Source organism: Microtus oregoni, unplaced genomic scaffold (genome assembly GCF_018167655.1).
Source record: "Microtus oregoni isolate MIOR12 unplaced genomic scaffold, Mior012 000005F_ref0000423, whole genome shotgun sequence".
NCBI classification, from domain to species: Eukaryota; Metazoa; Chordata; class Mammalia; order Rodentia; family Cricetidae; genus Microtus; species Microtus oregoni.
In genome coordinates, this window is record NW_024543064.1 from 51,159,794 (window position 1) to 51,303,972 (window position 144,179).

The following is a 144,179-nucleotide window of genomic DNA, read 5'->3' on the forward strand; positions in this document are numbered from 1 at the left end:
TGAGTTGTCCAGGCTACTATAAGTGATCTTTCATTTATACTCTTGTAAATAAATCCAACAAACTCACTAGCTTACTAAGCTACCCTTGGGTGAAATAATTTCTATGGTCTATGGGTAGTGGACTATCTGGGGTAAACACGTATTTTTTTCAAGCCTTTCCAGGAAAAAGTCAAATAATATCTGTATACATGCATCTGTCTACCTGTCGATACATCCATCCATCTAATTTGATGAAGAAAGACCCAAAGTATTTTCTTGTCAAGCTCCTAGATGTTCTGGGTAGGATACTATATTTTTAAAGCTTTAACTACATATTAATTTTAGAAATTAAACATAATATTAATCAAACACAGAGATGAAAATTAAACATAATAATATAATTCTATGGTCTTGTCAGCTTAAAAGCAACTTCTCCCATGTAGCAAAAGAGTAAGTGTAGTTTTTGTCATAAGAGAAGAAAACAGCAAATTTATTGGATTTCTTGCTGCCAAATGACTACTTTAATAAAATATGAAAAACATATTGGGAAGGAGGCTTTGGGAACAAATGGTACTTTAGAGGCAGGTTCTGCATACCGTGCCTCCCCCTTGGTGTGTACACTCCCTTGGTTTCCAGGGAAGCCCTGGCTTCCAAAGCAACAGGAGGAAACTGTAAGGGTGTAGCTGTTTATTTCATTTATTTACTCTTGGTTGTCTTTCCTAATCATAGAGAAACCCCTGTTTGATTAATGAGAGATTTCTGGCTCTGTTTCAGGATCTGGCTGCAGTGCGTTTGCTATTTGATATCTGAGATATGTACAACATGTTCACAGTGAATTCTCTAACTGCAAACAGTAGAGTTCAAATAAAGTCAATTAATTCACAGAGTGAATGGATTGGAGCCCAGAATTGCATGTCTGGTGGAGGCCTTTTTTTATTTACTTGCCAAAAGATATCTGTTTATAAATGCAGTAAATGTAACTAGCTGATACTGATGGCAATTAAAACCTGATGTGATTTCCCCCTCCCCATGTTTTGGAAGTATGAAATAGAGCTATGTTTTACATACATTTAAAATACCCCCATGATTTTACAATGCTCTTCTTGCTGTGGCAGGTGCCTCAGCTTCCGCTCCTTACTTCTCCCTTTCATTTCCTCTCTCCTCTCTCCTCTCCGTTTTCCACTGCCCATTTTTTTTTTTAAATTTTGCTCACATTTCCTTCAGGTTTGCTGAATGTCTATGCTTCCTTTCATCTCATCCATTTTCTCACTTCTTTCTTTCACTTCCCTCCATTCTAACTCGTCTTTAACTCTTCTTGCAGTTGCTGAAGTGTCTCCTTTGCAAATATAAGGTCCTAAAAACTTCTCTGACCACATCAGGCATCTTCTTCTCCTTGAATATCTCTCTTCACAACCCCTTTCATCTTATCTCCTCAGGTTTCTAAATATGTTACTTTATGTTATTTATCTATAAGAGTCATGTTTCAGGTAAAGACACTAAGGTTTAGGGAAATTAAATATTTTTTCCTAAATTAGTACAACGTCTACATAAAGGACTTTGGACTTAAACCAAAGTTCTCTGACTTCTGTGTGTGCTCTCGTGTTACCTTCTAGTTTCTATCTTTCACTAGACTCTGTTTCCAGGTGAAGATGTCCTTTCATGTGCAAAGGACCTCCCTTGACGCTTTAGTAACTGCTTGCATCTTGCTGTCTTGAGACATTCACATTCTGACAGAGTCTTGCCTCTGAATAATGGCATGCATTTGTCTTTCATTTTGTTTGGTGACTAATAAGAGCATTTCTGACTCAGAAGTTGAAGTTTAAGTGCGTATGGTGTTTCAGTCATTAAATAAGTTTTAGTCCTTCTTATATTGTTGTTCATTACTAAGCTAATTAGAAAAAAGTTTATCAAATATTGTCATAAATGTGTATTTTTATTGTTTTTATTGAGCATAAATGTGCATTTTTAATAGTATTTAAGATATTCAGTTTTTCTATTTCCTGCCTATATGAGAAAAATCTGAGAAAAATGCTGTCTGTACCTAAGGTCATGGATCCAAGGCAACGGTGTTAGTTCTCAGGTTTCCATATCATGTAGATTACAGTGCAGGGGCTTCACAAGCAAAAAGCACTGAGACAGTCACTTTAGGAAAGCTAAACTTGTCCAGGAATGGAGCTGAATTAGAACAGTGAAGAATGATGGTCACCTCACACTGGCAGGATTGAAGGATATGGGTGTGAACTCTAGACCTCTGTGAGGTGCAGCATAGGGGGAAATCACAATGTAAAATTAGGGAAAAAACTGAAAGATAAGGCTCTGCCAGACCTAGTCACCCTAAAGCAAACAGGAAAACCCTTCTCTATCCCAAAAGGAAACACCTTGGGATATCATAATACGATCATTTAAAATAAAGGAGCATGAGGGAATCTCAAGGTTCACCAAGGAAAGCAGTCTTATTACACATGTGAGACAGAATGGAACTACAGTCGACTCTCTAGAAATCTTGCTGCTGTTGAGACACTGCACCAAAACCCAGTGTAGTGTTCCTGAGAGGTGGTGGAACCTTCAGGGAGTATCAACACATTACATGAGACTTAAACCTTTATTGGAAAAAACTTTATTGGATGATTCTGCCGAAAGCTAGGCTAGTATAGGTTTCCTTGGCACATTTAAGGCAGTTGGTTAAGCTATGTTTAGCAGGTTAGGTATGCTTAATGAATCCCCAATTTATTGTATATTTAGTTTACAGTGGGTTAATTGAGAAGTAACTCCATCATCAGTTGAGCAGTATTTGAATATTATTAAATAATGTTTTTTACACATATTAGGTACTGCTGAGCTGTGATCAGTCAGAAAAATGGGAAAATAAGTTCTATGATTGTTATTGAGAAAATTCCTGGACTTCCATTCAGGAGGACTATCTCATGAAGAGTACATTTTTTTTTTCAACGATTTGGAAGTAACGATCTCAGAGCTTGTGAGGGTAGAAGCAGCAAGAATTTATTGCCCAGACTGTAGACTAGAAAAGAGCTAAGCACAGACAAGCTCAAAAACTGTTGCGGGGTAGCTTTGAATCTTTGGCAAACTATATTCAATCATACGGAAGCAATTCATAAGGATGAATAGGAACTTACACTGTAGAGAGAGCTGTGTTTGCATAATATTTAGCCAGAGTGAAAGGGCTTGCTGAACACACCTGAAAGTTGGTTGAGACAATATCATTAGAAGATTAAGAGAGTAATAGCAACAGTGGGAAATATATCCTTTTCAATATTTACAAATAAAATTTGAAAACATCAAAGTAATCTTCAATAATTTCAATGTTGACCAAACTTATAAAAGGTAATAACGAGAAAAAGTCATTCAATAATACATAATCCAATTAAAATATTCTAGGCATGTGAAAAAACAGTGAGTTTTGACTTTCAAAAATTTTAATGAAGAGAACAGAACCTGAAGTGTCATGGAAGAGCCAAAGCTCTTCTTATTAAATTACGATTGATTAAACAACTTATTCAATGACTTAAGGCAAAGATTAAGTGCAACAAGGAATGATACTATATATAAAATGTAAAGTTAAATTAATAAAAATGAAAATATCTCTGAAATACAAGCAAAAGAAGATAGACTTCAATGGTCTGTCATAAAAAAATCACAGAGAATGACTTTTTAAATTTTTTTTTTAATTTATTTATTTATTAAAGATTTCTGTCTCTTCCCCACCACCGCCTCCCATTTCCCTCCCCCTCCCCCAATCAAGTCCCCCTCCCTCCTCAGCCCGAAGAGCAATCAGGGTTCCCTGCCCTGTGGAAAGTCCAAGGAACCCCCACCTCCATCCAGGTCTAGTAAGGTGAGCATCCAAACTGCCTAGGCTCCCACAAAGCCAGTACGTGCAGTAGGATCAGAAACCCACTGCCATTGTTCTTGGACAATGAGACTACTGAGAACTCAAGAGAATGACTTTTTTACACACTTGAAATAACTAAAAAACAAAGCAAAACTAACAACTGAGATTAACAACAGCAGCAACAAAAACACAGCAATAAACAATTTTCAAGAAAGGACAGAAACAATGAGGTGAGTTCTCAGTTGTTCTACATTACAATCTTGGGAGAATTTTCAGGCTATTGCATGGATACTGAGAATCCCTTCTGTTGAGGAGATGGGGCTATGGGATCTACACCTTATAGCTCAGTGTATTAGAGAGGAGAGAGCTGACATAAGACTGAATAGCAAAGATGAGTAGGTGATTCCCCTCAAGCAATGAACAGGAATCACTTAGTGCTTGCAGGCAAAGAGCCACTTGAAAGGACAGAGGTACAGTGCCTGGCATCCTCACAGGGTAGAAGAGGACGTCTCCTCTAGTCACACTGCAAATATTTCATGATTCATTGCAATCTTGATCGAGCACCTAAATGATTGATTTCAGTTGTGGAGATAAACAGATCCATTTTGAGCGCTGCTCTGATCCTGTCTAACAAATTGAAAAGCAAACCTTGAAAGGAATGAATTGTTTTTAGGTAATTTCATTCAATCAAATAACTCATAAGCATTTTCTGAAATCTCAAACATCCATCATGAAGAGTATAAATCACAAAGTTTAATGTAAAATTAAAAAAATAAACAGGTATTCAACAAGTATGGAAAATCGTGTGTGCAACAAATGAGCAAAAGTTGATCTGCTGATATTGACTGAGAGAAAATAGAGATGCAAAGCTATCAGCTCGGCATGCTCATTTATAACTATATATTTTATATATGAGGATAGAGACTTAAAAATATTCTAAGCGTCCCTATCAAACTTCAAGAGATAAAAATTACCACTTTCTGCTTTGATCTGATTAGGTCTATTCCACAGAAGGAAACTCATACCTGTACTGTAAAACTGGTCCAGTACCTGAGGCTGGGGAGCGGGAGTAATAGGCTCTTGGGGGAGAATCTACTACTGTTGTTTTGCTAAATACCCATGGCATCAAATTGCTTTCTAAATACTTATCTTTATACCCATAGGTTAGGACTGCTGTTAGTCTTCATTGGAGATGCTCCTTTTTGGAGTGGGCAGTAGACACTCACCAGGCTCTAGTGTGGAGAACAAGTGACTATGAACTGCTCTACCCTATATCATCGACTATCCCAAGGGCTCAGGGAACATGGTGGAAGAAAGGGCACTAGTGATTTCTGCATACAGCCCAGCCATCACAACCATGAACTCTCTGCAGCTGTGGTTACCTGAACAAGACCTGTATAAAACTTACTCTACCACTATTTCATCGTGTATGAAGGAGAGATATATGAGGCCCAGCACTCAGCAAGGATCTATTAGTCAAATAAATTGCATCAAAGTAGGAAGTCGATTTTGGTAAGAAGTTTTCAGGAGGAGAGATGGAGACAGATTAGAGGGTCATGGGGAGTGAAAATACCCCAAACTCAGTGTATGACTGCTTGAAAGTGTCAGCAAAGCTTTAAAACATAATAGAACTGTAGGTCTATTTTTTATGTGTGTGAATGTTTTGCCTACATATATGTATGTGCACTGGTTCCTGTAGAGGACAGAAGAGGGCATCAGAATCTCTGGAACTAGAGTTATGGACAATTGTAAACCACTTGTGAGCACAGGGAACTGATCACAAGTCCTTTGTAGGAACAGCAAATATTCTTAACTATGAAGCCATCACTTCAGGCCTTATAATAGAACTTTAAAATTTACATTTATAGAGAAAGCCTCAGAAGTACAATGATTTTCAGACTGATAAGTTTTTGTGTGTTGTGCACATTTATCTTAGCAAAGTTTTACAACCTGGTGAAGGATGCACTCGGAATAGTTTGTGGAAGACAAAATTTTTAGTTCCAAGTAATTCTATCTTAATAGGAGCTGTAGATTTTTGTCAATGAGCACTTCAACAAAGTCTCAGCTCAGGGTCTGTGGACTATAGAAACCTTCATTGTGAGGACAATAAACATTAAAGATGACTTTGAAGATGTTCCTGTAATTCTGTAGATAGGCTTTTGTCTTCCCAGGGATCTAACTCTTTTTGTACCCTGAATCTCACAATCTACCCAGAAAGAACCTGTTCTTTGCTGCACTTTAGAGCTTCATTGGAAAGAAAACAGAGAACCCAACTGTTGACAAATGACTATGGCATTCTCCTTCAAGTGCAAAACCTTTTTTTTTTAAATTTTTAAATTGAAAATTGATTTTCATCATAAAATAAATTTGATTATGGTTTCTCTTCCCCCAACTTCTCCCAGATCCCCACCTCACACCCAATTCCAAACACGTTTTCTCTGTCTCACTAGAATATAAACAGAAATCTTAAAAAAAATAAAAAGATAAAATTAAAAACAGGCAAAGCAGAATAAGACAAAACAGACAAACAGAAATAAAGGAGCCAAAGAAAAAGTACAAGAAACATGTATAGATGCAGAGACTCACTTATTGGGGCACAAGAAATCCCATAAAAACACAAAATTGAAACCACAATAAATATGCAAAAGTTGTGTAAAGAAAAGAATCCCTGACAGAGTACAAAGAACTCACAAAAATGCACTGAGTTCATTTTCTGTTGATCATCTATTGCTGGACATATGGCTTCCCCTTACGAATGGCTTTGTATACTCAGAGAAACTTCTTTGGAAAAAATTAATTTTTCACTTGTAAGTGGTTATCAGTTGTGTTATGGATAGAAGCTTGTGTCCACTTGCCCTCTCAGTGCACGCTGTCATAGTCTATAAGAGTTCATATGTGCATTGGTCCTACTGTGTTGAGAAGACTTTGTTTCTTGGTGTTCTCCATCCCCTCTGGATCTTACAGTCTTTGAAACTTCACTTCTCCAGGGATTTGATGGAGACTTCTCATTTAAGACTGAGTGGCCCAAGGCGATGTCCCCAGTTAGTTCCTTGGGCAGCTGAGGATAGGGAACCTGAAATGACCCTATCCTATAGCAATACTGATGAATATCTTGCATATCACCATAGAACCTTCATCTGGTGATGGATGGAGATAGAGACAGAGACCCACACTGGAGCACTGGACTGAGCTCCCAAGGTCCCAATGGGGAGCAGAAGAAGGGAGAACATGAGCAAAGAAGTTGGGACCACGAGGGGTGCACCCACCCACTGAGACAGTGGAGCTGATCTATTGGGAGCTCACCAAGGCCAGCTGGACTGTGACTGAAAAAGCATGGGATAAAACCGGACTCTTGAACATGGCGAACAATGAGGGCTGATGAGAAGCCAAGGACAATGGCACAGGGTTTTGATCCTAATTAATGTGCTGGCTTTGTGGGAGCCTAGCCAGTTTGGATGTTCACCTTCCTAGATATGGACCGAGGGGGGAGGACCTAGGACTTACCACAGGGCAGGGAACCCTGACTGCTCTTTGGACTGGAGAGGGAGTGGGAGAGGAGTGGGGGAAGGGGGAGAAGGGTGGGAGGAGGGGGAGAAGGGTGGGAGGAGGGGGAGAAGGGTAGGAGGAGGGGGAGGGAAATGGGAGGCAGGGAGGACGCGGAAACTTGTTTTTTTTCCTTTTCTCAATTAAAAAAAAAATGACTGAGTGGTCAAAGGTCTCTTACTCTGCACATTTTTTATCCCTGGATCTCTGTATTTGTTCTCATCTACTACAGAAGGAAGCTTCTCTGATGATGCCTGAGCATGGCCCAGATCTATGAGTATAACAGAATGTCATTAGAAGTCATTTTATTGCTCCTTTAGTAGAACAGTATTTCTTTTTCTCCTAGTTCCCTGACCTATCTCACCTCAGGTTTTGGGCTATCTGAGCATTGTTAAGGAGGGTTTCCATCTCATGGAACTGGCTTTAAATCCAATCAAATATGATTTGATTAATCATTGTGCTGCTATTATACTAGTTCATTCTGTAGGCATGTCACTATTGTAGACCAAAGGGTTTGTAGTTGGGCTGGTGATGTCTATCTTTGATTTTAAGGTGTGTTTCTTGGATGCAGGCAAAGGATAGATCCTATTTTCAAATCCAATATGTTTTAAAATTATTTTTTCATTATACATACCAACCTCAGTTCTCCCTCCCTCCCTCCCCTTTCCACCCCCATTCAATTTGTTAGTCTATGTTTTTTTTAAATTAGTGAATTGATACCATTGAAGTTGAGAGTTATCAATGAACTGTGTTTATTGATTTCTGTTATTTTGATGCAATGGGGTGGAATTTTCCCCCAGTCTGATATTCTTTTTTTGTGTTTTCTTAGGTTGGTTAGCCTCTTTAAGGTGAAATTGTTTTCCTATAGCCTTTTGAATTTGTATAGATTATAGAGCTGTATTTGTAGAAAGATACTGCTTAAATTCGGTTTTATGGCAGAATGCCTTTCTTCTTTCACCTATTGTGATTGAAAGTTTTCCTGGGTGTAGTAGTCTGGGCTGGCATCTGTGATCTCTTGGCATTGGGAGACATCCATCTAGTCCTTTTTGATTTTTAGAATCTTCATTGAAAAGTCAGGTTTTATTCTAATAATTTGTCTTTATGTGTTATTTTCCCTCACAGCTTTTAATATTTTTCTCTGTTCTGCGTTTAGTGTTTTGATTATTATGTGTCAGGGGAATTGATTTTCTGTTCCTATTTGGTATTCTCTATGCTTTTTGTACCTTGATAAGCACCTATTACTTTAGGTTGAACATAATTTCTTCTATGATTTTGTTGAAAATATTTTCTGTGGTTTTGACTTGGATTTTGTCTTCCTGTTCCTATTAATTGTAGATTTGGTCTTTCCATAGTGTCTTAGAATTTCTGGATGCTTTGTGCCTGAAGAATTTTAGATTTAACAATTTCCTTAATTAAGCTATTCATTTCTTCTTTCTTGTCTTCCATCCTGAGATTCTCTCTTCTATCTTGTATATTTTATCAGTGAGGCTTGCCTCTGTGGTTCCTGTTTGAGTTCCTAAATTTTTATTTTCATATTTAAATCGGGTTGGAATTTCTTGATTGATTACATTTCCACTTTCATATCTGGAATGTTTTTGTTCATTTCATCAAACTCCTTGTATTTTTATTAATGGATTTATTTGGATCTTTTTTAAGGTCCTTGAGCATTTTCATCCGGGCTAATATGCAGTTGTTGCATTGTGCTTCATCTATGTTGTATTTCTCAGAGCTTAGAGTAGTAAGATTGCTGGCATCTAGTGGCAACCGTTTATTTCCTAGCTGTTACTGATTTTGTTTCACCCTATGTCTAGGCATTTGTATTTTAAATGATTGTAATTCTAGGTGTTGATATGTAGCCTTGTCTTTGAGGGGTAGGTTTTGTGTTCATTGGTTTCAGCTCCCTTCAATCTGTCTTAGGACTGTTGTTGCTATGTGTTGCTTAGTATTCAGTGCCTTTGAGTTCCAGCCAAGTGTGACCACTGGAGACCCCAGGTAGAACTTGCTTCAAGACATTGGAGCTAGTGTGAAGGAATTACAATCGGCTAGAAAAGGGCTAAGAGGGTCCACAGGAGGGAGGAAAGATGGGTCTGCCAGAGAAAACTTTGGGGTCCACAGGGAATGGAGGAAGAGAGGAAAGATGGAATCCTGTAGGTATGCTGTACATGGTTGGTGATGAGACTGGGGAACTGGAATTTGTGGGCACGAAGGAGAGTGATGATCACCAACCTGACTTCTTAGTTGCTGAGCAAACATGAAACCTGCATTTCCTTCCAGGTGTTGTCCAAGGTTTCTGAAGGACTATGTCATTAACTTCCTAGCAGGAAGAGATTTTTGGCTGCCTCAATGAAAGAACAATAAGCTAGAGATATTTTATTTGTCCAGATTCTCAGACCTAGGTGAAGATTACCCCAAGCCTGTGCTTTCAATCGCACTTTTTGCTGTCTCATGTCTGAAGACATTCATGGCTAGTTATGTCACCTCAGTATGTGTGTGTGTGTGTGTGTGTGTGTGTGTGTGAGAGAGAGAGAGAGAGAGAGAGAGAGAGAGAGAGAGAGAGAGAGAGAAACTTTTCTTCTACTTTCACTTTTCTTGTTTCTAAGGATTATCTGAAAGGAAATTCCCTTGTATACTGCAAGGATGAGTTGATGATTGTGTTCCATACTACACTAAGATATGCTCTCTGAATTTTGTGTGTGATTGAATTCATACGTGTATAATCCTGACATTGTTACAGTCTTTCCCTGCCAACATTTCTCTACAGATGCACGAGTGTGTGCACACTGCTTTGCAGAGGCTCTAAGATGTGACCCAAATAATCACAGTAGATATTGGTATTATTCGGCTTATAAAACCCTTGTTTGCCTAGCACCTTTGCAAACTGACATGCATCAGGTATTGATTACTAAGGTGCTAACAATAATCATTTCTGATGACACAAAGGAGCACATTCTTCACATCTTCTTAGACCAGAAACTTCTGCTGTTAATCAGTCCTCTTCCAGGACTTTACATCTAGTTTTTATTCCAATGAAGTAACCTTGGAAAAACCCATGTATTTCTAATTTGATCACAAAGGTTATTGTTCTTTAGGGCTTCAGGCATTTGAGTTATTTAAATTGACTTAAGACAGCGTAAGCCAGACTCTCTCTGACATTCCAGAGCCTTCAAGAGGCAATGGCTTCTGGCAGTCAGCCACCCAGACCTCCACTTGGCCTAAATTAAGTCAGCTCTAACACATCAGTTCTTTCAAATTGGGTGCAGGCTGTATAAGTCCAATAAAACCTGTTTTAACATGCAGCCAGAATATCTGTGGTTCCAACATACTTTAAATAAATTGTCTAACATTCATTCTTTTCTGAAGCAACCTTGTTTTCTTTGAGTTCTAGTTTTTTTATATATAGCTTTTATGTTCATCCATCTCTATTTTTGAGAACTTTGAGTTCGATATGTGTTTACATGCATGAATGTATGTGCATGGGGCTGTACCATGTACATGTGCTTAATTAAGTGTATGTAGACGTCAGTGGTTAACATCAGGTGTCTTTCTCAATTGCTCTCCACATTGTTCTTTGAGCTACAGTAGACCAATGAACCTAGAGTTTATTGATTGCTTTCCTGCATAGCCACGAAACTGGAGATATCCATTCATCTCTGCTCTTTGCTCCAGTGCTGTGGATAAAGACATGTGCTACAACAATCAACGTTTTCTGTAGGTGTTGGGTACCAGAACTTAGTCCCTCATGCTTGCACAGAAAGCACTCCACTGACTGAGTTATCTCTCTAGTCATTGTTAATACAATTCTGTAAAAGAAGAGATTGAGTCTCAGCAAGGTTAGATACTATGCAGAGTTACACAGAAAAGGAGTGTATTCTTCTCCCTCCACCCCGGAACAAGACAATCCTTCATCAGCATGAAGGTACAACTGTGAAATGTATTGTGTCTTGTGAAACCTTGGCAGTACCAAGTGGTGCGATTGTGAGTTTGCTAGTTCACTTGTTTTCATTCCTGAAAGAGCCATAAATTTGCAAAAAAGATATCATGCTAGTGTTACCAGATTCAAATTTTGGAAAAAACAACAAAAAAAGGTAATCTCAGATAGGTTTTGGTCCTCAGGCATCTTGACCATCATTTCTAAATTATTCAGAGGTTGACTGTTAGTGCAACAAAGCATAGTTTCTAAAGAGACTTGACCCCTTTGGACAGTAGGCTCTGCTGTGGACACTAAGGGGTTTCTTTTTACTGTGATCTTTGGCTGGAAGGCTCCATTCCCAAGCGCAAATTCTCCTGAAGTCTCATCTAACCCACTTACTCCTCAAGGACCCTCCTTTCGTTAAGGAGCTGTGAGTAAATTGACTCTAAAATTGCTTATCAATGAGATTTGTTTTTGCTTTTCTTATGTTACTATCCTGAAGTTAGATTCATTTGTCTATTCCACCATCCATGCATATATCCATCCTCCCATGCCTTAGCCATTTGCTCTCAAAAGTTCTAGTCAAGGTCAGGGACCTTCCGGATGCAGAGTTCCAACCTTCAAGGTCTTCATAGAGGAGGCATGTAAGTAAACAGAATATGTAAACATGACTATAGATTTCTTAGTTTCACCTCAACACGTTTGAAAAATACATTTCTGTATCATCACTAGTTACTCCTCATAGATATTAGTCTAGGAAATGGTAAATATGGACAGGAAAGAACAGGGGAGAAAGAAATGAAAAGATATCCTTCTTCTACATGAGAGGAAGGACAAGATCTCAAGGATATGACTTTAGGTCAAGCTAGCTTCCTAAGATGATGGTAAAGGTGACCAGGGCAGGTTACTGCCCCAGAAAGGGCATGCTCACTCATCCTTACAGCACCCATGGAGGGGGACAGAGAATGTTTCCAAGAAGTCCTCAAATGAAATCATGTAAATGACAGGATTTCCAAAGTGGGAAATTACCCTAGTGAGGAAGAAATGGGAAGTCACACATATGAAGGGATAAGACAAAAAGATGGAATTCTCTGTCTCTGTGGCCACTCATGGTGTGTCTATAAGAAAGAAAAGTCATGTGGTCATATAGTACTATTAAAGCACAAAGGGTGGGTAGTAGCAAGAATGAATAGTCAGGAGTAGGCAGGGACATAATGGCATCCATTAAGGCATATTATTGCTTTGGGGAATGGGAACCTCACATCTACTGACTATCAGACTGTGATCAGCCAGGGGACAGTTTGAACTCTACCTATCTCTATTTGCCCCTCCTTGCACATCACTGTAGACAACATAGGACTATATTGCATTGGAGTTACAACTTGGCCAACTCCTCTAATCCTTTATGATGGGCAGGCAGTTTGCAGGACAATGAACTCCAAGAGAATAGTGCAGCTTTTGAGGGACACACAGGAGAAAGAGCGAGAGGCACTGGGCTTGTAAGGGGAAGCGTCTATTTGGAAGAAATAAAGGAGGCTCCAAGCCATTATCATGAAGACACAGTACAGCACGCCTTACTGAGTGATATTTGTCCCTGTTTACTTTCCTCCTTGTGGCACTGAGCTGGGCTGCGTTTGCCATTTAGGCATAATTACTATTTTATTCTTACTTTTTTTCCACAGTTAAATGGAGCATTTGAGCGCAGCTGAATTGCTGGGAGACTTAGTGGAAGAAATCTATTAGCGATATGGCTTGAAACAATACACAAAAGGCCGCTGCGTGTGGTCTACTATCCACGCTTTCAACTTCCTTCTGTGGAACAATAAATCTCCGAGTCAGCGAGAAGGCAGAGACTCCCATCCAAAGAGCACCGCATTTTTATCTTTTATTCATTGGCAGGAACATTAGCTGTAGGAGGTATTCAAATCACACTTTTATTTAAACAAACACAGCTGGATCACAGCCTCTTAATATAGCAATTCTCTAATGAAAAATAACAACATAGTATTTATCTCTTTTCTTTTGTGTGACTCTCAATTTGCTAAAATTAGGCAGACTTCAATCCCATACAAAATTGGCATGTTTTCATGACCAGAGCTCATCGCAACTAACTGCAAAATTATAATGGGGGATGTAATTATAGGAGGGCATGTGAAATACACATCCTTTTGCTGCTGTAAGCTATATGGGGTTACACAATTAGGTTTGTAATAACCTCATTTATCTTAAAGGAGTCAGACAGCTGAGTTCATTTATTTAACTTGAGCACTCCAATTATATGCTACGTCAGTTTAACATAAATGCCTTGCCCGAAGAACATGGTGTAATAATAATAGTAATAGCAATAATAATAATAGTGTACGTTGTATAAAAGTGGTAGAGAGTACAAAGCAATTTAGAACTCTGCAAGGTAGGTACCTGGGTCCACAAGTTTATGGACCCATTTGACTAACAAGAAACCTAAGGTTAGAAGAAACGATGGAGCTGCCAGAGCTGTGAACTTAGGAAGTGGTGAGGGATGAACTTCAAACTCAGGTTTTCAGGTTATGTGCAGGGTCCAGACTACTCTCTTTCTATGGTGCAGCACAGCATGTTTGACCTTGTCTCTTAGTCCACTGTGTCACAAAGCAATCTTTTAAGGCAAGCATAGTGGTCCATAATGGATGATAGGGATAACACATATTCATTCTGTGACCTCAAGCAGATTGAATGAACTTATGAGACCTAATTTCTTGTTAGAAAAAGTTGTGGAAAGTAATTTTAAACAGGGTTGTTTTAAGAAATAACACAATGTTTGCAAACTGCTCAAATACAGGTGTTCAGAATGAGTTCATTCATTCTCTTTTCCAGTAAAATAAGCATACGTCTCCTGCTTTTGCATGTGACAAAATTGCTGTGCATTTTTATAATAAGAGTCTTGTCTTCCTTTGAGAATTCTGCCTGCCTTTGTCCTCACTCAGGGAGCTCTTCAGATGTTTGCCATCACTTTTGATGCCATCTCAATTTATTGCAGAATCCATTTGTTCAATTCCCAGAGGTGGGAAGATGGGGTGAAATACTTGTGTTTTATTTGATCTGAAGTTTTAATGCTTTTAGCCTGAGTGGAGTCTGGAAGCCTGTTCTGGGCCTCTGAGGCGGCAACCTTCTTAAACTGTGTAATTGAAGCCCATGTCCGACAGTTAGCGTATCTATAAATGTTATTTAAGTCTGAACTTCCTAAGAGGAAACTCGAAGCACATCTTATTTCAGGGAGAGAAAAGATTGTAGGGAGGGAGTTTCTCCCATGGTCAGCGCGGTCCATGTACAGCTCCACAGACACCAGCTCGGGGAATCTTGTAAGAGTCTTGAGAAGGAGAATGTCCTCTTTAAAGATGAGAAAATGGAGGTTCTGAGACTAGCTAACGTGGTATAAAATTGAAACTTGGGTGAGTTTTACTTAATGATTTGGAGACTTAATGTTCAAGTTTCCCAAGTAAGCAGATAATATAAATGGAGAAGGTACATGAGCTGTGTTTATACATCTCTGGTTTATAAATCATGGGTGATTTATAAGCTTAATCATCGCCATGGATTGATTGATTGATTGATGACTGATTTTCTTATGCTTTTCAGAACAGGGTTTCTTTCTGTAGCCTTGGCTGTTCTGGAACTTTCTCTGTAGATTATGCTGGCTTCAACCTTACAGAGGCACAGACAGTGAGAAGCCATGTAGCCCTGCCAGAGACAGAAACCAGAACTTTAGCCAGTAAGCCACAGCCACGTACTGATACACAGATTAATGGAGATGGGATAAATTAAGACATAAAAGTTAGCCAATAAGAAGCTGGAGCTAATGGGTCAAGCAGTGATTTAAATAATATAGTTTCTGTGTGATTATTTTGAGGCTGAGCAGCTGGGAGCCAACAAGTGGTCTCAATACAACAAATTGGCACCAACATGACCAAGAAAAATCCACTCAAAACCTGAGAGAGTTTGAGAATGAATTATAGGCAAAGAAAAACAAAAACAAAAAAGTTAACCACAGCTTAATGCCATGGCTCCTTTAAGAGAGGTTTACCTGATTCAGTGCTAGCAGAAAAAAGCTGTGCCATTTGAAGCAGGAAATTTAAAAGACAGTTCCACCTATATTGGCAGTTTGTTAGTCACTTTCTTTTGTGTCCTGCAGAATGTCTTTTAGACTCTTTCATAAATCAGGAACCCCAAAGGACAGTCTTACCATTAGGCAACTTTAGCAGTAATTTTTCTGTGAGTCCTGCGTATCCAGTTCATCAAGCAGTTCAGGCAAGAGCAGTTTCTTCCCCAAATGGCTAACCAACTCCATAAGGAGCCTCTTTGATGCCCATCTTCCTCTTGAAGTAATTGGTGCTGCCAAAAGCAGATGTGTCTCATTGTCATAAAAAGTCTTAACTTCTTAAAACAATGAAATGCCATATTTTGAAGGTCTCTGAAAGATTTGAAGAATACCTATCTAACTGTAATTTATCTCTATAGATCTAGAAAATATAGCTAACATGACTACAAGCTTGACTATTATAAATACTTATCTATTAACATATTTTAATTGTGGGATTTTGATAGGGATCACATTGAATCAGTAGATTTCTTTTGGTTTAAATAGCTATTCTTATTAGGTTGATCCTACCTATCTAAGAGCATGAGAGATCTTTTCATTTTCTGATATCATAAAGACTTAAAGTTCTTATCATACAGGTCTTTAGTTACTGTTAAGGGTGATATTTCTCTGATTTCTTTCTCTGCCCTTTTAACATTTGTCTATAGGAGGGCTAATGATTGTTTTGAGTTGATTTACCAATGTATTTTATAGTACTTTGATTTGCGGATTTCTTTTTTCTATTTTTTTTCTATTACTATAAAAATGTCATGACATTATTACCCAGTTGGAATGTTATAATTGGGGCAGACTAAATCTGTGTTTCTAGATCATGGTCTTCTACATTTGGCCCCAGAATAAAACAGCAACTATGTCATATTCTCTTTGAAGTGAGGTAGTAACTTTATGTTGGTGGTATTGTGAATGTCATTATCATAATTTATCCCATTATTAGTCTATGTAATTTCAAAAAGAAAAGAATATATATTTATATTTATATCTATTTTCTCTCTGTTATCGATATATCCATTACTCTATTATCTATCTCTATATTTAGTTATCATCTAGCTAAATATCTATCTATCTATCTATCTATCTATCTATCTATCATCTATCCATTCATCTATTTGCCTGTTTGTCTGTCTATCCACCATCATCATCTATCTGCTCTATCCACACATATCCACATCTCTATATATTTCAGGAAATATAATGCTGAAAATATTTAATACACATTTTGGTATATTGCTATTTCATTGCAATTAGAGTCAGAGGAAAACTGAAGGTGATTATCTTAGGAAGTAAATTACAGGCATAGAAAAAGCACGAATTCTTTGAGGCAATATGTATGTATGAAAATGCAGAAGAAAAGTTTAGTGCTGTGAGACACAAAGAATAATTAAGAACAAAGGCATATGATATCATATATGATGTATACTGAGAAAATTAAAATAAATTCAGGTTCTTCCAACTTATGTATCACTACTCTCCTGTGCTTTAAATCCCTTGCTCTGTAGGAGAAATGTCAATAATATGCACCTTAAGCACTTTCTTTTAATGCTATACTGGTATCAAGCACTTAGCAAATGTTAGTCACCATTAAGCAATGTGCAGTAATAAAACAATTTTTTGTTCCATGGTCATATTTATAATCTGGGATAAAGTATGGGCTTGAGGACTTTAGTTCTAGAAGCATGGAGATCAGTTATTTTCTGATATGAGATTAACCCAGGAGGTGAAGTTGGTCTGAATGAGGCTACAGTTAGTGAAAATATCAAAGTACCCAGAAAGCAGAACTCCCAGGATGTGATTGAATGCAGTCAGTAAGGGGAGGATTGACTCAACGATTAATCCAAGGTTAGTGACTTATGCTGGGCTGAAATCAAGCAGAAGAAAACACAAAGGGGAAATGGAAGCACATGGATCTCAAGAAAGAGAACATTGTTCCCAGAACTAAGCTGACAAGTGTTCATAGGAAGAGGCATGCCATCCACCCTGGCATTTGTTAGTGGTCTCACAGGCAAAACCTCCAGGGCATTCGTCCTCACTCTTATCTCACCTTACAAAGGAAAACACCAAGGCTCCGAGTTAGCAAGTCTATCTCTCAATGGTATGTAGCTTCAAATCTTATTGTTTTTTCCTAAAGCAAAAATTGACGGACAATCAGGGAAGCTTATAAAAGAAAATATGTTATCGTATGACCTTGTACATCTCCGACCTTTGAGATTTATGTATCAAACATTCCCACAACCTATCAGGTTTCTAATACAAGCAAAGCTAAAGCCACTTTATCTTCATAAGCTCTTATGCATTATGTGCAGGTGCGGTCGCCACATCTTGTAGTTACCCTACAGTTAACGACAAGGAAGCCTTCAGCAGCCCAGAGACCTGCATGCTATTCAGCCCAGGCAGGGAACAGCAGGAGTTGAGAGTCTATATAAGAGGTTAACAAGCATGCAAATGTCTACTTAGAGAGAACATTTGAGAAATGTGCCAAAAGCACGGCTGACAGAGACATGGTGTTGCCATTTCAATGGAGTCTTATGGGTTGTGAGAGGTTGAGAAAAGGTTAAACCCCACTCTCATAAAGGCATATAGGTTCACTGTATTGTCTACTTGCTACATATGATTATGTCAGCTAACTAAACATCGTTTAACATTTGTCCATCAGGAAAATAGGATAAACATTGTAAATGACACCACAGTGTTACAGTGAATATCAGGCATTTAGTAATCAAGTCCAAGTTCCACTATTTACTGGACTCACTAAGAGAGAGGAAACTCTCAGCAACACTGGAATCTAAAACAGTGCATGTTAGAATTTTAAAATATTAAATACAATAATTAATACTTACGGAGCAAGTATGGTATAATTTGCATAATTGCTGTGATTACTTGCAAGCACCCTCAAGAGACAATAGACACAATCAGCCTGTCTTGTCTGGCTTAGGCTGCTAGAGAAAAGGAGCAGAGTGCATGACTAGTAACACAGGAACAGTCCTTGCAGCTCTGGGTGCTGAGAAGTCCTTGGTCAAGGGCACTGGTAGATGAGTTGTCAGGCAAGGGCTTATTTTCTGACTCACAGACAGCCATGTTCTTACTCTATCATCAATATGGTAGCAGAAGATGGAGAGTGGAGTGAGAACATTAACTCATTCACAGACTCTTCAAATTCCAATGCGAGTGCTATCATATTTGAAAATTTAAATATGCAAAATTGTAAAGGAAGACAACACACCAACCTCAAATCTATAACATAAGGCAAAGTGAGAAAAAATGGCTTCTCTTTTCTTATAATATGTCTGATCTTACAATATCACTCTGATTTCCCTACTTTTCTTTGGATTCTCGTCCAGTCTAGAATAATTTTATCTAGAATTAGGACTAGAAGACTGTTGGGATTACATGGCTATATCCACTGTATACCAACCTGTTCTACAGAGTGGCTCATGAATCTTTCTTCCTTAACCCCTAGAGTTAATCACCGCAGGGCTTTCTTGAATGTATAGGTTTCCAACATAAAATCTTGAGCTGAGTCTGCACAGTTTCCTCTCTGATGCTCTATTCTGATAAGCAAGGAAACACATTTTATTTTTTTTCCTAACATTAAAGTCTTATACTTCAGATGAAACAGTGAAAAGGACTAGAAATTAAGTGTAGAGATTGTTGGTGGTAAGGAAGCAAAATATTCATATGGAGAATTCACTATAAAATGCCTGCATAAAGCTGAAAAGATATCTTTCTCAATCAGGGGGATCTCCATCCCTTTATAAACAACTAGTGCTGATAAAACCTTAGAGAACAGACATGAAGGTGCAAGTGGAAGGTGGCGTTGATCTGGAAAGGTCAGCAGATGAGACTTGTGAAAAGATAACATTCTAAACTAGCCCTGAGTGTAATTGAGAAACGGTCACATATTATTTAAAGAAGAAACTTCTGAAGAACAGTCCTTTGGCTACTTGTGTCGAATTGTCTCCCTGGGCCCAAGTTTACAGGTGAAGTTCAAATTCACAGTGCAGCTGGGGCTGGTGCACTGACAGAAACCAGACAAGAGGTAATGAAAGCTAGGAAGAGAAGCTTCCCCAGAACATGAAACCCGTGGGCTGTGACAATGAGGATTTCCTCCTTCAGTATGCGAGGAAATAGATTTCTGTTATGTGACTTCATTGTTAGTGTTTTATTATGATTCCCCAAATAGATTATTACAACATGTGGATTGTATTTTTTCTCCCATTCAGTCGGTTTTACCCCATAATGATAATATTAATAAGTCCCTCGATGATACAGATTAGCATGGTTTTTGCCTTTCTTTTATGCATTAAATTTCATTAGACTCTCGTAATGAAAAGCTGGGATGAAAATGAAAACTACTTACTGATATTCAGACAGTTGTCTCTAAGAAGAGGTTCCAGGTTCATTGCTACTTCTAAATTTCATCCCCCCCCTCCTTGATAGTCATTTCTAATTCTACTCAAATTCAAATACTGTTTTAAGGCCTGGGCAACGTCAAGAGCTCCACAGTCCTAAATCACCTGCTCTGCTACATGCTTGTGTGGAATGATGATACAGAGAGAGTAAGAGAGGGAGGGGGAAGACAGTGAGAGAGACAGAAAAACAAAGAAAGAGACAGGGAGAGAGAGTTACAGAAAGAGAGACAGGAGAGCGACAACAAGGGAGATAGGGAGGGAGATAGTTGAGACAGAGAGAAATGGAAATAAGCAGAGACAGAGAAATGCAGAGAGAGTGATAGGGAGGGAGAGAGACAGGGAGAGAGAAAGACATCAAGGGAGAGAAAGATAGAGAGATATAAAAGGACAGAGAAAGAGACACAAAGCAACAGATAAACATCCAGAGAGGTAGAGACAGACAGGGATTTTTGAGAAGAAAAACTAAAGCTTTCCAGAATATTAGGGAGTCTTTGAGATTTACTTTTATGAAGGGGTTGAGTTTATTGATGGTTAGGGATGAAGAGAAACAGTCATCACTGTGATTCTCTGGAGCATATGTGATCTCTCTTCTATTGAAACTATTCTTTCTGAGGAAGCATTTTCCAAGTGATTATTCCTAAACACCAATTAAGAGCCTTATCAGCTATGGTAATGTCTCAGGTGCAATTTGGAACACGCAATTATTACAGCACAAGACAGCGTCAGAACCATCAAGTAATCAGAAGCAGCCTTAGTACTGAAGTAGAAATAACAGCAATTGGCATTTGAAACTGAAACCTGAAAACTCCTGTTCAGGTTGAATTGGAAGTTCAATTTCTGCCATATAAATGAGAATCCTATTTCTGGAGGTGCCTCCACCTCCACCAGCACACAGGTACCAATGGTCTCAGGATCAACCCACATCCCATCTTTTTAGTTCTCATGCTTCTTACCCACTGAATGACTGCAGGCCTCTCAAATGTTACAGAAAATTACAATTCTAGAGAGACTTTCTCTGTAATATTTTTGTCATTTTATTGTATTTAATAGTAATTTACTGCCCAGATTAGTTATTGACCTTACTAGAACAGAGAACAGCTGCTCATGAGACTCCACTCAGAAGTGGTAACATGCTCGCCTTTCCAGGGGATGTTAGTAGGTCTGGATGGCTGAAGAAGACTTTGAAGCAAAGCAGCCTTGCCTTGAACACAGAAAGGCAAACATATCAGGATATTTCCAGTGAATGTGAATAGGCTCCTCATAGCTATGAAACAACATGCTGTTTATAACATTTCATTTGTGAGCTTGTGTTTTCTTTCCTTCCCCTTTCTTTCCTAGCTTTCCTCATTTCCATCTTTCTCTTCTTGTTTTTCTGTTTCCATTTACTTTCTTTTTTATCCTCTTTCTCTTTCTTTCTTTCTTTCTTCCTGTACTGTTTTTCCATGTTCTTTCTCATGGCTTTCTTTCTGCAAACATTTAATGACTGCTGGGCACTGCACCAAGAACTGTGTGCATTCAGAGCCAAAGGATTGTTAGTTTTAAAGAGTATGATGTTTGTGAGATTGACAAGAGTGATGTTAATATAGATAGATAAGGTCATCATGTTGACTCAGGTGTTAACCAAGAAAGAATCTCTAAACCCAAATACACTGCATGGTTGGGATAGACTGAGATTAGGAAAGAGTTTCTGTAGATAGGACCATAAGTTCCCTTTGAATGATAGACTTTAATTTAGATTATTGGCAAATAGGTGAAGAATCTTCAAGAAAAGACCAACAAAAGCAAATAGTTGTATATTTGTTTTCTTTTGGGGAAGTACAAATGGTTTAGCATAGGTGACAGTGAATGTGAGTGAGGTGGAAAAAATGACAGGTTGAAGGTTAGAGGCTAGGGTCATAAAGATAGTGTTAGAACCATGGCTGTGTGTATTATTTTGAAAACCAGGATAATTCTGAGGATAGCAGGATGTTATGAAGGAAAAGTTATTGTATCACATGACAGTTAAAGTTCATTTAGATTTGTTGTTGTTGGTTGTTATTACTCTTTGGGCTCTTTGGAGGTTCCCAACACCCAGCTCTCAAATAAGTCCTATTATTTCTTATGAATGCCCAGCCTTAGCTTGACTTGTTGCTAGCCAGCTTTTCTTAACATAAAATTATCCTGTCTACTGTTTGCCTTTGGACTTTTATCTTTCTCTATTCTGTAGAGATCTTTCTTTTCTTCTTACTCCATGGCTAACTCCATGGGTGACTGGGCCCTGGTGTCCTCTCTCCTTTTCTTGTTTCTCTCTCATCCTCTCAGCTTTCTCCTCCCATTGTTCTCTCTGCCTGCCAATCTAATTTTCACCTATCCTTTCTTCTGCCTGGCTACTGGCCATTCAACTCTTTACTAGACAAATCATGTGTTTTAGACCGGCAAAGAATCACAGCTTCACAGAGTTAAACAAATGCTCTTAAAAGAATATGGCAGATTTTGCATTATTAAACAAACATTCCACAGCATAAGCAAATGTAACGTATCTTTAACTAATATTCTACAATATTTCCCCCTTTTGTCTAAATAAAAATGTGAAAGGTTTTAGCTTTAAAATAGTAAAACTATATACATCAGTTACCAGGTAAGAATTAATTTACAATATTCAGTACATTTATGTCTGGAAAATTTAGAAAAAAATACTTGATTGTCTCTCCTACCTTAGTGACTCCAAAGTTTTACACGTAATTTACTTTCATTCATAACTAAGAAAAACTACAAATTAATTATTTAGTCTTTAACTCAATTAAAGACCCCAGAATTAATTAATACTACTTGAGTAAACAAGAAGTGCATTTCAAGCAACTTCCAAAACTCTAGAAATAACAGAGACATCTGAATGCCTAGAAAGTCATCCAAAGTTCCTCTGCAATGTTGGGGCATTGTTGTTCAGCCTATAGACCTGGAATATCTGGTAGACTTTTCAGTGAAGCAAGAAATTTGAAGGACTCCCACCTTGTACTGGCAAAGTTTATCAGTCACTTTTCTCTGTGTCCTGAAGACTGTTTGGTACCTTTCTGTGAAGCAGCAACCTCGAAGAACTGTCCTACCTTGTTTTGGCAAAGTTTAGCAGTCACTTTCCCATGGGTCCTGTATTTCCAGTCTACACAGCACAGACAAAGCACAAACAGTTATTGGCCCAAATGCTAATCTTGTCACAAGATAAGCAAACTCCAGTGAAGTTTTTTTTTTTGGGTGCCAATCATTCTTTTATGAAGTAAATTGGTACTGCCAAAAACAGATGTGTATCATTGTCATTAAAAACCTTAGGTTAACAAAAGATTTTAAATTCCACATTCCATATGTATTTAAAGTGTTTGAAGACCATTTATCTATGTAAAATACACCTGTTTAACTTTGAAGATATAGCTAATGTGACTACATGTTTGATTATTATAAATTAACTACTAACCTCATTTTTATTTGTATTTTATATTTTTAAATAAGTACAATACCCAAACAAGAGTAGAAATATACCTTGTATTTGTATCAGTATAACAAATTCCATGCCAATGCAAAATATCTGAGATTAGTAGTTGTCTTTTTATTCTATATTTCTCTATTCCCCTAAATGATAATAAACATTCATAACCCACCAAATAACCAAAAACCTCTCACAGTCCAACTCCTGGGAATGTGGATATCATTTTCTCTAGACTGTTTCTTCTTGTCTCTGTGTGAAGGCATCTTTAGAGGTCCCTGAGAAAATTTGAGATAATGAACAAATCCTGGGAAGACCACCTATAATCTTTGTTGATAGATATCACCCGTCAAGTTTCAGGAAGTTTCCCTTTGTCAAATTTGATCCATATTAACCTGGAATGAATCCACAGCCTCTTGTTTCCTATGGAAAAACAAAAGCAAAATTTCTTCCTCAAACATTTTTTACTCCCATTTAATAAATATACATTTTTTGGCTTCTTTTTTAAAGCTTAGATAGCCATAAAGAATGTAGGACATTGCAGTCCTGTTCACATTTCTATGATATAATTTTGTCAGCAGCTGTCATTTGTTCAACATCCAAAAAAATTCAAACTCAACACAATAAAATACAGGATCCAGACTCTTTGTATATTTTCCATATCTATGTGGTTTATTCTTTTTCATTATTTTACATCTCTCTTTAAGGACTTTATTTTTTTAACCATATCTTTTTCCTTCTATGACTGACTACCCATTCTCTTTTTCTTTCTTAAGCCTATGCACACACCATTGTAAAACACACTGGAACCTGTTTAGAGGTAGGTTTTTTTTTTTCTTCCTGTCTGGACCTCTGTTAGTGCATATCTTTTAGTCTTTTTTGACCTTGTGAGCAAACTTTAAACTGCTAAGCTACAGCTGAGTCCTCACCCTGAGTCCACACACCTGGAAAGTGTGTGAGCAGGAACTGCGTTAAACCTTGCCAGCTGTGGGAAGCCTGTACCTGCACTGCCACAAGCAGTTTTTACTTAGCTTTCTCTTTCTGTTTAGTGCTGCCCTCCTGGCTGAGCAAGAGCACCTTTTAAGGAAGCCATATCCATTTTTCTATTTCCTTGTTTCCTTCTTTCTTTCTTTTTTTCTCAGGCCCTACATGGAAATGTGAGTCCTACATTTTTGGTGGTTATTATTCTTTGGACTCTTTCAGGGTTCTGTCATCCAGCTCCCAAATAAATCACACTGACTCTTATTATATTACTTATGAATGCTCAGCCTTAGCTTAGCTTGTGCTAGCCAGCTTTTCTTAAATTATCCGCTTTGCCATTTGCCTCTGGACTTTTATCTTTCTCTATTCTGTGCATCTTTCTTTACTTTTTATTCCATGGCTGGCTGTGTGGCTGGGAGGCTGGGTCCTGGTGTCATCCTCCTTTTCTCCTTCCATTTATTCTCTCTGCCTGCCATACCACTTATGGCCCTTTCTCCTGCCTGGCTATGGTCGTTCACTCTTTATTAGCTCAATCTGGTGCTTTAGACAGGCACAGTAACACAGCTCCACAACATTAAACAAATGTAACACATCTTCAACTAATATTCTACAACAATTAATTTTTGAAAAATGAAGTTACTATATAATCACAACATTTCATTCCATCCTTTTCTTCCAACCCCTGGGGTTTACCCTCTCTTTTCTGCTTTAAAATTAATAGCCTTTTTTTTCATTGTTTTTACACACACACACACACACACACACACTCCTATCCTAAATATATAAATAAAACTTTCTTGTTGTAATGTTGTACTGTACAATGTTTCTTGTATGTATCTGATTTCAGGGCTGAGCTCAAAGAAAATGGCTCTTACAAAGAATCTAAGAGCTGGTTCTGTGAGAAGAAACAAGGTCTAAAGACCCCTTGCTCACCTAACCCAAAGGATAAACAAAAGAGAAGACTCAAAACTGACAGAATCACATTGAACAAGGAATATGAAATGAACAAAAAAACATTATAACAGATGCTAAAGGAATTCAGAATAACATAAGGGAATATTATAAAAGCTGATACTGCTTTCTATTGGAAAATCTCAAAGAAACTGATAATTTTCTAGATCCATCCAAACCACCAAAATTAAAACAAGTAGAAGCCAACAACCTAGATAAACTAATAACAAGCAAGGAGATTAAAACACTAATACCCCCCCCCCATTTTTACTAAGAAATGTCGTGGCCTAGTCAGAGTCACAGCAGAATTATGCCAGATTTTCCAAGAAGAACTATAGTAACTCCTTAATTATCAAAAATAAATAGAAACAGAAAGAGCATCCCAAACTCCTTCTCTAAAGCAATATTACTCCAACATCAAAACCAGATATAGACACAACAACAACAAAAGAAAACTACAGGCTAATATTTTTAATGAACGTAGAATTAAAAATCCTCAATAAAATACTTGGAAACCAAAACCAAACATACATAGAAAACATTGTCAATATGACTAAGTTTGCTTTATCTGGGATATGCTATGTATAATGAACTATTGTGATTTTTGTATTTAAGTCCATTCACGATTGTCTGAATGGAAGTAGCAAAATCCTTTGACAAAAATCCATTATGCCTTCATAATCAAAATTCTGAAGAGTAGGACTATAAGGAACAAATTTCAACACAATATAGCTATAAATGAGAAACCCACAGTCAACATCATCCTAAATGGAAAAAAAAAAAACTTGAAGAAATCCCATTGAAATCAAGAGCAAGATAGGGAAGCCCAGTGCCGCCACTTCTTTTCAATACCGTGGAATGAACTAGCGGATCAGCTCAAGAGAAGGAATCCAAAGGGACGTAAAGAGGAAGAGAAGTGAAACTATCTCTCATCAGATTTTTAAGTCTCTTTTCTGTTTTCAAGACCAACTGAGCATTCCGGGTTTCATTGCATATCTCGGCTTCACCTGACCTAGATTCTCTGCTGCACGGAAAGCATTTCCTGAGTCAGCGTTTTCTAACGCCATGAAAACGGAACATGGATTATTCATGGGGCCTGTGTACTCTTCCAGGTGCAGCTGGGATTGCCCTGGACTGGGCCTATTTGCAATGTAAAGGCATGGCAAGAAAATCCATTTTCTCTTTTTCAGATCTGATTTCATCTCCAGGCTTCTGCCGATGTTATGAATTTAGGTGGATAATGTCAAAGTGAGGAAGAAGAACGTGGCTTCTGACAACTTTACAGAGGGACTTCTTGGATGCTGATTTGTGAATACTCTTGGAAAGAAATGATTTCAAGAGACTGCATACCTTTTTATATGTCTCAAACAGTGAGGGGGGAGTTTTAAGCTAGATAAATCTGGATTTGAGTTCTGTGAACTTGGACATGACAGTCAGTTTCTCTGAAATACCATTTCATTTTCTTGTGAGAGTGACAGCACTGGGAGGTGGGTACATCTTTACTTCTTCCTGTCCATGTTACATTGTGATCTGGCAGTGATTTCCACTGGGAGAGATCATACCTTCTTGCACATTCTCCTTGGCTTCACGCATGTGACTTTAAATTTTTTTTTAATTAACATTTGTTTTTAATTTATCTTATATACCAACCACAGTTTCCTCTTCCTCTTCTCTTCTGCTGCCCCCAACTCCCATCTACTCCCCATCCCTATCCACTCCTCTTCTATTTCCTTTCAGAAAGGCCTCCCATAGGCTTGAACAAAGGCACATCAAGTTGAAATAAAGGTTGGATGAGGTAATCAAGCATTGGCAACAGGTTCCCAAAAGTCAGTTAAACACCACAGACAAATCTTGTTCTCACTGCAAGGAACCTATGACCTTTAGTAGCCAATGGAATGCAGTGTGTGAGATAGTCTGGGGTGGGGACTGCACAAGCTGGATCCTGATCTTAAAGGTCATTACACAACTCTCTCCTTTGCATTTCTGCTACACAGTGGGAATTTCCTGAGGAATTTTTCCACCTCCTCTACCTGAGTCCCAAGGAAGCAACCGTGTGCCCATGTGTCTTAGTTTGCTTTCTCTTGCTGTGATGAAACATTGCAACCAAAATGCTTCATTTGGTTGTCGTGTTCTAATCACAAACCACCATGAAGAGAAGTCAGAGCCGGAACCATCAGGCAGGAACTGAAACAGAGACCATGAAGGAATACTGCTCATTGGCTTGCTTGTTCCCCTTGACTTGCTCAGCCTGCTTTTGTAAACTTAGGGCCATTGACCCAGGGGTGACCCTACAGACAGTGGTCTGGACACTCCCACACCAATCATCAATCAAACAAAAATGCCCCAGAGTCTTGCCTGTAGGTCAGTCTGCAGGAGTCATTTGCTGCATTGAGATTCCTTCTTTGAGTATATACACATGAAGGGTAGAACTAGGTCACATGATAGATCTATTTCTAGTCTTTGGAGGAAATTGTACACTGATTGTAGCTACAACAGTTTGCACTCCCACTAGCAGTTTGTAAGGACAGTCCCACTAGTTCTACCCTTCATGCGTATATACTCAAAGGACTCTATTTTCTGCTATAGGGTTGCATAGTCATCCATGTTCGTAACTGCTATATTCATAACATTTGGGACGTGTAAGTCCATCAACTAATGAATGAACAAGGAAAATGTAGTTCTTATGTAAATGGAATTTTCTTTAGCTGTAAAGATAAATAAAATTTTGAAATTTGCAAAAAAAAGAGATTCCTTCTTCTCTAATGACTCTAGCTTGTGTCAAGTTTATAAAAAACAAAACAAAATAAAACAAAACAAAAAAAAACAAAAAAGAAACAGACAATAAATCAAATAATAATAATAATAATCAAAAAACCTAACCAGCTCACTGGCTCACTAAGTGACCCAAATACTAAAGTGCTGTGGCTCACACAGGCTCCTAGTGGTCCTTTTCTGATGAGAGCCATTCCCTTTTATAGTTTGCTCTTCTTGTTTGTGGTCTGGTCCTGCTGAGCTAGACGTCGATTTTTAAGTGTGATGGGCTTTTGGCTTGTGAAATTAGATGATGAGAGGCAATAATGTACATCTTGTTGGAACTTTCTCAAACACCGTGACGAAAACAGCTGCTCTGGACAGACTCACGCTGGGAGGGCAAGAAGATACCCTCTGGGTAACACTGGGAAGGGGCTGAAGCTGTCAGTCAGTAGCCTCCGAGGAACTGAATCTGACCAACAACCATGTGATACCTTGAAAGCAGATGTGTCCCATGGAGTCTCGTGACGCCACTTTGAAATAATACATGGAAAGCCCTTTAACTCTATGAGGAAAACTGAGAAAATAATGCTATCCTTTCTAACTAATGTATTTAGAGATTTCCTTAGAGGAATAACCAGTCGGTTGTGGTAAGCAGAATAATGGCACCCCAAAGATATTTACCTCCCCCAAATCCAGGAACCTGAGAATCTGTTAAATTGTATTGCAAGAGAAAATTTGTAGATATGACTTGGATATAGACATTTTCTCTGGTAATCCAATAGGGTCTATCTAATCCTAAAAATCTTTAAAAATGCAGAATATTTTCCTGCCAGTCGAGAAGGAATTGTGGAGCTGAGGTGAGGAAGATGCATCTGAACCTTCACAGGTAAGGACAGTGAAGATTGAGAAAATGGCTCTCAACCAATGAATGCATCCTCTACAAGGTGAAAAAGACTCACAGAGATTCTCCCCTAAATCCTTCCAATGGGGCATGCAGCCATGTAGATGTGTTAAATTCAGCCCAGGGGCTCCAGCTGGACTCTGACCCTTACATCTTGAAGAAGGGAAATCTGTACTGTTTGAAATGCCAAATTGCTGGTATTTGGTTACAGAATCAAGAGAAAAATGGATGTAGGTTAATTTACAAGGTTTAGTTAGTGTGGATTTTCTTTAATTTCTTTTATTCCTTCATTTTTGAAACAAAGACAATTCATTTTGCGTAGCAGTCTTTCATTTGTGAAGTTGATCAAATTGATTGGATTGAGAAAATCATTAAACCCATTTAAAAAAAATGCCCAATCAAAGCCAGCTGTCCTGAGATGGCTGTTACTGTTGTATGTTTTGACACCATAGGATAGGGTTGCTGGTCTCCATTCTCAGTGATGCTATGAAACAGAGTGCTCCTAGTCCAGGAAGAGCTTGGGTGCAGCTAGCAGAGACCTTGTTAGAGGCACAGCATCTTGTTTCTGATTTCTAGGAATCACAAGGCTGGAACAAGAAATGTTATTTCAAAACAAACTTCATTTGTTCTCAACTTGTATTTCCTGAAAAACTGACACAGTTTGGGGCATTTTTTTTTCCTATGGCTAAATAAAAGTGTTTGACTATAAGAACTCTACCGAGATATCTCATGGGCCATTGAAGGAAATAGGACCTGTATATTGACTTCTGTGTGATCTCAGTGGAAAGAATGAGTAGCGGAAGAAGATTCTGGGAGGTTGAAGAGATATACTCACAGCTGTATAGAACCCCAGAGATGCTACAAAGAAATTTCATACGTAAATTATGAAATCAACAAAGGAAAACTTAGAGTGGGCAGTTACTAGAGTTGAGAACTGGGATGTTCACAAAGACTTACATTTTCAAACCTGAGGCACTGTGAAGAGGTGGTAGAAACCTGAGGATATGTGCTACTTCATGATTATTGAGAACAGACCCTTTATAGATATTGGGGCATCCACCCCCACCACTTTCTTATTCTCCTCCTCTTCTTCTCCCTTCTTCTTTTTCCTCTTTCTTCTCCTCTTCTTCCCATTCTTTTCCCACGGTGTTCTGCATCATCACCACATATCCAAAGGTATGGATCAAGCAACCATGAACTGAAAACCCTGGAATTATGAATTAAAATCCATCTTTCCACCTTATAAATGGTTGTTGTGTTTGGCTATGATGCGTTCTGCAAGTATTTACATGTTGGTTCCCAGGACTTGGTTCCCAGCTGGTAGTGCTGTAGAGGTAAATTGAGGGCCCAGGGAGGCTCACAACTTAATGGGTTTTAGGAGGTGGGGCCTAGTTAAGGAGCTGGGCTTTTGGGAGCTTGTCATTTAGGGTCTGTATCTTGACCCTGACCCTTTCCCTTTTTTCTGTTTCCCTGCTCCCAAGAAGTGAGCTTCTTCCTCTGTCACACACCCCTGAGGAAATGATATTTTATATCATCTCAGGTACAAGACGTGCTGAAAGCCATTGAAATCCTGAACCAGAATAAATCCTGCCTCTTCTAAGTTGTTTTTCTCAGGCAACAAAAATGTCACTGATTTGAGTTAAATTTTCAAATACCTTATTATAACATAAAGGGTAGAGAAGACACCCTCCCAGACCCAAAGGAGTTATGTTTATTTTACAATCCTATCTAAAATGACCCCAGATATTGATAAAATATAGGTGTTTTATATCAATTTTCAAAAATGACAAATATTATACATGTTTACTTTATAGAGAATGTTATTGGCAATATGTCTACATTCTAGACAGGGTGAGCTGATCAGCGTTGTCCTGAGCAAGCACTAATTCACACAGTTCTTATTTTCTGCTCCTCCACATCTTCAAGAATTCAAAACCTTGATTACAATCACAATGCTATGAATATGAATTAATAACTTAGATTTAACTAAAATTTGAACCTGATAATCAACACCTTCAGGCTTCTTCTACTTCCTTCTGCACCCGTTACTCTCATCTCTACTTGTAAGATCTTAGTGTTTTAGGATCCCATGGGTATGTGAGAAAACTTCATCTCTGTCTTTTTATGCCTGGATATTGTACTTAATACACTGTTCTTCACGTCCATTTTTTAAAAATTAAAATATTCATTTTAAAGTTCACTAGTATTACTTCAGTGATATTTATATCTCAAGATTATTTATAACAGCCCAAACAAAATAAAAAGAAAAAAACATGGAAAAGTAAAAGAATCTAATTGTTTATTATTTTATACGTATAAAATTATTACATATAAAATTATAATATATAAATATATAACAACAAAGTTATAATAAATTTCACTCTCAGAGTTATACTTTTAGAATAGAAACTGAGTAAGTTTTTATTTTTTACATTTATTATATACTCATTTCATGCAAATATGATATTTGAATTGAGAATATAATTTTAGTTCATAAAAGTGGCTAAAATGTCCTCTCAGGATGATGATGGAATTTTTGTTGTTCCCAAAAGACTTCAGAGGCTGCACTCTGTTCACACATTCATCTACTCAGAAAGCAAAACAAAACAAAAAAAAAACCTGCAAAGAATTAAAAATAACCATTTCCTAATACAAGTAAATATAGCTATCATGATGTTATATCCTTACCTACTAATTATTTCTATGATGGGAAGAGAGGATTAAATAGTATTTATTGAGGATCACTGATGTTCTGGACCCTTTACTTGAATTCTCTTTTTGGATGTTCACAAGCAACCTGAAAACTATTCACTTCTTAGTGCAAGGATGGAGAAAATTAATCTTAACCCAGTATCATTACTTAAAAGGAACCTGCTCACGTGGGGATATGTAAGTATCTGTCTGTGTCTTTCTAACCATCCCACGTCATTTGTACAAAAAGTACACAGTCTACTGTTTGTTCTAGTCTGAGCACATTAGCTCTGTTTGGTTGAGACTTCATTTCTTTCAGTTATATTATGCTTTTTTTTTAAACAAAGAAATTAGTTTCTTGACAGTTCCACAGAAGATCAGATCAAAACAGGTTGTAGATGATAACATGCTTCTAGGTGTTGGGATTTTTCTATGGCTTCACTCTCCTGCCCTGTATTTCCTTACCACACAAATGGACTATTAAGGCCAATCTCCTAGAAGAGTTTTGAAGCACTTTCTCCCATAAGACAGTTTCCTATGTGCCCTAATAGGTTTCCTGCAGCTAATGAGCCAAGAATGAGCAGTGGTTCAGAGTGGTCAAGTATAGTATGAGAAGTGGCGGGCTGTGTCCCCTGCCCAGCTAGCTTAACCCCAGAAATAACCACACAGAAATTGTATTAATTAAATTACTGCCTGGCCCATTAGCTCTAGCCTCTTATTGGCTAACTCTCATATCTTAATTAACCAATTTCTATTAAATCTGTGTATCACCACGTGACTGTGGCTTACCGGCAAGATTCTAACCTACGTTCATCTCAGGCTGGAGATTCATGGTATCTGCCACACTGCTTTCTTTCTCAGCATTCTTTTCTGTCTGCTCCACCCACTTAAGGGCTGCCCTATCAAAAAGCCAAGGCAGTCTCTTTATTCAACCAATGAAAGCAACACACAAACAGAAGAACCCCCTACACCAGTCAAGAGCCTGAAATAAGATATTGTTCAACAGAACTGCCAGTCATCAAATCCATCCAGCTAGTTTTAACCTCAGTGAATCCAAGTGGGAAACAACAGAAAAACAGTGTTGGAGTGGAGACAGATGCCATGGCCCTTATTAATGAGGTAATAGAAGACTTGAGTATGAAACTATAAGTATGAAAGAAAGAAGAAAGGAAGTAAGCAGAAAGGAAGTTGCCAGTAGCAAATGGCAGTAGGGTAGTGTCATATCAATGGCATTTAGAGAGACAGTAGCAATCAGTACAGGTAACCAGTGCCTCTGTCCACCTAAGCTATGTCCACCTACCCAGAGACTGGGATCTGCAGCAACTGAAACTTCTTTATGTTGCTATATATTGTTTAACAAAAATAATAACAAAGGACATAATTTTTAATGCAAAGTCTCTGTGCCTCGTTGGGCTTACTGGAAATAGCCTCACACTGAGAACATCTGGCTGCATGGTGCAGAATTTTTCACAGTGCCCAGAAGGCCCACCACATTAAAGGGTGGATAACTGATAATCCACAGTTAGGAGAGTGCCTTTAGATCACCGAATACTAGAATCAGTCTTGCTGAGGGCAAAAAGAGAAAAGGAGAAACACACAGTGTTCCACCTGTTTTTAATCTCTCTCAACCTCAGGCTTTCTTATTTGATGTTTTTCATTAACACGGTGAACAACTGATGCAGGTAACAGTGAAAATGCCGGGGGTCATGTCACACATGTCTTCAAGAGAGGCCTGTGACAGAGTGAAGAGTATAGGATTAGTGATCTGGAAAATGGCAGTAGCTTTGCCATGCCTGCGGCGTTACTCAACTCTTTGGATTTCTATTACTTTCAACAGTACAGTAAATCATGTAATATCCTGTTTTCCCCAGCCAGTTCAAATGGAATATGTTTTAAAATCATAAAGAAATTGAGAGATTTAATATTTACCATAAATGATAACATTTTGTAAGTCTGCATCTGAATTTAAAGGGTTTTAGGGAGAACTTTAAAATATAAGCTAAGCCAGGCAGTGAGGCAGGGCAATAACACAAGCACCAGTAAGCACATGCAAACTCATAATGAATAAGCCAAATTGGCCAAAACAACCTGTCAGCAGACCGAAAGCACAGTCACTAATGATGTGTACTCTTAGCCAATCACAACATGCCAGCAGCGACTGCCAGTTTCAAAAGGACCAACCAAAAATGTTCTTGCAGCAGCTTAATTTCCCTAACCCCATAAAAATTCTGCCCCTTTTACAATAAAGAGTTTTTACATCGGAAATCTTTTGGAATCCACATCTTCTCACCCCTGCTCTTCAGGAAATAGGGATTGTACAACAGGCAGCAGCAACAAGCCCACAACTACAATTGGCACCCAACATGGATGGACCTTTTCCTTTTGCTCACTTTTTGGATTTTCATTACCCTTGTTTGGGCTTTTTCTTTTTTGCTTGGTACCTCGGCTGCTGTACCCATCCCAATTCTCCACTGGCATTTTGAGTTCATGCCCTTGGTCTGTTTTTGGTGAGTTGATCCCTATTTTCATTTTCTAAGCCGTTGGTAAATTGGGGCTTTCTTTCCTATTCCTACATTTTCTTTTCTTTCCCATCTTTTTCTTCCTGGTCAGGAACTCTGCATTGTGACTTGGTTCGTCCTGGTACCTCCACATAAGGGCTGACCACCCAGGAGGTAGAACCAATAAAGGACCCTCCAACAGGTCCTTTTCACCTGGAGACAGTGTGTAAACATATGGTCATGGCCAAACAAACCACGGAAGTCCTTCACTATAAGCAGCACACTTGGTCCATGAACACTACTTTCCCTTTCCCTTCTGTCCTTGTCCTCAATTAGACTCCCTCATGGCCTGAGAGCAAATGATGACTTTTGCCCAGGGCCACTCTCTGGGATTGTCTGAAAGCTCTCCTGCTTTAAGGGAGTCCTGACCACTCTTTGGAGTGTGGACTGTTTGACTTTTTCTCCTCGTCTCTCTTCTTAACTAATCCAGTTATGTGATCATCAGGGTAGTGACCGGTCTCTTAATTTATGAGAAGGCTTTGATCTGTCAGCTGTGGCAGAATCCCCTCTGCCTTCTGGGATTGGAACATTCTCCTCAGATGGCGGATACTTCCACTAGCTTGACCGTTTCCTCTATACCCTGTCATGGGCAACCTTGTGCAAAAGGTGTCCTCCTTCTCATTGGAGGCCCCTCTGAAGTATCCTGAATTCTCAACAGGGGATGCAACTCAGCATCCAGATAAGCCTACCTGCTCCTTGTCTCCCAAGGTACCTTACCCCACTGAGTTTGTCTATAATTGTGAAAATATTTAGCCCTCTGCCCCTATGGAGACTGAAACTAGGCCTACAACAAAGTCACCTGTCCTAAATCTCCTCGTCAGCATGACCTGCAATTGCCTCCTGCCAACAGCTACCTTCCTACCAATAGTTTTACCTTTCCTATTAATGTGGGCCCTGATGTCACCACTCAACCTTGGGTCCCTACTCTCTTGGGTACAATACCCCCAGGATGGCATATTTTAGTAATAGACATTAAAGACTGTTTTTGCTCAATATTGTTGGTGCCACAAGATAAAGAGTAGTTCGCCTTTACAGTTTGGGAGCTTATACAATGTTACCAGTAGTAAGTCTTACTGCAAGACATAAAGAACAGTCTTGTCATTTGTCAACTATATGTGCAACAAGCCCTAAAAAATAGTCCTTATGGCACATTGGTGATCTGCTATGTGGATGATATCTTATTGACCCAACCACACTGAAAAAGGGTTCAAAAATTCAACCACAAGTATTAGATGTTTTAAAGACTATCCATCTTCACATAGACTCAGAAGAAATACAATGGATGCCCCCCTTTTTTTCCCTCGGGGTACCAGATTTGTCAGACAATATGTCTACTCAGTGCCTCCATTGAAGTGTGCCCAAGGTATTCTTTTGCTAAACTGCAAGAATTATGTGGCAGTGTTAATTGAATCAAGTAATTTCTTCCTATTTCTATGAAGAAATGGAATTTTTTTTCCTTAGTGGAAGCCTATTCCACACATCCCACCCTCCTGATGTTGTAACCTTGACAGAGGAAACTACTGGAGTGTTGACAAAGGTTAGCTAGCTTGTTAATTCTACCTCTCTTCAATGGTATGCTACAAATGCTCCATTAATGGTACTTGTTCTATGGATAGAAAACAAAGTCCTGGGTGCACTCTGGCAATCTGGTCCCCTGATGCGGATACATTAGTCTATCTCAAAATTAGTGATCCTGACCTCCAAATTTGATATAGCCTTCATTACTGCCCACAAGGCATGAATGACTGTGAGGAAAATACTGGGATGGGAGCTAGACAAAATGATACTTCCCTTCTTCATTTAAGATACTCAGTCCATATGGACAAACTGTCTCAATTTTCAACAAAGATGACAGGTTTCCCTAGCATGCCAGATAATCATTTCTCTCAGGACAGATGACTTTCTCCCCTCACCCTTTAAGAATTAAAGATAAAAATTATGCCACACCATCAAAAAATGCCATCCCCCAGGCCACTATAGCCTTTACCGATGCCAATAAAACTAATTTTGGGTTAATAATAATGGGAGTTAATCATAAGGAAAGGGCCTATACCCAACCAAATCCTGGATCAGTACAACTAGGGGAGTTATTGGCAGTCCTTATGGTACTGGAAATGACCCAATCAGAACCCATAAATATTTTCTCAAATAGCTATGCCAAAAATCATACAAACATACTATCTTTTGCAAAATTAAAGTCTCAAAAGGATTCCATCTCCAAAACCATGCAAACTATTCAAGACTTATTATAGTCTAGAGGATACTCCTGGAACATTGCATATAATATTACATATGGGTCTGCCAGGAATGCTAGCAACAGGCAACCACAGTATAGACCACCTAATTATGACTATGACCATCTTCTTGCCTTTACAGAAACAGGCTAGGGTCTCCATCAGCAATTTCATTTGTCCCCTCAAAATTTGCATAAACTTTTACCTGGTTTACCTTGCTCAGCTATAAACATTTAATCCGAACCTATGCAACTTAACTCCACATGAGTCAAACCACTGGGTTTGTCTACCACATTCTTTGACCAAGTATGGGTTCACATAAAATTCCCGCTAGACCCCTCTAAAGTTGTAGCACAGTGCCTTATGTGAGGGGTGGTGGTGGCTCTAATATTTCTGCTTAAGTGTCTCCTATAGCTAAGATAAAACAGTAGGTAAACAAGACAACACTCCAAGTGTTAATGACTACAGAGCATGCTGAACCAAAACCTCCAAGAGGGTTTATACATGCTTGGCTAACACAAATATAGGAGGGCATTTAAAGCCCTAATTCTTCTAAAAGTCTTCCCTTGCTTCTGAATTCTTGGGACCTTCTGGGGACCCAACACTTTGAGGAAAGGTAGTCAAAAATGGATAATATCCATTCTGGCAGGTCAACCTAAGACAGGCACAGTGAAAAAATCCTGGAGGGTCCCTGATGCAGGGTTATAAAATTCCATAACTCCTGCTAGGTTGCCCAATAAAAACAAAATAAAAAGGATGAGATGAGGCAGGGCAATAGTGCAAGCACAAGCAAACTCACAATGAATAAGCACAATTGATCAAATCAGCTTATTAATGAACCAAAAGCTTGGTAACTAATGATACACACACCTAGCCAATCACAACATGCCAGCAGCTCCTGCCAGGTTCTAAAGGACCAAATGAAAATGTTCCTTCAGCAGCTTAATTTCCCTAACCCCATAAAACACCCTGATCTTTTTACAACAAAGAGCTTTTACATTGGAAACTTTTGGAGTCTGTGTTGTTGCCTCCACGTCTTCTCACCCCCTACCTCCTGGGAAACAGTGAATCACACAACAGGCAGCAGCTGCATGTCCACAACAACTACAAGGCAGGTTCAGAAGAAAAATGAAAAACTCTGGGAGAATTGTGGTAAAAAGGCTATGTCACTTTCTCCAGTGCTGAATGTGGCTTTGTGAGGGTACTTAGAATAGAGAAATATCAGAAAGGCTGGGGAAGGGATGTGATTTCTTAATGATTTTGTCTATCTTCCACATCCCTTTAAAAGTTTTGAAGAAAGAAGCGCCATAACGACCCCCAATAAGCATGTTTGTAACACGTCTTTGATGGTTGACCAGATGTCCGTGTTAGAAAAAGCAGTTGGTAATTTTTGATAGCTAAAGCTTTTTTGTCAACAGTCATCTCAGGAGCAACTTTTCTGCACATACCCTTAGCTTCTACCAAAGGCTTGTGACTTCCCATTAGCTCTTTGTCTGTTACCCCATTGGCTAGTACATCAAAAAGTGTTTCCTCATTCCCAATAGGTAAATGTGATTTTGCTTATCCTTCAAATTTCTGGATTTTCTACTTCTTATTCTTTTAGTGCACTTGGTACTAGTCCCATTAAACTTACCATTTACTTTTGATCACCAGCTGAATCTATTCTTGACTACCTGAAGGTAGTCTGTTTCTGATTGGTTGTTTTGTGCTCTAGAATGCTAAACTTGCTCCCTATTATGCAACAAGTTTTTACTGGATGTTTATAGACTCAGAACAAACAGGGAATTTTTTTTTTTAAAACAGACAGAAATTATATCTGCTTTGAAAACAAAGTGCATGTCCACTGTTTGATGTCCAGAATGCCATTTCTCATATAGGAGTGCTGAAGTGGTGAGCACATTCTCATCAGCCTTTCTTTCTGAGCTAACATCATCCTAGGCTTTATGTCTATTCTTCTCATCCTTTTATCAGTGTAAAAATTGCCTTCTATTATAGGTTGTTGGGCTAGGCTCTGTTGAGATCTATGGAATTTTTGTTTCATTGAACTATCATTATAAATCTTTAAATAGATACTTTTTAGAGTCCTGCATCACACAAAATGAAAGTTGAGCTTTGAGATGTTAGAGAATTGTTTTAGCTTGTTTGGCAAGATATGGTTAGTGCCGTCTTCAAAATCAGACTTGACTGCCTTCTAAGTCCTTTTTAATCAATTGGCCAATTTGCAGTAAATGGATAATACTTTTACGAGTATGGTGAATATGACAGGATCATTACACAGAGATCATGATTTTAGTCTGACAGAACTAAATTCCATTTTGACTTCTTTGGTATCTGGTCTCTGAGAGTCTTGACATCTGACTTACCTTCATAAACATATTTTTCCCTTTAAAAAAGTGTGGTGAGGGGAAAGTTCTCACTTGTGAGTAGTCAAGAAGACAATGTGTTTGAAATAGTTTGACCACTAGCTGTTGAAGTTATTCAGTAAATACGTCATTTTCCCCTTTTTGTTTTTTCACTTTCTGCCCTTGGTTTTGTGAAGTGTGGTGGCCATAAAGCTTGCTTCCTGGTGTGCTTAGGAACCCTGTTTTTACTCCTAAGTTGGTCTAGCTAGTCATACAGTGTGTCTTATGATCATGTCCTGATGACAGTGGCAGTTTGTGGCCAGTTTGGTGGTCTCTTTGTAATGGAAATGGGGTGTTTTTCTCTTCTGCTTGAACTTCTTAGTGCATTGGCTCAGGGATAAATTAAATGTCCTCATGATGGTTCATGAGACTTTGATGGTCTGACCTAGGTGCTTCAGTGTCTTCTTATCCTTGCCTAGCCCTTTGCATCTGTATGCTGTGAGGGCCATTTCTATAGCTTTGCTTTCTTGGATTATTGTTCCATGGCTCCTGTGCCTTTGTCATGGGCTCATTGTGCTTCGGAACTTTGGATTTCTTTTTTGTTTCTCTGACTGAGATATCTTTCTAGGAAAAAAGAAACTCCTACTTTGGGGAGAGATTTAGGAACAAGACTCAAGACTTTGTTACTTGTTAGGAGATTCACATTTTCTGTCACCCATCCGTATAGCTATAATTTATCTATATCTATCTATCTATCTATCAATCATATATCTACCAATTTATCATCTATTGATCTCTATCAATCATATATCTATAATCTATCTATATATCTATCTACCATCTATCTACCTATAATCTATAATCTATTTATCTATAATATATGTCTATCATTCCTATCTGTCTGTCAATCTATCATCTATCTATCTATCTATCTATCATCTATCTATCTTATATCTCTACCAATCTATTATCTATTGATCTCTTATTTTATGACAAAGGCAACAACAGTAGCTTTAAGACTGGAACCTAAATCCAAATTGTGCCTCTCTTAAGTTCTTAGTTGTGTAATTTTAGCCAAGCTACTTTATTTCCCTTTACTCTTGTTCCTCCCCCTGTAAAATGGAGATAATGATAAGGCTTACCTCAGTGGTTACTTAGAACATTAGATAAAAAAATATACTAGTGAAGCCAAAGCCTTGCACAAAGTGGGTGCTAGGAAAATATTAAATATTCCATTATGTTACTATTATCATTACCAACAGCAATAATAATAGCAATAGTACTTAAATGTTGTGACCATCTCCCCTTGACTTGTTCTTACATGTGAGTGGAAATGCTTTTACAGTGAACATGGATGTGAATTTTCTGACACATCAGAAGTCATTGTTAGAGGCTGTTCTAGTTTTGTTTCTGTTACTATGATAACATATTCTAAACAAAAGTGATTTGAGGAGGAAAGGGTTTATTTGACTAACACTTCCATATTGAAGTCCATTATCAAGCAGTCAGGGCATGAACTCAAGCAGGAAAATGGAGGCAGAAACTATAGAAGAGATCATAGAGAAACACACCATGTTAGCTTGCTCTCCAAGGCTCATTCAGCTCACTTTCTTATACAGCTTAAGACCATCTGCTCAGGCATGATCTTCCACATTAAAAATGCCCACAGACATGCCCACAAGTCAATATGATAGAGAAAATTCTTCAGTTAAGTTTCCTGTTTCTACAATGTCTTTAGTTTGTGTCAAGTGGAAAATGCAAACCAATACATGGGCTTAAATTTTATATTTTTATGTAGCAGAGCACTGCCAAACTTTATGCAAATATTTCAGTCTTCATATATGCCTCTGCTACACATTAAATACTTTCTAGGCCATTTTGTCCTCAGATCAATTTGGTGTCCCTGGATTCTAAATGGGCAATACCTTGGTACCAAGTATGTATTCACTAAACATTTTCTGGATGAATGAACAAACACTTGCTAACCCCAAGGATACTGCAGTGAGAAAACAAGCCCAACAGGTGAGTCATTGATTTCTCAAGCATATCAGTTCTTTCCCTGGGTTGCTTCCATGGACCCATTTAAGAGTACGACAATCAACATACACACATTTGCACTGATGATCTCTGCATCCTTGACAATTTCAAGAGATTTGCAATCAATGTACTTCACTGCTGCAGTGTCCCTGTTTCCCACATTTGGCTCAGTAGATGCAACTTATCCAGAGATTTGATCCCAATCAGTGTTATTGTGCCTCCCCACGAGAACAGGGTCCTGTAAGTCAGGAGGATGTAAAACAGTTTTCTAGACTGAGTCAGCATGTTCCAACGAGATTCTGGGTGCTGCTGCTCTGTGTGTTTCTTTTGGATGTAACACCCTTGTTGTTTTTGTTTGCTCCTCTGTGAGTGAGTAACCAGATGCAGATTCCTTTGAACTGAATATGCATACCCTGCATGTTCCAGCCTTTATCTATCTATATATCACTTAAGTTTCCTATTAATCCCTGTCCAAATCATAACATCCTAATTATTTCACAGGGTGTTCAAGTTTCCTCACAAACTGATTCCATTATCATTCTTGTTTTATATCCTCCTTTACCAGGCACTCCAAACTCAATATGATTATTTATCCAACTCCTTCTTATAAAATGGTCCTGGTGGTGACTCTTACAGCACTATAATCCTTTTTAAATAATTCAAAATAATACAAAAGTAAAATGACTATGAGTATCCCAGTTAAATGATAAAGGGTTCTATGGATGGCACAGACTACATCATCAGAGAGGTGTTCATGAAGTCAGTAGATCCTTCAGAAGCTCTTTACAAGTTTGTTGAATGCAAGCACTACTGTCACTAGTAAGGATCAAGATAGAGTAGACATAAAATAACTATTTATCCAATACACCAGTAAATAAAAACACTAAAAATAACAATGGAAATTATAACTTGTACATAATCTTACAACTAATATCTTCTTCCCACTCTTATGTAGAAATTGAGAAGAGCATACACACCATATATAGAAGCAATATTGATGGGATTATACATGAATTAGTACCTTACAGTTTAAATTTCTATTCTGCTCAAAATCATAACGAATTGTACTTAAATCTATGGTCTGATCTCCAAAATATATAGAGAACTCAGGAAACTAGACTTTAAAATGCTAATTAACCCAATTAAAAAATGGGGCACTGAACTGAACAGAGAATTCTCAGCAGAGGAAGTTCTAATGGCCAAAAGACACTTAAGGTCATGCTCAACCTCCTTAGCGATCAGGGAAATGCAAATCAAAACAACTTTGAGATATCATCTTACACCTGTCAGAATGGCTAAAATAAAAAACTCCAATGATAGCCTTTGCTGGAGAGGCTGTGGAGGAAGGGGTACCCTCATCCATTGCTGGTGGGAATGCAATCTTGTGCAACCACTTTGGAAATCGGTGTTTCGGTTTCTCAGGAAATTCGGGATCAACCTACCCCTGGACCCAGCAATACCACTCTTGGGAATATACCCAAGAGATGCCCTATCATACGACAAGAGCATTTGTTCAACTATGTTCATAGCAGTATTATTTGTAATAGCCAGAACCTGGAAACAACCTAAATGCCCCTCAATGGAAGAATAGATGAAGAAAGTGTGGAATATATACACATTAGAGTACTACGCTGCGGTAAAAAACAATGACTTCTCAAATTTTGCATGCAAATGGATGGAAATAGAAAACACTATCCTGAGTGAGGTAACCCAGACCCAAAAAGATGAACTCACTCATAATTGGTTTCTAGCCATAAACAAGGGTCACAGAGTCTACAATTGGTGATCCCAAAGAAGCTAAGTAAGAAGGTGAACCAAAGGAAAAACATATAGTTGTCCTCTTGGCTATGGGAAGTAGACAAAATGGCCGGGGAGAAAATTGAGATCTTGGGGGTGGGGTGGGATGGGGGTAAGGGGAGATGGGGAGAGAAAAGGGAGAAGGGAAGAATGGGGGGAACTTGGGGAAAAAGGAGGATTGGGATAAAGGAAGGTTAGATAGGGGAGCACAGAAGCACAATTCTTAGTTAAGGGAGCCACCTTAGAGTTGGCATGAGACTTGAACCTAGAGTGGCTCCCAGATGCCCAAGCTGAGGTCCTCAGTTAGTTCCTTGGGCAGCTGAGGATAGGGAACCTGAAATGACCCTATCCTATAGCAATACTGACGAATATCTTGCATATCATCATAGAACCTTCATCTGGTGATGGATGGAGATAGGGACAGAGACCCACACTGGAGCACTGGACTGAGCTCCCAAGGTCCCAATGAGGAGCAGAAGGAGGGAGAACATGAGCAGAGAAGTCGGGACCACGAGGGGTGCACCCACCCACTGAGACAGTGGAGCTGATCTATTGGGAGCTCACCAAGGCCAGCTGGACTGTGACTGAAAAAGCATGGGATAAAACTGGACTCTCTGAGCATGGCGAACAATGACGGCTGATGAGACGCCAAGGACAATGGCACGGGGTTTTGAACCTACGTAATGTGCTGGCTTTGTGGGAGCCTAGCCAGTTTGGATGTTCACCTTCCTAGGAATGGACGGAGAGGGGAGGACGTAGGACTTACCACAGGGCAGGGAACCCTGACTGCTCTTTGGACTGGAGAGGGAGGGCGAGGAGTGGGGGAGGGGGAGAAGGGTGAGAGGAGGGGGAGGGAAATGGGATGCTGGGAGGAGGTGGAAACTTGTTTTTTTTCTCCTTTTCTCAATAAAAAAATGGAAAAAAATCTATGAATGCAGGGAAAAACTCTTTGTCTTTACTTCATTAGAAACCAAGACAATAGAGAAGCTAAAGGTAATGTGTCTGCTAAGTGACAGAGGAATTTGGATTTCCAGACAGAAATCTGAGGTCTATCTTCCCTTTCTTTCTTGTTCTCATCTTCTCTTGAACAGGATCAAACCAGGGTCTTGCTCATTCTAGGCAAGTACTCTACTACTGAGCTAAATAACTAGCCTACTTTGCCTTGAATTGTTAACTTTACCCTCTCAGTTCTCCAGAATGCTGAGAGGTCAACTGAGTATCATTAAGACTGCTTTTTGTGCTGTTTTTCTACATTCTCTCCCTCTTCTCCTTCTCCTCTACTTACTCTTTTTCTTCTTTCTTTTAGACCAGCTATCATGTAGTTACAGTTTGACCCTGAGCTATGTATCTACATAGCTGAGGATGACCTTGAATTTCTGATTTTACTGCCTCCCACCACCCCACCAAAGTTCTGGGGTTATAGTCTTGGAACACCACACAAATTTATGCAGTGTTGGGGATCAAATCCACGGGCTCTTTATATTAAGTTAGCATGCTACCAACTGAGTTATAGTATCTTCACTATGGATAAGTAAACATATCATGGTTTCAGTGTTACAGGAATACACCATACAAATGAACAAACACTCTATTAGCTAAAACACTAACAATGGGAGTGAATGTTTCTCTGACTCCTTTACCTGCTCTTGAGAATCATTTCTTCCTTTGGGGTTGCCTTGCCAGCCTCTATATGAAGGATTTTGACTTGTCTTATTGTATCTTGTTTTGTCCTGATGGACTGTTATCTCTTGGAGGTCTGCTCTTTTCTGAAGAGAATATGTAGGGGAGGGATCTCAGGAAGAGAAAAGGTTGGGGGCAGCTAGAAAGAGTGGAGGGAAAGGAAACTGTGGTCTGGATATGTTAGATGAGAGAAAAAACTGTTTTGTGTTTTCAATAAAAATGTAAAAAAATAAATGACTACTTGTTGACAGAAGTTTTTGTTTTTTTCTGGTCCACAGCTGTTCAGTCCCAAAGAAACACACTGGGGCCTACATTAATTATAAACCAATTAGCTTATTAGCTCGGCGTTCTTATTAACTAATTCTTACATAACCTATATTTCTTTATCTGCATTAGCTACATGGCTTGGTACCTTTTATCAGTAAGGCATTCTCATTTTGCATCCCCTGTGTCTAGGTAATGACTGTAGACTGAGCCTTTTCTCTTCTCAGAATTCTGCTGTTCTGGTCACCCTGCCTATACTTCCTGCCTGGCTACTGGAGAATCAGCGTTTTTTTAAACCAGTTCAAATGACAAATCTTTACAGAGTACAAGACCATTGTCTCATAGCACTTTCCCTCCTTTTTACAAAACAAGAACTCTGAATCTAATTTCCTTTGTTGAGCCTTTTTTCCTGATTATTATTCATAACAATTTGTAACCAACACTCTAAATAAAGACAAAAATCCATAATTGATTTTTTGGGATGTGTGTGTAGTTTTCTAGAATACTTCCTGTTGATTGGGGCACTGATAATCTTATGGGGACCTAAAGAAAATGTAGGCTTATAGTCAACTCCTGACTGGAATATTCTGTGGGGCTTGATCATCTCAGCCAGCAGTTTTGAGGCTGTTCTGGATTTAGAACTCAGAAGAAACTCTAGCAGAGTTATTCTGAAATGTTTGATCACCTGGGCCATTTGCTTCTATCAGAGATTTTCCAGGGAGACAAATCTGATTTTTTTTTAAACCCAGAATGAATTCACAGCCTCTCATTTTCTGTAGAAACAAAAGCAAAACCTCTTCTCCAAAGTAACATATATTTTGGCTTAAATTTTGTAGTCCAGTTAACTCTTATATCTTAAATTAACCCATTTCTATTAATCTGTGTATCTATCTCTACATGGATGTGGCTTACCAGCAAGGTTCCTGTGCATCTGTCTCCTGCACGAGGCTACATGGCTTCTCACTGACTCTGCCTTCTTTCTTCCAGCATTCAGTTTAACTTTCCCACCTAGCTCTATTTTTCCCTGTCATAGGCCCACACAGCTTCTTATTCATTAACCATTGAAAACAATACATATACAGAAGGACTTTCTACATCATCCATGTGATTAACTACACACACACACACACACACACACACACACACACACACGATAATAGGAAACCTATTTGTGACCATACCTCATCCTAGGAGAAAGCCATACTTACCCATCTGAATTTCGTGAGAATCGCTATTTCTCCTCTTTTGTAATTGCTATTTATCTCCTTTCTACCAGGCTTAGACTGCCTTTGATATTTTGGCATACCTCCAGTTCTCCATGATTTTCTTGTGTTAGCAGAAATTTGATATTTTTTGAACAGCTTTTCATTAACACAATCTCAAATTCAAAGTTGGCAAAAGATGTCTTTTTTTTCTAGAAAAAAATAGTTTTCCTAGTAAAAAGGAAGTCTAGGCTGGTTTTCTGACATATGTTACTGTATTTACAAAATAAACTGTTTTTAGGGATCAGTTTATAAATTCAACATAAGGTTTACTATTTCCCTTCAGTTCCTTTGAACTTTCAGTTTTCTTATATAGCTGACACAGGAAACCATGTGGAATTTAGTCACCACATAGTCGCAGGAATATACAATGAGTCCTTTGTCTCTGAGCAGTGTGGCTGATTGGAAATGTGACTTTGGGTTAAAGAAACTAGGATTGAATTCTGGTTCTGCCACCGACAAGTTCTGTAATCTTGAAGGTCACATCTATTCCTGTAAATTTCTTTTTATCATCTGCCAAATAGGGATAAATATGAATGAGCCACAAGTTGCTGCCTTTTAATTATTCAACAGAATGATTGAATGTCTGTTTGTATGCCAGGACCCACATCAAATACTGAAAACGTACGAGGCTAAATATGACCCATTTGCTCAGAATATCAGAAATAGGTGTGTGAATAAAATAAAAATGAATGTGATCATTGATGCAATAAAAGATTTTATAGTAAATATAACATTTTCAGATGCATGATAAATGTTAGCTTCAGTCTATAAGACAACCCTGGATTCTTCTCATATATAAGTATCTTTGAAATAAATGAAGAATGAAAAACTGTGAAGTCTCATCAAGTGGTTTGATTGCCATGTGGCCATGAAAAACATGACAAATATCAGCTCCCTTAGAATCTCTTTAAGACACCATGATGAACCAGTCATTTCTGTCTTTGTGAGACTTAAGACAAACTTCAAAGTCATCTTCAATTTATATGAGAATAGGAAAGATTGTAATGTAATATTTAGTTAGGTAGGTTAGACTTCCTTAACCTCTGAAAATAGTAAGTGATTGGATATGTCACTAAACCTCTAGAAATAATAAATGTTTGGGTTTGAAAGTGAAAGAAAAGAAAAGAGATTGAGATCAAGAATTCAAAACACTATGGTATTTTGAATGAGTATGGCCTCTAGGTCTGAGGCTTATATGTTTGAATAGTTGGTTTCCAGTTGTGGAGGATTAGGTTTGGTCTTGGAGGAAGTGTTCGCAGTGGTTGGACGTAGAGGTATCAAAAAACTTACTATCATTCCCAGTGTGCTTCCTGGTCCTTGCATGTGGTTAGAGCTGTGATCTCTCAGCTATTCCCATCATGAACTCTAACCTCCTGAAACCGTAAGTTGAATAAATACTTTCCTTTATATGTTGTCATGTTTTTTTTATAACAACAGTAATAAAGTAACAGGTATGCTTTCTGACACTAAAATGCCCTTCTGTATTTATCTTTCCTAATGAATGTGTATAACCTTAGGTAAGCTATCTAATTTTTTGAACCTTCTTAGTTATCTTACTTGTAAAATGGAGACAGTAATATCATTTGTTATGAAGCAAACAATAGTGCCTGAAACACAATGATTGCTATATTTGCTATTATAGTAAAATTGGTGCAGAGTAATGTTGAAAATTAGTAGCACTCAACATGATCTTAGTATTTTTACTAGATGGATTTGTATTTAATATTTCTAAGAAGTACAATGGATAAATAAAAATACCAAGAAAGTGAAAAGTTGGGAATTTAGACAGTACCATATGCACATAAACAAATCATATAATCATCAATATGGAAAATTTCTTTATAGATAAGATGTGAGAATTAACAAATGATTTTAGCACACAGCTAAATTAGTACTAAAAACTTTCATTTCCATATTCATGCAATATATTAAAATAATATTGACTCTAACTACATCATGAAATAGCTACAGGTCTAGCATTGCTGTGTTACCCATCTGTAATGGCAGTTCGTTTTGTTGCTGATGTTCGGGTCCTTTCCACTTACAACAAGTGGTTGAATGAGAATCAGGTTCTCTTCTTGATTTCACCTTGACAGAAGCATCATTTTTAAATTTACTTATTTTATGCATTGAGTATTTTGCCAGCATGTCTGTGTGTATCATACAAATGACAGAGGTAACGAGAAGGCATTAGATCTCCTGGAACTGGAGTAATGAATGCTTGTGAAGCACCGCATGGATGGTGGTAATTGAAAATGGGTCCTCTGCAAGAACAAAACGTGCTCTTAACTATTGAGTCCTTTTTGCAGCCCAGTTAGTGAGGTCTTTGGTCTAAATTGTATAGTATGCAATTCACTGAGTAAAAGTGATTTTTATCTAATGGTTTTGATATGCTTCTTGTTTCCACTGGATTTATGACTTTGTAACAACAGAAATATCGATGATGCCTACTTTAGCCCATCCACACTGCAGAGGTACTTTAATCCACATGATAAAATAGTTAGTGAATATACCAGTAAATAAGTAGTTTGACTATTATTCAGAGCTATGAAATTGAATAAAAGAGAAAATGGACAGTAGTAGAGGGAACCTACAGTTAATATTCATTGATTGGTCACTTATATTTAGTTCTCTTTTCATACATCACTTTAATAAAATTACAGTAAATAATTTCAAAAATCCATTACCACCAGCCCTGGAAGCTAAAGATTTCTCTTGCATTTAATTATGTATCTCCATAAAATGTTTAAAAAATACCTGGTACCTCATGGGTACTTAAGACAACTGGAGTATTATGCATTAAAATGTCCACAGCAAAAAATGTTCTAACATCTAAAATGCATCAATACCAATAAAATATCCTGAGTAGAAAATTTTACATATGTGTCTATGTGTGATGAAAAGGGTAAAAATGCAAAGCTACGGACAATATTGTGTAAAATGACCTTCAGTCTATATACAAGGTCAGGTAAAACATTACTGAATTTTGTGTTCAGATATGGACCACATCCTCAATCTATTTCATTATATATGTGTCAATATCTCAAAATCTGAAAAAGTCAAATCTGAAAAACTTCTAGTCCCAGTCACTTTGAATAAGAGTTAATGAGCCTATAGCGGTTTGTTGCATGAATGATTGAGTAAACGTCACAAACATCAGAATTGAAGGCCTCAGAAATTGTAATAATAAAAGAAATTTACAAAAGACAATTCCTGTATGGAAGTCTTCTCTCAGTTGTGTGGTAGATAGATACCCTAACTGATCATTTTCTTCAAGTAACTAGAAATTCTAAGTTTTATCTGAACTTATATAAAGGAACTTACTATCTTATCACAAAGCCAACATAACAATAATAAGCCCACAATAATAAGCCTAGTATTAAATATTGTTTATACTCTGAAGACAGTTGATGAACACATTCATCTTAATATTTCTGGTTAAAAGGCACCATGGACAAGTCATTAAAACCTGTTGCCCATATGCTATAAAATACAAATTTCTCATTTCGTATAAGGTAGGATACTACATACTAGATCTCTTAATTAAATCTGAACTATCTAATTCTAAGAAGACAGAGAGGAAAAATGCCTAGATCTTTTTGTGTTTGCCAGGGAAAGGAATAACTTATACTGTAATAATTTAAACTGTAAACTAACTATTATAAAAATGTGAAGTACAAATCAATAAAACCTTTTTCACTATAAAACAGGAACAAAAGTAACTCTAAATACCCCAAAATCCAACATGAGAGTTTAAGGAATCTTAGACTGGTAGACTCTAAAATGATGTCCTATGGAATCTAATTCTTCTTAATCTGAGCCCTAATGACAATTAAAGTTTTAAGGAATATGAACTGCCAGTTGAAAATAGAAAACACAGAACCAAATGCATGAGTATTGTCAGAAACCACAAATAAAAGAATCAGGTACTAGAATCATCATACAGGCTATGGAATGAACACACAAGCCCTCCTCATATAAGTGCCTAACAAACACATTTCCAGTGTTTGAAAAACTGAATTTTGATTTTTTGACATAGATTTGCATGTATACATCTTTCACTATATTGTTACAGGAAATACTGAGATTGTATGGATACACCTTAAAGTTAAAGATTAGTTTCAGGTATATTGCATGGATTTTTAGTTTTAAGATTCAGGCCAAAAGTACATCAGCTACATGGGACCCAGTTTCTTAATGTAGATTATATTGATATAGGAGACACAGCAAAGAAGTGCTCACATAGTGCATGACAGAGCATGGGCAAAACATGTCACTGATAAGGCAAAAAATCAACTATGCAGAGGTTTGGTGAGAGAAGAGAATAGGTAAATGGTGAGCTACAACCCAGTTTACTAAAGTGCCCAAAATAAAAAAGACACTGAAAGTATTATCAGTAGAGAGAAAAGGCTGAACATTTGACAAAGAATCCAGTAAGTTCAACGAGAAAGAAAGTAAAGAGGTTGACTCACATACTCATATACACTGTTTGTGTGTGTGTGTATATACATATGTGTAGACATATATATGTACACAAAGATAATAAAAATTCAATTTAAATTGGGTTAAAGTTATATTCCAACACCACTTGATTTTATCAAAAGGTTTTTATTCCAGAAAAGCCCAAATTAAGAACCTTAGGGAAACAGAATTTATCTCAGATAAAAGATGTAACAAAAATTGATAGCTAAAATACGCTGGCTATATAAAACAAAGGTATATTTTAAAAGCTTTAAGGGATACAAAATCAAATCACATGACAGTTACAACATGTATTACTGGTTGAATTTTCATAGAGTAAAATTAGGGTTGTTGGTATACTTAGGAGATTGGTGAGTAAATAATGCACACTGTTTTTTGGGGGTTATAACTGTTTGTAATGTAATAATGAGAAAAGAATGCAGATAGCATAAGTAAGAAATATTTGAATGAGAAGAATACAAGTCTAAAAGCAGAGATAAAAAACGAACAGTAATACAAGACACCTGAGTCAAAGAGAAAGCACATAGTAAAAAATATAGTTAATAAATTTAACATAAGTAATTCTTATGGCAAATATAAATGAATAAAGTTTTCCCTTTGAAAGACAATGATTATGATGGTATAGGCAAAATCAAGATAATTAATGCTTAAAGAGTCATGGCTAAATACAGTCATGGGAAGCAGAATTAATGCCTTCAGAAGCCGTTACTCTCTCCCTACCTCCCTTACCTGGGGACTCTGCCTCTTGGTGCAGACCCAGGGCACCCTTAGCTATTTTCCTGTCCATGCTCTGTCTCCTCTCTAGTTCAACTCCATTCCTTTTTGACATCTGTGAACACACAGACACACTTCTTACCAGTGGCCCCCAGCGACACTACTGGGATGGTAGCGCAGCAGATGATTTTCATTATCTTTTCTGTCCAATCCAGTTCTGCAGCCTTCCTGCAGGAGCTTGTCCATTCACCTCAACTGCATTCCCTGGGAACTCTGCATTTTTGTATGGATCTGCCCAAGGTAGTCTTTCCCTGGAAACCCTCTGGCCAACCAGACAGGTACAATCAGATAGGTGATTTTTACTTTCATTCTCCAGTTCTAATTTACTAGTGTTATTCCCAGCCCTGCAGCATACCACCAACAGAAGCCTATCTTCCTTCTCCTCCTTCATTCCCTGTGAACTCCACTGATTCAAGCTTTCCTGTTTTGTGAAAGAGCTCAGCCCCGCAACCCTCTAGACCATCCCCATTCTTGCATTGCAGCTCAGAATCCCTAGAAACAAGTTTCACCTGTACCCACAATGGTCAACACCTGGAAGGGCCCTAGAACCACTGACTACCAGTTGACCCATTGCTACCATAGACTCCAAAGATCCAAAGGGGCAACAAAAATCAAGTCGCAAAAAACTGACCCAACAAAGATAAGATCAGATATCAACACTTATAGGTACAATCATTCCAAACACATTTGCCTGGGTGCTAGTATGAGAACAGAATCAAAATATACAGGAAAATATGTCTCCAAAAGAGCTCAGTAGTAGGCCCCAAGAAATGCAATATAGTTGAAGTATAAAACAAAATATTAGAATTTGAAATATAAGATAAATATTTCAAAATAATTATGGATATTTCAAGGGCCTTGTAGAAGATATAAATAAATTCAATAATGATATTAATGAAAATACAAACAGTGGAATGAAATGAAGAAAACAGCTCAAGACACAAAAGTGGAAATAGAATCACTAAAGAAAAACAAAACTAAGATAAAATATAGTAAATAAAAATGTAAGGACTTGAGCAGAAACCTCACAGATAAGCCTCACCAACAGAATATAAGATGAAAGACAGAATCTGAAGCATTGAAGGCCAGATAAAAAATAGATATCTCATTCAAAGAAAATGTTAAATCTGAATAAAAGCATATCCAGGCACAAGACATCCAAGAATTATGGGACTTTATGAATAGATATAATATACAATTAATAGGAATAGAGGAAGGAGAAGAAACCTAGATGAAAGGCACATTTTTTTTTGACAAAATCATAGAAGCAATTTCCCTAACCTAAAGAAGGAGATTCCTATCAAGGTTCAAGAAGCATGCAGAATACCAAGTAGACTGTACCAGGAAAGAAATTATCCATGACACACAATAATCAAAACACTAACTATATAGACCAAAGAAATGAAATTAAAACCTGAAAGGAAAAAAGACCACAACATGTAAAGGGAGAGCTATTGTAACAACACCTGACATTTCAATGGAGACTCTAAGTAAGAGAGCCAGGACAAATATTCTACACACTCTAAGAGACCACAAATGCCAACAAGATTAGTGAGACCACTATATTCTGTAAAACACTGAATTAAAATGAAGATAAAAAGATATTCCATGATAAAACTAAAACTTAAGCTGTATCTATCTATAAATCCAGTTAGGCCCTACAGATCCAGAGTAATGTGCTAGAAGAAACACCTCACTTGGAGAGGTTATCAAAATTCAGGAAAACACATGGAATAAAAAAATATCAGACCAGAAAACCAAAAGAAGGGGAGAAAGGCCCCACATTAAAAGAACAAAATAACAAGAATAAACAAATACTTCTCATTAATAACTTTCCATTTCAGTGGTCTCCTTCCCTCCTCCCCCCAAAAAGAAGACACAGAAAACAAAGAATTTGAAAACATAATCTATCCTTCAACAGCATCCAAGAAATACAAGGTAACATCAAGGATAAACACCACCTCAGGAAACAAAGGATGGATAATGATATTCCAAGCAAAATGAACCTAAGTAGAAAGCCAGTGTGGCTATTGTAAATGACAAAATAGACTTCAATCCAAAATTAATGAGAACAAATAGGGAAAGACAGGAAAAATTCACCAAGAGGATATTACAATTCTTATTATCTATGCACCAAACAGAAAATCACCCAAGTTTAATAAAAAAAAATCAAATAAACATCCAAAAATAAAACCACTACTACAGCTTAACTCACATATCAATCCTCACACAGTGATAGTAGATGACTTCAATACACCACTCCCACCCATAGACAGGTCATCCAGACAAAAACAGAGGAATGATGAAACTTACTCACTTCATAAAACAAATGGACCTCACAGATATTTACAGTATATTTCAACCAAACAAAAAGTACTATACCTCCTCAGTACCTCATGAAACTCTATCCAAAATTGACCACATACTCGGACACAAAGCAAGTCTCAACAGATACAAGAAAATTGAAATAACACCCTCCATCCTATCTGACAACCAAGGATTAAAGCTGGATATGAACAATAACAGAAACAACAGAAAGCTTATAGACTTGAAAACTGGATAGCTTACTACTGAATGAAAAAAATAGGTCAAGATAGAAATTAAGAAAGAAGTTTAAAATATTCTAGAAATTAATGAAAATGAAAATACAATGTACCGCCTGATCTACAAGAGCTAGTTCCAAGACAGGCTCCAAAGCTACAGAGAAACCTTGTCTCAAAAAAACCAAAAAAAAAAAAAAGAAAAGAAAGAAAAAAAAGAAAATATATGGAAGAAAATGAAGGCAATTATAAGAGGAAGCTTATAGTAATAGTAATAAATGCCTATATAAAGATGGAGATATCTCATATTAGTAACTTAACTGAAAACCTGAAAATTCTAGAACAAAAGGAAGAAATAATACCCCAATACTATAAATGACACATAATAGTCAAACTCAGTACTGAAATCAATAAAATAGAAATGGAAAAATAAAAATAATAAAACAAAGAGTTGGTTCTTTGAGAAAAATCAACGTTTGCCAAACCTTCAGCCAAAGTAAGTAAAAGATGAGGAAGAAGATCCAAATTAACAACATTATATACAGAAAGGGAGATATAACAAAAGACACTGAGAAAATACCAAGTATCATACGGAAATACTTTAAAATCTATATGTGACCAAACTGGAAAATCTAAAAGAAGTGATTATTTTTCTTGATATATACCACCTATCAAAGTTAGATCAAGATTAGATAAGCAATTTAAGCAGACCTATAACGCTCTAGTGAAAATGAAACAGGCAATAAAAGTCTACCAACCAAAAAATGTTAAGAGTTTGATTCAGCATAGAATTCTACCAACCTTTTAAAGAAGAGTTCAACACTCCTCAAACTATTCAACAAAATAGAAATAGAAGGAATATTGCTCAATTCTTTTTATAAGAATAGGTTACTCTGATACTTAAATCACATAAAGAATTAAACAAAGAAAATCTATAGACTAATTTTCCTTTTGAACATAGATGCTGTGGGACAATTGTCTTTTATCTTGTCACTTGTATTATTATTAATAAAATGCTGATTGGCCAGTAGCCAGGCAGGAAATATAGGCAGGGCAATAGTAGCCAGGCAGGAAGTAGAGGCACGGCAGTGAGAATTCTGGGAAGAGGAAAGCTCAGTCTGCAGGTGTGATCCAGATACAGTGGAAGCAAGATGTGACAACTTTGCTGAAAAAGGTGCCAAGGCACATGGCTAACACAGACAAGAATAATGGGCTAATATAATATGTAAGAATTAGTTAATAAAAAATAGCCTAAGCTACTAGGCTAACCAGTTTATAATTAATGTGAACCTCTATGAATTTCTTTGGGACTGAATGACTGTAGGACTGGGTGGGACAGAAACCTCAGTCAAGACATAGAGGCAGGAATGGTTTAATTTACATAAATTGGTAGATGTAATCAATATAAACCTAGTGAAGTAAAACAATCACTAAATGGAGAAAAGTCCTTCAAAAAAGTCTGACACCCATTCATGATAAAAATTCTGGACAGGCTAGGCACACAACGAGCATACCTCCATATAATAAAGGCAATTTACAACTACTCCACAGACAACAGCAACCTAAGTGCAAAGAACCTCAAAGCATTTCCACTAAAATAAGGAACAGGGAAAACTTCTTCATTCTCTCCATACCTATTCCATCAAGCTCTTGAAATTGTAGCTAGAGCATATCAAAGCAAGAAGGAAATCAAGGATATACAAATCTGAAGAAAAGAAGTTAAATTACCTTTATATGCTGATGACACTAAGAAATACTGGGAAAGTTTTACAACTGATAAACACTTTTGAGAAAGTAGCAGAATGCAACATTAATATACTAAAAACAATAGTCTACTTATGTACAAATGACAAATGAACTGAGAAAGAAATTGTGGAAATAATATTTACTTAAAATATTCATAATAGACTCAAATAATATAAAATATCTTTGGGTAACTCTAAAACAGCAAGGGAAAAATATGTGTAATGAAAGCCTTAAGACAATGAAGAAGAAACAGGGATATCAGAAAATGTAAAGATCTCTCTCCCATGCTCATGGATCAGTAGGATTGATAGAGTAAAAATTGACACCCTTTTAAAATTAATCTAAAGATTCAGTGTAATCACCATTAGAATTCTTACACAATTTTCACAGAACCTGAAAGGACAATTTTCTGCATTATATAGAAATACACACACAAAACCAGAATAACTAATGAGTGTTGAATAATAAAAGAACTACTGATGGTATCGCCATCCTTGATTTCAAGTTGTACTACAAAGCTATAATAATACAAACAGTATGATATTGGCTTAAAACAGACACATCAATAAATAGAATCATATAGAAGACCTGACATAAATCGACACACCCATAGATACCCAATTTTTGATTTCAAAATTGCCAGAAGCACACACTGAAAAAGGACAAAGTCTTCAACCAATGGTGCTAGTCAAATTGAATGAGTGTATGTAGAAGAATGCAAATATTTTCATACTTATCACCTTGCACTCATCTTACACCAATCAGAATGGCCAAGATCAATCAAACAAATGACAGCTCATGTGTAACATGAGGGCAAGCTTGTTGGGGTTTATGTCCTGCCCTGTTCCCACAGCCAGCAAGTCCCAAAGAAAATCACACAGAGAATCTACATTAGGTTATAAACTGATTGGCCTGTTAGCTCAGGCTTCTTATGAGCTTTTGTAGCTTATATTAACCTATTATTCTTATCTATGTTAGCCATATGGCTTGGTACCTTTCTCAGCAAGGCAGATTACATCTTGCTTCTTCCGTGGTCTGGGCAGGACTGGGTGAAGAGCTTCCTTCTTCCCAGAATACTCCTGTTCTCATCACCCTGCCTCTACTTCCTGTCTGGTTGACCTGCCTATACTTCTTGCCTGGCCAATCAGCACTTATTCAAAAAATTATTGACAGAATACAGACAATTCTCCCGCACCATTCCCCCCCCCCTTTTTTAAACAAAGGAAAATATCCATAGTCTATTTTTTTGGGAATATGTGTGTAGTATTCCAGGCTTCTTCCAGCTGGTTGGGGGCACTGATAATCTTATGGGGACCGAAAGAAAATTTAGAGTTATGATCAAACCCATCCTGTGAAGCTTGATCATTTCAGGCACCATCTTGAATCTTCTGGATGTAGAACTCAAGTATCTGGGACATCTGTTCCTACTGGAGATTTCTCAGGTGGTCTTCCTTGATTGAACATGATTTTTCTTAACTCAGAATGAATCCACAGCCTCTCATTTCCTGTGGAAACAAAGCAAAATCTCTTCTCCAAAGTAACATACCTTTTGACTTCAATTTTGAAGTCAAGGTATTTTCAGGTAAAAGGCAGTGTTGCAGATGTCATGGCACTCCAGCCTGAGACAGACGTAGGCTAGAATCTTGCTGGTAAGCCACAGTCATGTGGTGATACACAGATTTATTAGAAATGGGTTAATTAAGATGTGCAAGTTAGCCAAGAAGAGGATAGACATTATGGGCCAGGCAGTGTTTTAAATGAATACAGTTTCTGTGTAATTATTTGGGGTAAAACTAGCTGGGCGATGGGACATGGCCTGCTCACCTCATCACTACACTCATACTGCAACGATGTTGGGAGAACACTTGCCCATTGCTGGTTGAACTGCAAACTTATACAGGCACTATGGAAATCAGTGTGGCAGTTTTTCAGTAAGCTGGAAATAGAGCAGCAATTAACAAGTTTGAGCAAGAGTCTCGGTAGTAGAATATAGAGTCCTTTAGGCAAATACTCAAGAGTGGTAAAGCTAAAGGTTAGTCTGTTCATAATAACCAGAAATTGGAACCAGCCTAGATGTCCACCAACAGAACAATGGAAAAAGAAAATATGGGTATTGAAATGCAAACCTAATTAGTCTTATTAAATAAAAATCCAGAGTTGGATATTGGGTTAAATACCAGAAGGTCAGAAAAGTAAAGAAACCAGCTATTAGAGAGGCCTTTTACCTCTACTAAATCCTCAGACCAAAAATGGACAAGATCCTGTCTCCAGAAATTCTCAGACTAATGTCATCTCTACAAAACCTCACACTGAATCCTGAATTCTGTCTCCTTCTGCCTTACATTTCTCTCTGCCCAGCCAAATCACTTTTCCTCTCCATCTTCATAGTGCTGGGATTAAAGATGTGAGCCACTACTGCTTGACTCTATTTCTTTTAGACTGATTTAATCTCCTGTAGTCTAGGGTGACCTTGAACTCACAGAGATACAGCTGCCTCTGTTTCCTGAATATTAGGATTAAAGGCATGTGCCACCATTGCCTGGCCTCTATGGATAAGAGTAGCTAACTCTGGTCTTCGGGCATGCTTTATTTGTTGGATCACAAAATATCAGCACAGGGTAATTTACATAATAGATTTTTACACACCTGCTAAAAAGTATGAAATCATGAAATTCACAGGTAAGAAGCTTGGAAAATATTCATTCTGAGCAAGGAAATCCAGACTCAAAAAAAGACAAATATGATATTTTTTGCTTACATATGGATATTAGCTATAAAGTCTAAAGGTAAGCAGGCTGCAATCCATATAACAATGGACGTTGTTTAGAATAAAGCGCCAAGGGTGGATCAACCAATGTAGGGGAAATAGAATAGGATAGTTATGGATGAATGAGGGAGATGGAACAGTATGATCAATCAGGGGAATGAAGAAGCTGGTAAGACAGGTAATGCAGAGAGGGACAGCTTAAACTAAGGGCCTTTTGAGGGGTTATATAAAAACATGATATAGGACAAGCTGCCTAAAAGCTTCCTAAAAGCCTCCAGTTATGAAAATTGGTTATATTCAAAACAAGTTGTAAGCCAAAGGGTTCCTATGGGAATCTCCAAATCACTTAAGCTGTTGTCAAAACTATTGGTTCCTCCTCACAAACTGATGGTAAAGACCCTTTTGCTGAAGATAACACATACACAACTTATTAAATGTGGAGAAGTTGAGCTGGTGTCTATTTAAAGCCCCATCACCTATTGACAAGTGTTAATGATACTGGTAGGTACCCTTCACACTATCAAAGGAGAAAAGTAAACAGCATCTCAACTACAGATGTGAGTACATAGCCTGCAGAAACTACAGAAACCAGAAAAGTAAAATGGGACTGTTGCTTGGATAGGCAGATGGGGAGAAAAAGTAAGGGAATTAGAAGGTAAAAGTGATCTGATCAGGGAATGGAAAAGAGGGACTCTCTAGGAAGTGGAAAGCAAATACAGAAGCAGGTAAATGAGAATAATAGGATAGCAGAACATATAACAATAGGAGAATAATAGGACAAATAGTCTGATAGAATAAATGGGAAAAAGGGGGCTCCTTAGGGAAGGGGCTGGGAGGTAAATACACAAGAAGGAAGAGGTAAAATAATGATAAGATGTCTGAAAAAGCCACAAGGAGCATACTATTAACTTTCCTCTACAAATCCCCAAACATATCATATATATAACTCATTATTTAAATATGTATATATATATAGTTTTAAGATCTTAAAACTATCAAAGGATAGAGAGATGACTCAGTGGTTAAGAGCACTGACTGCTCCCTCAGAGACCCAGTTTTGATTCTCAACACTTACCTGGTGATTCACAATCATCTTTGAGTCAAGTTCCAGGGCATAGACTCCCTCTTCTGGCCTCCATAGGCACTAGGTTTCCAAGCAGTACACAGCTGCATATGCAGACAAATCACTCATATGCAAAAAATAAAAAATAAAAAAAATATATAATATATTGTTGGAGAGGCTGTTTGTTCGTTCCCAGAAGCTCAGGCCCAAAATAATCACACAAAAATCTGTTTTAATTACAATACTGTTTAACTAATAGCTTAAGCATATTTTTAACTAGCTCTTAAATCCTAAACTAACCCATCTCCATTAATCTGCGCATCACCAGGAGGTCGTGGACTATTGGCAAAGTTTTGGTGAACTCCTGTGGAGGCGTCTATCTTCTGTGGTGGCTACATGGCTTCCTGCTCACTCTGCCTACTCTCTCCTTCTCTTTCTGCTTAGAACTCCTGCCTTGCCCAATTCTGCTAAGTCACTAGCTAAAACAGCTTCATTCATTAACCAATAAAAGCAAAACAGACAGAAGGACTTCCCAAAGTTAAAAACCTTCATTTTTATTTAGACAGAAAGGGGGAGATAATGTAAGAAGTCCTTCTGTCTATGTGTTGCTTTTATTGGTTAATGAGTAAAGAAACTGCTTTCCACCAATAGCTTAACAGAATATAGTCAGGCTGGAAAAGATATATAGAGAGAATAGACATAGTCAGGGAGAAGCCATAGAGCCACCAGAGGGGAAAGATGTGAGCCAACAGCTAGAACCTTGCTGGTAGGCTACAAGTCTCATGGTAAAATACAAAATAATAGAAATGAGTTAATTTAAAATATAAGAGCTAGCTAGCAATATGCTTAAGTGATTGGTCAAGCAGTGATTTAAATAATATAGGTTCTGTGTGGTTATTTTGAGCCTGAGTGCCTGGGAAAGAAGGAATGGCCTCTGACAACAATATGTGCTCTTTCTAAAAGGGAAAGTTTAAATGGAAGCAATGCATTGGTCGACAATATAGCTTTTGACATGGATTATTAAATGACATTTTCAGAATTATTAACAGGATACTTCCCTAGAAGTTATTGGTCATGGAGGCCACAGCCACAGAGACAACCAAAAAAATACACAGTATTTCCATTGCTCTTGATAGACCACTGTAACTAGATTATAATACATTATTGTTGAAGACTCCCATTTATGTTGGATGTAGGACATAGAGAAATCAACTGGGAACTGGCCACAAAGCTTCCTTCTGGGTAACCTAACATAGTTCCAGAAGGTGTTGTGAAGGTAGTTGGGATGAAACGACATCAGTTGTATTACTTAGCACCAGACACTGCATGCTATAACACTGACATGATAACAAGATATACCCACTGGTGCAATAGTGGCATGAAGGTTACAGGAGAAATCAGCTGTTCTTTGATTGAGTATAAGGCTTGTTCCACAAGAGTGCTTCCTGCCTGGGATGCTAAACCTGGCCCAAAGTCCATGACTATGAGATCATAAGCCCTAGGGTGGAACTAATTGTTGTTGTTTTCCTAAACAGTCATACTGTCTATCTCTGTTCTAAATATTCACTTTATATCCATTTGTGTTGCTCCCAACTTTGGCCAGAAACACTTTATTCTCAATGAGTAGTGATTAATACAGAAATGTAGAGACCCACAACTTGTCAAATTCCAAGTGCTCTGTTGCGGATGGTCATTTATACTAATCTTCCACCATGCATGGCTTAGGGACATCCCTGAAGGAGTGGTTGAAACAATGCAAGATTTGGGAGATGGAGAACGGGGCTGTGAAATTCTGAGTTTAAGACTTGACATGGCTATTGCACAATGACTAACAGAAGCTTTGGTTATATGCAAAGGCCTGTATAAGATCACTGTGGTAAAAATTGTAGCATGGATGAAAAGTTTCTTTAGAACCATCCTTAAAGAGCTCTTCACAATAGGTGACTGTTGAGTGAAGGAGGGTCACTCTCTTTTGGGGGGTGTGGCTGTTGATATATGATGAATGATGATGTATAATGAATGATACGTTTTGTATTTATGATGTTGGACAAGGAAGATTTAATGTCTCTGTATTCCAATTTCTATGTGTGCAAAATGTGATCAGTAGTAATAGCTACCTTATGAGTGGACACATGGCTGGGTGACATCATTGAATTTGCATTTCCTAGAGAGCAAGAGGATAACACTTCTGTGTGACATTGTATCAGCTGCCCTGGCCACCACTTTCTGCCAACAGCATACACAGGGTGAGTATTTAGGAGTGTTACTATACAAATTTGACACAAACCTACGAAGGAAGGGGTCCTTACAGGCTTCCTGTGCTAGGAATCTTCTAGAAACAAAAGTCTAAAGGTAATTTTTAAAACTTTGAATAATTATGTTAAAGTAATTGCCTGAAGCTTTCTTTTTCATATTAATCTATGTACATTTTGACATTCTTTCGTATTGCCTGAAATATTTCAGTTTAGAAATCGTATTAAGAATATGCCTGATATTTGACACAGTAACTAAATTAGAATTAAATTACCATTACTAGTGAATTTCCCAAAGTTCTTAGAATTCCTCCTGTAATAGATTTCAGGGTATGCCTCTCAGTCTCACGCTGTCCAGTGAGTTTGGTAACTATCTTCTCATTTTTCCAATGAGGAATCTGGGTCACAGAAAAATTAGAGTGACTAAAACTTATATTGATAGGGTTATTTAGGATTTGAATTGTACTTGCTATTCTTTATTATTTTCCTTGCTTCCTGTGTGATTTAACAATGTAAAATATGAAAGCCAGAGAAATAGATGCTTACGAGATGAATAGTCAGATAGGAATCCGTATGGTCAATTATAATCGGGCCCAGATGGTGAGTGCTCTGAGCTACTGGAGGCCCCATTTAATGCCCCAGTTACTTACCACCATACAATTAGAATAGGCATCCACCAGCACTTAATAAAGGGGAAGGCATAATTTGGTGGAAAGAACATGGGCTTTGAAATTTGTCCTGGAATAATTTTTCAGCTTTGCCACTTGCTAGTCAACGAAGATTTAACATCTCTGTATTTCCATTTCTATGTGTGCAAAAGGTGAACAATAACACCTGTGTTATAAGTGGCAAGTGGGACAGTAAACAAGAGGGCCTATGGTTGATCTTGACTTAGCCAGTACCTGGCTGAATACTAACTGAATCTGTACTTTCATTTATCATGACTTGACTCTGCCATGATCTCCAGAGGCTCATGTTTGGGTACTTGTTCACCAGCTCATAGCACTGTTTGGGGGAGGCTATGTGACTTTGGGACATGAGGACTAGAACAGAATAGTCATTATGGTCTTTGAAAGATAATGCCTTCAGGTCCCTATCATGTATGCAAGCTACTTCTGCAAGCTACTGTGAAGAGAGTCACTCTGTCTTACTGTGACTGGCTACACCATATTTATTTATTTTTGTTAAAACTTATATTTGATGTATTTAATTTTTTTTATATTTATTCAACTCATATATTATATCCCTACCTCCAACCTCCATTTCCCCTCCCTCCTCTTCTCCAAGTCCCTGTCTCACCTTCCCTCTCACCCATTTATTCCTCCATTACTCTTCAGAAAAGAGCAGATTTCCCAGGGATATCAACTAAACATAGCATAAGACTAGGAATATGCCCTCATATTAAGGCTGGATGATGCAACCCAGTAGGAGGAAAAAGGTCCCAAAATTAGGCAAAAGAGTCAGAGACAACCCCATTACCACTGTTAGGAGCCCTACAAGAGCACAAAGCTACACAACCATAACATATATGCAGAGGATTTAGGTCAGACCCATACAGGGTATCTGATTGTTGGTTTAGTCTCTCTGAGCTGTTTTCTTTGGCTTCTACATCTGTTCCCATCAGTTGCTGGATAAAGCCTCTCTGATGATGTTTGTGCTAGGCTCTGGTCTGTGAGTATAGAAGAAGACCATTTGGATTAATTGAATCTTTTTTTCCAGTTGTGTTTGCTTCTATCCTGGGTCTCTTGCTATCCTGGTCCTATAAGAATGGTCAGGTTTGGGCTACCACTCATGGCATGGGTCTCAAGCTGGACCTGTCATTGATTGGCCCCGCAAGTTCTGCACCAACTTTACCCTAGCACATTTTGTAGGCAGGACAAATTGTAGGTCAAAGGATTTGTTGCTGGGTTGGTGTCCTAATTCCTCTACTGGGAACCTTACTTGGTTACAGAAGATGACTAGTACAGGCTCAGTATCCCTCATATGGAGTCTTTGCTAGGTCACTCTCATAGACTCCAGGGTGTTGCCATTGCACTAGGTTTCTACCTCACTCCAAAGTGCTCCCTCCCCGAATTCCAATCAACTATCACAGTACTTCCTCTCTTCATCCTCACCATATAATCCCTTCTGTTCCCATCTTCAACTGTGCCCTCAGTCCATCCATGAAATGTATTTTATTTCTTCTTCCCAATAGAGGAAATCCATATGTCACCTCTTGAGCCCTCCTTTACTTAGCTTCTCTGGGTCTGTGGATTATAGCATGATTATCCTTTACTTTACAGTTAATATATCTTCAAAAGTGAGTACATGCCATGCTTTTCTTTCTGGATCTGGGTTACCTAATTTAGGAAGATTTTTTTTCTAGTTGCATCCATTCATCTGCAAATTTCATGATGTCATTTAACTGTTGTCTAATGCTCCATGTGTAACTTTACCATATTCCCTTTCTTCATTCTTTGGTTGAGGAACAACTAGGTTGTTTTCGGTTCCTGGCTTTTATAAATAAAGACAAACCAATCTTTTCTATCTTCAGTTGTTTCTCTTTGAATATTTTGTAGAAATGAGAAAAGAAACCAGCACAGGATATATACTGGCATAAATTACAATTTTCCCTTCCATGACTGAATGTGTTGCTAACAGAATGCCCAATAAACAGCCTTTGGGAGATGCAGACTGCTCTATTGTGTTAATTCTGCTATAAAAGGGTCTCCTGGGTGTGTCCTTGCTCATCCTTCCTCTTTTGTTTCTGCCCCTTGAAGATTCAATAACAAGGCTGTCATCAGATTCTGAAACCTTGATGTTGGACTTCTCAGGATCTGAAATTGTGGGAAAATATTTAAGGTGTTTATTTGTAGATTTCCATCATAACAGTCCACAGTGGACCCTCCTAAGGCTCACTAGCTAGTTAGTTGAAAGTCATGGACAAAGGACAGCAAGGCTGACAAGGCCAATGGCAAGTCAAATAAAAGCATAGAAAAAGATTCTCGAAGATTGGAAGAGAGAGAGATAGTCTCAGCTTCTGTTAAGAGGTCATTCTGAGCACTCCTTAAAAAAGACAACTTTCCACATACACCAACTGGAAAGAGCCCTGCCAGAGAAGAGGAATAACACTGTGTGTACATTCTTGTATGATATCCCTAGATGATTAAGGTGGGGTAGAGATAACATGAGGTGGTTTATGACTTCTGTGTTGGCATTCATAGAATCTTCGCACTATTTGAACCCCTCTTGATCTAGGACAGTGAGTCTCAACCTTCCTAGTGGTGCAACCCTTTAACATAGTTCTTCATGTTGTGGTGACCTCCAACCATAAAATTATTTTGTTGCTACTTCATAACTGTAATTTTTTTCTTGCTATGAATCATAATGTAAATGTCTTATATGCAGGATATTTGAAATATGACCCCCCCAAAGGGGTCATAACACACAGGTTGGGAACTAATGATCTAGAAGGTAGGGATAAATTTTATCATTACATTTTTAAAAATTTATTTACTTATTAAAGATTTCTATCTCTTCCCCACCACTGCTTCCCATTTCCCTCCCCCTTTCCCAATCAAGTCCCCCTCCCTCGTCAGCCCAAAGAGTGATCAGAGTTGCCTGCCCTGTGAGAAGTCCAAGGACCACCCACCTCCATTCAGGTCTAGTAAGGTGAGCATCCAAACTGCCTAGGCTCCCACAAAGCCAGTACGTGCAGTAGGATCAAAAACCTATTGCCATTGATCTTGAGTTCTCAGTAGTCCTCATTGTCCGCTATGTTCAGTGAGTCCGGTTTTATCCCAGGCTTTTTCAGACCCAAGCCAGCTGGCCTTGGTGAGTTCCCGATAGAACATCCCCATATTCTCAGTGTGTGGGTGCACCCCTTGCGGTCCTGAGTTCCTAGCTCGTGCTCTCTCTCCTTCTGCTCCTGATTTGGACCTTGAGATTTTTGTCCGGTGCTCCAATATGGGTCTCTGTATCATTACTTTTAAGACTAAACAAAGACAAAATAGAAAAGGATAGATGAAATGATAAAACTCAACATGTTGGGAAACAATTTGTGGCCTTTAATGACAAGAGAGGTTGGGACTTTTATTCTATGAGCAGAGAAAATCACAAAGGCTTCTAACCAAAACACAGGAACCAAATAATGGTTTCAAAGATGTCCGGCCGTAGGTGCATGAACATTTGTCAGGCAAGGAGGTGCTCTAGTCTCTACTGTTTCTGAGCCCATTGTCAAAATGAGTTTGGGAATGAAGAAAGTTTTGTCCTTTATCCATTTTGGAGAAAGCCTTCTTAATCAGGGAAATGGAATTATTAGCACACTGGCAACCTTTTGTATTCTGTATTTTAAATTGCTAATTCAATTTATTTCTGGATAAAATATCAGTATAAATCAAACCTGTTCGCAAAACTGACAGTGCCATGGAAAAGATGATGGGAAAAATGATCATATGCATGACTAAGCTATATTTTAATTTAAGCAAGTGTTCTGTGTTCTGATTAAATAATAAAGGGAATGATGGCATCACGGGGACACTGTAGCTCACTGAGTTGGGGTCAGATTTATCTCTACAGATACTATATCCACAATGAAATTTTGACCTTTGTGGAAACATTGGGTTTCTAGAATAGGACAGATCTGAATTCAAATTATGAATGCTACATTCAAGAGGGCAAGAACTTCTTGACCACCACCATAAACTCCACCTGGGGAATTACCTGAGTTACAGTTAGTACTACATATATCCTCATCATTACTGTGTTCAATGGGAACTCAAACTATTTCACATAACAACTAGAAACATTGGGAGAGTAAGTTTATCTTAGGCTACGTCAGCAATAAAATGGAGACAGTAATATTTATAGCATGAACACAAGTGCTAGCGTCAGAATATGGCTTGTAGGATGGGATAGCTTATATATTTACTTCATGAATGGAGACCATCAGCTGGCCCTCATGTTACAGTATACTTCGCTGCATTGGGCCAATGTCTGGGACCCGAACTGAGACAGCTACTTTTTAGGTTTCTATCGTTTGTAGGTATTGGTAAGGACATTTTGCATATAGATTCTCAATTGCAGAAAATACATCTACCTAGGTGGTAGAACTTTGAACCATTTTATTCTTAATTAGCAATTAGCTTATTGCAGATAATGGATGCCTACATCATGTTCACACTCTAAAATTATTTTTTTAATCTTCCCAGACACTGTAATAAAAACAAGCTAAGTTGTATTTTATGTGTAGTTTTATATATGGATATTTGTGTCTGTCTAAATATAAGCATGAGAGTATGGGAGCCCTTGCAGGCCAAAGGCTTCATGTACTCTGGAACTGGAGTTACCATCAGTTGTGAGCTACTCACAAGGCGTACTGGGATTCAAACTCAGGTCCTCTGGAAGAGCAGAAGACACTCCTAAGCCCTGAGTCATTCTCTAGCCAGACACAATGGAATCTTTTTATTTCTAGAACAAACTCTCTATTTCTTGTTTTTAAAGCCAAATGATTCCCATTTGAGGAGGAGGCAGCAGACTCAGAGCTATTGAGCGCAAGTTCACAGTCTTGCGTTAACTAAACAGTAGAACTGGCTCCACAGAGAACTTTGGAGTTCAAAGCCGCTGTATTTTATAGGTGAATTCCATATGATTTGTTTGAGTAAATTAATGGGCAAAGGCCATCCATACTTGGTTTTACCATTCTCTCAGTCTCAAGATGCTCTTTTAGCTCCCGGCACGAAGATATTAAAAACAAGAAATCTGGCTTTGGTTCAGTGGCTAAAAGCATGCAATCTGGAACGGGTAAATTCTTATTCGACTATTCAGAAGTGCACATCAGTCTTCCAAGAGCAAGGGCATCCTTTTGATTGATTATGTACTTTCTTTTCTACAGAAAGAAAAAGAAAGGAAGTAAAATATAACAAAAAGGCCAAGGTAAAGAGGCTGTGGATTTAATGCTCATAATGGCAGCAGCTAGCATTGGCTATGTGCCAGCTATGTAACTGGACTTACACTATGTGCTTTACATAGATTATTTTCCAGGGGCTCTGAGGGCTTACTGTTGCCTACACGTTATGAAAAAAGAAACTGCTCAAAACTCTCCTTTGCCTTTCTGACTCACTTAAGAAGTACCATGTTTCTCGTTGTGGCTCACAGGGCCTTCTTTCCATGACCAATTCAACAGTCATAAATTGACTTTTGGAAACATAAAGGGATTTCATACATGTTACCTCTTCATTGCCATAAACATGAATATAGGCAAAGGAATCATGCCAGAATCTTACACTCTCCCTTTTCAGCTTACTGTGAAAAAGACTGCCTTGGTTCAGGTTCCAGAAAGTCTAGGAAAAAATGGACTAGTTCTGGAGACAGGTATTTCTTAAAACTTAACTAAAAGATGGTGACACACCACACCACTGTTTTGAAACTGTGAAGATACAGAGGGATGCCATTTTCTTCCTCAAGAAGTTTTTGGTTTGTATGTTTTTGTTGTTTTGTTTTGCTGGTGCCTTGTGGGAGGCCATTTGCTAATTGGCATTTTGAGCAAAGCTAGTTTGGAACCTAATTCTACCATGCTTTCTTTGAGGACTGTGGAGACAAGATCATGAAAGCTAGAAAGATGGATCTTGAAGACGACTTAGCAATTGAGGGCACTGGCTGCTCCTTTACAGGATAAGGGTTTGATTCCTAGGACCCACATGGTGACTCACAACTCTGTGAAACTCCAGTTCCTGAGAAATCGGTGCCCTCTTCTGGCCTCAGCAGGCACCAGGCATGCATATGGTACACAGATATATATGCGATCAAAACATCTATATGCATAAACTATAAAATTAAATTAATAAAAAGATAGAAAATGTGGGGTGAACTTCTGCTGGAAGTGTGCCTACCTAAGCTCCAAGGGATGGGGAGAGCAGAAACACCACACCCTGCCAGACACAAGATCTATGCAGTGAGCAAGGCATGTGTGCCTTGAAGCCAGCAATGCTGGATATGACCTTCCACTAGCTCTCTAGCCCACTCTGGTACCCACTCCTGACAGGTAGGAAAGAAATTTGCTTTAACAGTCTGCTTAAATATTCAGTTTTTATCTAGCTTCCAGGCCCTTTTGGACCTGGAACGTCTAATGGTCAGTGACCCTTTCAAATCAGCATCATTTGTCATATCAAATTAGCCTTGTTATCAAATGCAAGTCGGTGACATTCATCTTGATGGTGCTTTAACCCAGTCGGAAGTGAAGTTCTCCTGTGGCATGCAGTTTGGGGTGGCACAAGAGCCACTTTTTCGGAGAGGCAATTGTCAGGGAGACAGAGACTTGCTGCAAGGTAAATATTGTTGGGTCACTTGGAATGTATGTAGATTTGACATTTCCCTCCTGATTAGCATGTCTACACATTAAAGCTTGTGTATGTCACATCGAGTAGTTCAGATGCCAGGGTAATGTCAGTGGACACGCGAGCGAAACTTTATTTTGCTAGAGAGGAAGAAAATAGGAGAAAGAACCAAGATGGAGACTTTATTTGCACGCTGCATGGACTCCATAAAGGTCCTTTCAGATTGGGAAAACTGTGCTCTGAAGGGAAGTAACACTGACTTTGTTGCTTGAAATCTGTATCCTCTGATTTAATCTTTTTAGAGATGATGATCCCCTGTGAATTAGTGGGGCAAGCAAAGGGACAGGAGTAAAAGCCACACAGTATAATGTCTGAGCTGGGAGTTCTCTCTGTAATCCACTGCCCGCTTGGTGCCGGTTGCCTCCAGGAGATGCACTGTACAACCAAACTCTGACAGTGTCCTGACTCTGTCATTGATTTGCAAACAGAAAGTCAGAAAACCAGAGTATTTTCTCATGCAATTTGTCCCTTTAGTGAACATGACTCTCAGTCTCCTCTGAACACGCCTGTGATCAAGAACTCACCAATGACCTGTCCATATTTAGTCCCATACCAAAAGTATTAGTGCCATTATAATGTTTGCTAGTGGGTTGATGAGATGGTTCTCCATCCTCACACTAGGTCAAGATACTATTGCTTCTCTCTTGGACCATATAAGGAATCTGGATCTTGTTTTGGTTGAATATTTTTGAACTCCCTTAAGCTAAAATCTATTCTGTTGCAAGACAGTCCTGGAGATCTTCCTAAAACTACATCAAGCCCAAAACCCACACGAAGTCCCAGTGCACTGAAAAACACAGGAAACTTCTTACTGCGCCCTACAACTTTACATTTGAATCTGTTGTTTATCTCTGAATCCCAGAATGTCACTCTTCTACTTGTAATTTTCTTTTATCAGACATGTGTTCCTTTGTTTCTTAAAACTAAGCTTTTTTTCATTCCATTTTCCACTTGGCACTTAACCAATACTGAACCAATAATCATGAATTATTCTAAAAACACTTTCATAGCTACTTGCTCCCTATCATATATGACTCAGCTTAGAAAATCTACCCTGATTAACCCATCGAGGGTGACTACTTTGAAGCAAAAAAAAAAAAAAGTTTGCATTGTCCTGGCTTGTTCTATGTACTCTTCTCACACTTGAAATATCATGTTTATTTGTGGGAATTTGTACCTGCTTTTCTGTAGTAGAATTCAAGGTCCACAGGAAGACCTCACATGGCTCGAACACTATGTGGTACAGATTCTTTGATTTGTGTGTATTAGTTGAAAAGATAACTACTGCTTTTCTCTTTGACCTTTTTTCCCCTTCAAACTGTATGTTCCTGTTCTATCAAATACTTAGCAAAGAGTGCTCTGTAAACGAAGTGTGAGTTGGTTAACTATTCTGTGTTCCCTGGTAACCCACAATCCATTTTAGCCAACTTTCTATAATTTTCAATTGCAAGAGCTGGTCTTCACCTTCCTTGGAAAGCACTCTGTGCTTTTAGTGCAATATTGTGTACATAGAGGGTATTGAATGGATGTTGATGAATGGGATATATAATGGGTTTTGGGCTCCATAGATCAAGGTTTTCTTGAAGGGCAGATAATTACTTCTACTTTATATCTGACATTTTAATATAACTGGTTATGGTCATTATCCTTTAGAATTGCATCCTAGTCAATTCTTTCAAAAAAGAGAAGAAAATAAGGCAAAATTACACTGTGAGCAACCCACAATCGGATTTGCATTTAAAAACTGCTGAGTGAGCACTTCTGCCTGATGAAATTAATCTCTCGTAACTCAAGGTCTCATCTATTCAGAGAGTGAGTGGAGCTGGGTGTAAGGCATGCTGCTGGTTTCTAAGTGGTGGAGGCCATCACTCTCATTTATATTCACAGGGCGCCTACAGTGTTCTCTCTCACTTTGTAGAAAGTGGGATTGCAGAAACATTTAAAATAGCATCCAGGTTCTGGAGCTCAGTAAATTAAAATAAACTCTAATTTATGTGGTCAAGATCCCTGTCCAGGCGGAATACCACTTCTTCCCTGTTCCCCAGAGTCCTCTTGAAGGGCAAAGTCAGTTATCTGTGATGTTCATCTACTCCCTCTCCTAGACATAGGTTGTTGAGCTACTGCTAGACATATGGACAGCTGGCCTAGTTACTGGTTTTCCAAATAATGAGTGAAGAGGCTAAAGACTAGGCGAATAGCATTTGCCATGGATTTGGAGAGATGATCTAATGCAGATCCGATGTCTGTGAGTTCCTGATGCTCTGGGCCTTGAGAACACCTCAATCCTGACTTTCTTAATGACCATTGCATGGTTTTGGTTGTATATTGAAAAGAGACCTAACGTGAAGTACAGGAGGCTTTTGATCAGCGCTCTTAAAATCATTTGGGCAGGCAGCTCTGTAAACAGTTTCTTAAAGCTGATCAAACATGGTCTGAGAAAATTGGAAGGAGTCAGCTAAACTCAGTCACAATGGAAGAATAATAATTAAATAATGAGGAAAAACAGAATATAAATATGAGCAGAAGATAGAAAAGTTTATTTAGCATGATCCAAGTGTATAAAAGTATATATGTTGCAGGAAATAAAAGTTTAGTGTGATTGATTTTTTTCCTCTTTTTTTTTTTCTTTGAGATAGGTTGTCTTTGTAGCTTTGGAGCCCTTCCTGGAAGTAGCTCTTGAAGACTAGGCTAGCCTTGAATTCACAGAGATCTGCCTGCCTCTGCCTCCTGACTGCTGGGATTAAAGGCATCCACCACCACCCCCTGGTCAGTTTACTGTGATTGAAACTCACAGTAGAATATAGCAAAGTAACAACCTTAAAATATGGAGAAGCCGAACAATGGTGTCTTTCATAGGATATTTTGGAGTTTGAGATTTGACTTGTGTGTTTCTCATCTTCTCAGTGATCAGTTTTAATCCTTTCTCTGCTGACATCCAAGTCATAGCCTCAGACAGTATCATTGTGTCAGGTGTATGTGTGTGTGTGTATGTGTGTGTGTTTGGACTGACAAACATATGAAAAGAAATACATGAAATGTGGGGTTAAAAACAAAGTCCCAAGCCAGTAGTTCTAGGATTGACCCCTCTACTCTTCTGATTCTCACTGCTTAGATGTGAATAATTCAACTCCTTTCTCTGCTGTGATATACTATTAACCACCCTGACTCATAGTTCATATCCAACATATGTGTTTGTATATAGAAAGATACTGTCCATGGGATATGCTGGGATTGGATACTAGCCCAATTGTCATCAGAGAGCCCTCATGCAGTAACTGATGGAAATAGATGCAGAGACCCACAGCCAAGCATTGGGCTAAGCCCTAAAATTTCTACTAAAGAGAGGGCAGAAGGATTGTCAGAGACAGAGGGGTCAAGGACATGACAAGAAAACCCACAGAAAAAGCTTACCTGGGCTTATAGGATCTCACAGATTCTGAACCAACATCAGAAAGCCTGTATAGGACCAATCTATTCCCTCTAAATATACGTGACAGTGGTGTAGCTTGGTCTACTTGTGGAACTCCTTAACATTAGGAGTAGGAGCTATCCCTAATGCTTTGACTGGCTTTTAGGAACCTATTCCTCATATTCAGTTGCTTTTCCCAGTCTTATAATGCTGTGGGAGCTCCTTCAACCAATGGCCTTTAAGATACCAGTCCACTTGGGCATGGTCTCTTATACCATAATTGCCGAGGTAAAGTGCATGTTAGCTCTCTTTATCTTCTGGCTGCAGGATTTGGTTCCTGTTCCCTATTCGTGCACAGGACTGTGATCTATCAGTCTACCTTTAAATAAATAACCCTTTATTATATGCAAAACAAAACAAAACAAAACATGCAGCCCAGACTGGCCTCGAACTTGTGATCTTTCTGCTTCTACCTCCTTCAGCAAATCCTACAGGTGTCGTGCACCACCACAGTCAGCTTCTCTCTCTCTCTCTCTCTCTCTCTCTCTCTCTCTCTCTCTCTCTCTCTGGACTTTATATAGGTGGCGTGACTGGAATAGGAGAATTTTGGGAAAAGGAAAGGTTCAATCTGCAGTCATTACCCAGACGCAAAGGAAGTAAAATGAGAATGCCTCACTGATAAAAGGTACCAAGTTATGTGGCTGACACAGACAAGATTCATGGGTTAAGATGTAGGAGTTAGTTAATAAGAAGCCTGAGCTAATAGGCCAATCAGTTTATAATTAATGTAGGCCTCTGTGTGTTCCTTTCGGACTGAACAGCTGCAGACCAGGCAGGACAGAAACCTCTATCTACATTATAACAAGGGGAGAAAGTTAGACTTATGGCAACTTGATAAGCCTTGTTTTGTTGATACCCTAGTGAGGCCTGCCCCTTTCTGAACAGAAACAGAAGTGGAGTGGATAGGTAGGGAGGGCAGAGAGGAGGTGGGGGAGGGAATTGAAAGAAAGGAGGGAGGGAAAACTGAGATCAGGATGTAAAATAAATATGTAAATTTAACGTGAAAAGAATATTTTTGCAAAATCAATATTCTACACACATAGTAGTTGTAGCCCTCTTTGTCTGTGAAACCAGTGTCTGCCGGACTCTTATTTTTGTTTCAGAAGGATTTTGTTCCAAGTGGTCTGGGGCATATCTTTTCCTAATGTAGACAAAAACACTTCTGCACACTCTGGGGCTGTACATGGACTGTGCTACACAATCCTACAAGTACCTCACTAATTACTCATCCAAATGCACCCTTTTCTCTTGTTATTTTACTATAAGGTCTTTTTAAAAACCTGAACAGAGACAAACCATATTAACTTATTTTGTTGCCTGACACTGTGGATTTCCTTTTAATCATTGATTCCTTGAGGAGTAATCCAGACCTTCTCAAAGCCATTTTTTTTTTTATGTTAGTGTAAAGCGATGTTCTATCCAGACAGGAGTTATGGAGAGCCTTTGTACAGGCTAGCATAAGCAAAGACTGAGCAGAACTCAAATTAAAACAAAGCAAAACAAAAACCAAAGCCTTGAAAAATTGGCTCTTGTTTGACTACCAGTATTTTTTTGTGGGTCACTTGTTAATATGTAATAAAATTACCACTCTACAAAACTACCCTCTGGCAAGTAATGACTGGTGAAATCCAGCTTTTGTGGAAGGTTGGTATTATACCACCTGAGGAGTGATTTCTGTGAGAATAGCCCTGCGGGTACACTGTTCAAACAACATGTTGGCAGCGTTCTCTGGGGTAGATCCAAGCTTGGTTGGACTCAAAGATTATACAGTTGGTAGGGAGTCTCTAAGAAAAAGAAAATAAAACCATGAATTAAAATGTGGCGTTAGAAGGAGTCTGTGAGGCTGAAGAGCCCTCTAGCTTCAAATTTATTTCCATTATTTTCATCTCCTCAAAGACTGACTTTTTCAAGGCACTGGAAGCAGCCTTGGATGAGATGGCCGGGGAGCAGAGGCTGCTGTCTCATCTGTAGCTGTCATTTTCTTACCATGTGTCAGGCTCTATGACTGTCTATCAGTCACTTTATTTCTCCTTGTCTAAGGTTTGATTCTCTTTTAAGCGGAATAATGACTAACCCAAAGATAGTAGATAATCATTTTGAAAAACTAATCATCTCAAAAAGATAATTAATAAGAAAAAATTTAAATATGGCCATTTAGCAGCATGCAAATAGAGGTTATGATTCTTGTGAAAATGCTTATTAATTCTAAGAGCTACACATATGTTACCAATCATTAATACTATTGCTGTTCAAATAAAAAATCTCTACGCTTAAGCAAGCAAAGATTTTTATAAGAATCATAATAAGGAAAGGGAGACAATTACAGTAATCAAATATTTTGATTTTACGATCTGCAAGCTTCTCATAGACATGTACAGGAAAGGGTTGCTTTCTTTAATAAGTAGACAAAGAATGCTATAAAGAACTGGTATGGGAATGTGACACTGATGTCCCTTTTCTTCTTATCCTCATGCTTGGCTGATTCTCAGGAGGGACTCTTGGTTTCTTGGAAGCACTAAAAAGGGGGAGGTGCTCCCAAATTCAGGGTATGTATGTAGCAGGCAGGGAGTTCCAGACTGGAGGGAGCAAGATATTATAAACTTCTAAGGAGTCCAGTGAGTTGTTCAGATTGGTGAGTGAGAAGACACCCTTCAACTCACCAATACTGAGGCAGGGGTGGGTCTGCATCTACCCCTGTCATAGAGAAACAAGAATCTCATCTACTGGTCACATGTCATTTACACAGAGTGATACTTTGTAGCAGCCCACTTTTAGGACATATTAATTTGGGGAGGCTTCTCTTCTGTTTTCTTGGATTATATGTTTCAGTTAAATTTGACACTGTTAAGTATTTTCATTGTTCTTGAATGTATTAGGTCTGGTTAGTTCCTGAAAACTCTCTATGAGCTGTGTGTGTGTGTGTGTGTGTGTGTGTGTGTGTGTGTGTGTGTGCATATGTCTGTGTGTGATACTCGCACAAGAGGCCAAACGTCAAAGTCAAGTGTATTCCCCTACCATGCTCTGCCTTATTTGGGGATAGTATCTCTCAATGAACTCAGAGCTCACCATTCAGCTATACTGGTTGTACCTGGATGTGGCTAGGATCCTCCTGCCTTCCTATACCTAGCACTGGTTACACTGTGCCTGGCTTTTATGTGGGTGCTGGTGATCTGAACTCAAATTCTATCTTTGGACTGCAAGTACTATAACCTCTGAACGTTGTCGTGGTCATTCACTTGGTGCAGCAGTAAATTGGCAGGGACAGGCATCCAGAGTAAATAGTTCATACTCACTAAAGTTAAAATGTGTGTTTACTGTTTCTCCCCAGTAAGATCCATGGCCTGAGGTGACAGACATGAGCCTGACAATAGAGGCTAACACTTAGCTAGTAATATCTGACTCCACCCTGCCTCGGACCATATGCATAGAGCATGGGATAATTGAGAGCACAAAAGAGCCCTCTCCCATCCTAAGAATCCAGAAGAAAAACAGAGAAAAAAGGCCTCTCTCTGACATATGAATGTTAATAATTGGTTTTAGTTTATAATGGAAACAGCGAACTTGTGTTCCTGTAGTTTTCTTTGAAAAGGTCTGAGAAAAAAGTTAAAGAGAGAAATGTTCATTAAGCCCATATTGCACGTTGGCTGTCAGTGGTGTTTCTTTTAGAAAAAAAAAATGTTCTGTTGTAGATTTGTCCCTTTTGGAGAGATACAGGAATTGCAAGGAGAGTGCCAGACAGTGCTAGCATATGCTTGTTTTTCTAACTCAGTGTGGGCAGCCTTTCTTAAACATTTTGTATAAATATATTTATTCTCCCACTGAGACCTTGCCTGCCAGGTTCAGGAACAACTGAGCAAGCAGATGAGTTGCAGACCCAGGAAAGCAGAGGAGGAATTGCACTGGAGATGCTGCTGGCCTCTTTATTCCAGTTGAGCACATTGCCCCAGTATAATGAATTAGCGTTGATGAATTAGTGATAAATTTATATCAGTTTTTATATTCAAAGTAAATGATAGCCTTGCTGTTGACATACTCATAAAGCAAGGAAATGTTGACATCCGGTGGGCAAGATTGAAACACCCCCCCCCCGGCGCATGCTCGCAAGCAAGCACACTCCCGTACACACACACACACACACACACACACACACACACACACGCACACAAACACCCTTCGGTGCTCCATCCACATTTGCAAGCTGTCTGCATTTCTCGTATTGGCCTCAGCTTTGACAAATGCAAAGAAGTCACTAATATTTTGACACTCTCCCTGCCCAAGTCTGATACCAGCTGGCTACGAAGCCACATATTCATTGTTCTGCTGGATTTTAAAGACTGGGTCCCAGCCAAAGGACTGGACCGGATCCATTCATTCATTTTCAAGATTGAAGTTGCAGCTTAACTGTAATGACCATTTCTCAACTCAGCCTGGAAACCTCTTCCAAATTCAACAGATGCCTGCGAGGGGAATGTGCATTTGGATAGGAACTGGCTCTGCCTGAGAAAGGAACAAAAGGTGATGTTTGAGCTGAAAACAATTAATATTATGTACACTGGTTGTGTCTTTCAAAAAAATTAAAATTCTTATGGTGTTTAGCACAGTTGGCACGTGCTTATTTTAGCACTTTAAGTGAAAAAGAAAGTTTAAGTTGCAGATGTAACTACTATGGAAAACACACCCTCATTCACGTTTGCTTTTAAAGAGAAAAGCACACAAAATGCCGAAAGAAAAAACCTTTAAGATCAGGGTGAGTGGTTCTGTTCTGCCTTTGCATACTCTTTTCCAATATCAAATTTTGTATTAAGAGTTGAATAAAAGGAAAGGAAGAGAAAGGAAAGCACTGTGCTCTCAGTTCTGGTGACCATATTGTTCTGGCAACCACAATCAACAACTGTCCAAGTACACCACGGTTGCGAAAACCAAAACCACGCAATAATCTACAGAAATATCTCTGCTTTCTGCATCTGAAAAATGTTCCCCTGCTGTGTGTTCCTGCTGTCCTATTTTTCCAGTTCCCTAATAATTGGAGACATTAACCCTGATTATTTACAAATTTTCCATTTCAATCTATTCTCAGGTACACATGCTCTAAAAACTACCCCACAGGGCTGGAGCAGTATGACTTGATCCTGCAGTTATGTGTAGAGATCTTCTCCAGGCACGAGGGCATGCATATGTTTACAAGTGTCAGAGTGTCCGCATTACGAGAGAGCATCATGATTAATATTTTCATACAATCTTGATTTAGTGTTCCTACTAAAGTACGCAACTATGGGAAGGATTCATTTATACTGTCTTGTGAAATGCTCAGATAACTTTTACAAACATATCAGATATAATTCAATATGTCCCCTTTTTATTTGGGGAAACTGATCCAGGGATCAAAATCTGAAGTTGCACTGAGTTGATTCAGTCTACGCTGGGATTTTGGCACACAAGTTTTGGGTGTTTTGAGTGACCTGCCTTCTTATTTCAAACTACCGACTCTAGTCAATGGCTGAGTTTTATACCCCAGTTTCCTGACCAGTAAAATGGGAATAACAGAATCAAAGACCAGGATTACTGCAAGGATTAACATAGTCAATGCCCCTCTGATCTTAGGGCCTCCCTTACAAATTAAAACCACTACAATGAAGAGTGAGGTGTCTCTGAAATCCTGTCCTTATTCTGCCTGTAAGCAAATGGCCTCTTCTCCATGCCTGTAGCCACATTCAACTCTCAGGCTTGCACAGCCCTGATTACAAAATGGATCGCCAGCAGTCATGTGTGATTGCCTGCCATGGAAGTGTGACTCTCCTCGTCCTCTACCAAACTGCCCCATGCACTATTCATGAGTGGTACAATCTTCCAAACTTAATTTCCGCTGATTAATTCTCACTAATTATTCACAATGCAAACCTTCACAGGAGGATTCCACTGAACGCTCTTCCATCCTGAGGCAGGGAAAGCAATGTCGAATCGTTTTCTGATTTCAAGTGGAAAACAAACTAATTATGTGGAAATATGATAATAGATTGTGCTGTAGGGACTAGTCCTCCACAGGCTTCAAAATGTTTGCTTATGATGGGCTCTTGATGTATTTCTTCCAGGAGGAACTGCCCTTTCATAATGCATCAACATTATTGACTGGACTGTGATTCCTTACTCGGAGTTAAGGTAATTTGCATAATTGTACATTACTTCCGTCTGGTGGAAACAAACAAGATGTTCGGGTGCTAATGATCAAGCAGGCAGCAGTGACTGCTGGGAAAAATTGCCTTAGCAAAATCCCCAAACAATGAGGAACAGCTTCTCTTGTTGGTGTCTTTCAGCATCTTCCTTTGACCTAGCTTTGTTCTGCTTGGCCACAGGTTTTGATTTTGAATCTGTCTGTCTATCTCTAGCCTGGGAGGTGGTAATTCTGCAAGGACAGAAAGCTATGGAGTTCTAAGAACTTTCCTAATGTTGTGTATTGGCTCAGAGCATTTTTTTCTTCCTGGATGTCATCATCTCTCTGATGTATTAAGCCCTTTAAGACCTGGTACAAATTTTTCTCTTCTTTTTGTACATTCCTCCAATATTTCAAAAATTACCATTGTTCATCCTCAAAATGAAAAATCAAAGAATATCAAATCATCAGGGTAAGAGCTCACAGAAAGTACAGAGTCCATGCTTGAACTTTTTGATCTTTGCATTTTCCAGCTCAGTCTTAGACACACTCAGGAAGAGGAGTAGACACACAGACAAAATAAACACTCATTTCCTTCAGTTCTCCAACCCTTTCCCTGTCTGGGCTACTCCACACCTGCTTAGCAGTTAGTCATGGCGCCTGTCTTACAGGTAGACAAGGTTGCGTTTCTTTCTCTGTATCTCATCTTCAAAACCCCATGACCAGGGGGACAGAGGAACTGCTACACAAATGCCTGCTGAGCAAACATGGCATTTCAGGAGCGTGGCTCATGCAGAACGACGCCATACATGGAGGATGCATATCGAAACCCTGCCAAGTCTTAAGGATTTAGAGTGGCTTCAGGAAAAGCTGTGAACAGGATTTGGAGACTGCATCTGCTTAGTGGAAAAGTTGTCTGTGATAGGTTAGTCATGTCTGAAATGAACATATTAATGGGGAATAGCAAATCAAATATTTTGTATTTGTATTCTTGTTATGGAGACTTAACCTCGGGCATTTTTAAGACATTTAGTAGCTATGCACATGTGTTTATTGCTGGAGCTGATAAGTGTACTTCCTGGCTTCCTTCCAACTGAATCAAGCCCTGAATTTATATGGTCTACTAGGTGCACTATAATACTGTGTTTTTAAACATTGGATATGAAATTTTTAAATTTATACTTCAGGAAAGTTATCTGACCTGCTGTTCTTGCTATTATATTATTTAATTTATCAAAGCAACTTTGTGTGTACAGTATTTTGAATACAAATTTACAGGTGTATAAAACAAACGCACAGAATTTGAGTAGGATGAAAAGGCTGTGTATGGCAAATCCTAAATTCAAGTGAATCATTCCTGACTCCAAAGGTTATGCTTTTTCCATGACTCTATAAAGTCTTATTTAATGTGAATGTAAAGTATATAGCTTTGTACTTCAAGAGAAAAATGTTCTCCAGGCTGACAAAGGAACAGACCAACGAGAGGTGTTCTAATTACATGGGATTTGGGGGAATTAGAGAAGCAGGGGCCTTGTCTGAGAGTCTGTGCGCAGACAGATTCTAGAGGAAAAGCAGATTCCATGGGAAAGGGTTGAAAATGAAAGGGAGCTTCTTTTGTCAACTTTGTTTTCCATGCCAGAGATTCTAACTGATGGAAACATTTAGGGACCGTCCTCGTTAGCTCCATTTCTCACAAAAAGAAAATGTGGTCCCGTGTAAGATTAGTAATGGCATCAAAGAAGAAAGACAGTCCATGAAAGATTAGTAACCGCATCAATGAAAAGAAATAGTCCATTTTTCTCCTCTACCGTGTTTGCATTTCTACCGTTGTACAAGCAAGACACGAAATGAATGACTATGCAGACACACATTTTTATGAATGATACTCTAAGGTAAAGCAGATATAAAACTTGAGATGTTTGACTCTAAAGTCTATGCTGTTCCTCTCATACTATGCTGCTCTGGGGAAGTTTAAACTGAACTTGGGCCTTTGAAACAAGTTCCATTTTTCAAAGAAAACTTCTTACACATCTGCCTCAGTGCAGCTGGTCTTTTAGGGAAATGTGTTTACAAGAAAGCTTGGCAGGTTCCTTAGACATTAAGTATCTCTTACAAAATAATATTTTGATGGATTACATGTAAATGAATCAGAAACATGTGGCTTCCATTTCCTTTATAATGCGCACAAGAGTATTTTATGTTTGGCAAAATGAATTTCCCTGAATGTCACCTCCAATGCATTCCTCTTTCCTTCCCCTAGTTCAGACTTCTTAAAAAGAATGGATGATCTGAGAATCCCCCCTCCCCCGCAAAAAGCGTGGTGCTTTCATTTTCTGGTTATAACCTGGTATGCATACACAGGACATTTCTTCTTTATTTCCATCAGTGAAATCAGCTGTTATACATCAAGGAATGCTGGGAGCCTACACAGGTCTTTTCTAGAATGAGGACTTCTTATAAAATATACCCTCTTCCGGCCTTGGGTTTGCTGAAGGGCAAGTCATTGCGAAGGAAGAGATTTACTATATCTGAAGTTAAGTGATGTACATGGTGAAAAAATTCATCTTTTGAACTTTTTAAAGAAAATGATCTTCCAAAGGAATTTCTTCAAAATAGTTAAAAGCTATTAAGTAGTTGACTTGGGAAATGCACTGTATGCTGACTGTTACTTTATATGCAACAACAGTAACTATGCTGATATATAAGAGCTGCAGAATAGAATGCTGCCCAGCAGAACCTGAAAAAGCCAGGAGCACCCATCATGTTTCAAGTTGCTCTTGTTACTCAAGGCCTCTTAATGCCAGGCTCTCAACATAACAGGTGTCGTTAATAATATTCATCAGAGATTAGCTGAATATGTGAGGTACCTGTGGTCAGTACTTTGTAGCAAAGAACACTTTATTATTTAGGGTTCTCTAAGTGAAATAGAAAGTGTCTAAGACAGAAGGGATGATTCAATTTAGATTTCAAAAGTTATGCATTTAATATAAAGTATATGTGTTTGATCTAAGCTCACAAACACCAGTAGGTCAAATATGTCAGGATCAAAGTAGATGGTTAGGGTTGTTTTGATGAAAGTCAAGCAGGGTTTGGATGGCTGTGGGATGGGCTTGAGAAGGAACTTATTCCACTTATAGCACTCTCAAAGCCATTTGTTTTAAATCTCTGGATGCAGATACACATTCCAATCTCAGAAACACCTTTGGATGGTAGTGTTTAATCTTTTCGACCAGTCACATCTAGTTACTTCTCTTTCTCTTACACTTGGCAAACATTACTCTGCTGTCTACCCTAGTCTGCTTCCTCCCTTTCTTGACCTGCCAATACCTGGACATGACTGGGCAGAAGCAGAGAGGTAGCCAGCCCTTACTCTGTAGCCAATTTGAGATTCTACCACTTTTAATTTTTAGTTATTTCTTTTACTTTTGAGATTACGTGATTACTTCATTTTCTCCCTTCCTTTTCCTCCTTCCAACACCTCTTATATACCTGCCTTGCTCTATTGGTACTGTACTGCCAGGTAGTAAGATATCAGGAGGGCTGTCCTTTGCGAGGAGGGGGGGTTATGTTGAGATGAGGTTGTAAGGGTGGTGTCCTCATGATGGAAAGAGAAGGAGACCAAAAGCTTTTCTCTCTATTTTGTGACACTCTAGGAGAAGGTGGGGATATGCAAATCAGCAAGAGGAATCTTATTCCAAACTTAATCTGCTCACACTTTTATCGTCACCTTCCAGCTTTACAGACCCACAAGAAATAAATGCCTGTCATTTAAGCCATTTGTTATAGAATATTATAAAATATAGAAAAGCCTCCAGAATTGTGAGGTGGGAAACTTCCATCAAGTAAATGAATCTATGTAAATTTGTAAGGAAAAACTGTAACAATTTCTATTAAGAAATTAATAAGCCATACTGGAGGGATAGCTTAGCATTTAAAAGCACTCTGCTCTTTCTACACATCTTAATTCAATGGCTAGTATCCAGAAAAAGTGGCTCACAAGCCCCTATAACTCCAGGACCCAATGTCTTCTTCCAAGTTCTACTGCACCATCACACTTTCCACCCCTTCACTCACACACACACACACACACACACACACACACACACAGAGAGAGAGAGAGAGAGAGAGAGAGAGAGAGAGAGAGAGAGAGAAAAGAGAGGTTATTTTTAAAAAACAAAGTTATTAGATTAGATTTAATGGCATTTTGGAGCTGGGGAAAGAAATGGATAAATGAATAAATATGGATAATGGATAAATGTGCTACAATTACAGGCAAAAATAAGATGTTGGAAAGAAGATTTTTGAAGAACTACTGGCTGAGAATTGTCCCAAAACATAAAAAAAGCATAAAGACACAGAAACTTAAGTAATCTATAGATCTCTAGAAGCATCAATGTTAAGAATTTTGATTAATATGCCATACTAGTTTCAATAGCAAGCAGCTGAAAGTCCAAAGATGAAGGGAAAGATTGAACAAAATCAGAAGGATAAAATACTTGTTACCACAGCTGTTTTTGCCTCAATTTTTATACAATTGAAGGATATTATGCCATGTGTATTTAAAGTTTGCAATTAAATCATTTCCAACATATGAATACATACTTCTGAAATCATCACTACATAAAAATTTCACACAACTCTGTCATTCATAAAAGTGTCTTGAAACTCTTTGTAATTCAGATCTACTTACCTTATCTGAAGATCAAGGAATCTCTCAGCTGTCACCGGAGACTGTTGAGATGTTAACATCAACACTTACACTAGCCAACATGCAGAGAACACGAGACTGCTGGATGTCCAGCCCCAAAGGGAACATAGATACTGTACCACTTCCTTGAAAGACTCAGAGAACATTGCCCAGAGTGTGCAGAAACAATATAGAGGTTCTTGATGGCCACAAGTCAACGGTGCTTTCTGGACACAGCAGGGTAGCTGCACAGGAACTCACGGTGGATGTGACAGCCTGCATATATATATGACCTGTCAGGTCCAAGCCAGGCCAACTCCCAATACTGAGAGAGGAGATAAACATGAAGTTCCATCTCTCATCATGGAGCTAATGGTACTTGGTAGCTGCTGGAAAAGAAAGAATAAGGTTCATCTAAGGGTATAATCTCTGATGAGTGGACAAGCTCCGGTGGAAGGCCACACATCCAAGAATGTTTGAGTGGCTCAAATTACTCTCTATAGGGAAAAGAAAAACAGCATAAAATGGATGGGAAGGGAAAGGCATCGATTTCAGAAGAGTTAGAGGAAAGAGATCAAAACTCATTGTACGAAATTCTCAAAAAGAACAAATGAAAAATATAAGGAAAACAGATTTTTTAATTATATATTAGTTTGTATATTCTTTATTTTTATGTGGCTGTAGCAGCAGACAGTGTTTCGATTTGCCTGGCTCCTTTTATTCAATGGAGTCAATTTTTAGATCCAGTCACACTATGGCATGTACATCACTGGTGAGTTTCCTTTCATTGCTCATGTTTCTCATCATTTAGTTTGTACATACACTTGGGATATTAACAAGCATGTAAGTGTAATATGTTTCCACTTATTACAAATGGAACAGTTATAAACATTTTCATGATAATTCTATGTGGTTATATTTTTAATTATCATGTGTATATATACCAGTAGAATAGAATAGAAAGGTGTATGTATTTGCTAGCATATTAGTGTGTGTGTGTTTATTTAAAGAGATGTTAAACTGTTTTCAAAAGTGGTTACATTATTTTATATTCTCAACAGCGGAATATAGTTTCATGCATTCTATGTTCTCAACTTTTGATCTGGCTAAATTTTAAAATTCTGCTCCCTTCAAGAGCATACAGTCTCTTCTACCACAATTTTCCTTTCAATACCCTGTGTGCCCAATGGTTTTGAACAAATTTTAAAATTCATATTGATGAATAAAAGGAATGAAGAGACTAGTAATAACTATGCCTATTCTTGTGAGTTGTTTGCATTATTATTTAAATTGCAGTGAGACTTGAATGACCATTTCTTTGTTTGGGCTGTATCAGAAAAAATACAACAAAACAAACAAGCAAGCGAAAACTTCTAGTCTCTGAGAGTAAAAGGAGTTTTTTGAATATACATTTTGAAAATTTTGTACCTTACACTTAGTTGTATTTGGAGAATATGTGTGTGTGGAGTAGAGCAGAGTTGAAGATCACCTCCTTGTACCCAGTCGATCTAACACTATTTGCTGAAATGATTTGCCATTTCACATTTAGTTCTCTTATATAAGTCTCAGAAATGTTTGTGTAGCTATTTTTTTCTGGATAGAAACATTCTGTAGGGATAAGTCCCACCCCTTAGGGGGCGTGTTCGCCTCGGGCTAATGTTTGCCTATAAATTTGGTGAGTGTGCTCCCAGCCACTGCTTCTGCTTTCCTGGTCTCCGCAGGAACAGTGGTTCTGTAAGACTATTTCTCCATTAAAGCTGTATATAATTTTACAATCTGTCTGCATTCGTTTATGCCGTTACATTTTGGTGTCCAATGTCGGGCTATTTTGCCCCCAACACAAGCGCATAGCATGCTAGCTAATAAAGCACGCTCAGTGCCATTTTTTAGTTCGTGACTCAGGCCTCAGTGCCAAGTCCGAGATACACTCGGCCACACAGGCCCATTCTGCGCAGCCTGCTCACTGTAGCAATTAACCCCTCCCTGCCTGCCTTGGCTAAGTTTGCAGTGGAACCCCACTGCCTGAATTAGTGGAAGCTCAAGTACCTGCGGTTTTGCAACAAAAGCTGCCACAGCAGCAGATTTGGTCTGATACAAAGTAATTGGCCGGGCGATGGTGGCACATGCCTTTAATCCCAGCACTTGGGAGGCAGACAGGCAGATCTCTGTGAGTTCAAGGCCAGCCTGGTCTACAAGAGCTAGTTCCAAGACAGGCTCCAAAACCACAGAGACCACCACTGGCAGGAACCGGTCATTGCAGGAAAAAAATTTTCTTTTATAAATAAAATGTCTGAACATGTTACCATTCAAGAATTTAACAGTTTTTTTAATTGTACCATGTGGGAGATTTTACAAGAGGTGTCTATCACTTCACATCTATGGATCCTTCTGGGATTCGTAGTTTTCATTGGCACTAAATGGTTTGATAATAGAAATATGATAAAGTCTTTACGAGACGAATCCAAGATTCTTAAGGCAGAGATTGAACGCTTAACCTTGGCTATGGGAAGTAGACAAAATTGCCGGGGAGAAAATTGGGATCTTGAGGGTGGGGTGGGAGGCGGGTAAGGGGAGATGGGGAGAGAAAAGTGAGAAGGGGAGGATGGGGGGAACTTGGGGAAACAGGATGATTGGGAGAAAGGATGGTTGGATAGGGGAGCAGGGAAGCACAATTCTTAGTTTAGGGAGCCACCTTAGGGTTTGCAAGAGACTTGAACCTAGAGTGGCTCCCAGGAGCCCAAGGCGATGTCCCCAGTTGGTTCCTTGGGCAGCTGAGGATAGGAAACCTGAAATGACCCTATCCTATAGCAATACTGATGAATATCTTGCATATCACCATAGAACCTTCATCTGGTGATGGATAGGGACAGAGACAGAGACCCACACTGGAGCACTGGACTGAGCTCCCAAGGTCCCAATGAGGAGCGGAAGGAGGGAGAAGATGAGCAAGGAAGTCAGGACCATGAAGGGTGCACCCACCCACTGAGACAGTGGGGCTGATCTATTGGGAGCTCACCAAGGCCAGCTGGACTGTGACTGGAAAAGCATGGGATAAAATCGGACTCTCTGAACATGGTGAACAATGAGAGCTGATGAGAAGCCAAAGACAATGGCATGGGGGTTTGCTCCTACTTCATGTTCTGGCTTTGTGGGAGCCTAACCAGTTTGGATGTTCACCTTCCTTGACATGGATGGAGGTGGGAGGACCTTGGACTTTCCACAGGATAGGGAACCCTGACTGCTCTTTGGACTGGAGAGCGAGTGGAAGAGGAGTGGGGGGAGGGGGAGCGAAATGGGAGGCTGGGAGGAGGCGGAAACTTTTTTTCTTTTTTTCCTTTTCTCATTAAGAAAAAGATTTAAATCTAGAAAAAAAAAAACTATTGAGAATGACAACAATCTTCTCAAGAATCACTTTGAAGTTCTCCAGGAAGAGAACAGATCTTTGTTTAACATGATTCGATCAACTGAGCAAAATTTAAAAAAGGTACAGGCTGATATTAAGGAGAAATTCATTACTATGGAAGAGGGAACAGCTGATTTGGATCGTACGCTTCAGTCCCTTTCTGTAGGAACTGAAACATTAGTGGCTGATATTAAGGAGAAATTCATTACTATGGAAGAGGGAACAGCTGATTTGGATCATAAGCTTCAGTCCCTTTCTGTAGGAACTGAAACATTAACTGAGAGAATCAAAACTGCTGAATGTGACAATCGGATTTTGTCTAAAGCTTATGACAGATTGGTGGAAAGATTGTCAATAAAAGAAGGCACGGTTTATGCCATAAAAATTATGTCCAAAGATGAGATGTTATCTCTAATGGATAAACTTCATACTTTAGAATCCTCAGTGAAGGCTTTGGAACATAATTCTGGACAAGAGATTCAGACATTGCAGAAGGCAATGGTGAATAGAATTGAAAAGACTGAGGAATTTCTAAATTCTGATTAAGAGCAAAGGGTAGAAAGGCAAATTTTAACTACATCTGTGGGTAAATCTCTCCGGGACAATTTCCACAAAGCTCTACCTACAGTTCTACCTGCCTTTCCAGTAATAACAACAGAGAAGGTGATTGGTTCCAGAAACCCTAGGGTCATCAAGGAAGATACATGGGAGCCTGTCCGTATGAATGATCTCAAAGAAATTAAACAGGCTGTCATGACTTTTGGGATGCAAGCCTCTTTTGTTAAAGAGATGCTAAAATCTTGGGCCATGACAAGCAGAGCAACCCCCTCGGACTGGCTCCAGCTGAGCTCTGCAGTACTTGAGAGTGGACCGCAATTGAAATGGAAATGCTTATTCAGGCAAGAGGCTAGCCTTTTAGAACAGCAGGAAAAAGCAAAGGGAATTGACACTTCCCTAGATCAAATTCTAGGTGAAGGGCTCTTTTCCAACCCTCAGGAACAAGCTAATTTGGATGAAAACACACTCTCCTTGTGTACTACAGCAGCCTTAAGGGCTTGGGACAGGGTACAAGACCCAGGACAGAGAATGGAATCATTTGTCAGAGTTAAACAGGGTTAGAGAGAAACCTCTAGTGACTTTTTACAAAGACTAACTAGGGCTGTACAAATAGGGATATCTGACCCAGAAGCAAGATGTATAATGATTGAGTCTTTGGCTTATGAAAATGCAAATGTGGAATGCAAAAGGATTTGGGGGCCTTTAAAGCTCAGATCAGTGCCCTTGGAAGAATGGGTCTTGCATACTTGAATGTTGATACATTTGATTATGGCACTGAAGCATGGGTAGAACAAGCAATTTCCAATGATAAAAGGAGACACCAGAATACCAAATGTTTTAATTGTGGCAAAATGGGTCATATGAAAAGGAATTGTAGACAATGGATTTTCAGAAATAATAATAATGCGTCTTCTAGAAATAACAGAAATAGGAGGACTCAGCCTTCAGGTTTATGTAGAAAATGTGGAAAAGGCAGACATTGCACGAATGAATACAGGTCTACAAGATATAGACAAGGCAACCTGATACAGACAGGAAACGTGAGGGGGGGCTCACAGGCCCCCATGGCAAACATAGTTCAGTCATTTCCAGTTTCTGCAGAGAACGTGCCTCGTTAGGACAATTAGGAAGCCTCATGCCTACTGTTACAAGCAATAATGATCAGAAAGATAAGTTACGTGTGTTTTGGCAAACTTCTATAAATGATCAAAGACCTAAACTGAGAATGTGTGTAAATGGTATTTTTATTACTGGCCTGCTGGACACAGGTGCTGATGTAAGTATCATTACCCCAGAATCTTGGCATCTGTATTGGCCTCTTCAGAATGTAAATGTTCAACTCCTGGGAATTGGAACCCTATCTCGAGTAAGGCAGATCATGAGATGGGTTGAATGTGTAGGGCCAGAGGGACAAATAGGAAAATTAAGGCCATATGTAGCCAATATTGCAATGAATTTATGGGGTCGTGACCTATTACAACAATGGAATACCCAAATTAACATTCCTGCTACTTCTAGAGCCTATATTTCTGAGAATAATATTAAAAGATATTACAAATGGAGAAAACTGGCCATTTGGGTTGTACAAGAACAAGCAATTGATGTCCCTTCAGAGATACCAACAGCCTTACCTTTAAAAGCATGTTACAGGTATACCATACAATCCTACAGGTCAAGCAGTCATAGAAAGATCAAATCGAACTATAAAGGATATGTTGAACAAACAGAAAGGGGTGGAAAACACCCCCAGAAATAGGTTACATAATGCTTTGTTAACCTTGAATTTTCTCAACGCTAATGAGAAGGGAACAATGGCTGCAGTAATACATTGGATAATGGAAAAGTCTACTTAACTAAATCAACCAGTTTATTTCAAGGATGTGCTGACCTCACGATGGAAACCAGGAGATGTGCTGCGTTGGGGAAGGGGTTTTGCTCTTATCTCCACAGGTGAGAAAAATTTGTGGACACCATCAAAATTAATAAAGGTTCGGTTTGAAGAAGAGAAGCCACTTGGAAAAGATAAATAACAATTTATTCACAAGGATGGCGAGCATACTGATGGTAAGAAATACAGATAGGTTGGGGGCAGGGTTCTTTTCTTATCTCCACAGGAAAATACTCATCTTCAAAGAAATTAAGGGACCCTGAATATTTAATTACTGATGGATGGACATATTTTGTAAGTATTAATTTTTTTATATATATGTCTTATTAAACATTTCCTCATATATATGTAGAGCTGGTTTTGAAGTTGGACTCTGGCTCAGTCCCTCTCCAATTCCAAGCCTGTTAGTAAGAGAAAAACCCAGAGTTTCTGGAGTTTCTGTCTCATGTCAAGAGCCATGGTATGGGACAGAAAGAAATATGAGTTTAGAAAACATCTTTGCTTTTCTTCATATCTATCATACTTTTCGTTGAATATATCTATCATGCCTTTCATTGAATATATATGTATATCTATATATGTCTATATGATTAATGTTTAAGTTTTTCACAATGAACAATGAGTTTTTCCTGAAGTGACATTTGAAGTTTCCATGAAGATGGGGCCCCACAACAACAACTCTACCTGGTTGATATGACGTCATGATATTGATAGCACTACTACAAGACCTGTTTTGGGTACCAGCTGTACAAGACAATCCCAACTTGGTTAGCTGAAATGGTGCACATCTTGTACAACATTCTGGCGAGACCTCCACAAAATACACAAGAGACTATTTGCAATTTTAAAAGACATTGATCTTGAAATTTAACCATCATTTTACTTTCACAGGATCCCCCAGAAAGAACGTTGCCCCCATGACAGCTGGAAGTAATTCTAGAGGACGACATCCCCTCTCCCAGTAAAGTTTGCCCCTGGGTTTAGGGACATCATTTAGGGGTTGGAAGGTTGGGGAGGAATTTTATAAGCTCAGGGATCATTTTGAAAAAAAAAGAGGGAATGATGGGATAATAGATTGATAATTGTGAGTTACTGCTTTTAGACAAATATATTGGTATCGATTCTTGTATATTGATACAAAGTTAAATTATATTGACTATTGTATGCATGCATGTTTCTACCTCTGTTTAAAACATGTTTTATGTATTGACATATATTGTATTGATATATATATTGTATATATTTACCATATTGCAGTGTACATTTCTACCTCTGATTAAGATACTTATATAATGTTTGTGTATTGATATATATTTACCATATTGCAATGTATATTTGTACAGTGTTTATATTTGGAGGTCATTATCCTCATTTGTTACACAGTTGTTTATTGTCTTAGTCTTTAAGTTAGATAGATAATAAGAATTATATAGATTAATAGTCATCTAAGTTTGTCATTTATAATTAGACTAATCAGGTTCTTTAGATATATAGAGATTATACTCAATATAGATAGATAATCTTCAACCTCTTCAAAGAGTTGTAGAAAATGGCCTTTAATCTAACTCAGAGTTTCGTGATAGTGAGACACAATTGCTCCTGGCAACACTGCTCTATTCCCTAGAGAATGTTGAGCACCAAAGACACTCCACATGGAGCCTTTCTTTTTGGCAGAACTGGCCTTTGGGCAAAGAAATGCCCATAACTCAACCACTGACAGAGACACAGAGCATGCATTCAATGGATAAAACAGGACTGTCATATCCTGCCAAGACAGGGTAAGATAGTTTTGAAAAGTTCCTTGCCTTTAATAATGGTATGTCAGTTATGTTAGGCCTTAGCCAAAGTTGGTTGACTCAACATTGCAATCGAGACTTTGGGTGATTGCCGAGGTAGTCAGTTGTTTCTGTCAATTGTTGCACATTTTGGATATATCTCATTTGTTAAGTAATATTTATTCCCTTCTCAGATCTTTGATGGAGTTGAAGATTATATAATTGTAGTTAATCTCTACATTATTTAGACTCCTTGAGATAGAATGTTTAGCAAAACTTTTGATTCTCAATATTGTTTGTTATATTTATTATTTGTTATTATTGTATATAGTTGTATTTGGTTTAGTTCTGTCTTATTTAGACACAAAGGGGAGATGTAGGGATAAGTCCCACCCCTTAGGGGGCGTGCGTGTTCACCTTGGGCTAATGTTTGCCTATAAATTTGGCAAGCGTGCTCCCAGCCACTGCTTCTGCTTTCCTGGTCTCCGTGGGACAGTGGTTCTGTAAGTCCATTTCTCCATTAAAGCTGTACATAATTTTACAATCTGTCTGCATTCGTTTACACCATTACAACATTCCTTCTGGGGGAAGAAGGCTTCCAAGACTCAAAGAAGCTCAGGAACCTCATGAAACTCAGCAAGCGGTGTTAGCCTCCAAGAATATCAAAGCAGTAAGCAGGTGCTGGGAAGAGGGCATGGTTAAGCAGAGTTGTCTGAAGTTATGCAGGGAAATCAGGGATGCAGTTGGTCTGGGTCCTTACCTGCACTGGGGTGAACTTTTTAGTTCAGCAGCTATCTATGAGTTGCAGATGGTCTTGTCAGTACCCAAGGAAGATCACTGGTTCACCAGTGAGTGGAACTGAACCTCTGGTCTGTCATCTATGCCCTATCTAGGATGAACTGACATTTGTCCATGCCTACCCAGTAAAAGTGAGACAGTCACCAGCCTTTATTTGTTGCCATGATCTACATGCCAATTTTCAGGTAATTCTAAATTGTATAGAATAGAGGCGCTTTACAATACATTTCGAGATCAGGTCATTTAAGTCTCCCAAGTTAGTTGTTTGCTACAAAGAAGATCTGTCTATATCCTAAATATTTTAGAGTCTTCTTGCTCATTTCTATGAAAGAATCATTCTGGAACTGCAATTACAATTCCATTATGGATGCTAATTAATTTTTGAATAATTAAATGATACAATGTAGAAGAAAGTGGAGTAAAATAACATAATGCTAAGAAAAGAATTCTTGCTAATGCTGAGTTGTAATCACAGGAATATATTCTTTTAAAGTATAGGTGAGAAGACATTTTATACAAATATATTGAAATTTATTGTCATTATATCAACCAAAAATATATATCAAGACGAGTAGTTCAGATAAAAAGAAAGTGCTGCTAGAAAAACATATTGGAATTCACACACAAGAGAATAAACATAGTAGAAAAGGAAAATGCAGATGATGAATTATGAAAAGCTTAAAATAATAGTTTCTTACTTAGCACAGGTGTAGCATGGAAGTCCATAAGAACAGTCACATCAAAGATAAGATGCAGACAAATTGAGTGTCCAAACTTCTTGATTATTGTCCGTTACATAAGAAAATATTGGTTATAAGAATTCTGTTAGAAATATGTATTGTGATCTGTGAAAATAATATAAAAATAAAAAATACTCATCACACTAAAAGTAAACTGTTCTAATAGTATATTATACTATTACCCAAAGAAGACATCAAAAGGGAAAAAGGAATGAGACATATCAAAATCCAGAAAATTAATAGAATAGAAAAAATCAACCACAAAATGAGTAAACCCAATGTTAAATTAAATAAAAATTAGATAAATATTTGAATAAAAAGCCATTTCTTATAAAAGCAAGCATTTGTTAATGTTAGTTTTAGAAGACATATCTTAAATATGGAGACAGAATATTTGGGGTTAATGTCCAAGAGATAGACTCTGCTGAAGCTTATCAGAAATACGCCAGGGCAACTTTACTAATATCAGACACTCCAGGGCAGGTTACAAGTAAAGATATATCATGGGCAAATTCATACCTAGATATTTCATTTCAAAATGTACACACATCCAATAACACAACCACAAAAGTATACGGACTATAAACTACCAGAAAAATCCCTAATTACAATAGAGGTGTTCCCTGAATTCTCAGTCAACAGCAAAAGCTGTGTATGGAACACAAGAGATACACAGTCATTAAAAAACACATGTCATCTTGAGAATTCTCTGTTCAGTTCCGTGCCCCATTTTTTAATTGTGTTAATTAGCATTTTAAAGTCTAGTTTCTTGAGTTCATTATATATTTTGGAGATCAGACCTTTGTCTGTTGCAGGGTTGGTGACGATCTTCTCCCAGTCAGTAGGTTGCCTTTTTGTCTTAGTGACAGTGTCCTTTGCTTTACAGAAGCTTCTCAGTTTCAGGAGGTCCCATTTATTCAATGTTTCCCTTAATGTCTTTGCTGCTGGGGTTCTCAACAGAAGAAGTTCAAATGGCCAAAAGACACCTAAGATCATGCTCTACCTCCTTAGCGATCAGGGAAATGCAAATCAAAACAACTTTAAGATACCATCTTACACCTGTCAGAATGGCTAAAATCAAAAACACCAATGATAGCCTTTGCTGGAGAGGTTGTGGAGGAAGGGGCACACTCATCCATTGCTGGTGGGAATGCAAACTTGTGCAACCACTTTGGAAATCAGTGTGGCGGTTTCCCAGGAAATTTGGGATCAACCTACTCCTGGACCCAGCAATATCACTCTTGGGAATATACCCAAGAGATACCCTATCATGTGACAAAAGCATTTGTTCAACTATGCTCATAGCAGCATTATTTGTTATAGCCAGAATCTGGAAACAACCTAGATGACCTTCAATAGAAGAATGGATGAAGAAAGTGTGGAATATATACACATTACAGTACTACTCAGCGGTAAAAAACAATGACTTCTCGAATTTTGCATGCAAATGGATGGAAATAGAAAACACTATCCTGAGTGAGGTATCCCAGACCCAAAAAGAGGAACATGGGATGTACTCACTCATAATTGTTTTCTAGCCACAAATAATGGTCATTGAGTCTATAATCTGGGATCCTAAAGAAGCTAAATAAGAAGGTGAACCCAAAGAAAAACATATAGTTGTTATCCTGGGTACGGGAAGTAGACAAGATTGCCGGGCAAAAAATTGGGAACTTGGGAGTGGGGTGGGACGGGGTAAGGGGAGATGGGGAGAGAAAAGTAAGAAGGGGAGAATGGGGGGAACTTGGGGAAACAGGATGATTAGGAGAAAGGAAGGTTGGATAGAGGAGCAGGGAATCACATAACTTAATTAAGGGAGCCATCTTAGGGTTGGCAAGAGACTTGAACCTAGAGGGGCTCCCAGGTGGCCAGGGCGATGTCCCCAGTTAGTTCCTTGGGCAGCTGAGGATAGGGAACCTGAAATGACCCTATCCTATAGCCATACTGATGAATATCTTGCATATCACCATAGAACCTTCATCTGGCGATGGATGGAGATAGAGACAGAGACCCACACTGGAGCACTGGACTGAGCTCCCAAGGTCCCAATGAAGAGCAGAAGGAGGGCGAAGATGAGCAAGGAAGTCAGGACCACGAAGGGTGCACCCACCCACTGAGACAGTGGGGCTGATCTATTGGGAGCTCACCAAGGCCAGCTGGACTGTGACTGAAAAAGCATGGGATAAAATCGAACTCTTTGAACATGGTGAACAATGAGGGCTGATGAGAAGCCAAAGACAATGGCACTGGGTTTTGCTCCTACTTCATGTTCTGGCTTTGTGGGAGCCTAGCCAGTTTGGATGTTCACCTTCCTAGACCTGGATGGAGAGGGGAGGACCTTGGACTTTCCACAGGGCAGGGAACCCTGACTGCTCTTAGGACTGGAGAGGGAGGGGGAGAGGAGTGGGGTGAGGAGGAGAAGAGTGGGAGGAGGGGGAGCGAAATGGGAGGCTGGGAGGAGGCGGGAATTTCTTTTTTTTTTCTTTCAATAAAAAAAAAAGTAGCTGCCAAAATAAAAAATAACCAAAAACAAAAAACAAAAAAACAAACACATGTCCTAAGTGACTTCTACAATTACACAGTACACATGATTCTTCAAGTGTTCAGGAAAATTTACCAAAACAAATCCATATGTTATGCTGGAAAACAATCCTCAACAAATTCCAAAAGCTTGGAATCATGTCAAGTCCACTCCCGATGATGGCAAGGTTAAGTTAGAAACTAATAGTAAGAAAAACTAAAGCCCAGCAAATCCACTAAACGTTTAGATACTTTGCTAGTTACATTTGAAAGCTGGATAAGTTGAAGGAATCACAGTCAAAACTGGAAAATTTTAAGAGACTGTTAATAAAAGCATCCGTTGGACCTTGCAGAATGTAGGCTGCATTTTATGTAGAGGGAAAAACAGGCCCTTGGTGTCTGTGGCAAAGAAAAACAGACTGAGTCCAGTGGCTGTGCAACCCTTTCAAGAAGACTTAAAAATAATAAGATTCCAAGTCTCAGAAAAACAGAGGGGACTATTAATAGTGGCAATAAACCTCAACACCTGAGATGCAGCTATAATACAAGGATCGAACAAGTCAAAACATATTTATTTGATAAAAGCTAATTAAGTGCATAGCCTTTAAACAACAAAGTGATCATGGAAAAGATAAAATAAAAGTATACATTATCAACAGCTGTGAAAAAAAGAAACATTTATCCCACATAAATCCAGTAATCACAAGTAGATAGCATAAACAACTTGACTTAAAAAATTACAAAATTTAAATAAAATGGATGCAAAGTTTCCCTCCTGGCAGGGTTCAGAGGCAAGGCAACGCCTTCCTCTTCGGATTGACCAGTGTATGTAAACACTAGCAGATTCAGCTTTATCCTCCCAGATGACTGCAACTTGAGACTGCTCTCCTACAGAGACCTCCTACAGACTTGCACTAAGCCCTTCTTCTGGGCTGTACATAATAAACACGATGAGGTTCCAGGTTGTTGCTGAATATTCCACTAGAGCAAGCTTGGCCAGCCGGAGCTCAGTGTTTCTGTATTTGTGTCCATGTATCGGTCCTTTGTTTATTCCTTTGCTGCCCCTGTCAAGTTTCCAAGACTGGGCCTTGTTGGACACAGTTGATTCATTCAGTATATATCCTGGGTTATACACAAAGGCAGTTTGCTTATTTGAAGCCGAACAGTTCACGTCTTCTCTTTCATAAATATGGAGGCCAACAGGTGGAAAGGAGGATATATTTAGCTCACTGTGGTTACAAACCTCTTTTGGATTCCAGGGTAGAGGGTGGGGAGATCAAACAGGAGAGCAACAAAGAGGCTGCCTCGGTACCCAAATGAGGTGGTCGTTTGCCAGATAACAGCACAAATTCCTAAGGGCTTGAGAATGTCCCGCCTTCTTGCTTCATACTCTGAATCTGTGCACTCTAACAATGTGGCCTCATTATGTCACCTCCCCAATGACTCCAGCGAGGAGGCCTTTATGACAATAGCTTAACTAATGTTGACAGGAGAAATATTTTTAACAGTTCCATGTTTCCTAGAGTGAGTGACCGGTTGTGTTACTCTGCTGTGTTCCACACCAAACTTAGAGTCCCAGAAACCTTTTAAGAGTTTGAGGATGAAAGCAAACAAGCTCCATGAAATCACATGATAGTTAATTACGTTTATCACAAAATGTCACTGCTTAGTTGGGGCAGAAGTTTGACATAACCATTCAGAGAGCATGGGCTTGGCGGCAGGGCATACTTATTTTACCATTGGTACCACCTCAGCCTGTCTACACTCCTGAGTTACTGCTTCAGATTCTGAAAACTGTTTCTTCCTTGTGAAATATCAATCCCAACTGGAGTGAGGGTTACCTGCATAAAGGCAGGATGATCTTGATGAGCTAAGAGACATGTCCCAGGACATGCCAGACCAGCTGGGTAGAGAGACATGGTTAGGATGATGTTCCTGCCAATCTCAGTGACTGGTACTTTGCCAGCAGAGAATGGTCAGTCCCACTCAGTTCATTTCAGATGCAGCTAAAGTAGCTTTCAAAAGTTTCCAGAACATAATAAAAGTGGAGAGAACAACAACAAAAATTGGTCAGTTACTGCAGTGCTCATTAAAGATTTATTCTCCAGAGGTCAACTGGTACAGAATTTGATGAGATATGGGAGCTACATCTGGTCTATCTGGGGAGCAATGTCCATTAACTTCCAGCTGTGTCTTGTACCTCAGTACCTTTGCATATACCATCTGAAGATAATGTCTTTTCTGCCCAATTTCGTCAACTCTGCTTGTTACATAGCTGGGCCTGAAGCTACCAGATGGTGTTCTGTAAAGTGTCGGGGCTCATGCAGGGGATGGAACCCCAACTACACTGTTTTAAATAAAGACAGATCTTAGTGACTTGTGGGTAGAAATGGTTCTGGTCAGGAATCTGCCTGTTATGGAATATTATTTTGACTATGTAAAGATGGTCACATTTGCTTATGCTGCAGAGTATCACTTTAACCCTGTAAAGGTGTGGAAGGTGCTTAAGCTGCATTGGTTTAACACTTTAAGAATGTGTGCTTAAATATATAAAGATGTGTTTTACATTTGTTTCACCTTTAGGCAGCTGGTTGGTCTAATAAAAAGTTGAAAAGCCAATAGTTAGACAGAGAAAGGATAGGCAGGGTTGGTGGACGGAGAGAGTAAATAGGAGGTGAAATCAAGGCTTGGGAGAGGAATGGGAGAAAGAGAAAAAAAGGAGGAAAAAGAGGAGGATGCCCCAGCAATAAGCCAGGCAGCTGCCTGTCAGACATGCGAAGAAGGTAAAGTACGATATAAATAAGGAAAGAAAAGTAAAAAGCCCTAAGGCAAAAGTCAGATATCGAGAAACAGGTTAATTTAAATTAAAGAGATAGCCAGAAAAGAGCTCAGCTAGAGCTGAGCGTTCAAAACTAATAAGAAGTCTCTGTATAATGATTTGGGAGTGGATTGGTGGACCCAAAGAAAAGCGTGGCACATCTCTCCTTCACCGTCTGCTGGTTCTGTCTCCTTCTCAGACCTCTGTTCCAGGATGCTCTATATCCAGCAGCAAGACTCTCCACTAGCATCACAGAAGCCGTTTGAAGACTTGACCTTTGTCATTCACTCCAAGAAATGACAGTGTCAATTTACAGTAAGTGCAATTACTCAGACAGTCTTTGTAGGGTGACAGGATGCATATTATTGTATATTATTTTCTATCATGTCATATAACATACATTTTATAAAATTATTTAATTGCATAAAAATCTAAACATATAGATAGATAAAATATAGATGTATTTGTATTATATATAAATTGTCATATTTTTATTTATACAATAATTGCAAAGCTTTTTGCTTAACATATTTTTAGACTCTAGGCCAGATCTTGGCATATGGCAAGCATTTTATGTTTTTAATGAATATAAATCTTTCACTTTTCATAACAATCTTATTAGCTAGTTTTGTGAATCTTACTTTACAGATGTGAAGAGGTGAAGGAAAGGTTACTTAATTTATTCAAAGTTATGATACTAGAACTAGAGATCATTTAAGTGAGTCAGCATTAATCTTCCATGTTCAAATCATCTGAGTTATTTGGTATCTCGGTAATCAGCTTCTGAGACTTAGTTTCATTATGGAAAAATCTGGACACGTTTGCATGACAGTAGCAATTGCCCTAGAGGGGGGGCTCTTTCTTAGTGGTCCCTGTATTCAATTGTCTATCTGATGCTAAGGTCTGTCCCTTGCACAATTGGAATCTCTGGCTTCTCTCCTAGCTTCACCTGTTAGGTCTGTATTTGTTGGTTCAATATATGAATGCTGACTGTGAATTCCTCTTCTTCCCTCTTACACGCAGCAGTTCTTCCTTTGGGAACAGAATTGTGACAGCCATGACATGGTTGAAAGCTGGGCTGTGACCAGGGTATGAGGATTTGGATTCTGGTTCTGAAAGTGGTTCATAGATTTTATCTTGGTCGATCACTTGGCCTCCCTGAACTTCATTGTCCCCATTGCCGAAGTGAGATCACTGAAAGCTGATTTATGGAGATTTTAGAGCAAATGCCTGAATGTGTTATGTATATACACTGAACCATGAATGCTCAACCCCACACTCGGAGTAATACAACAGTTCTCCTGGTGTGGTTGGGATGACTTAATGAAAGAGAAAGACTGAACTCTGTTCTCCAAGTCAAATGACCTACCATGTACCAGAAAAGGGCATTTGGAAAGGTAAGCAGAAAAGGAGAAATATAGTCTCTTACCTTAAAGAACTTTTAGTGTAGACTGAATTCACATCCCTTCCCACCCCTCAGGAGAGTAAGGAAGAGAATGAAGACAAAATAAACATAAAAAGAAATCAGATGCCAGAAGGAAAGATTTCAAATTATAAAAGCATACAATGTGGGCATTTTTTCCTAACCTTTCTCCCAGCTCTGGCCTTCTTCCTCTCTTGAAGTGCATGTTTTCTTGATGGAAATGCCTGTTATGATATTTTCCATATGTCCCTGTCCCTGGACAAGAACTTGGAAAATGCTGGTGAGCTCCCATTAGAATCTGTTACCTGCTCATAATACTCCAATACACCCATTCATAGGCTTAAAAGTCATCAGCAATGTGACAGGGAGAGCTGGGTCTTTAAAGGACAAATTAGTGCTAAATGAGGTCACATGGTTGGGGTCCTCATCTGGTAGACCTTGTGTCCTTTGCAATAAGAAGGACTATCAAGAGCTCATTCTCCTCAGGCGCTCATAGAGGAAAGGGCATGTCCAGTAAGCACAGAGACAGTGGCCATCTGTAAACCGGAAAGAGAGGGCTCACCAGGCCCCAGCCCCTTGACCCTTTCTTTCATTTTGCACTTAGAGTAAGAGAGCTGAGATGTTCCTGTTGTGTAAGCTCTTTCCTGTCATTTTGTTAAGGCAGACAGGTAATAAAACACGGGGAAAGAGGGACTCGTACAGCTAATGCGGCCTTGTCACTTTTCCCCGTTATTAACAGTAGCAGCAAACTCTGGGTGGAGAGGGTGCTTTCGTGGTGCACGTTCTCTGTTTTACACTCTAACTCGAAGAAGTTTGTTTAAACACACAGTGGGATTCGGGAAATTCAGCAGCTTTAAATGAAATGTTCCCTAGAGGGAGACAAGCAGGAAAGAGATTAGGGTAAAAAAATAATCTTTCTGTTCAAGGAGATACTTTGCTTTTTGAAAAATGTGTTGGCTCCAGGGACTCCTCTTGCTTTTTAACCTTCATTTTGGAAGCCTATTAGAAAAATAAAATAAAAGTTATCTGGCTTCTTTTTTTCTCCGCTATGGATGAAGTTGACCCTGAGGTAAAATGCGTTTCTTTCTCTGCAGGAGGAAATCAGGCAAATGATTCTCTTCACAGGTCTGTCAGTCAAATTCCAAGGGCACACTTACACTCTGTGCACTGTGGAGCTACACCTCCTCTCAAAGTACCCCTAATCTGTCCAGTAGCGCTCGTAGTCTAGTCTGCAGTGGACACATCACGTTAGGCTCTGAGAGCTCCAGAATCAGGCAGTCTCTAAAGTCCTGGAAATAGCTCCTCTCGCCCCTCCCCCAATCCTTCCCCACATACATGTGTGTGTGTGGGGGGTGCGTGTGCACACACGTGCGCACGTAGTTTTGTAATATTCTATTTAGTACGGTACATCTTCACCACCCCCAGACTTGCAGAAGTAGCCTCGACTTGAAATGTCCTAAATACACATTGCACAGTCTGGTCCAAGCTGTAGCAACTGTCTGTTTCAGGCACAGCGGGGGATGGTATCAGGTGTGACGCCCAAATGAGCCTTACCAAACAGAAATCTGAGAACCACCACTACAGGAAGTTCACCTGATTTCTCCACGCCCTCAACTTTTGACTACATCCAAGCATATGGTTTCCAGCCTGCAAGTCGCTTTGGAGGTTTACGACGTGCCTTAGCTCTTCATCTTCCCACGTAGGTAAGGCGCTAAATAAACAGAGTCAGCCTGAGCCTTGGTCCTGCGTTAGAGCCTCAGAGCTGAGTGCCCACACTTCTGCAGGGCTTTTGGCTCCCATGGGCCTCCTGCACCTGTTTCCTCCGGCTCTGTAGCAAGCTCCCCCTCACCTGGCACATACGCCACACGGAGTCTCATCACACCTTGGTGAAGGGCCCATATGTCAGCCAATGTGTTTATGTCTCTTTCTACGGAAAGGGGAAATGTGTTTCATAATAAATATTTGCATACTTTGGAGCAGATTTATAGACTTTTTTTTAGAGGAAAGAATGGAAAAATGAAAGAGGTAGGAATTTTCAGTGAAGCACTTGAGATTTTGCTACTTCACAATATTTTTGTTCCCTTCCTCTTCTTTGAAAATGGTCTTAGTATCAGTTGGGAAGGATTTGTGCTGAGGTTTGGGCCCCTGGGGGTATAACAAGAGTAAAATGTGCTAGATGAAATTGGCAGGAGGGGGAAGAGTCCATGGTCAGAGGTAAGTACCTTTGGGACCCAGGCAGGCAAAACTAAATTTAAAAACCACCAAAGCCTACAGGGCTAAGCAGTAGGGGAAGTGCAAAGGATCCAATAAGTGTGCATAAATGATTTAGGAGACTTCTAAGGGATTACCACAGCTTCTACAGATAACTTAAGTGCCTTTTATGTATACAATACAGAAGGTAGCTTTTAGCAACAGTTTAAAAACCTATTCATCAAATTAATTATAATTGGATAATACCAATAATGGGGTATCCTGAGGGTTTGTTCTCCCATTTGGTATTGGTGGGAAATGGTGAAACTTCTGGTAAGTGGGGACCAAAGGGAAGTTCTTAGCATCTGCCCTCAGCATGGAGTATGGGGTGCCAAGCTCTTCCTTGCCCCATCACTTCCTGGTGTCCTGCTTAGCAAGGCAGGCTCTGCCATACATAGTCCCCTGCTGGGAAGTTAATAGCCAAGAGTTGCAGCCTCCCTCCATAGATCACAGTGGGTCCCTGTGTCCTGCTCAGGTTTGTTGTATGCAGCAGGAGAGCCTTTGTCTTGGGATGTGCTTTAAGATGAAAACTCTCAGTCTTGGTCTGTAGAGACCGCTGCTTCACTTCTTCATGATGCAGGTGTCCTTTCTTACCTGTGAATCTTCTATAACTTTGAGCAACCGTGATGCTTCTGCAGACCCTACAGTGGTATGTTCCTAGTGGGCAAGATGGAATGTAGAGCTCATGGTGGGACCTGTGTGGAGCCAAACATAGGATGCTGAAAACCAAAGCCATACCATGAGCAAAGAAATATTGGCCATTTGGGAAATGGCTCCTTTAATGTTAGAGAGGCCTATTAGAAACAGAAAACTTCAATAAGAAACATCCATACAACCTGTGTCCTGAACTGCCCTTTGTGAGGTGGATCATATCAGAACCACCCATTTTTAAAGTTAGCTTTGACAAGAAATGACCCTGTAGCAAAATGGCAAATGCATATTTAGGATTGACTAAAAGTGTATGTTTGGCAGAGGAAGGGTACTATAATAGAAAGGAAGAAGTCAAGCCGGAAGATCCATGCAGTGCACCGTGACTATAAGGGGGCAGCTGTTGGAAGAACGTCCTGACAATGCCAGTGACCCAGCTCTAGTATGCTGCTGTGTGCCTTCTGGAGCTAGGCAGTGCTTGGCAAACTTGGCCTCATGTGAATACTTTGCCAGATCCAAAAACTGGCTTGAGACATTTCAGTCAACTATGCCTCTCAGAGAAAAAAAAAAATCTCTCATATATTGTATCCTTTCACAGCTCTCCTTTCCTCCCAGCCCCCTTCTTCAGCTCCCTCCCACTGTGTTTCCCTTCAGAAAAGGGAAGACCTCCCAAGGATATCAACCAAACATGGCATATCATGTTACAATAAAACTAAACGCATCCCTCATATTAAGGCTGTATGAGGCAACCCAGCAGGAGGAAAAGGGTACCAAGAGTAGGCAAAAGACTCAGAGATAGCTCCTTTCTCCCACTGTTAGGTGTCCCACAAGAACATTAAATTACACAATGGTAACATATATTCAGGTGACCTTGGTCAGATCCATAGAGGCTTCCTGGTTGTCTGGTCAGTCTCTGTGAGGTCCTATGAGCTCTGGTTAGTGGATTCTGTGGGTCATTTTCTTGTGGTATCCAAGACTCCCCCCGGCTCCTAAAATCATTTCTCTACCTCTTCCATAGGATTCCCTGAGCTCTGCCTAGTGTTTGGCTATTGGCCTCTGCATTTGCTCCCATCTGCTGCTGGAGGAAGCCTTTCTGATGACAATTATGCTAGGCTCTGGTTTGCAAGTATAGCAAAGTACCATTAATCATTTCATTGACTTGTTTTTTGCCATTTGTGTCTGGTTCTATCCTAGGTCTCTGGGCTAACCACACCCTCGTTTCTAGTCTCCAGGCAGTAGCAGTCATGGGCTCTCTAATCATGGCATGAGTCTCAAGTTGGATCAATTATGGGCTGACCACAAGTTCTGTGCCACTTTTACCCCAGGACATCTTGCACTCAGGTCAAATGTTTTATGGCTTGGTTAGTGTTTAATCCCTCACTGGAAACCTTGCCTGGTTACAGAAGATAACCAAAAGGTTAAGGCTCTGCATCCCCCATTACTAGGAGTCTTCACATGGTCACTCTCACAGATTTCAGGACGTTTCCATTGCACTAGATTTCTGCCTCACCTCTAAATGTCCCCCAATACTAGCTATCTCTCTCTGTCCTCTCTCCCGTAACCTTCCCCCATTCCCCCTTGTTCCCATCCCTACCCACCCCCAGTCTACCCTCATAATATTTTATATTTCCCCTTCCCAGAGAAATCTATAAATGTGCTTTTGAGCCTTCCCTGTTTCCTAGCCTCTCAGGGCCTGTGGATTGTAGCATAATTATCCTTTGCTTGCAGCTAATATCCACTTATAAGTGAGCACATACCATATTTGTCTTTCTGGGTCCTCACTCAGGATTATTTTTTCTAGTTCTATCCATTTGCTAGCAAATTTCCTGATGTCATTGTTTTTAACAGTTGAGTAATACTCCATTGTGTAAATGTACCACATTTTCCCCAGTCTTCATCTGAGGGGCGTCTAGGTTGTTTCTAGATTCTGGTTATTACGAATGAATAAGGTTGCTATGAACATAGTTAAGCAAGTGTCCCTGTGTTATGACTGAGCATCCCTTGGGTATATGCCCAAGAGTCTTACAGCTGAATCTTGAGGTAGATTGATTCCCAATTTTCTGGGAAACCACTGTATTGATTTCTAAAGTGGCTGTATAAATTTGAACTCCCACCAGCAATGGATGAGTGTTCTCCTTTCTCCACATCTTCACCAGCATGAGCTCTCATTTGTGTTAGTAATCTTAATCATCTGACAAGTGTAAGATAGAATCTCAGAGTTATTTTGGCTTGCATCTCCCTAAAGGCTGAGGTTGCTAAACATGTCTTTAAGTGTTTCTAGGTCATTTGAGATTCCCCTGTTGAGAATTTTGAGAATACTCTGATTAGATTTGTACTTCATTTTCATAAAAACAAAAACAAAACAACAACAACAACAAAAAAAACCCAAGCTGCTGGGTGGTGGTAGTACACACCTTTAATCCCAGCACACAGGAGACAGGGTGGCAGAGGCAGGCAGATCTCCATGAGTTTGAGACTAGCCTGGTCTACAAGAGGTAGTTCCAGGACAGAGAAACTGTTTCAAGAAAACCAAAGGAAAAACAAACAAACAAACAAACAAAAAACCCACAAAAAAAAAAACAGCTAACCAAACAATCAAAAAAAAAAAACTTTTGCATGTAAACAGGAGGTAGATTTTCTGTTCTTTGTTTTTCCTGAGATGTCCTACATGGTTCTTCTGTGTTGTCTTAATATAATCTGTTTCCCTGCCTGGAAAACCATTGTCCTCCTACTCTCCCCCAATGTGAATATTGAGACTGCAGTACAGGGAACATTTCTTTGAACTGTGGGAGATGTCAGGGTTGCTTGCCGGTTTCAAACTGTTCATGCCTTTATTCAGGAAGGAACTTATCCAAGGTCTGTCATTACAGATCAGTTGATGGCTTTCTCTGAATCTTCATGAAGCTGTAAGCTTTATGTGAATAGAGTCTACTCTGTATGGAAGCCTCATCTCCTCTCATTGTCCCAGCACACAGAATAGATTCATTGTATGCGTTTAAAATGAATAAAAAATGACTAACTTGTCTGTATTAGTTTCAGTCTTTTTTGTAAGTATTCAAGAAACTCTTACAGTCTTTGACTCATAATTTGGATGTGAATTACCATAATCCCATGGATAGACGAAAGTGTGGAATGTTCTAGGGATTGATGCCAGGAAATTATAGCTTATGAAATATAAATTTTCTTGGCTCCTTTTCCTGAATGTGGGCTTAGTAATAAGAAAATATTGGTCTTTAGGGCATTTAGCATATTTGGTATCATGATTTGTAAGATTTATGAATAACTATTTAATAAATATAATACCCTAGTAATAAAAATAGTAGCGGTATCAGCATAACATGGTTTCTCCCATGTGGTCTTGAGCCTGAGCATCATGTAGTGTCTCCATGATGTGCTGGGTACTCATGTGCTCATTTTGTGCATGAGGATTTTAGCATTTTATGAGATCACATATTTGCTTAAGGTCTCAGATATACCATGTGATAGATATAAGTTTAGACTTATTAACTTTATCTGGTTCCAATGGCCATGACCTTCCAACAGTTTAATAACTAATAGTTTTAATTTTTATCCTAAAATTTAATTTTATATTTTTTCTGGGAGGTTCCCTGAAGCAATAGGAGCCTTTGCATATAAACTAAACTCTGGTTCAAATTCCTTTTAGCAGTACACAATCTTCCTTATTAGCACCGGACAGATCCTATTCTCTATTTCTAAACGAACAGTGGACTCTTCCATCTGGATTTCTCAAATAATCCTCAAATACAGTATGTCCAAGGGCAGGCTGATATTGTATTTCTGTTTCATTCTTTTTTCTTGAATCCTCTTATCAATAAATGACATTATTGCCTTAGTGGGTAATGAGACTCAAAATCTCAGAGCTACTCAGTCTTCCAAATGATACTCACCCTGCATTTCTGGAAATTATGGATCCTGATGCATCTCCTCTGTGCTATTGTATCCTGTCTAGTATCTGCAAATAGCTGGAATATTGAAGAAGTAATTTAAAATACTCCCTTCTCTCTAGCCTTAGGTACGCGGTAGAGAGAAAACAGTGAGGACCTGCCGCCAGAATCTTCAGTGGGAACTGTTTTTTGTTGTTGTTGTTGTTTGTTTGTTTTTATTTTTATTTAGTATCACACTTAGGCAGTGGGTTTCAGTGGGTTTGCCTTTAAAGATCCTATGAAGGCTTTTTTCTCCTTTTTAAAATGATTTCTTTTACTTTTTGAAATTATGAAATGATTACATTATTTCTCCTTTCCCTTTCTTCCCTCCAAATTCTCGCATATATCCTTCCTTGCTCTCTTTCAAAGGCACTGCCTTTCCCCCCCACTAATTGTTATTATATATATGTATGTGTATGCATGTATTACTAAAGACATGACTGGCTACCTACAGTGTTTATGTAGGATAAAGCACATTCTTCAGACTTGAAGAATCTCCTAGGATAAGTGTTTGGAGTCTTACAGTGTAGAGACCAGCAGAATGAATGGAAGCAGCTTCAGTCAGCGGTAGCGATAGAACCCATTCTCAGCAGAGTGGATAGATGGAAAGAAAGGAGATGAGGAGATGCAGAAGTCATTCATGTAAAGGTTTGAAAAGTGTGAGGGGGAAGCAGCATAGAAGATGATATGGTTCTGGTACAAAGTATGACCTGAGAAGGGGATAGAAGAGCTACATTCATGGAATGTTCCTGTGCTCTGCAACGGTTTTGTCTCTAACTGTGTGTTGTTGATGACTAAATAAATTGGATCTTGAGTGTCATAGAGTTGAGGGAGAGGAACTAGAAATCAAATGGCAAAGTGATCTTTAAATAGCACAAGAGGGAGGGTGTCCTCTAAGATGCTAAGGTAAATGGAGGGATATGGAAGCCACAGTTGGTTCCTCTTGATAGCTTCAATTTCCTTTGACAAATATAAGGTAATATCTTGTAACAAAGTTCAGAGGGATGCTGAATACAAGAATGGATGAAATTGGTGGAAATCTGGAAAATTAAAATTCGTTAAACATCTATTATGTAGGTGTTGAGGATGTAGGGTCCTTGGTTCCTAGGATCTGGCCACATTTCATAAGTTATAAGTTCCTCAAGAGTATGGACCATGCTGTAACTATTCACATATTCCCCAATAGCATACAGTATAGCACTATTTGTGCAGTAGGTAAACATTAAAGTTTTAGGCCAACTGAATTGAATCCACATGAACTATTTAGTTTAAGCGAAGCCTGGGGCTCCTTCATTCATGAATTATTTTGGTGGGAGTTCTGTACAGCCAACTTGCAGTCTGCCGTTGCTTGGGAATACATCTTGAAGGGTTTAGGAGCTACAAATGCATTTTAGAATAGTGATTCTGACTCTCAGCATTGTTGACATTGGACTGGAAAATTCTTCGGAGAACTAACGTCTTGGACATTTGGTGTTTAGAGCAGGATCGTCAAATCCTGCTGATTGTGCCCGTGTCACTCTCCCAGCCGTATCCAGTTGTGACAAAAATATCTCGAGATACTAACAAATGTCTTCTAAGGCACAGAGAGTCTCCAACCGTGGGAACCTCAATTCTATAAATTTTATGACTAACTCATGTGAAAATAGTTCTGAGTAATAACCATCCACAACTGGAAAATCTGAGTACTGATAGATGAGCTGAGTCTGCTGCTGCCGTGTGCAGTGATTGATGTCTGCACAGTTCCCTCTTCTCCAGCTGGAGCAAAGCATGACTTCCAAGTGATGGTCGGCCTCAGCTCTTTGCAGCTGTTGGCTTCTGCAGCCCAGATTCCTCTGACCCCTACCTTCTTTTTTCAGGGTTAGATAAAGGAGACTGTTTGGTTATTGGTGCTGTCAGGTGCCTGAACATAGCCTAATCCAGAAAGCCAACATGGAAAGCCGGTTTAACCACCAACCTTTGGGTAACTGATGTGAAAATTTTTTCTATCATTGTTGATGCGGCAAATGAGTGATAAAGCCTTAAGTACTGTAAAGCACTGTGGAAAAATAAATCAGCATTAACAGTTCTTGTCCTTGTGCTTATATTCAGGATGAAGTAGGGGATCAGAGCGAGAGAAACCCTGCAAAGATAACTATGTGTCTTACATTGTTTCTATGTGATGAGCATAGAAAGAATTAAAGGATTTCAAAAGGCAGGAAGATAGATCAATAGAAAAAGGCACTTGCTGCTAACAGGAAGACATGAATTGGACCCCTGGGTCACAAAACACATTGTGGAAAGAGGGATCCCATTTACTTAGGTTTCCCCCTGGCCACATACATGCCTTGATATGTACACAAATACAGACAAACACAAAATAAATGAATAAATGCTTGAAAGCACTGCTAAAATTTCAAATGTTAGTGGATATAATAGTGATGGTCTAAAATATTGAGATGATAGGAAAATGAATTTAAATTCTTTGACGTATAATCCATATACCATAAAATCCCCCTTTTGAAACTATTCAATTTAGTGCTTTTAGTATATTAATGAAAATGTGGAACTTTCTGGGATATAGGCTGATGTCTCCTTTGGGAAGTGTTTAATTCAGTGGCATTCTGTTAGTACGTTACTTATTTCAGAAACGTGCAAAGACATGTGTGGGCTGCCCACAGTAAACCTGCAAACAGTGGCAGTCAGGCTTTGTGATGAAACGCATATGTTTGAGAAAGAAACTTAGAGAGCGTGCATCCCTCTTTCTCTAACATGCAAATAAGAGCCACATGTGGTCTGAGGCCACATTAGTGGAAGGATCACTGACCTTCCTTGTAGAGGAAAACAGACCCCAACAGTTGGAGCTGCAAGCCATCTGTCTTCGGCTATTTTACACTTTGTCAAAATTCATCAGTATCGCTGGAAAATAGATGGGACCAACTAAGATACTAAAACGTGAAGTGTGATTAAACTCAAACTGTTTATTGAGAGATAAAATATCATATGCCCTTTGAAATTTGGAATAATAATAAGAGTTATTGGAGTTATTCATGTTGTAAAGATAATGCAGAATACCCGACAGGTTGTTGGAAGAAAGTGGATTTGTGCTAATTTTTATAGGTATAGAATCCTAGTTTCTTACATTAAATCTATAATTGAATTTAGAGACCATGAACTCAACTCTGCTGTTTTATTAGTAAGGAAAATGATGCCAGAGAGTGTAAAAGGGTTGTCCAATATATAATGTACCAGAAGAAAAGAGCCCTAGCTCTTCCAGTGTATTAAAAGAATCAAATGTTTGTACTACTATTAATACTGCTGCCAACTGAAACAGCCCAGATTTCGAGAGCTTCACCTTTACTAACTTACTTAATCCCCACCCAATTCTACATTCTGTTATCACCTTTTTGAACAAACGAGACTCATGATGGTAAAGAATCTTGTAGTACAAAAACTTTCATTTTGATTAATTAAAAATATGGATTTGTGAATTGCTGTGTAAAGGATTCTTAATTTCATGAGGCCCCATTTATTAATTGCTGATCTTAATATTTCCACTCTCAAGGTTCTTCAAAGGCCACCGTCATTTGAATAAAGCCATAGCCTAAAGAATGGGAAACTTTATCAATCATATATTTGACAAAGGTTAGTGCCTATAACACACAGAAAAATAAAGCAACTAAATATATATTCTTTAAAAATACCCTAATTAAAAATGGGTCATGGACCTAAACAGAGAGTTCTCCAAATACAAATAGCTGAGAAACTTTAAAGATCCAGAGCTCCTGATTGAAAAACAAGAGAGAACACGGAAGAGCAGTTCTCTGGGTCTAGGTTACCATACTTGTTATGCTATTTTGTAGTTTCATCCATTTATCTGAAAATGGGCTCAACAAGCTGTATTTATCAACACACAGGCATGTGCGTTAATAGAGAGGCTCTAATAGTGAAAAGCTATCAAGTTTCCCCAAATTTAGTGGTTCTTAAGCCTTCACTACAGCTTTTTTAAAACTTGATAAATTGATTCTAAACTTCTGAATTGATTCAATTTGAAATAGTAACTAAAATTCTAATTTATTCTATTTAAAACAGTAATTCATTTCTTGGTATCATATAGGTACAGACATTCTGGTCACTCTGTCCTATTCCTTGAAATTCATTCTCCTATTGTGGGGTCTTTTGTTTTCATTTTGTGACCTGAGAATCTAACCAGGGTCACTGTCAGGAAAGATGGTGCACACAGGAAAGCATGGGGAACTCATCATTGGTTACCTCACTGAACACAAAGACTCCTCTCCTATGGCAACTGTTAACTGTTACTAAATATCCCTTACATACAACCTTCCAGAAGGTCAGGCCCCAAAGGATTATCCCCAATGTCCCAATGCATAGCTGAGTGTTGATTCCCAGTCTTCCGTAGGCTATGTATGGGCAATGATAGCTGCTGTGGACCTTCCATAATTTCCTGCCTTTCCTTCTCCAGTTCTCTCTGTGCCCTACATTGATGCCTTGCTGAAGGCTAAGAATTCACTTATGCCGGTCACTTTGACCAGGCAGGAATCTTTGAATTAACTGTCATCTGCTGCAAAAGGGTAAATAAATAAGAAATACATTAATTTGAGAAAAAGATATTTTGGGCTCTGGGAAAGTTGTAGATATATTGCGTACATGTATAAAATTTCTGGAAATTTAAAATAATAAATAAATACATTAGACTCTGTTTATCTTGAAAATTTTGTAAAGGAAAAGCAATGAGTAGCCAAAAAGTTTCCAGAAAGCAAATAAGCAGAAAGTGAGGACATGATTCAACCTATTGAACATCAAGATTCATCTGTAAAACACAGAATGTATAAATATAGTACGGGCTTGAAGTTGGACAGGATAGCTCACTTAGAAAAGAAATACAGAACAACCGATGGCCCTGATATAGAGCATAAATTTCCCTGATGCCAAGGGGAAAAAGTTAAACTGAGTCCCTTTCTATCTAAAAACTGATCTCAATTAGAATAAAACCTCAAATTTAGAAGAAACCATCAAAGTTTATAAGACTATTATAGCAAATGTATGGCTATAAGGAGGTGGGAATGATTTTGCAAGCAGTGCATATATATGTATAAATATATATTTATACTGGTATAAATTTGTGCACACTCAGAAAACATTATTTTATACTTGTTAGAATGCCCAAATTGAACTCTATCAATATCAAATTTTGCTAACAAAGCAGATATCTTTGCTTTCTATTGTGATAAACACCATCACTACAAGCAACTTGGGAAGGAAGGGCTTATTTTAGCTTGCAACTATTAGGTCACACTCCATCACTGAGGAAGCTCGGGGCTGAAACTCAAAAAAGGATCCTAGAGGCAGGAAGTGTGGCAGAGGCCATGGAGAAATACTGCTTACTGGCTTGATCTACAGGTTTTAATTTCTTTTGCAACTCCATCGCCATCGGCCCAGGGATGGCATCTCCCACAACAGGCCGAATCTTTTAAGATCAGTCACTTACTAAGAAAATGCCCTACAGACAGGCCCACAGGCCAACCTAGTGCAGTCAGTTCCTCAGCTGATATTCTCTCTTCCCCCCAAAAATTTATCTGTGTCAAGTTGATAAAAAACTAACCAGCACAGCAGACTAAGATATCTTGCATGACTGTTGGTGACTTACTGTTTTTCAATCAACTGGAAAAATGATTTAAAAATTTCTCTTATCTTGTTATAAATAAAATAAAATCATATACATTATAGTATAAATACCTGCTATAGTTACCTTATTTTGTAAAATTAAAAATTAGAAACAAATATTCTATATCTTACAAATAAATATAGCTTTGTACTTTAAACTCTTACATGTGTTCATGACAAGCCAAGAGCCTATAAGTTTACAATTTTTAGCAGCCAAGAAAAACATCTCCATGTTTGTGATTGTGTTGTGCAGGCTTTATTTGCAACACATATGAGTGGAAGTAGAAGGATCATGAGCTGCAAATCATCCCAGGCTACATCGTGAGATCCTGTCTCCAAACTCACAAAAGTAAAAACAAAAAGAAAACCAAACAAATCAATAAGCGAACAAAAAAATCAAAGAAATTAGGAAATAGTCTAAATATCTACATTGGTAAGAGAAGAGAATAGGTAAATAGGACTAGGGAGATAGCTTAGTGGCTAACTTTTATGATTTGTAGCCAAAACCATGATTCTCTACCTCAGTGAAGATTCTCTCATAAAACACAGGGTGAAGAATGACAGAGGAAGAAACCCAGATGCCAATTTCTGACACATCCTGTTGTGTGTTTTTCTTCCTGGGTAGACAGAACAATTGTGTACTCACTCCAGATAGAGAATGAATGACAGACCAAATTAAGGCTACCACCACAGTTCAATTTTATGAGACAGTAAGTTCATGGATCTACTAACAGAAACACGAGTGAGATTTAGTTATTATTGAAATAGGAACTCAAAGGTAGCTGCATTAGGAAAATTCTAAGTCAGATGGATGACAGCTGATAAAAATTGGAACTTGAAAGCTTAGAGCAAGACTTATAAGCAGCTGAAAAGGTCATAGAGTACTTGCAGGCAATGCAACTGATCTCTCTGCCTCTTCCAGGAAGCTCCAAGGATCACACCTCCCCAGTAGTCCTTACTACTTGCATGAACTTGGGAAAGGTGTGTTTTGGGGCTGTTAGTCACTTTCAGAAACTTCCTAAGGCTTCTGAGTTATTTCTCGGTTTGAAGAAGGCTCCCTTTAGAACATTCAGCATCTTGGGCCTGGAGAGATGACTTAGTGGTTAGGAACACTTATTTTTAAATTCCTGAATTTAATTTCTAGCACCCACATAATGGCTTATAACCATTCCAGTTCCAGGAGACTACTCAATGCCCTCTTCTTTCCTCTGTTGGTATCAGGTACAAATGTGGTGCATAGGCATATGCACAGTCAATAGACTCATATGCATACAAGTAAAATATGTATCTAAAAACAAATAACTTCTTAAGTCTTAAGGAGCTTTCGTGCAGGACAGAATGGATCACTTCCTTTTAGAACATCCTGAATCTTAATAAGTTTCTCTCTGGGATAAAATGCTTTATCTTGGAGGAAATTGCTATGCAACACATCCTGGCACAAGTTCACATAGACACATACCAAACACAGACAGACAGACACACCAATAACAATAATAGTAACAAAGAAGTCAAAGAAGAGGAGGTCATAAATTTGAGAGAAGGTATGGGTCCATAAGAGGAGTTGGAGAGGAGAGAGGAAAAGGTATAAATGATGTAAATATAGTTTATATGTATAAATTTTTTTTAAAAAATAGATGAAAACCATGGTATTCTTTAGAAATAGTAACTTTAAAAAACAATTGCAAAAATAATGGCCGTAAAATTCAGGTTAGAATCAGTGGTTGGGAGTAATAGTAGTAATGAGATCAGGAAAGTACAGATATTCTCAAAGAACTCGTAATGAAATTTTCATCAGCCAGTTAGTAGTCATGAATATGCTTATCTTAGTTAATTTTCTAACTCATAGATTTGCAATTAATATTCAGATCGAATTAACTGGATTATAATTTATTTCCTTAAAAAGTTATATGAAAAACACATTTACTTTTCTTTCTTTCTTTTTTTTTGCTTCAACTGACTTAAAATTAGTTATAATGAACTAAGGAGTATATTTTTGAAGTTAAATTATTATATTATTTTCCCTTCTCTTTTCTTCCTAACCCTTCATATGCACTCTGTCTCTACTTTTACCTCAAATTCATAACTTCTTTTCTTCAATTGCTTATATATAAACATATATACTTTTATGTATATATGTGAACACATATATTAATAAATAAATACAGCCTACTTAATCTGTAGACTGTTACTTTTTGTACACAGCTTCAGGGATTACAGCTTGGTACTGGATAACAACCTGAGGGATCTTCCCAAGGAAAGACCCTTTTTCATGATATCAGCATTCCTTAGTTGCTTATAGTTCTTTTTCTAGAGTTGGGGCTTCATTAGATTTTCCACTTCCTTGTTAGCATGTCTACTGGTGTAGTCTTCGTTCAGGTCTCATCTAGGCAGTCATATTATTGAAATGTGATGGGTTTAGTTTTCTTGACATTTCTACAAGACACAATATTACATCTGACTTCATATGCCTTAGGTATAGGAGTAATGTTGATGTATCATCTGGGGTTGGGCACCACATAATCACTGGTTTTCTCCATTGTGATGAGTTATGGTTTTTCTGGAATGATCTGTTTCTGAAGATTTGGATTTAGATACCACAGATGAGAAAGAACATGTGATATTTGGCTTTCTGTATCTGGGTTGCCTCACTCAATGTGATCTTTTCTGGTTCCATTAATTTACCTATTACATCCTGGTGCAAGATATCAAAATAACACTTTCACTTAGTGCTTATTCATGATTTTAGATTCAGTGATTTTTATCATTTTATCAAAGTTATCTGTCATCGGCAACTCAAAACTGGTACGTTTCTAGTTTTTAAAGATCAAAAGAAATTCAATATAATAATATTGCAAATGAAATCTGACATTCTAGGTGCTTCAAGGTATATCTGTGTCACTCTAGTCCTTTGTGAGCAACAATACTAGTGACACTGCCTTTCTCTCTTACCAATGAGCCATTAATGGCTAAAATTCACTTTCCTATTAGGGAAACTACAGTCATGTCATATCACACCATAAGTGGGTGTGATATGTGACTTGACCAAAAGCTGTGTCAAATGATGCTGTTGTATTTTATGTTTCAATTTGACTAGGTCACAAGATATCCAATAGCTGGTTGAATATTGATCTGGGAAATATTTGTGGTAGTATATTATGAAAAGACAAGAATTTGAGTTTGTATACCTAGTAGAGTGACTGTCCTGCCACACTGTGGGTGGCATCATTTAACCCAGTGAGTCTTGTATAGAATGAAATGCTGGAGAGAGCGGGGTTTTCTCGCACTGACTGCTTGCTCTAAGAAATTGACTTTCTCCTGTTTTTAATGCTTTTGTTTCTTAGCTCTTGAGACTCAAAACTGGAATCAATATCCTTGGTTCTATGGCTCTTAAGTTCTCAAATATTTTAGATTACACAGCTTTCCTAATCTTTAGCTTGCATGTTACAGATTACATGATTTATCATTCATGAGACAATTGTGTGTGATTTCATAAATCAATCAATCTATCTATCTATCTATCTATCTATCTATCTATCTATCCATCCATCTATCATCTATCTACTGTCTATCTATTACTATCTACCTACTAACTATCTACCTGCCTTTTTCTAGAGAACTCTGACTTATATATGTGGATAGGAAAAGGATTGAAAACTCAGAACACAGTAAGAGAAAGAAAGAAATTGTCTTAGATATTTACCAAAAGCCCTTACTGCACACCGTGGTAGGCAGAACAATGATTCCCTAAAAATGTCTATGTTCTACTCCAAGAAACCGATGGATATGTTACCCTAAGCAACAAAGGGGTCTTTATAAATATAAAGGCTCTTAATATGGGAAGATTATAATAGACTATGAGGGAAACCCAAATAATCACAATGCATCTCATAAAAGAGATGTAGGTATGTCAAGGTTAAGAAGTAAGTGTTATGAAGGAAAAAAGATCTGAGCAGTATTATAGAAGGAAGTGAGAATCATGAGCCGAAGAATGAAGGCCAGCTATAGAAACAGACATAAAGAAGACATGGATTTTCTCTTAGAGCCATCATTATAGCAAACCTCCAAATACATAGGAACCATTTTGGAATCTGATTTCCATCACTCTTAGAGGTATGGTGTCACTGAAGAGCATTGTGAGCTCTATCTTTTAGTGCAACTGTGATTTTAGTGACCTGTTCTGAGTAGCATCGTTCAGGGCAATCAGTTATACCATGCTCCTTTCATCTCACAAACAGACTTTTCAGTAGATACTGGCTGACTACTGCATATATCCAGGAAGTACAAAAAAAAAAAAAACTGTCCTTGATCAGTGGGGCGTGGTTGCTGATGAATATATGTTCTCCCTTTTATTTTGTATGTTAAGAGTTCTAAGACACATTCTTAATGGTGTAAGGAATGAAGGTAGGGAACCAGCCATTGGCACCAGTGACAATACCCATTGTATCAGGATTCCCCTCTTTTCCATTCTTCTCTCTAGATTGTGTATTTGCCCCGGGTTCTGATCTCTGGGCTTCCAGACAGAGAGAAATGCACTCTATCAGGACTGAAGTATTTGACAAGATATTTATTTGTATCCCTGTGATTTCATTAGAAAGTATCTGAAGCTTAAATAAATTAAATACCCAATTAAGGTAATAATTACTTAATAAGACCTGACTTTATCCCCCAATTTAAGCAGCTTGTATAGTGATATTTTATTTATGTTTTATAAATAAAGCTTGCCTAAAGACAAGAAGGTAAAACTAAACCACTAGAGGCCAGGAAGTGGTGTCATATACCTTTAATCCCAGGATTTGGGAGACAGTGGCAGGTAGAGCTCTGTGAGTTCAAGGCCACCCCGGGCTACACAAGGTCAAAGCAGAAATAAATCCAGGTGGTGGTGGCTCACACCTTTAAGCCCAGCAGTAGAGAGGAATATAAGTTGGGATGAGACAGGAGTTAACTCTCTTTCAGTCTGAAGATTTCTTAGAGGTAAGAGCTCTCTAGTGATTTGGCAGCTTTGCTTTTCTGATCTTTAGGCTGACCCCCAATATCTGCCTCTGGGTTTTCACTAGTCATGCTACAAGCTTGCAAAGCATGTTTTAAAAAGATAATACTCAAAATCTCAAAAGAATGACAATATAGAATAATAAATGAGAAATGCCTGACCAGTCTTCCACCTGGTAGAGTACATTTCCAGGACTATCTTCTGCAAGGAGAATGACGCCACCCTGCACCTCATCCCAGGAGAGTATAGATGGACTAATTTAAATCTGCATTTAGAATATTTTGTAACTACAGAAAAGAAACTTTACCAGATACATGTCACCTAAAAGACAACAGAGAAAGCATAGAAAACAGATCACCCCTTGAAATTCAGTGGAGTCTGATGGCCTTCCCTTTTCATGTGTGAGGATGTTCTGGGGCTTAAATCATCTGTCCCTGTAGACATGTCATGCTCTGTTGAAGTAAAACAAATATACTATGATTTTCCAAGTTCTCATGTAGAATCTCAAAATGAGTATAACCTCTGTTCTTGTGATTCTATTTGAATTTTATTCAGCTCCAAAATCTGAAATACAGGGAAGGATCTTCACATTGGATGCTTATGGCATCATTATTTAATCACTAAGAAAATTAGAAGTAACAGAGCCCTCCAAAATCAGACTAATTGCTAATCATCATGATAAGTGACAATCCAATATTCACAATATTTTATATAGAAAATAAGCATACTTTAAAATTTAATTGAAAATGATGTTACACATGTTCCATAAACCGGGACTTTTTGAACCTAAAGAATAAAGGAAATACACTTAATTGCATTTTCCTTTAGTTGTTAGGATTATGGATAGTTTATATTTTAATATTTTTCTTCTTTGAATGACCTTTAATAATAATTTACAGCAACAAAGATACATGCTTACAGGAAAGTAACCTCCCTCTTTTTGTTTTATTATTGTTGGTAAAGATAAATTTATGACTCAACATTTCTTTGAACATCCTGGAGTGTTATTGAACTATTCTCACCTAAAGGAGTGTGTCCACTTGATGATACACAAAGGAAGTACTGCAAAACCAAGTAGATATCAACTATGTCTTGTAGGTAAATTTGCAATCTTTTTTAATTTTTTGGCATTCTTTCTGCTTTTCTTCAGTCTTTTTAGTTTCTCTTCACCCCAAAGCTGCAGGAAGCAAACAACTGTGACCAGGATACTGGCCTGGAAGAGGTACTTTGATCACTCTTTGTTGTTACCAAGATAAAAGCTAATGCTTGCTTTAGTTATTTCTTTACTAGTTGAAAATCTCAGATTTAGTGCAAGTATAATTAATTTAAATAAGAATAACTGATTTCTTACCCTTGGTGGTTCCTAAAATTGAAGACAGTTTGATTGCTGATAGATAGGTCTTCATGTCTCTACTGAGACCTCAAGGTTCCTCTTCTTTTTACTATGTGAATTCCACATTTCTACTGTTTCTATTCTTGTGGATTTAGGTTTTATCTCTATGACTGAACTCAGGTCTTCTCATGTGCTGTGGGATATGATTGCTCTTGGCTTTAAGAACAGTAAATCCTTAGGAGAATTTGACATTTAGATCTTTACTAGAAATACTTATTTAAACATTTATATTTTAATCACAGAAGAGGATTTTGGTTAAAGTTGACTGTAGCTCATGCTCATTCCTGACTAATGTCTGTGTCCTAAGGCCTAGGATAGTGTGGTCAAGTCTGGGCCCCATCATTCCTGCCACCAGGTCACAATAGTACAAACAACCTATTAAGGAAATGGGAGTGTATTGAGAGATACGAGCAGTAAAGAGGGTAGCCCTGGAAATGAAAGGCCATGAGAATTCTTAGCTCGGGTCTTATCTGCTTTCCCAACTCTTGTGTCACACTCTGTAGGAGCATTCTAAGATGCTCACCTGTGCCTTCATCGGAGGTGTCTCTTCAGCTTAGAAACATCAAGAAGCATCCACCTTCTCACACCAGAAAGTGGGTGTTCTTTAATTCCCTGTGTCAGGCTTTCCTGACTTCTGAGGGGAAGCATCCATCTACTTTTCTTGTGGGGGCCACCATTGAAGATTCATTTTGTTTTTCTATTATGCTAGAAGCCTTAGAATTGTGAGTATTTTTCATAGTTATCTTTATTCTGGATTTATCTCTTAAACCTCCTATTCTTAAGAGCAAAACATATGAAAATAATATAAAAATGTAGACTAGACCATGACCTTTGTGAAAAGATACCAGTGGATAAAAGAACAACTTCTCCATAAACCCAGTAGAACAAAATAAAGAAGAAATAAAGACCACAGTTCCCTATCTCATGCTGCTTGAAACAAAACAAATGACAGAAATGCCAAAGTGCAAGTTAGAAATACTCACCAGAACTTGGTCTGAGGAGAGTATCTATTGGTCACAGCACTTGTCAGCAACCCTGATGAACTCAGTCTGATCACCAGGTCACACATAGTTGGAGAACCTGACCCCTATGTATGAGTTCTCATATGACTTTCACATGTGTGTGCTGGTGCATGATCCCTCCTTGAAAAAAATAAATGCAATAATTCTTTTTTAAAGACAGAAAGATAAAGAACAAACAAGGATATTTTTTTCTGGCCTTTTAGGTAAGGAAGGATTGCTCAGTAAAGAAGTTTTCAAAAGAAAGTCCATATGCTTTAAAATAAGTGATAAATCTCATGTCAAGAAATGTTCAATAAAAGAAAGTTCCTTCATGTGAATATCCTAGACACACTACCAAAGATAGGAATTTTTGTGCAAAAGACTGGTTGAGGACATGTTCTCAAGAGGAACCTGCTATGAAACACAGGAAGTAGGCAAAAAAGGGGAGGGAGCTGAACAGGTAACGTCTAGCGAGGGCCTGTTTCCCTGGAGAGCTCTGGGTAGAGCAGATAAGATAGAGGTCTTGGCTTGAGGTGTGAGGGCAGCTTCTTCTCTGGAGCCTGAGTACTTGGCTAAAGCTTTCTCTGCATACAGAAGGTTGACATTTTGTTAAAACAGACACCTATAACTGGCAAAGAATTTATCAACATTATGTGAAGTGCTATAAGTAAATTTTAAAAAAATCAAAATGCCAATGTGTAGAGGAGGTGATCTCAGTCTCATTGGTAATAGAGGGGGTGCAAATTTAAAGCAAATGGGAGATCAGTTTGTTCTACATGATTGTCAAAATGCTAAAAGCTGATAAAACTAGTGTAGAGGCTGCAGATTGTCTCATCTCGTATACCTTCCCAATGTGTTTACAGATTGTTATAACCACTTTGTAGAAGCAATTTGGCATTTTCCTATATAGATAAACATTTCTGCAATTTACAACCAAGCAGTGCTACTCCTACATATGCTGAACAATAACTCTCCTCTCAAAAATGTGAAAAACATGTAGATAGAAATATTAGTAATTACAAAAACAAAAAACTTAAAATGAATCAGATTCCTTTAAATAAAATGACAAGTGAATAAATAATGACATATTCATACAAAGCTATATTCTAGCAATGAAAATTTAAAAATGACAATCATACAAAATAGTATGGATAACTATTTGTAATATAATTTTGAACTAAGAAATCCTAATTTTAGAAAACTATATGCTTCTTGATAACATTAATACAAAATCTGAAAACAATCTAGAACAAATGAAACTAAACTAAATATAAAATAGGGACATGATAAGCATAAAATTCAAAGTAAAGTACTTCAGAGCTAGGCAGCAAACCAGGGATTAGGGAAAGAAGGCACATAGTTATAAATAGTAATAGAAATGCTTTCCTGGTAGGTCTGAGTGCTAAATCCATGGGCATGAGGCATTGTGTTACAACACAAATACCTTCATACACACAGCATCAGGGATGTGAGTGAATTACTGCTGACAAGCCGAGAGATAGGATTTATTCAATTTCAAACACCTCAGGGCTTTTCAACAAAGTAATATTTTGAAGAAATTAATTTGTGAACACATGGGCCTATTTTTGTACTTATTTAAATGGAGCAATTATCTTTGGAGTCATGAAGGAGGTATTTTCTCATCTCCTATTTACTTCTAATGGTATGTCTGGCAAGACTGAGATTTCTCACCTTCCTTATTTGAAATATGGATTAAACATAGCTATCCCTAAAGTCCTATGAAATATTGTTGAGATTCAAAAGAATATCATAAAAGTGAAGACAAGATGGAAAACTTCAATGAATAGAGTGGTGTTGTAAGAGCCCACTTGTTTGTTACCGGCTGCTCAGCCCTGAAATAATCACTCAGAAACCATATTATTTGCAATACTGTTTGACCAGTAGCTTAAGCGTATTTCTAGCTAACTCTTATATCCTAAACTAACCCATTTCCATTAATCTATGTATTGCCACATGACTGTGGCTTACCAGGTAAAGTTCTGACATCTCTCTCTCTCTCTGACTCTGCCTACTTTCTCCCAGAATTCAGTTTAGTTTTCCCTGTCTACCTATATTATGCCCTGCGCAGTCCTAACACAATTTCTCTATTAACCAATGGTATTCACATCATACAGAGGGGAATCGTACATCAGAGTGGCCTGAGTAGATGGCGTATCAATTAATAGTACTTGCTGCTCTTGCAGAGGACCCAAGTTCAGTTCCCAATATCTACATGGTGACTCACATATATCTATAACTCCAGATTCAGGGGGTTTGTTGCCTTTTTCTTACTTCTGTAGGCACCAGACACATATGTGATACACATACATAAAACACCCATATACATAAAATATGTAAAGAAATAAAAAATCAGAGAATGAATTCAAAGTGGCTATGCACATATGACTATGGTCAATGGTTCAGTTAGGCATAGAGCAAACAATGGAAAGCACAGCAGAAGGCATCACAGGAAGCACAGCTGCACCATCCTGAAGCCTGAGATGTCTGGAAAGATGAGGAGAGATTGCAGGAGCTCCAAGAGCATGTGCAGAAGCATGCTTAGGACATGGTGGATTGGGAGTAATGAAATCAACATGGAATTTACATTGCAGCTGAGTCCTGTAAAGCATTTATTATGTTTATCATGGTCTCTTAAAAAAAATAACCAACTATACCTCATTTATCCAAAACCAAATTTTTCACTAGTCAAAATTCCCTCCCTAGAGAACACATAAATTGCTGAAATGTACTAAGTTTTATTAATCTAAGGAGTGATAGATTTCATTGATAATTAATTTTGGAAGAAAGGAAACATTTCATGAATACCATAGTATCACTCTGATGTCATTTCCCTTGAATAAAGAAGAATAAACTTCAAGGTTCCGTCATCCCCACCCAACTCATTAAAACTTGTCTTTGATCCATGAGAAACATTTAGAGGTTTTTCTTCTCTTCAAATACCCTACCAAATGAATTCTTAAATTAGACCTTGGTCTTGCCTTTTATTTATGTTGTCTAAGAAAAAAACACAGTACCAACATCGTTGGGTTGTTCTTACAAAAATTCTGAAATCAACTAGCCATCAGGATTCTTCACTGCCCCTCTATGCACAGGGCCCTTCTTCTTGCACTTGGGACACTTTTGTTTATAAGAGAGTCCAGTGTTTTTCATGCTTACCAATTGTTTCAAGTAGAACATGAAGTGTCTTATTTTTCCATATTAATAAACCAGTGAAAATTTGAGATTGCCATTCAAAAAAAATGGTCACCACATTTTTAATTCTTCCGTTTAAAGTAAGAACAAACGAATTCTTTGTTGCCTCTCAATTCAGAGTGGCTCCCTATGGCAAGGAAATCAGACAGTTTCTGGAGCGCATTGTATGTACATCATGAGACCTCAGGTCTTCCAGCCATTCCAGGGCTTCATCTAGTACTTTGAATGGCCAGTGGCACACAGATCACATGTGGAGTAAAGATGTTGATACAGTGCTCATAAGTGCTGCCTCCCCCATGGCTCTCTCCTCTTCAAACATTAAAGGCATTGGCTGTGATACCTCATGTAGTTTCATAGTTAAACTTAAGCTCTTCTGAGATATTTCTAGCCTCCTTCTAGCTCCAACCTCCTGCATCTGAAGAGACCATCTTCCCCCCTTTACACACCTACTTATTGCACTCTGCTGCAGTCTCTATCATATCATTGCTCATACATTTATGTTCCCTATTTATGGTAAGATTTTAATATTGGAGGTCATATATCTTATTTCTAGAACCCCGAACAGTTTGACCTAGAATAAGAGTATGGTAAATAACTGTAAGAATATTTCTAAAAGACATAAAAGGAAAGCACGGGCTTTGAAACTCCCTGCTTCTATTCTCACTTCAGCCACAGATGAAACATTTCCCAGAATTATTATAGAAAAGGCCACATTCTTTATGTAAAACACCTTTTTCCAGCAGAAGTACTGTCTGGCCCTGGGACCATAGTTAGACACCACCAGGCAACAGCCCAACATCAATACTGCTAAAAGGCTTACTTATTTACCTTCAATTTCACTGCTTGCTTGAGGTCACATTGCTAGGAAGGGAAAGAGTAGAGATTCTCATTCAGTCCAGTCTAGATTGCCAAGCATATGCAACTTGGTCAAAACAAGCAATAATTTCCAACCGAAGTTACTTAATAAAGAAATCTTCCTCTCACAGAAGCAGCCAAATATGCAAAGGAGGAGCTTTGCTAAAGCAAACATACAGTTTGCACTGCCAAGTAGCACATTGATCTATGCATTCTGAAACATGTGCATTCAGGTTATTCACTGTTTAGGGAGGAGGAAGGCAATGAGGTGGGTTGGACAAACAGTATATACATTTGCATAGCTAAGTGTACATATACAGACGATTCTTCAAAATGCAGGCATAATATACTTCAAATGTAATTAAAAATGCTTTATACTTACAAAATAGAAATGCTACCAGTTCTGTTCTGATACTTTTTGAAAAATTTCTGCTCACTGAACTTATAAACAAGAAGAAAAAAAATCGTCAAATATGAAGTAATTCAAAACAATTAGAAATAACACTATCAGTCATAAACCAGTCATACAATGAAAATAACAATAAATAATGTAAAACAGAGCATATTTTTTGGGTTTAAGTACTTTCATAGTTATGAATCCATTCAATTTTCATAACTACCCTGGTGGTTGGCAGAATCACTACCCCATTTTAGAGAGAAGATCAATGAGGTTAAATTACTGTTCTAGAGTTATATAGTAATGAAATGAATTATAACCTGGAATGCAAATTCAGAGAGTCTGATTCCACAGTCTATCCTCTTATCCACTAAAATGTATGCTTAAATGAATGATAACGATGAGTGCTGTATTATAAAACATATAAACACATGTGTGCTTGAACTCAAACCATAATTAACATACATGTGTATATGTGTAAATGGCATTTAAGTACATATAATATAAAGATACATATATTCATATGTTATATGCATAGGTAGAGAAAATGGAGACATACATATTTATATATACAAAAATGAAAATATAAAATATGCAATAAATCTAAGCTATAATTGTACCATACTATTAATAATTCTTCCCACAAAGGTACTGTTGGGCCCCAAAATTCAACATCATGAAAATGAGGAAAGAATTCCCCTTATGATTATATTTAGAAAAGGTTTTCCAAGAAATATTGTTTAATCACTTCAGGGAAGCAGACTTTCTAAAGGTTGAAGCCAAGTAAAACTTTTGAAAATTGTTTTTGTAATGTTTACTCAGTGAGATCATATTTTCATTGCCCTGATGAAATACAGGTGCAAAATCTAAATACATCAGCCCCACAGAGCTGTTTCCTGCAGAGTTCCTTTCTCTGCACAGCAGAAATCCCTCTACCTTTCTGATCTTACCTTTCTCTTCCACGCTTGTGGTTCTAACACGCTTTCAAAAGACAAAGCAGAAAGAAATTCCTAATCACCGAATAGTACTACTAGGTGCCTGTAATTTACCAAGCGTTATTTCACTAAACTCCCTCTACAATGTAACATGGCTTCATTTATTGCCCTTGGAGTACCCTTACTTATCCCATTGTAATTGCCTGTTTACATTGTGGTGATGAAGGGAAACACATACATTTTTATTCAGATTTGAACGTCCAGACATGTACAAGCTGTTGTTATTGGACAACTGTCTATTTTTTACAATATATTACAATATTTAGAAGCTCACATATGTCAAACATTTTGTCATCCTTATTGTGTACCGTGTACCCTAGAATAACTTCCTGTCATTGCCCTTGGAGAAACAGAGACCCAGGGAGCTAATGTACTTCATCCAAGGCTCCCCAGGGAGTTTGAAAGTGGCCATTTGGTATTAGTCCTCTTGGACCAACACGGGAAATAATACTTCATGATCAGCGCTTTATGTGTTGTTCTTGTTTAGAAATCAGTGGAACTAAACGGATTTGAACTAAACAGAAAACTATAGGTTTCTTGCCCCTCTGCGCTACGAGTGACAGTTCACAGACCAGATGGAAGGAATGCTTCTTCTAGTGGTGCTGGGAGGTGAAGGTGTCGTCTTGTTTTCACAAGCAACACAGCAGCATGCTTGCCTGGAGCCCCTGCTCCCTCACTGAGGGCCAGGGCTGTCAACTGTTTAACAATCAGAAAGGTAAGGGCTTCTGCGGGAGTTGCAGATACACATATCTGAATCCTTAGATGGAAGCTAAAATCTTTTTTGCTTCTTAATTCAATCACATACCCAACTGGCAATCTTGCATATCAAAATGGGAATCCAGGGAGGCTGTTGGAATATGCAGATCAACAGAAGCTAATTAGCATTAACTTGCAGCCATCCTGAACTGATTGGCAGCACAGCTGTGGGGACCCAACAAAACATGCTGAGTCGCATGTTTGTCAGGCCACCTGCCACTTGGCAGAATCCAAAATAGTGCAAGCACCGTGCCATAATAACTAGGTGACCCTAGTTTGGGAGGGACAGAGAACAGGCACATTTGGATTGCACGGTAATTAGTACTGCCTTCACCTGACTTGCGTTCAACAATAGGCTCCATAGCTTACCTTCCTCATCTGCGGTGTTGATGTCTTAATTCAGATTGACTGCTTCTTCCTAAGGCTGTTGGTTTGCCACGAAGCTTGTAATCCTCACTCTTGAAGCCTGAAGCCTGCTAGAGTTTCAGGATTAGAGAATCTCAGTGTATCTGAGGTGCCAAATTCTGTCTCCTCGACCTTGCTTGGCTGATACTTTTTTTAAATGTATGAATAAATACAGAAGCTATTAGGGCAGGTAAGGAGAGGATGGGTATCCAAGATTGTCTGAGATATTGTAATCTTTTCGTATTGCGACTTTTTTACTGTTTTTAAAAATATGAATTTGCTTGGATAGCTAAGGGTCAGCAGGAATTGCATCACCCTTAACCTGTTTACAACCACTGCTGGTAACTTCCTTCTCTCTTTACATCTAGCTTGGAAGAAGTCTAAAATCATATTGTACTTACAATGGATGAAAATCAACCGCATGATGGCCAAATAGACTTCAGTTTGTGGCCAGGTTGCAGCTGGAGTTTGCAGTTGGAAGCTGGAGTCTCATATAGAGACAGCTTAAGAATCCACATTCTAGCTTGTGAGGAGATAGAAGGATGGTATCAAGGTGCTAGTAACAAAATCCATGTCTTGTTGGATGAGGCTGCTTGTTTACTTCCCAGCCACCCAGACTCCCAAAATAATCACACAGAAACTATATTATTTAAATCATTACTTGACCAATGACCTAAGTGTATTGCTAGCTAGCTCTTTTATCTGGTCAATACATTTATATTAATCTGTGTATCTCCACGTGACTGTGGCTTACTGGCAAGTTTCCAGCATCTGTCTCTGAAGAAGGCTCCATGGCTTCTCACTGATTTCACTTCTTTCTCCCAGCATTCAATTTTGTTTTCCCACTTAGCTCTATTCTGCCAAACCAATGGCCAAAACAGATTCATTCATTAACCAATAAAAGCAACACATAGGCAGAAGGACTTCCCACAACATTTCTCTTTTTCTGTTTAAATAAAAAGGAGGGTTTTAGTTTTAACATAGTAAACTAACATATAACAAGACAGGTGCCTCACCCAACAATGTCTCCTATAACTTTAATTGATTTTAACTTTGGCTGTTTTCTTGCAGTAAGTTTGTATAGAGAATAGTGAGGAGGGAAAATATAATGACATTGTATGGCAGAAAGGAAAAAATACAGTTATGCAGATAAATGAAAAAAATTAACTGGTAGATCTCTTAATAGCACTAAAAATTTTAAGCAAATATTATTTTTTTAAAGCATTCAAGGTATTTTAAGCACCATTCTAGCAGAAATCAGTCGTTCGTTAGATGACAAAATCTGAGGACTCAATCTTTTGCAGTGATGAAGTCAGTGAAGGCCAGTCCAAAATTAGAGAAGCCATTGCATCTGCTTCTGTTTCTGCCCTTGCCATCTTTGCTGAATGAGTCTGCCTCACTGAGATTGCAAGATATAACTCAGTTCAAGATGGGCATCTCTAATTCTCTCTTGGTTCTTAATGTTCTTGGGATTGTTTAGTAATGATGAAAGTTCTTTTTCACTGGGTTAGGGCATGAAAAAACAGTCATCACAATTGTTCATTCCATTCTTACTGTCCTCTATGAGTCAGAAATCATTGAATTAATTTAATGGACTAATTTATGAGAGGCTAACTAAACTTTCAAAGAAACAGCCAGTGAATTTTCAAGATACAAGTTCTAGTCTATGGGACTCCAAACCTGCTCTTAACAAGAATATCACAGAAACAATAGAAAAAATGATAGTCTTAGAGATAAATAAATGCTGAAATGAAATGAAAATGTGAGAGGCAAAATAAAATGAGGAGAGGTTGAGATTTATGGACTATTTCATTTTTGTGCATGCAAAACTGTACGGCAGTGGGATAGAACATAAATTCTACATGTAGCTAAAGTATGTATACACTGCACAACGGGTAATAACTCTGGATTGTGTTTTCTCTCTGAATTATGAGTTCCTTCCTCATTTCCATCCTCATGCTCAGGATATTTCTACCAATACCCACCCACAAATGCTACCTTACATTTTTGATGGCAGGTCTTTGTAGAATTGTCTGTGAGAGCCAGGCTTTGCCACCGAAGAACATTCATTAGGAGTAAAAAGGTAGGAAAGAGAGGTTCAAGCACCCAGAGTCCTCTAATTTATCACAGACACAGGATTCACAGAGACAAGCCTGATATGGAATAGCCATGGGGACAAGCTGTATGACTACTGCATGAATGGGGTGAATAAATCTGGATAAATTTTGAAATGTCTCAAGTTTCACTGGTATCAATCCTTCTGAACTATATTTTGTGATTTTTAAAGTAACTTTTCTGGTGAGGATGGGAAGAAAATCAAATGAACGAAAAAGCTGACCAAAGAAAAGAAATGCTGGCAGTTAAAGGACAAAAAAAATCTACCCACGCTAGTTGACAAAAGACACAAGGCTCCCCCAAAGTCATAGAAAGACTTGGGCCATTGACTCCTCAACCAAGTTCTACTTCTTTTCATGTATATATCCTATAAATACAATGATTTAATATTTGAACATTTTTCCTGTCATATTTCACGAACATAATGTTTTCTGAAGTTCACTCACATTAAACTATTTTGTTACCAAATATTTTTCCACTGTATGGATGTACCAAGTTTTTCTGTTCTCCAGGTGATGAGCATTTATCTTGTTTCCACCCTCAGTTAAAAACAATGCTCTGTGTGATATTTGTATTCAACTTCCAAGAGGTATTTGTTTTCACTTCTCTTACATAAATGTCAAAAAGCAAATTTGTTTTGGTCACATAGAATTATATGATGCTTCAAAGAAAATACCAGAAAGGTTTATGACGTGATTACCTCATTTTACATTCCAGTTTCCATTTTTGCAAGTTCATATACAGACTTCATTATTTTCTTTCTGTCTCTAACTGTAGCTCTCTTAGTGATTATGTTTTTAATATTTATTTATTATATTCCTACAGATATTAAACTTGTGTTTGTAGCCTTATTGGTCATTTATATGCCTTCTTGAGTGAAATATCATCTATTCAATTATTTATACATTAAAAATTGGTTTATTTGTATTCTGTTAAGGTATAAATTTTTTCCTGGATACAAATTCTTTATCAACTACACAATCCTTAGACATTTTCCCACATCTGTCTTTCTCAGCTGTTATAAACTGTGAAGATTTCTAATTACGATAAATTGAGATTTTTTTTTTAGCTTTATCCTTTAAAGTTTTTCTGCCTTATGTGAAAAATATGATCACATTGCATCACAAAAAATTCCTCCTAAGTTTACTTTTTAGAAATATGTAGGGTTAGCTCTTGTGCTGAATCCTGGATATGCCATATTAAGGGAGGGGACACATTCATCATTTAGCATGTAGCTTTCTGTTGTTCCAGAATGCTTTGTTTAAATGATAACCCTTTACACTTTGACACTTCTTGACACTTCTGCTACGAATCTAGGGCATTGTTGGGGGTTTCCTCTCAGAGTTTCAGCTCAATTCCATTGACTTACATAATTCCTTTTTACGATCCCCACTTGTTTTGGATTATTGTAGCTTTATGGTAAGTTTTGTAATCAAGAATGTGAAATCTCTCAGTTATGTTTCATGGTTATCTGATCTTCTAGGTTGTTAATATTTCTATAGGAGTTTTAAGACTATCTTGTCAACTTGTGCAAAAATGCTAGTTAGGGTTCTGATGGAAATTTATTAACATTTTTGAAGTATAAAAGCCTGGGTTTCTGGAACTTGAAAGAGAATGGTTTTAGGAGAAACATTTGTATTCTAGTTTCCCAGTTCTCTCTTGCTTTTTATTGCTACTTAACATATGTACATGGCCAGTAGAGTTCAGGAGAAAACCATGGGACTTCAGGAAATAGGAACACTGCAGCCAGTGAAATCAAAAGTCCCCCAAAACACTAGGGGGTGTGAGGGGGTATGAATGTACTGTGGGCTACAACTGTGTATGAAATAGGAAGACTACCTGCTACTTTTTAGATATAGCAATTACATGTAAATGGTCTGCATTACCACCAAATGTATATTTGATATCCTTTAAATTAATAAGTTGAAACAGTTGCTAATAGGACTTAATATAGGTTTGTTTCTTTTCCTGAAAAGATTATGTATTCATCTAGCCCTCAATGACAGGAAATGTTCTGAGGGCTGTCTTTTTATGTGTTTTGACCTTGGTTGAACTTGGTGACTGCGTTCACAGGAACTATGGTAGGTATAGCATTATATAATGTAATATATTATATATTGCTCTTATGCGACCTGCCTTGTGTATGTTCAATTCTAACTAGAGTTATTTTGTGGCTCATTATGGGGATTCTGTTGTCACTAAAAGATAAACACAAAAAAACTCAAATAGAGGAGGATTTGGACTACTAGGAAATCTCTTATTATAGGCTGATGAGAGTTTTTAAACAAATTCTAATATATCAAATTTTAAATAAATTCTAATATGTAGTTCTCTAAATGTCATCTAAAGAAGACTATCCCATTGGCCAATAACAATGTTTTTCTTTCTGGCATATTTTTAGAAAGCATCTTTTCAGAGATTTTGATCATTCGAAGAATGACCACCAGTTCCTGATACTATTCTTTTTCTTATCACTATCTGCTTGTTACAGAGATATAACTTTGCTTGAATCACACTGTCAAAACTTCAGTATGGGAATTGCTGAGCTTCTCCAGTCTCTTGTCTAGTGTTTTCTACTAAGATGGCTGGGTGGATTAGCTTTACCTTGATGCTACTTTTACTCTGAAGAACAGCAGTTGGGAAGTGAAACCATGACTTGTATGTTCTGTTTTATCAACTTGTTTGTTATGTTAGGTAAATGATGATTGTGTTTTATAGGATTTCAAAGCTAAATAAATATGAAAATTGAGCACCAAATTGTTGTACTCTCAGTGGTTTTGTCTAGGCTGCTCTGAGAACATTGTGAAATTGCAGCAGGAGGTGTTTTTGAATTGCATAGACTCTAAAGTGTGTGTGAGACAGACCATAGGGCCCATCATACATCAGTACTGAATTCTGAACCTCTAACATGGAACCTGCTATATGTTTGTTCTCACACAGAAATTAATACTTTTCTCCTATTTTTTATCTTGTTTGTTGTCTTCATTGTTTTAATGTACATCCATATGTCTATAAGCTTATCAAGTTTCACATGAAAAGTAGAACTGCCACTGAATGTTCCTGAATGTCCCAGAAGCACCTTCCTGCATGGGTGATGCTGCTGACCAGGGATATTGGGATGGTTTCACATCTCATTCTGTCCCCAGTGTTGCCACCAGTAGCTGAATCTCACTTTTCAGGAAGACTTCATATTGGTCCTTGTTTAGGATAGGACTTTAATGTTGGACTCCACTCTGTTATATGGACAGAACCTTTGAAACACTTTCAAATCTAGGTACCAGAAAATGCTTTCATACTTAACGAAGCACTAGAGATCCACATGGGACCACTACATGTGCTGGCACTTACATTAGGACCTGGGGCTAGCAGGAAAAACACGATCTCTGTCCTCAAGAAGCTTGAAATACAGTAGGAAGGCAGGACACTCGGCAGGCTCCCTGAGCTGCCTCCCAGAGTGCTCAATGGGAGGAATAAATAATGTGTGTGCACTGGGAGTCAGGAGAAGGAGGAGTGGTGTTGCCTGGGGCTGGGGAAGTGTGTTTATTTTGCTGGTGAGATACTCTTTCCTCACTGGAAGCCCCGAGGACAATTTTTACACATACTCATTTGGCATAATAATATTTGTAAAATATTTTACTGTCCTCGGATCATAAGGGAAGCGATTCATATGGCATAGCAGGACACGCAGCACCAGCCTAACACTGGATTAATACTTGCAAAAAACTTTGCAGGCATTGCTGTGAAAGGACCCAGAAAGATTCTAATTACTTGTGACAGGGGATGCAAATTGAAACTCGCTGGACAAACAAGTCCAAAAATGTCTTCCCCTCTGTCAGTGTTAGGAAAATCTTTTTCATTTCTTTCTTTTCTCTCCTTTTCCTTATCCCCCCTTCCTCATCTTCAAACAATTTTATGCATTTGCCACAAGTTAGACCTTATGCTAGGTGCGGGTGGCTAAAACAGTCTAGCTGGGGAGACAGAAATAAAGGAATCAGCTAATCACTAAGCACAGGCTCTGGCAGAACTACAATATGCTTGTGGTGCTTCAAACAAGCCTAGGAATTTCTGCTTCATTGGAGGCCGGTGAGGCTTTTGAGAGGTGGAGAGAGTTGACCGGGTTCTGGAAAGATGCATTGTCTGTTATTGATTTCATGTGTCCGATCTGGCTCGTCACCTACAGCAGTACTACTTATCAGTTTTTCCTTCTACAGCTTCAGTTACTCTTGTTCAGGAAGTGTGAGGACAGTGAGATAAGCTATTTTAAGAGGGACGATATTCACATTATATATATATATATATATATATATATATATATATAGTTACATCATTCCTCTCTTCCTTTCCCTGTCATCAAATATTCCAATTACCCTTCCCCCAACCTTTCCTATGTCTTCTTGCCCCATCTCCCTCTTAAACTGATTGCTTCTTTTTCTATGATTGTAATTGGTGCATGCACACACATGCATGCACACACGTGTGAGCATGCACATGCACACACACACACACAACTGCTGAGTCTGTCTTGTTGTTTGTGTATATATGATTTCAGGACAGATCACTTTGTATCAGATAACTAAGAAGATGCTCAACCCTTCCTCTCTTAGCTGTCATTAGTTGCTTGTAGTTCTTTGTCTAGGGTGGGTTTCCATTTTTCTCCCTTCTGCGTTAGCATGTGTATTGATATTTGTCATTGTTCTACTCTTGTTTAGGTAGCCATTTCTTAGAGACACAGCCTCACAAATGAATTCCTGGCCTTCTGGCCCTTGCAGTCTTTCCATTCCCTCTTCCACAATGTTTCCTGAATATAAATTATATGCAATACATATTAAATATGTGTGTATGAGGAAGCCTCAAGAAAGCATATCATTTTATATTTGCCTAAAATCATCCACAATACGATGCTTTAAAAAGAAGCTTCATTGATGAATGGTGATAGATATACTTCTCAGTGGATATTAGGATGATTTTTGTATTGTAGTTAGGAATTATGCTGGTCTAGTAAAGTGGCAATGATATACTCTTTTCTAAGATTCATGGCTTCACTAGCCCTGGGAGGCTGTCTAAGTCTAGTCTCAGGCATGGGTCCTTTCCTGCTGAGTGGGCCTTACGTACCATTTGACAGTTATCACCAGAATATGAGTACCACTATTACATCTTAGGGATACCTTGCCATGCTGATCACTGTGCTAGTTCACAGCATCCTAGATGGATAGGAGTATTGATTACTTCCATTCTTGGCAACCTGCATAATACTTCCTGGCCCTCTGAAAACTAGACCCAGGAGGGAGACATTCAGGTTAGATCCATCTAAAAACACATGAGTCTTGGGACCTAGAGTACAGTGTTTTCAGCAATAGCAGTTTACCTTCAACTTCTGAGAGACAACCAAAGCCAACACCAATAGCCTATATTGTATGTGTGTGATATAATTTTAAGTAAATATAAAAAAATACCTTGAGGCTTTATTAAACAACACTGGTGATATTTGTCCCTTTCCTTTTCTTCTTTGTTCAATTCAACCCCCCTCCCAGCTAGAGCTACCTCCCAGTTTTGAAACTTACCACATCATGCCACCCAGATCATACTATTACCAGAATGTGGCTTAAGTTTGGAAACTTGACCCAAACTAAATTCATCTGGGAAGATAAAACCTCTTGAGAAAATGCCTCCATCAGATAGGAGGCATTAGGTAAACATTTGTGGTATTTTCTTCATTAATGATTGATATAGGAGGGTCCAATCCACTGTGGGTATTACCATGCCTGGTAGATGATCCTGGGTTCTATAAAATAATGCAAAACTAACAAGGTGTGTGTGTGGGGGGGGGAGGCAAGTAAGTAAACAGCATTGCTCTGTTCCTCTGCAGTCTCTGGTTCAGATCTTGTCTTCATGTTTCTGCCTTGACTTCCCCTCTCATGATGGAAGATAAAATAAACCTTTTCCTCCCTGGTTGCTTTTGGCTAGTATTTTTCAGTGATAGAAACCTAAGACAATGATGTATTGTTAAAATTGCTCTGTTTTCACTTTAGCTACTAATGATAATTTGATGTGGCTAATTTATTATACCTTGTTATGGTTTAAAAATCCTGTTTTGTTGGTTTTAAAAATTATTTATTTACTGAGTGTCTCAGTGTGTAAACAATTGTGTGGAGTCAGAATACATCCTATGGGAGGCTTCTACTATATGAGTCCTGGGATCAATTTTACATCCTCAGAATGGACAACAACTACATCTACATGCTAAACCATCTTATTTGCTCCATTTTTGTTTGTTTTCTTTATTTTATGATTTTTGGGAACAAGACTCAAAGATGTTTTTATTCAGAGGTTGGATTAGTCTTGTTCTAAAGAGTGAAATTCACGGATAGAAATGTTCCAAACTTCCAACAAACTCTTTTAGTGCATATTGGTAAGATGAGAAGCTCTGTGGAATCTGGTGAGCTCTGGGAGTTAGTGGCCTCATAGCTTTCAGCTAGTTGTTCTCTTCCATGACTGTTGGCTTTTCTCTGCCTCTCATGATACCATGTATTCCATGAAAAGCTTAGAATTTAGTCAAAGACTTTGAGACTCTCTATATAATTTTCATTGAATAGATTTCCTCCCTTGTTTAGTGCTTACCACCTCTAACTATAGCTGAATCCTGAGTTCTAGTCTTGCCTTTAGCTTGGTGACTGCCATGTTCTACTTGGATTCCTTAGGTAGTATTCAGAGTATGCCTCAACTTATAGATACTGGTTAAAAAAAACCTCATCATATCTTGGGAAACAAAGCATTTCCTACCAGCTCCTAATATATGAAAACAATTGTTTTATACTTTTTTCTAGTATTTATTTGGGAACAGAACTGCCCAGTCCTTTTTTTTTTTAATTTTTTTACTCATGTTACATACCAAGTACAGTAAACACCTTCCATTCCTCTTCCTGTTCTCCCCTCCCCCCTGCCCAGCCTCAGTCTACCCAATTATCTACTCCTCTGAAAGGATAAGGCCTCCTCCCATGTGTAGTCAACAAAGTCTGGTACATCAAATTGAGGCAGAACCAAGCCCCTTTCCCCGAATCAAGGCTGAACAAGGTATTCCACCATACTGAAAGGGCTCCAAAAAGTCATCTTCATATACCAGAAATAGATCCTGGTCCCACTGCCAGGAGCCAATCAGACAGACCAAGCTCTGGGAGTCCAGTCAAAGAGAGGGAGGAAGGATTATACAGGCAAAGGGGGATCAATGTCATGATGCTAAAATCTACAGAGACAGATGAACCAAGCTCTTGAGAACTCATGAACTCCAGATCGACAGCTTGGGAAGCTGCATGGGACACAACTAGGCATTCTGCAAGTAAATGACAGTTGTGTAGCTAGGACTTCCCAGTCTTAATGATATCATCATGACCAGAAGTAGATTGTTTATTTATTTACTACTTCACATAACTCTGTTCATGCAGCAAGTTTCTCTTGGTTGATGCTTTCTTTTACTACACAATTTATTTGTGAAGTTCCTTTATATTTTTCTATGCATGATAAGATTATTCTCATTGCTTTATAGTATGAAATTGTGTGAACAAACCATAGTTCTTTTGTCCGTGCAATGGTGTTTTTTGTTTGTTTGTTTGTTTTTATTTTTTTCTTTCACTTTGAAATGGACTCTTACTATGTAACCTGGAGTACCCTTGAACTAGTGAACCTCTTGCAATGCAGGCTGGCTTTGACCTAGTGATTCCAGCTTCTCAAGTGCTAGGGTTTCAGGCATGGACTGTTATAACCTGGTTTCTTGCTACACTCAATAGGCTGCCTATGATTGGAGCTTTGAATTAGGAAAGGAAACAAACCAGAGGAATTTAGTAAATGATATGACAACGTATTTCCAAGTGCTAGGCACTGCTCCAATACCCTTACCCATATTAATGTAATAAATATTATTAACTACTGTATAAAGGAAGGGATGCTAGTATCATTATCTAAGATCCAGGCTGAGTATAAGGCAATATCAATTTTCTGTGAGTGATGGCTAGCTGTTTCGTTTGTTTGTTGGTTTTTTTGAGACAGTCTTTCTCTGTATAGCCCTAGCTGTCCTGGAACAAGTTCTGTAGACCAATTTGGTCTTGAACTCACAGAGATCCACCTGTCTCTGCCTACCAGGTACTGGGATTAAAGGTTTATGCCACCCTGCCTGGCTAGAGTGATGGCTAGTTTTATTTCAATTTGATATCAGTCAGAGCAATTTGAGAAGAAGGATTCTCAATTAAGAAACTTTTTAAAAAAGATTTGACCATAAGGAATATTCTTATTTAGTGATTGATATAGGAAGGCCCAGCGCATTTTGAGTGGCACCAACTCTAGGCAGATGGTCTTGGGGTGAGTGAGAAAGCTGGCTGAGCATGCCAGTAAACAGTGATCCTCCATGGCCTCTGCATCAGATCTACTTCAGGTTTCTGTCTTGAGCTTCTTCTCTGACTTGTCTGGATGATGAACTATAAGCTGTAAGATGAAATAAACCCCTTTCTCCCAAGTTTCTTTTGGTAGTGATGTTTTATGACAGCAATAGAAACTCTAACTAAGACACTAGATCATAGATACAAACTTGCACAAACTTGATGCCCACAAGTAGAGTATACCATTTCACTTGTCAATGAGCAAGCTACAGAACTTACTTTCGTCCAACTGTAACCAAAGTTAGCAGCTATCTCGACTGTAGAGTTAAACATACAGAGGGCAGAAAGTATGGCTAGAGAGGAGTCATTTCATCATTCTAATGTGTTTCCTGTGTTTCCTATATTTACATCTTCTCAGCCTGCTTTCAAATGTGCTTTAAAATAAATTTATGTATACAAATGGTTTCAAGGTATGGAAAACAAGAGAGAGAAAAGAGAGGAGAAAGAGAGAGAGATTGAGATTATATATCCTTTGTCTTTGTTTGATGAGGGAAGTGCTCAAAACAAGAAGTTAGGGGCCTGATGTTAGTGCAGTCCACAAATCAAGTCTTATTTTCTAATGGCTTTCACTATTCTAAAAGTTATGAACAGAGAGAGAGAGGGAGAGAGAGAGACTTTTTTTCAGTAGACAAAAGGATAATTAACTAGAAAGTGCCAAGAAAGCACAATGATTCCAGAAATATCAATCCTTAGTCAAAGAAAATGGTTGAACATCAGGAAAATATGAATTAATACTGGAAATTCATGCAGGTCTAGTGCATCTGGAAGCCCAGTTCCGATGAAGGAAATGAGTTAAACTGTGAATCTGTAAGAATGTAGTAAGTCATATTCACAATGTTTGTGTGAGAAACTATTGAATAGGATATCAGATTCTGGGAGAAAATTTTGGTCAGGAACTAAGAAAATTAATGACTGGTTGCTTTCTGAAATCTTTCCATTCATCCTATGGTGCACACATTTGTTCTTCAGCATTCTAACTCTGAGAACCTTGTCACGGAATTCACTAAAGAGAAGAGATTCATTGCTTAGAAATGAGTGTGAAGCTACTTAGTCCGGAAGGGAAGACAGAGCTGCGTTTGCTCTCCTGGGGCCATAAAGCAGTCTCTCCTCAAGCATTCCAATAGCCTCAGTGGCATGATGATGAGAAGGGTGATGCTCATGTGCATAAATCTTTGTGTTTGCAAGGTGGAAGATGCAGACTAGTTCTGCATTTCTTTCTAATTTAAAAACCAAATACTTCCCTCTACTGATTCCAGAGCCCACATGGCCATTCCTGATCCTTATTTATTTATTGTGTATAAAAACAGCCTTTCCTTTAAAGTAGCATCTTTCTCACACAATGCTGCTGGTGCAGTCCATCACAAGTCTGCTGTGGTGCCTGCCAGGTGAGCAGACGGCAGACACTCCTTCATAGTAGAAATGGGGATGCCTTCCCAGGATCTTTAATGTCCACTTGTTGGTACACCCCCGTTTCAGTGCAGCTACTGTATAACCTCGCTAAAGTCGTGAGAGAAGCAGAATTCTTTGAACCATTTAATATATTTATATCCCTAAACTATGATGGATTGAGTGCTAAATCATCACAAACAGAAAAGTTGAGTAAGACAAGCTTCTTTTACTGATTTATATAACATAGAAGAAAGAAATCGTAATGATCTGCATATTTGAGATTGAGCTTGGTAGATGAGTCAGACATTTTGATTTGTAGAGTTGACCTTTAGACTTTCTAAGTTCCAACACACCTCCTTTCTCAGAACACTGAAAAAACAAAAAAATCGAAACTTTGTGAATCTACTTGAGAGTTAAGATTTGTTTATATCTGGGGACTTGGGGTCTGTGATACACAGAATGTTTGGGTGGTGTTAGAATAGAGCTTCAGACATATTCCCAATATTGTCCCAAGAACCCTTCACCACATCTCATGTTGAAAGAACACAGAAATGTTCTAAATGTTTGCTCTGGTGCAGTAGAGGGACAAATAAAATAGTCAGAAAACTTAAACTCCAGCCTAAGTCCTTCTTAACTTGTTGTCGGACATCAGACAATCCATTGCTATCTCTAGTTCCCAGTGTCTTCTCTGTAAACTGAAGCCAAAATAATACTGGCTGATCTCTTGTTATAGAGAACGCAAGTTAGATATTTGAGAGTTGTGAACAGAGAAATGATAGAATCAAAGCTGGTGATCAAATTTCCATATTCCACTAGGAAGTGAAAGCAGTTAAACTCAGAGAGAGTCAGAGAGAGAGAGAGAGAGAGAGAGAGAGAGAGAGAGAGAGAGAAAGAGAGGAGAGAGAGTACATACTAGATACCCAACACTATGCTGTTATTTAAACATACCCAAACATGATATTGAAAATGAGGTAATCAGTTTCATGAGTAACAAGAGTTTATAGACTAATGAATTCAATAGAAATTGAGGTAAAAAGAATTCAATTGCTTAATAAATTGCAATTTTATAAAAAGCTATGAGGGTAAAGTATAAAGTATTTTGAGAGCAGAAAGTAAAATTTGACTGTTGAAGCCATGTGCACGCTTTGTTGAATTTTGTATAAAATTCTCCTATTCCCTGGAAGCATGTTTTTCTCATGCACAGTTGTTTTAAGGAAGCCAGTAAGTTCACCAGCTCTTCTTTGGAAAGAATCCTTTGATGCTCACATTCTAAAACATTGCAGACATGATGCAATTTCCCTCATTCTAAGGACATCTGAAATCAGTCTTCATTCCCAGACTCAAAACATCACTTGTGTGCTGGGATAAGTCTGTTGTTCTTTGTTCCTGTTTGACTTTTAAAAGATGTTTGTTTTGGGCTGGGGAGATGGCTCAGAGGTTAAGAGCATTGCCTGCTCTTCCAAAGGTCCTGAGTTCAATTCCCAGCAACCATATGGTGGCTCACAACCATCTGTAATGAGGTCTGGTACCCTCTTCTGGCCTGCAGGCACACATAGACAGAATATTGTAAACATAATAAATAAATAAATGAATGAATTTTTTTTTAAAAAAAGATGTTTATTTTTAAAAATTGTAAAAGATTGAGGTAGTGTTTTCCTTCATAACAGAAGGTGAGCTTGCTCATGGCCTTAAAAGGTAAGATAGCTTCCTTGTAGGCAGTAGGTAGTCATACTAAATGCAACAGCCCCCCACTCCCTTACCTAGAAAAGCAGCAGGGCCATGCCATTTAATAATGAAAAACAGGTTCTCTGTCTCGGTCTTGGTGTCTCTGAGGTAGCACAATTCACCGCACACACGGGTGACAATTGGCCCTCTTCTTACTAGACTGTGTCAGGATTGTCAATGGCCTGGCAGAATATGAGGGAGCCGAAAATGCTGAATTAGATTAAAAAGTGTCAGGTGCTAACTTTCCCTGGGAAGCCTGCCTTGAGTTCTCCATGCTGGTCTAACAGCTCCCACTGCATAAGGTACCATGCTCTGAAATGTCCCTCTGCCAGAGTGCTCAGGCTCTGGGCCAAGGGATTCTGTGAGCATCACTGCAGTTCTTGGTAAACTAGGGCCATTTCCCCAATGTGTGATTGGGCAGAGAGGTAGTAGGTTTTGCAACCTTGCACTCTGACTGATTCCCAATAATTGGAGGGGTACACTTTAAAAAACATATATATATATATATATTTTATATATTATTTATAAATATACATATATACCATATAATTTGATTTTTATCCATATTGGGGTTAAAATCACAAAACTATACATATATGAAATAATTCTTTGTGGCAATTTTACAATATGAAACAATTACCATGATCAAACTAAGTGATCCATGTGTCCCTCACAGTGGAACTTTTCGTTATAAGAATACTCATGACCTATTGTCCTGGTAAATTTCAAGCATAAAATTTAGTAGACTTTTTAAAAAATCCATTGTAGGGACTGGAGACATGGCTCAAAGGATAAGAGAATGTGCTGCTCTTCCAGAGCACTGGAGTTCAGTTCCAGCAACAGAGTATGAGGCTTCAATGCAACGCTTTTACCTATACTAACTGTGCTGTGGATTTGCCTTAACTTCAGCATCTTGACTATTATGATTAGTAGTACTGGGAACAGCAGTTGATGCACAGGCTTTACACCTTTGGTTTATCATCTAGCCTTTGCTTGGGGAGAGATGCTAATGTGGATTTCCTACAGTGAAATTTTACACAGCCTCACCCCCCCCCCCAAATTAGCCCATGTCGTTGTTGTGGTCTTATTTCCAGCATGCTTGGTTTACTTCCGTACTGTTCTAGCACGCGTAAGACTGTGGCAAACTTGTCTAGACTTCAATGAAAGTGTCTATGAGATGGTCTCTGTGGTTGATCTGGGAGTGAGAAGTGAGGGAGAAGACAGACAGGACAGACATCTGCCACCAGGCACAGGTGAAACCCCTTCTTCCCTCTCTCCCTCTCAGGAACAAATGCAGTCAGTCACATAAATAAGCAAAGGCAAAAGCAAATTAAAAGTGTTTTTCTTAATTTGATGAAGTAACTGGGATTGATTTGGCTAGTCTGCTAGTGAATGTGAGGAGCCTGTCTTGTTATTGTTTTTGCACTACCTGGTAACAAGCTGACTGCGGCACCTCATGGCAGGCTGTGTCCTGCTTACATTTTCTCATAATACCAAATAATATGCAACAGTTCTAGATACTCAATAATTATTTTTGTAATTGTTGAATCGGTTTGTAGAACTCAATTAGCTGTGGCATTCTTTATATTTATGACAAGCAAAGATCTCAGTATCAGATTAGAAGGAAATGCCCAGTTTTTCCTGTAAGATGAGCCAAAAGGGGGGGCATTATTGAGTAATGCAATACCCTTAAATGAAAAATATATCCATTGGGAGTACTTTCTGTTCTTTGAGACAATGAGTCCATAAATTGTATTTTCTTCTTTTCTGGCAATAGTTCCCTTACTGCTTTGAAGTGCAAGAGTTTTACAGAAATTACAGAAGAGAGCTGAGAAGAAAAGCCAAGACCAAGTTGTCTGCATTACCTGTCTCTGGAAGCTACAGTAACTTGGGCCTATCTGTTGAGCTGGGAAACTTCTGTCTATAATCGGTGACTTGTAAGGGTATGTCATTGATCACAATTTAGTCCACAGCATCTTAAAAACTTGCCAGCGAGGGTGTGGATGATAGGATTACTGTCTCTCTAAATGCCATAAACTGTAAATGTTGCTTAGAAAGAATTAATTATTTAATGAACTTTACAAAGTTATCTCATATCAGAGCCTTGTAATTGGAAAGGATGTTACTCCTTCCCTCGGGGTGAGTGTGTCTCCTGCCTGAACCTGGAGTTGCTCTCCAGAGAGCTTTTACCCGAACGGTTTACCTCCTCTCTCCACTCTTGTCACTGCTTTAGTTTAGGGCCATCCCTTGTTATCTGGAGCACCATCGCAGCTTTGCTGGGCTAGCCAGCTTGTCAATGCCACCCGAGTGATTCTTCTTGAAAAAATCATAAAAATACCTATAGACTAAGTTAATCCAACCATTTGGCTATGCTTTTTATCAAAGTAAACTGGTGGTTTATGATTTCAGTTTAGCCTAACTGTCCTGTTCCACTTACCTCTGAGGATTCTGTTGCCCTCATGGAGTTTCAGATTCTGCTATGTTGGTTGATCTGTTGCCTCCATATTTTGCATCTATTTCGCTATTCAGCATTTGCATGGGCTGTGTTGCTCTCCTCCCCTCCAGTTCCATTCTTCTACGTTAAATTCATTTATCCTTCAAGGTTCAGAAGAAGTATTGTCTGTTAGACTGTGATTTCTCCTTACCTCCTGCTATAAGTAAGATTCTCTCCACATTATTGACAATTTGAGCTTTTTAAACCAACTGGAGACATCTACAAGGATGAATATTACATATACACTGCATTTATTATCCATAGAACAACTACAAGCAAAATACAAAGCATTGAAGTATTGTTAGTGCTTTATTCTATAGACAAGAAAACTGAGATCCAGTGTATTATATCACATGCCCAAGAGGTGTGCAGTTAATTTGCACACTCATAATTCTAGGCCAGATTAATCTAACTCAAACTGCTAAAATCCTAGTACATTTTTGTGTTGCTTGTACAATTTCGGTTGTGAAAAAAAATTGTATCCCCATAGTATCCTTGATAGATGGAGTACTCATTGTTGTAGCACTTAACAGGGTGCCAACATCTTTCTTGTTAAGTGCTTTGCTGATCAAGTATGCTATAGTCTAATTCAAGATAGTGAGGCGTCTCATTTTAAAACACTTCATATATGCCTGGTGTCACTTGAGACGCCAGTGGGGATGCAGGATAAATTTATGTTGCAATGTTCTCTGCCTTAATGCTTACAATAAATCTGGAAAGGAAGATAGATGTTGCTCCCACCAGCATGGACAGAGTTAAATCATTGTGTTGCAGCAAGGCTCCCTTTTCTTGTCTCTATATAAGCATTTCTCTCGTATAGTTTCAATTCCTTCCATGTTCATGGAGAGTTCCCAGCATTGGTGTACATTGTGACAGTAGATGTTGTTCAAGGAAGAAGGAGAGAGATATAATTATTGTGCAGGGTAGAGCCTAATAATAAACAATTTTTTCACCTGCTACTCTTGGAATTGATATTCTGAATGTATTAACTGTTTTGGCAGCTAGTACACTATTCTAGGGAAAAATGAAACTAATGTCTCTCTATTTCACACTTCTCTCTATCCTGGTTCTGTCCTTTCATATTCTTTTCTTCCACCCCAGTGCATATATTAGCAGTGTAATTTTGGTTTCTGAAGAGATTATCTTGCAAACTTGTAAACTCATATTTATCACTAGCTAGCTCATACATTTAAATTAACCCATTTCTATTACACTATGTATTGTCACGTAGCCGTGGTGTTACTGATCTGCTTGTATGTAGTTCTTTGGGTGGTTGGATGGTTTCTCTCAGACTCTGCTCTTATTTGCCTGTATCTCTTTATAGATTTCCCACCTGGGTCTATCCTGTCCAGCCATATGCCAAAGCAACTTTATTTATACCAGTGAGCAAAACATATATTCACAGTGTACAGAAAGACATCCCACAGCATTTCCCCTTTTCTGACTAATCAAAAAGAAAAGTTTTAAGTTTAACATAGTAAAGTTGCATATAACAAAACAGTTATCAAGCAAGAATAATAGTTAAAATATTTAGTCTATTTGCATTTGGCAAAATTAAAAATAACCATCACCTTTCCCATCTGTTTGAGTCTAAAGTTTTAAAACTAATTTATCTTTAATCATAACAAAGAAAAACTATAATTATAGTTATCTAGTCTTCAACTCCATTAAATACCCCAGAAGGATATAATATTACCTGAATAAACAGAAAGTGTATTTCAAGCAACTTCCAAAAGTCTAAAACTGACAGAGACATCTGGCTGCCTGGAAAATCACCCAACATTCCTCTGTAAAGTTGGGGCCTCCATCTTCAGCAGTCTACAGGCCTAGGGTGTCTGGAAGATTTCTCAGTTAGGCAGGAAATCTGAAGAAAGCTCCCACCTATATTGGCAAAGTTCATCAGTCACTTTCTTCTGTGTCCTGCAGAATGTCAAGCAGTTTCTTCTGTGAAACAGGAACCTGAAGGACCGTCCTGCTTTTTTGGCAATGTTTAGTGGTCATTTGCATGCCCAATTTATACAGTATACTGTTAAGCATTTCAGGCAGAAGCAGTTTCTTGCCCAAATAATTACCCTTGCCATATTGAAACCAAACACCATAATGAGTTTCTTTGATCATCCTTTTTGAAGTAATTGGTGTTTCCAGGAGCAGGTCTCACTGTCGAGAAAAGTCTAAGTTCTTAAAACATTTAAAATGCCATATCCTGTAGGTCTTTGAAGTGTTTGAAGATTTGCCTATCTAATTGAAATATATATTGGTGTCCCTAAAAAGTCTAACTAATATGGATGTAAATTTGACTTTTATTGATGACTATTACTCTGTGTTTCTTACCCATCTATTATGTTTTTAAATAAGCTGCATAAACATAATACCTTAAACAAGAATACAAATATACATACAGCATAACAAAATTGACCCTAAATTTATATCAATAAACCAAAATTCATAGCAATGTACAGTATTTTGAGATTATAAGTTTTTTTTACAAACAAGAACTCTGAATTGAATATCCTTTGTTTAGCTTTTCTACTAAACATTATCCATAACAACTTGTAACCAGCATTCTAAACAAAGG